A 144,179-nucleotide genomic window follows, 5' to 3' on the forward strand; every position below is an offset into this window, starting at 1 on the left:
GAAAGAAGGAAAGAAGGAAAGAAGGAAAGAAGGAAAGAAGGAAAGAAGGAAAGAAGGAAAGAAGGAAAGAAGGAAAGAAGGAAGGATGTTGTACCCGCTCACTCCCTCGCTCCAATGCACCAGCCTCAGGCTCGTTCCCCGAAGGGCCCGGGCACACGGGCCCGGGGCAGGTAGAGCGCCGGGAGCTGCTCCCGGACGGGGACAGCGGGCTTTCCACGATGCCTGGGGACTTTTTAGGAGCTTCTCTCATTTTCCTGGGGCAAGCGGGAAAGTGAGAGCTAAAGACATCGTAACAGAAGAGGTCATAGACAAGCAACAGATGAGACGCGAAGGCTCCCGGAACGAAGCCCCAAACGCACACGCAAGAAACAACCTCACGGGAGGCTTCAGCAAACAAGCAGAGGGGAAGCTCTTTCCCGTGCTCGCAAGCGGAGCCCCGGGCGATACCCTGACGGGACAGGACCGCCGCCCGGCAGAGCCGCAGCTGTGGCAGCCCGGCGGAGAGAAGGCGAGAGGCACCGAGCCCTCCAACGGCCGCGCCAGCCTTACCGCGGGAGGGCGGCAGCTCAGGGCAGCTGAGGCAGCACAGCAGCCGCCGCCGTTCCCATGACAACGATGTCATGGGATACTCTCGCGATAATTGCGTGAGTCCGTCTGTAATTGAGACGGCACCATCGGGACGGGGGTGGTCACGGGGAGCTGTTCTTAGCTTTTTTCCAGGAATGCAAATGTTAGTGAGCTCTCACTTGATAAAGAAGTTCAAATCACCGTGTAATCCCAGTGAAGCCTGTCTTTTCCGTCCGGATAAGTGCCGTATGGAGGGTGTTCTTCCCCTCCTTTCCACTCCCACCCCGCAGAGCTTTGGGCTGCGCCGTGCCCGTTGCCGGGGCGGCGGTATCGCCTCGCCACCGCCGCAGTGTTTGTGCGGGGAGGACTGGCCGAGCTGGGTATCGCCGAGGAGCGGGAGGTTAGATCGTGGGAAAGTGGGAACCGGTCCCCGACCCCGGCTGAGACCGCCAGTGGGACGCAGGGCGGCGGCGATGCGCGTCCCCCCGTCGGGTTTCGGTGCCCTGGCGAGGCTCGGCTGTCCCTGCCGCCGGGGCCCTCCACTCGTGGACGCGGGCCCCTGCGCACGGGTAACGGCAGCGGCGCCGTAAGGGACGGGTAGCGCTTCGGTAGCGCGTGCTGTCCGCGGAGCAGAGGGCGTGCAGCACCGATACAGAGCTTAAAACTCGGGTGGGCCGAGCGCTCGGTGGGAGGCGGTGTGTGTTCGCAGCCGCCCTCGCTGCGCCCCTCTTCCGACGGCCCCGGCCGGGGGATGGGGGTCTGCGTGAGGGGGTTTTCCCCGGGGGTCGGCTGTAAAAGCCGTTCGCAAGGGTGCCGCGGACGTGAATTCCGCGGGCCGTTTCCACGGCAGCTTAATTCTCGCAGCTGCCGTCTCCCCCCCACACCCCCCGCCGTGAGAGAACGATTCCCGGGTGTTTAATCGAACAGAAAGAGGAGCTGCCGTTCTGAGCCTGTGCTGCGAGGTGCCGGCGCTTCTGGCCGGCGGGCTGTCCCGGCTCCTGCATGGATGGCGTCGCGTTCACCTGTATGCACGGGTATAACTGGATGACTTTCAAATAAACTCGTTAAAACTAATGCTGCGCTCACCGGTTTTTTACCTGAATATTCACCATTGATGGGGAATGTAATTAATAAAGGGATTTTCCGAATCCCATCCCTTTTTATTTCTTTTCTACCTTTAAATAGGATGTGAGGATTAATGCCCGTGTTCTGATGAAGTTCTACAAGCTGTGGGGGCGGTTACCGGCCCCTGTCGCTCCCTTTGATACCCACGTATGTTAAAATCAGGTTTTCGTTGGCTGCAGAAAAACTGCAATAAGCAGTTTGAGGAAATTAACTGCATCTTGTTCAGAGTAAGGTTTTGATGGACAAATTTTTCTGCCAGAAACTAAATCTCACCTGGTGGGGGCACCTATTTGCTGTCTGCAGTAGAGTTTTGATGGCTGCTCACTGTGCATGGCCTTACACTGGCCCGTTCCTGGAAGTGCCAGTAAGAGAACAACAACTCTGCGGTGCCAGTGGGGTTTGGAATGGGTGGCAATTCTTAGATGGTGCGGACAACTTGAAGCAAAAATAGAAGATTGGATGTTTACATCCACAAGTTGAGTAATTAAGGCCAGTAATGACAATGAGAAAGTGGTAGAATGGATGCTACTCATCCCAAACTAGCTAAACTGAAAATCTGACTTTTGCCATATTGGGATTATGTTAGCGAGGTATGGGAAGCAGCTAGGTATAAATACCCCAGTATTTATGTATTTCTACAGCAGAGTGTATACGCCTCACAGCTGACAGCTTGAGTCAGCTTCCCATATTAAAGGCTGCCCACAAGGGCCGGTGACAGGAGAGTTACCCAGCTGCCTGCGTTTACAAACAGACTTAAAGCTCCTTCACAAGTGGCTCAGAAATGGGCTCCTTACTGCTGCTGCTTGTTCATGCAGAATCAGGGCAGGTTTTACATCAAGCCATCACACCTGAGTTGAAAGTAATGGCTGCTTAGCAGGGATATCTCAATGCACAGTTGATCTTATGATCTGTGAGTCTGACAAGTCCTATTCATCTCAAATCCTACACATTTGGCCAGAAGAGCCTCCAGTAGAAGGACTGAACTTTGTGAACATCATCAGACATTACAGAATCTCCAATAGTGTTGCAGGTGGCAGGTGTATTTGTAATGAAGTTTGAACTAGAAAAGCAGAGCAAAGGGTGTGATTTCCTTTTTTTTTTTGTCTTTTTGGTAAAAAGTCAGGCTTGTTCCATGATCAACTAGATGTTTCTCTGAAGTATGATGACTTAAAAAATAGAGGTTGAATTGGAGAAAACTCTCATGTCTGGAAAAGCACAGCAAGAAATCACTGGAGTTCAGTGATTTTCTACAAGACGTGTTTTGCTATTTTTTCCTAGAGTGTCCTCAAATAACCAGTTACTGAAGATTGCAGTGACTAAACTTGGTCTCAGTTTGATCATTAAAGACATCATTGTACGTCATTTAGAAAACCCAACTTTGCACAAAGTCACTTCAACTAAAGTAAGAAGCAGACTTTTGAAAAGGTAAGAATGTTTTAAGTTTGAAAGCAACAACTTCAAACATACCTTTTTTGTGGGGTGAGTCCCTCATACCTAAAAAAAAAAAAAAGAAAAACCCCTAAACCCATTAATTGTTTCATACTGACTCTTACATAGTTCACAATTACACAGGAACTTAGATAAGATTGGAAGGGGGGGATTTTGCTTGCTTTGTTTAAATTCTTCATCAAGTTACGCAGTGAGAGATCAGACGACAGGAATGAGAGAAACTACCTGAGTTCTGTGGAACCCATAATCACCTCCAGAGCTGGTTACCTCCACAGCAGCTTATGGGATGGGACACAGCTCCTGTTTAGCTGGAACCAGCTGCTACGTCCCAGTCTTACTGATCTGTAACCACAACCTGACTTTACTCCCCATTCTTCAAGATACAACCCCCTGACACAGGAATATTTTCTCAGGGAGCAGAATAGAAGAAAAGTCACTACAGAAATCCAGACAGCCTTTTCTGCAAAACATTATCTATAGTTTTATTTTTTAAACCATAATAAATGCATTAATTACATTACTGCAGCTTAGTAACAATTAGATTTTTGTAGAGTAGAATACCAGGGGAATTTCTAGAAAGCAACAGTTTGTCTCTAGAAGTTTATCCCCTTGTGCAAAGTACATTGTTGCCAAGTAGCCAACCAATCCAGCATGATTTGGTGCTGATCGACTGTGTGGTTTTGTGGGCTCTTTAATTTTTACAGGATGTTTGTTTGAATTAAACAATATTTCTCAAAGACATTTAGGAACATTAAATTGACATTGTCCCCACAGTCTTTTCATACTTTTAAAAGGATTTCTTCCTTTATGTAATACAAGTTCTATTTTCTATTTTTCTCCCCTAGAATGATGAATTTTAACTTTCCTTCCTCCAAATTTATTCTCTGGTAGTAAGATTTAGCCTTTAAATAGATTTGCACAGGCTAAATTACCCCAGGCTTTCACTTCTGCGGTTCCCACAGCTTTGCCTTGTACTTCACTTTCTTTCATCAGTAATCTGGAGAGAAAAATTTATCTTATCAGCACATGGGGTGCTTAAAAACAACCACCATAACAAAAAAAAACCCCAAAACTCTATACATTTGCTATCTTTAAAGTAGCGATGAAGAACAAAACAAATCTTGATTTTTTTCATACTGGATGTTAGAGAACGTTTTGCCCAGTATAAATCATTTGAACAAGAAGCCAACAGACAGCAGGAATGACTCAGAGTTACCACTGTCTTAGATGAAGTTGAAAGTCAAACTCTACAAGTGAAATCTATCAACTTGCATAAAAGGTCTCCTAAATCCTTGCTTTTTGATGACAATTCTATCACAGAGGCTGTGTTATGAATTTTACACAGATTATTTTTTCTATGTGAAGATGTGCTTTTGTGGGTTATTTTCACTTCCCTCAAGCATTCACATGGATAAACTGTTGAAGGAGGGAGGAAAAGCATTTATAAATAATTCTTCAAGTACAGAAAACCACCTTAAGTTAATTTCTTGGTGAAAGGTTTCATTGACTTCAGATACAATCTGCTATAAAAGAACCCACAAGCAAATTTTTACATGTCCTCTTTGAAAGACTTTGACTGTCTCAACAGTCAAAAAACACAACCAGCCCCTTGCTTTCCAGATATGACAAAACTAAATTTCTGTGCAATTTAGCTCTTTGAATTTCTCTTTGGCATTTCATTCAACATGAGAGTTGAAAAAGACAAAACTAAGTTTGCTTTCCTCAAATTAGGTCAGATCTGAATAACCATTTATCCACATTCATTAATCACAGCGACTTTGACCAATATTCATATCTAAGTGAGCCATAAATATTAAATTTAACCAAAATTAAGGAAGCTACAAATCCTACTCTGCTTTTGAGATTTTCAGACTTTTTTGAATAGCATCTGCTCTTCCACTTAACTTCAGAAAAGCAAATACTCCACTGAATTACTTTTCATCAACACTTAAAAATCATCTGCTGTGGTATTTCTCTACCTCTGCCACAGAAGAAACATCTTTTCCAGGAATATTTCTTCTGTCTGATTTCAGGCAAGCTATGACTGCTTGCTATCTCCTGCCTGTATCTAAGCAACAGGGCAGCTGGGGTTCTCACCACCCATCTGGAGCCATTGAAGACTGCTTCTCACTCCCAAGCTGAGAAGTTCTAGAACCAGCAAGAAGTGAAGATCACCAAAACCAAAGAGGCAATGGAGAAAAAAGTCATTTACACAGTTATTTATAAACTTTTTAAAATACATTTGTATTAAAACATTTCCTTTTAATGCCTTGTAGAAATCCATCACCTTGGAGCCATCAGAAGCTGCTGACTTTTTTCAATCATGTCAAAGGAAGAATAGGTACATCTCCAAATTCTGCTTCAGCAGATTTTTTTCTCACTTTTAACATTAATCAGTTGGGTTTACTAAGTTACCATGAACTTGACAGGATTCTTCACCTTGTTCTTTTATAAGTATGCTTTAAAAAAAACTACTTCCATGAACAGTCAGTAACTACAGATAAAGGTTTGGCATGCACCAAAGGGCTGAAGTACAGCAGAACCACAATGTGTACAGAGATGTTACGAGATTGTGCTTTTAAGAAACCACACACAGAGACAACAGTGAACACAGGTAAGGAAGGAGGAAAGACTGTTTGCAACAAAACAAGGACTAAAACGCCAGGGTTACAATATTTCCAGGTCATCTAGCAGACTGATACAGGTTAAACGTCACAGTCAGTATAAATGAGGCAATATGCCTGTGATGATGCAGGGGGAAAGCTGCAGTACAACTGCCCCCAGAAAGGCTGGTATGCCGGTCTTTGATGGCCTTTCAGGGACGGCATGACTTTTATTCACTCAGGAATTAGGCACCAGATTTTGAAGTCTCACGTTCATACACTGACTGGTCTACTCTGTGAGACAAGTCGAGTAGGATGGCTGGTTTCCATATCTGTGAAGGTAGAAGGCTCAGCTCCCTACCTCTGACAACAGTGAGCAACAGCATGAGTAAACCTTGCCTTTTGGGGTCTGTTACCAGCTCCCACGTTAGCAGGTCCATACAAGGCTACTGCATTTTTGACCATTTCTTTCACTTGCTAGCTTTCCCACAAGGAAACAGCAGAGTGCACCAGCAGATGAGTCTGTTTTAAGGTTGACCCCTTGGTTACCTACACAATACACACATTACATCGTTGGGACACTTGTACATGCCCTTTATCACAGGAGCGAAGTGTTCTATTTATGCCCTTGGCACATACATACTTGTTTACTGGAGTCAGGATTTGTCCTGCATTGCCTCCAATCCAGTTTTTACTTAAAACTACAAGATTATGTTTTTAAAAAAACAAAGATCTTTCTCAGGTCTTACACACATGATGGTCTGGGTATCCTTGGCTTTGCTGAAGTTTCAAGCCAAAAATAGTGGTTTAGGTTTTAAAAAAGTTTAGATGTTTGCCAGACATTTTATAACTCATTTATGCAAAAAGTCCAGCAAGTTTTATTTTTAACATTGATTTAAGAAACGTGCTTAATAGAAAATGGATGTACTTAATAATCCATTTTACTTCATTAATGAAATGTGCAGAACCTTGCTGTGTCTATTTACAGGAGGTTAGGACTGCATCTGTCTTCTGCTCCCTACAACCTTTGCTATGAAGTTACTCTGATACCCAGTCCATTTGAACACAACATGGTTTCCCAGCAAACTGACTGCCGTATTTCCATACTGCAGCCACACACTGTGTTCCCAAAGCCATATGTACTTTTTGAAAGGTAATCAGGCAGGTATCATAGGGATTCCACAGATGAAACTAAGACTCACCATCTTTTGATACATTACATTCATTAAAACACTGTAATAAGGAACACTTGTATATGTTTCCCTTTTGTTTGTCTGTTTATATTTGGCACCAAAAAAAAAAAAAAAATCAGCCTGTAACAAATTTCAGCATAACAAAGATCCATGGGATCACACATATAATAGAAGGTGACCTTCCTCTGTCCCTTACAGCTCCTGCTCTTACTAAGAATCCACCTTGGGAAAGATACTGACTTTATTGTTTCTGCTGATTTTTCGTTCCGCTTTACACTTGGGCTGTTTCGTCTGGATTAGCTCTTCAGGGGTGTTCCCCAGAGGAGGCAGGAGTCGCTTCTTACTGTTTCGGTTTTCAGAGAGCCACTGTGGAGGGAGCTCAAAGGGTCCAAAACCAAACTGCATGGAATACTTGTCATTTACTGTATCAACCTCTGTGGGCACAGCTGGCGCCACCTGAGCTGCAGAGTCTGCAATTGTCTGTGGTATAAATTTGTGAGCCAAAGTCTCTCCTACCTCTAAACTGGCGGTGGGAATTTCTCTCTGTTGAAAGTCACTAGAGCAAATGGATTTGGTCTCATTCTCCTCATCGTCCGTTGGCTTGAAGATTTGTTGCTGCCCAATATGAAACATCTCCAGAAGCTGGCTCCCCGAACGGACACTGGGCTCTAAATTAGCATCTGCCACACCCCCCGAGCTGACAATGTTTCTCCTACTGTACCTCCGGTGCAACTGTAATATTGTCCCCACCAAGCACTTCCGTACTGATCTGTTAACAGTTAAAAACAACAAAGGATTGGCCAGCAAAGAGACCTTGGGCAACCAAATGGCAGTGAGGAGCAAGAAGACTGAGATATCTGAAATATTGAGTATGGTGCGGTAAATCACCAGAGTCACATAGGGGATGCTGCAGAAGATAAATATCATCACCATGGAAAGCAGCATGGCGTGAAGCTCAGCTTCCCGCTGCGACGCGTAAGGGATCGAAATTGTATTCTGAGGGGTCCTTAAGGCAGCTATGATGACTTTTTTCTTCTGACTGGCACTCAGTGCCCTGCGAATAAGAATCATAAAGAGAAATACCACAGCCACGGGTACGATCACAGTGGTGATGTTATAGATGATGACGTATATCAGGTGGCCAAGGGAGTAGCTCCAAGATTCAGAACAGGTGGACATGGCATAGATATCGGACACGTTGGCCACAGCAAATACAGGAATGCTAGCCACTATTGCGTGGGCCCAGATATAGATAACCAGGTCTCGGGATTTTGCATCAGATATTTTTCTTTCCAGAGGATATAAAACAGAGTAGTACCTGTCCAAAAGAAAAAAAAAAAAAAAGAGAAAAAAAAATTACAACTGATTCATTGCAAAGTGTGAAGTATGTAACGAGCATAGTGCTTATGAGAAGCCTCTCAGAAGGTATCTGAGCATAATGCCCAAAGTCCCTCACTGGGTTGCCAACTGACTACCTGCTTATGAGAGAAAAAAAACGAAACCAAACAAGGCTAGGGAAAAACTGAATATTCAGACTTCAGGATCACATTACTGGTGGTGAAGAATTGAAGAATTCTTTCGGTAACTGAGGCTATAACACTTTTGCTGATGTGCATCAACATTATTTTGAAGATTTCATCATTTACTTGTAAACTAGACGGTTGTCCTGGTTTCAGTCAGGATGGAGGTAACTTCTTTTGTAGCAGCGGATGGAATGCTGTGTTTGAGAGTTAAAAGGGGAGCAGTGCTGATAACACCCTGATGCTTTTAGTTGTGGTCAAGCAGTCGAGGACTTTCTCAGCTCTTCATATTTCTCTATTCATGAGAAAGGAGGGACGAAGCCAGGACAGGTGACCCAAACTGGCCAAAGAGAGTATTCCATGCCAATTACATGGAATTCCTGCTCAGTATAAAGGGGGGCTGATGGGAGGAGGAGCAGGGGCAGCTCTGGGACGCGCGGTTTTTGGGGGACGGTCGGATTCTGGGATGGCTCTGGGTGGCACAGCCTGAGCTGTGGGTTCGGTGAGAAACTGCATTGTGTATCAACAGCTTCATAGATTTTTTGCTCTAAAGTCCTGTTAGCATTGTTATATTTTATCTTTCTGTTATCTTAGTAAACTATCCTTATCCCAACCCACTGGCCTTTGGTTTCTTGGTTTTAGGGTTGTTATTTGCCCCTTCCTTTTCCCTTCCCTTGCCTCACCACGCCCCCGCTCTGCCCCTGCTCTTTTCCTTTAAAGAGTAGGCAGCTGCGTGGATCTCGCCAGGGTAGAACCACGACAATGGTATATTGCACACAGCACAAGATTTGACAAAGCACAATTGGGGCATATATATTTTGCAGTGACATGCCAGACTCATAGTTAATTTGAAAAGCTGCTTTATGATAAGGGTTTTTTCTCTGCATATTTGGAAAAAGGTGTTGGCCAGAAATTAGATGTACCGATATACTGGAAGTACGATGGGGTTTAGTTTTGCACAAGCTCTGGCTGGCAAGGCCCTGAGCAAGAGGGTAGTCAAACACCAAACATTCTGTGGGCATTTAAAAAAAAAACCAAGCCCACAAAAAACCCTTCCATCCCTGACATGCATGCCACATTTCAGGCAGTGATTCGCTGTTCACTTACCACTGTGGGACTTTAAGCTGACAGAATGTTCATGAGAGACCTATCCTTTACACTTACCATTACAAATGGTAGCAGTTTGTGCTTTTTGTGAGGAAGAGCACAAGTTTTACATGTGAAGAGCAAACGATATGCTGCTCTGGTGGCAGCACCAGTGGGCATTACAGAAAGTGATACTGCCTTTACCAAGACATCAAAATTAAAGAGACATACCACTTTGTTAGACAGTTTATTTTTCCAGAACTAATGTATTCTGTGGTAAGACATGATAACAGACTAACATAATTTTATCTCACATGTATAGATCCACTGCTCTTCCCTAAAAATATCTACCTTACAGTCACTGTCAAGATGATAGAGCTGTGCATTTATGTGGGATCAGCAACTGCCAATAAGAAAAACTAATGGAATCCAAAAATATAAGACAGTCTCCAAAGGGCCACTTTTCTTTTAGATCAATCTTCTACATACAAAACCTCTCTGAATTAATTCTCTGTTTTTAAAAAACAAAACTACATTTCGAATTTGAAACTGATGAACAATCTACCTCAGGCATTTCTACATTCTTCTGACAGGCAATGGCTTCCAACTTCCACAATTAAAAACGTGTATTTCGTCTACAGTCTGCAGCTGTCTGCCTTCAAATTCCATTACTATACAAGAATTATTAACAGGAAGAAATAAAGGTTAAAAACTTCTCTGAAGACAAATCTATAGACTCACAGCCCTTTAAAAAATGTCCAGAGGTATCAGAGCAAAACTAAAAATTAAATATTTTCAATGTCACAGAGATTATTTCTCCCAATACATGCTAGAAAGAAGCAGTACACTGCTAGCAAAGCACTGGAGCAAGAACAAGACCAATACAGAAGCGAGAAAAGGGTTTCAAAGCAAGAAATAAGAAAGAAAAAGTGAAGATTCTGGGACATTTCTTCTCTTACCTGTCAAGAGCAATGGCTGGAAAACTAAGGATGGTTACTGAGCAGAAGACTTTGTGCAGAAACTTGGCAATTCTGCAGAAGAGCATTGTATAGATCCACCAGCAGCAGTGTGGACTGGCACTAAGAGCGATGTCAAAAGGCACACAGACCAGGCTGGCACAGATCCCCGAGCAGGCCAAATTCTTAATGAATCGGTTCGTTACAGATTTAAGTACTGATGTTCTGCAAGTTGACCACAGCACCATGATGTTACCTGTGAGTAGAGACAGCAAGGATAAATAAAGCAAACAAACCCACCAAAAAAACAACCTCCCACCCCCAAAAACCTACCACAACAATTTTAACAGAGGTGAATGCTCCCTGGTACTGCAAATAAAAATACTTGCTTGGAGTTTGCCAAAAGTCGCTGATTTGAACCATCACAATGCTCAAACTGAGAAGTCTGTAATGGCTTTATAAATTAGTGACTGAAAACAATTACTCCCCAGCTATTTCCTCCCATCTTCTGGTAATAAATGAATTAGTGAATTTCAGGGCCAAATGCCCAAGGAGGATATCCAAACCGTGTTTGCAGATGCTCACATTGACTCCTGCATTAAATGAGCCATCCCGAGTATTCAAATACAAATTTGCTGAAGTGCTTATATTTTAACAACTAATGCAGAATTACTTTTAAAGATAAAATTACACTGTAAGTAAATAGAAATGTACATGCAAATATAAATTATACATATTAATATAAATAGACATAAATATACATATGATTTTAATCTGTTTATCTCTGTAAATGGATCAGCAGAAAGGACTCAATATACATAACTTCACAAAAGTACACACAATGCAACCCACTGTTTTGGGTGTTCGAGCCCTACACATGTTTTAAATAGGGTGAATGGACGACAGTGAGGCAGAAGTACAGAGAGAAACCAGCATTAGTTAAGACAGCATTTTTCCCTTATTTATGTTATTCTACACAGCTCTCAGAAGGAAGTATCATATCATAGAAACAATTTTTCCATCACAAATTTCCCCAGGAGTCTAACTCACACCATAACTGCACAAGGCTAAAAGCAGCAATCTGTTCTTGCTGCATGCATCTCTGGGCCCTTTCTAATGCATACCTAGATTACAGAAAACTCACACTAGAATAAAGGATTTTATCTCTGTATTAAATACCTGTCTTTTGCAAAATTATACAATTTTTTAAAAAGAAGCGTTTCCAGGGGAAAAAAGGCTGAACAGAACTGTGCAAAAATGAAGATGAATTTGAGATTAAAGTCTTGTCTTGAATGTCATAAAACACCCACAATTCTCCAAGCTTTTCCCAAGTTAAAGCTTAATACAAGTTAATGCTGCAAGTGAAGGAAATGCAGACGCCTGCTGAAAGACCACAGAAAAACACTTACTCACCCAAAGTGTATTTCATGCAGACAGAACTCCTGAGGGCAGGTCAGCCCACGATAGCTGGCAGTGAAAACCACACATCTATACTCCACCACTACTGCAACCTGCCTGGCACACGCCACAGACGCAAGGTACACAGAACTACACCACACACTGTCTCAGCAACAGCTCTTTCTTGGTCTGCTTTGGTCTGCCCAGACTGGGAGGGCCCTTTCCTCATTGTCTGTGACCTTAAGGAGGAAGGGAGCACTGAGAACCAGCCGGCCCTTTCAGGCTCCCCTGCTCCCTGTCTTCTTGGCTTTGGCTTTACCCTCCCAGGGAGGGTGACACATGAGAGGCAGCAAACTCTTACACTGCTCAAACACTTCTGTGGTGCCCAAGCAGAAGGAGACATACTCGTGCAGAGCTAAGGAGGCAGGAGGATCTCTGCTAGCACAGCTGAGCAAGGCATCACATAACCCCATCCTGACTTTTCATCCATGCCTGCACAGACAAGGCTTGGGCTCAGGCTCCTCCAGCACCTAATGCTTGAACGTTTTAGTGCCATCTTCAGACAGAGCATTTGAAGACTCAATGACAGCAACTGGAAATACACACTTTGAAAGAGTGTTAAAACTGGAAGGCAACAGATGAACGTGCAAGGCATCAGAGTTATTTTCAGGAAGGATTCACCAGTTTATGAAATGATCTGACAAGGAAATGAAAGCAAACAGACTTTATACCAAATTCCCCTCAGTAATTCTTCACAGTGGTTTTAATGGAGAGAAATCTCTAGTGGAGCGCGTATCTCTTGATGCTACTATCCCCTAGGCTAATCAATTCTAATGCATTTCATTAAATACCTCTCTTTCCATAAGACACTAAGCAATATACAGTCATTAAATCATCTTACCAGACAACAAATCCAAGACAAAAATAATGTAATAGCTCACTGATTAAACTATGTTCAAATTTCCTACTGAAGAAATGTTGCAGTTATTCTGTCATCCAGTTCACTGTACACACTGCACACCAGACAAAATACTCTCCTGAATGACAGTTCCTAATGAATTAGCAAAATTCTCAGCATTGACCAAATTACGCAGCTGTGCTCAGTGCAGAGCTCATGTGCAAACTCCCTGTTTTGCACTAGCAGTAAGTACATGGTAAAGGCCAGTATGCCCTTAATAAAATGTGATTCTCCTTTATTTTGTTTCTCCTGGAGACATGCTGTGCAGTACTGCCAGACCAACCAAAGCATAGCTGCCAGATCAAAAGTACTCAACAACTCCACTTACTCTGCTGCACTGGATGGCATGTGAAGTAGACTTCAGCCTCCTACTGCCAAGAAAAGTTAAGTTGTTCTTACTGCAGACTATCTCAACAACCGCTTGTTTTGATATTTTATATTGTTGACACTTACCAGAAGCTCTTTTGAGTTGAAGTGGAATTAATTTATGAGGCAGTCAGGTTTATTAGTGGTTTTGAAGCGTACCTACAAATATAGGCAGTGAGAGAAAACAGCATCTTAAGCTCCTGACTGAGATACAGAGAAGCAGCTCCAGTCCCCCCATGCCCCTCTGTTTTGGCTTGATTCTTCCTCTAACCAACAAACCTTTTATTTGCTGAGTAGAGTTTTCCTGTCGTTCCCACATAAAACGCCAGCAAGATCCTATTCTTGCTCCCGTGGACAAAGTGTGGCAAGTACCAAGAAATACCCGAAAGCCAGGTTTAGGTTTTTGGTACAGCAGTGCACCATTGTGCAGTATTCACTTTACAGTCTACTGCACAGATGTACTATTTAGTTTAGCGGTAGTTAATGTATAGAAAATTGAATTCTGAATGACATTCGTGTCGTGTCTTATGCAAATTCCTTTTTGGTAGCTGGCAAAATACTGAGTTACGTATTTACTATCTGATGTATTTTAAAGAATGGAATCAGTTTGGTTTTGGCAGGTGCTTTTGGCTTGATAATATATTCCACAGGCAGTATCCATTCAGCTGTATTAAAGACTTCCTAAATTGCTAGGAGATATTCAGTCAATCAAACTACTTTTAAAAATATCTCTAACTCTCCATTTATTAAAGAAGCATGTCTCACATAGTAATGATGTGTTAATAAAATGCCCTGGAGTTAGGGAGAAGATGGGTCTTTTTGTTGTGTGTTGGGGTTTTTTTAATCTAAATCTTTCATCTAGTCTGAATTGCATTGATTTTATAACCTTATTTCCAAAGTAAGTTTCACCTCCATTAGAATTAATATAAATGAAGAATGGAGAAAGAAAAGAAATCAGAAGTGTTTTCATTAAAAATTCAGAAGTCACTAGATAACTCCTGAGCTGTTCTTCAGGGTCCTATAGTGGAGCTTCATTCAAGACTCCAGATTCTCAGCTACTTAATTACTTCTACAAATTATGTCATATTGTCACTTATACATCAAAGAGGCACAAGGAAATGAAATTAGCTATCGTGCTGACTGAATGGAAGAGGGAAGAAAAAGCATTTTAAAAAAAAAATTGGTTCTAAGATGAAGAAGAACTTTAGACAGACAAAACAACATCAGAGCTTGGAAGGAGAAAAAAAAAATAAGCAGCTAGCAGTGCCTGCTGGAACACTGAAAAATTAGTGAGAGAATATCCCTCGGGGAAACATTCTTTTTCCACTTGCAGCTATCAGTAACTTGTATATTAATGAGCTGCTCTGTTGAACCAGGATCAGCTTCAATGTAGACTGGTAGATCTGTCTGCTGATGCCTTCAAATCAAGTACTTCCCTTCGTGCATCTCAAAGCCACCCACTCAGAGAAAAAAAATTACTCCAGAAACTTTGCACGGCATGAAATATTAAGAAGCTTCATGACAAAGCTGGATGCATTTCCCATTTTATTGCTCCTCACCCTTCTGTAGCAAATTCTTTCCACGGAAGAGGATAACAATGTTCCAGGCAACAAGGTAATTCAACAACCATTACAGCAATTCAGCAACTGCACTCTGAATCTTTTCATAATGTCTAGATGCACTTTTCTGCTCTGTGTGTGCTAGTCATTCACTGTTGCGCCTGTGAAAGACACCAGTCTAACACCAGTATTCTCCTTGGCTTACTAGGCTGTTGCACAGCCCCACAGTGTGCAAAGCTGTAATCTTCTACCATAGGTTAGTTTCTGAGGTGTTTCTGCTGGGCAACTGGTCTAGGGCTACGTAACCTCGGATTCAGTCTTTGTAACGGGATTGTACTGGTTAGCTGGGAGGCATCCAGGGAAAGATGGAATGAAAAGGCAGATGGAAAACAGCTTCTTGCTCTTTCCCGTAAGTCAACACTGCCTTGGACATGAGTGTCACTTACAAAAGGACCACGAGTGACAAAGTATATCCCATACTGGTTGCACAGGTTTCCACCCCTAAAAGATTAAGTGGTTTTCATTTAAAAAGGAAAGGTGTATATTTGGTGTTCTCAGAGAATGATCTGTGTCTACACAAACCCATCACTACACCTGATGTTAGCTGACAACCCTGTCTGCACGAGCAAAAATAACTACTGCCTTTGAACATTTCTCCAAGTAAAGAAGAGGAGGAAATACCCAAGTTGCACCCTCCTCAGATTTCACTGCCAGAAGCAAAGTGTTGATGCATCAACAGCTGAGATAGGCTTTAAATACTAGCTCTTAGCATTCAAATAATGTGAAAGATTCTTAATGATACCTTTAATAATCAAGAGGACAATCCCCATGGAAACCAGGGACTGTTATCTAAAAGAAATGGGTTTGCCATGCAGTCATCCAAAGAGAAGAAACTGTTGTGCTTTGTCGATTAACTCATGGAACCTAATCCATTAGCTGGGCATGACATTCACCTTAGATTCTTTTTAACATTAATCAGTGAGCAATTGAGTCAAAACAAAGGCCCCACTCCAGCAAAATCCTCCTCCACACAGCTCACCTTCCTCTGCTTGCTGATTTCCCTGCCATCCAGACCAGGTCCGTCCCTGGGGAGAGTCTCTGCATACCCCACCCATGCTCAGTGCAACATTACAGGCAAGGAACTGGCACCCCTCTTTACAAAAAAAAAAACCAAAACAAACCAAGCAGGAAGCAATGAACAAGGTTAGAAACTGGGATTTAGCCCTTAAAACCTTTAATTAAAAACAATTCACTTAAAAAGTCACAGGTTCTGTCAACATGATGAACAGGAAAAACTTCTCTTGTTGAAATACGAAGATGATTGCATTCCAACCCTCTAACTCTCTCTACACTCTCTCTATTATTTTCAGAGGTATTTTAAGGTAGGTGTTTCCCACAAATCTTACTCTGTTAAAAGCCAAAGCTCACTCAAAAACTGTTCACTGGAAACATTTTTTGGCAAGCCCTGCTAGGTAGCTATCAAATACCCTTCCTATGATAAAACATATGTTGTTTACTTACGATCTCCAGCATGAGCGGGGATGTATCAGGATACATGTTGGCTTACAGAGCTTGAAGAAATGCGTAATTTTATCACCGAATGGCTGAGGCTGGAAGAGACTTCTAAAGACCATCTGGATCAAACCCCTGCTCAAGCAGGGCCAAATTCTTGTAATTCTGTACAATTCTTGTCTATATTAGTTTTTTAAAAGTCTTCAGACTTTTAGTTGATCATCAGACTGACAGAATTGCCTTTATATACAAAAAAGAAAAAAACCCAAAACCAAAAAGTGAACTTCCTGAAACCAAATCTTCCCTTTTTTTAACATTCTAGCTACCAACTTGGGAATTCCGTGATGGATTAGCAACTGCACTCCAGTTAAAAAGACTGGGCAGTCTATTAATTTGTTATTTTAACACATTTGTTTCATTTTCAGTTTGTGCACATGCGCAACGACACATTTTATATCCAAGATGAAGTGTCTACTGCATGAGAACTACCTTGGAACAAGGTTTGCTGTATAACAAACCTTTTTTGTCTTTCATAAAACAAGCGATCTCTTTGATTTTAAGGTAATGTTTCTCACTGCAATTCTCAGAATTCATATTCACATGTTCCTCCTTACATGATAAGAGATACTTCTAAATCAATACTTATGTAAGAGATATATCAGCATGGAGGTCTGGTCACCAAACCCAACTCACACCAAGCACAAATTTGCCCAGTACAGAGTAGTTACCTGCAGAGCAGTTCAGCACAGATGTAAATTATCTTGGAAGCCCTGTCATTTAGAACATGGTATTTGTCTATGAGGTTTCTGTTCCCAAGAAAGTGTATAGTTACAAGGTAGAAAAGATTTTTAGGGAAGGAACTAGTCATGGCAGCTTAGTCCCTGAAAGCAAACATAGCATTTCCTTGCAGGAACTGGTAAGTCACTGATTTTTGTTGCAGTATTGCCAAGGACTACTCCAGGCCAATGCCTGCCTACACAATCCACTGGCAGCCACTACTGTGACTTGTTCTGAAGTGAAGATGGAGTAAAGTGAGAAAACATCTAGGAAGAAACTCAAAAGTGTTCTTACAGCAAGCATAACTTGTGTGTTTGTAATGTCAAAATCACTATGGGAAATGATCATTAATATAATTCCATCTGTGACTTTCTCCACTCCTATCTTTATTGTCTTCAGGCAGATTCTAAAGTTAACTGCATCACGCTAAAAGTCTTGGATACCCACTTGTATTCCTTTCAGATACACCCATCTAAAGGGAGATGAAGTGCTGCACTGATAATTCTCCACTGCTTCATACCCACTGCCACTTTCTCCCACATCACCTTTTGTGCCTAACTGTCCCATTAAATGGACAGAATTTCTGGGCAGGAACAATAATTTTCTCCCTTTCAATAACTACAGTCCTTCAACAGCTGCCACAATCATTTCAGCCAATCAGGGAAATAACCAAACCCGCTTATTTTGCAGAAGTACACTTGACTTGCCTGAATTCCTTGCCTCTCTTTTAAAACCAATGTCCTCAAAGAACCTGAAACTCTTCAAGCTCCTTGTAAGGAAAGGAAGTTTACAGAATATTGCATCTGCTACTTCAGGACCTTGGGTTGTTCCCATGTCAGGGAAATATGACAAATGTATAGCATTACCTTTGAAAACTAAAGGAAATAAAAAACTTGAAGAAAGGATGTCCAGACTTACCACTCTAACCGTAACAGGATTATAAATCTTTTCAAAGTTACTAACTTTTTGAATCACAACACCTAAGGGACAAGCTTGCTTGACTTTCTGCAAAAAATATAACCAAAACTTTTTAAAGCCAGAGATTTTGCAAGAGCCCCATGAGAGTCCTCCATGACAAGGGCATCTTTGTTTTTACCTCTTCTATAAAGGAAGGAAATAAAGGCAATAGATAGAGAAGAGGTTAAAAATATTGGATGTCAACATCAGCAATGTACATCAATCATTATCAGAAGTACTGGATGCTACATCTCCTTTGCCAGCCAAGTAGCACATCTAGTGAACCCTCTGGCCTTTCTTAGACAGGCTTTGTCCCAGTACATGTGATGCTACTGATGCACCTGGGATGCAAGTGAAGCAGGTTAATTTTTCTGAACAGCCAATCTGTCTGTTCTCCATCACCTATGGTACAAGAAGAACAGCTGTTGCCCCCTTCTTTTATAAAGAACTGGAAAAAGACCATTTTTAACCTGTATGTCATGGAAGGACTGAGGGGATGCAGTATTAGCACTTCTTACAGCAGAAAAAAGGGACGTCCTATAACAAATGACGTCATGCTCAGCATATAATGCTGGGGAAAGAAGAAGGAAGGGGGAACATTTGTAATGATGCCATTTGTCTTCCCAAGTAACCGTTAATGTGTGCTGGAGCCCTGCTGTCCTGGGGATGGCTGAACACTAGCCTGCCTATAGGAAGTGGGGAATGAATCCCTTGGTTTGCTTTGTGTGTGCAGCTTTTGCTTACCTATTAAACTCCCTGGATCTCAACCCATGAAGTTTTCTCTCTTTTCCAATTCTTTTCCCCACCCTGCTGCGGGCGGGTGACGAGCGGCTCCATGATGCTTAGCAGCCGACAGGAGTTAAACCAGGACGCACAGGGAGCAAGATTTCAAATACCAATCCTATCTGCCAGTACCTCTTTGTTTGCAGAGAGCATGTAGCCACTTCTGTTGACAGCCTAGCTAGGTACATCCTGCTTCTCTCCAGATGCTCCTTTTTTCTCTGGCCTTACCCACACGCACCTGCAATTCATATGTGGGCATGTTGTTGTTAAGGAGATGTGGTCACCACAATGCGACTTTCCACATCATGGATGCAGCTCAACTTTGCTTCATTTACAGCACCAGCCCCAGGTTCTTTGAAGAGAAACCTACAGGACTCCTGTCCTCTTTGTGCAACATGCTGAAGTCAGATCCAGGGGGAGACTGACAGTTCTGCATTTGTAAGGCTGTGGAAAAACTTAATGTCTTTTAAAGCAACTCCAGCATCTGGCCTGGGGTGTAAGCAGCTCCAGCATCCACAGCATATGGGAACAACTTTCCACCTTCCCCTCTGGACCTGACAACCTCCTGTGCTTCCCTTCTGAACCTGGACACCTCCTGCCTCATATCCACATATCCACACAAAATGTTACCAGATCAGAACGCAGTGAGAACTCAGTTCTAGAACATCATGCTCATGCAAAATTACCTTTTCAGTATCTAATACTTTTCCAGTTGTTCACTCGAGATACTAAAACAAAACTTATACAAGAATTTAGTTGCTGGGCCATACTGTAGTGTAGTGGATATGTGAAATCTGTACTGTCTAATAGCATACAACTAACTGGACAATTTTACTGAATTACTGGTTAGCCAATTTTCCCTGGGTTATTTATTGAGGAAAAAAGCAGAAATGCACACAGTTTAAAATGAACAATACTTAACAAAGAAACACAATTTTAAGACTGTGGTAATTACTAGTAGTTGGAAGACTGATTTTCTATTTTTCCTTGGTAATTGAGGCTATCTTGCACTCTTGATTAAAAAAAAATAATTCCTACCCATTAGCATCAATTTTCATCCTCTACTGCAGCTGAAATTACAGTTTGTAGCTGAAAGACACCATAGTAACAGCTATTTCATAGAGCAGAAATTATATTCTAGCCTACCTCAGAGTCTTGTGGCTTTGTTGTTTTGTTTTATACAACTAAGAACGACCTGATGTCATTTCTGCATCAGTTTGAACTCTGCCTCCCTTTCTCCAAAGTACTGGGTTATCAGAAATGAAATTTTATTCTTTATATAGTTTTGCCAGGCAGCCATTCACCAGGTCACCAGCTGGGCATATTTGTTCTTGATTCTTTATACACAGATGTCTTCAGACAGAAATTACATATGCTTAATATGTCCCTCACAGTGGGATTAATTTACATTATAGTTAGAAATAAGCTTTTTTCCCTCCCTCCACAGCTGACTCTGTAATGAATGGTTCTCTCTGCTCCTCCCAGCTTTGTCAATGAACTCAAACAATACTCACTAGGAAGGAGAAAGCAGAGCTGGGGACTCTGAAACACGTCTGAAACAACACGCGTCAGAAACAAAAAAACCAGTGTGACCCTAATCTAATACTGGGGGGTTTTAAATGTAAAAAAACCCAACAAACAACAACCAACACATGGAAAAATATTCTGTCTATCAGAACAAGGCATTTCACTGGAGAAATATGAATCTGCAGAGACAAATCAGATTTATTTCAACTTGCCAAAAAGCATTCCCATTGCATACCCTGGAGCAGACAAGGTGCTTCACTGTCAAGATCACAGCAACAGTTCCAGTCTGACTGAATTCAAGAGGTGGGGTTTTGGTTTCTGTTTTTTTTTCCTTAAAACATATAGAACCCTGAAATAAAATTTGGTATTTTGTTGGTCAAGTATTTCACATAGAGAAACTATGTGTGTGGAGGCTGGAGTTGGACTCAATGATCCTTATGGGCCCTTTCCAACTCAGGATGTTCTATGAGCCTATGATCCTATTCTTGATTGAGACTCTCCCCAAATTTCCTCTCTCATTTTTCATCAGACCCCCATCTCTTCTGTAGTGCCCACTCTCCAGTCTGCTTCCTTTTACTCTTTTCATAACAGAGTTCCCTTTTCTTTGTTCAAAATCCTCCCTGCAGGCTGACACTGCTGCTCCCAGGTCCATTCTCTGCAAGCAGTCTGCTAACCATAGAATAGCACTGAGCGTCATGAAATGGGCCACAATCATTCATTCTTCAAAAGCCTTCACAGAAAACACTAGAAACAATTAATAGCATTGTTTACTGCTTCCCTTTTATTAAAAAAAAGAGAGCCAGAAATTCAGCTAGATACACATTTTGTATCTCCTCAGCAAGGCCTATGGGTAGATCGTAAATCAGGATTCATGACACAAAATCCAGAGAGATATGCAGGTGCCCAGGATTGGCTGCAGTAACGGGATCCAGATTCAGTAACACAAACTGAAGAAATAACTGAAAAGTTATTAAAAAGTTTTTAAAATTCTAGGTCTGGACACCCTCTTAGCAACAAAATAGTTTGGGGGTGAGACAAGCTGTAAAATTGTGTAACATTCACCCCAAATACACTCCTGATGTGAGGAAAGAGCTTCAAAGTTTTCTTTTAACATCCCAAGAATTCAGGTGATGGCCCTACTAGAAAAGGAAGATAACATGCCCACTCGTAGCATAAGACTCCTCTTCTTCCCTAGCACTAAGAATACAATTAATAATATTTGTATGATCTAAGCTGCTGGGCAGGGCAGAAGATCTGCTACATTGAAACCTGCCATAACACTGCCAAAACTTTGCCCTGTGTTTCCTGGCACCAGTGTGGGCTTATGACCTAGCATGAGCTGATGACACAAACTCCCTCATCAATCATCCATATCAACTATAAAATTTTAAACTTGTTTTGCTGATAGATGCAGCTGAAGGTAATCTTTTTGCTGACACATTGAATTTTGAGGCTTATTAATGTATTGAAATCAAACTCATTTCAATACGATTTTTCAATACAAAATAATTGATACAAAGCTAGAACCTAAAATTAGTTTCTGTTTTTATTTCATTGTTTTGCTACATATATATATATATGTATATATATAACCTGATAAGGTTTACCATGTATTGTCCATATGCATGTAAAAATCAAATGAACCTGAGACACATGCAGCATACAACTAACCCTATAAAAGACTGCAGCCACCCTCAGAAATGAGGGAATCATATACACATGTCCTACCCTCTTCCACTAAAGAGGACTGCACTTCTGTGCAGTGACTTCTTTGATGGGGGCGAATCAGCGAGTGGGTATAAGAAATCACTTACAGCTTGCTGTGTTTTCCTATACACATCTACAAACACACGCTCATTAGCAAAGCTTTCCAGGGTTCTGGCATCTGTTCTCTGCAGTCATCTGTAAAACATTTCTTGTTGTGACGCAGGCAGTAAATCCACAAATAACTAAGATGTTCACTGCTGTTTCATTGACCTCTGCCTATTAAACATTCAACCCACCCTTGCTAAAAAACAAGGCATATGTCATTTATATTTCAGCAGTTGCCTTTCATATTTCTACATTTCTCACCCACTTCTTCCCTATTGCTTTCCTACAAAAATTACCATGGTCACGAATGCTTGCATGACACGTTTGTGTCATTCTTGTACTGAATCATCCACTATCAGCAGGTGAAAATGTTTCAGAACTTTCCACACCGTATGGAAACAAACAGAAAATAAAAACAACCCATCAGTTTCTCTTGGGTTCCACAGGCCAAGTAGTAACATGACTGTATGCCAGAAATGTGTAGTGATTCACGCTGTCCTGTGAAGGAAATAAAAGATGTCAGTTCACAGATTAAACCCCTTCAGCTTCATAACCCCTTCATAACCCTGGATGCAAAATTTTCAGTTTTAACTAACAGCTATATAACTAGTCTTGTTAACTCAACAAGAAACACACTTTACGCTCTACAGAATTAATATGAACTGTAATACTGCAATTGCAAGTCCAAAAGCTCTTTCAAGATAGCAGAGCCAGAGATGAAGCTCTTTTTCGTTTCACTACAGGTGTTTGGCATACTTCAAGTAGCAACCTAACCACATGAAAAATGTGTGGATTCTTCCCTAAGGCATTTAGAGGTTTGCCTGTAAAGATCTGCAACAGAATTACTAAGAAGAGTGTGGGTGAAACACGAACTGAAGCAGAGATGTGTGAAAGCATCAGAAGAAACAATAAAGCAAGGGTTAAAAGAATGTCGTGTACTGATAAAACACGGACAGCACTGACAGCAATAAAACTGGTTAACAGGGAAGAACATGAAGACCAGGAAGCCTGCGCTGTCAATGGCCATACTAGTGATGACTTGTCAGGAGCGGACTCATGCTGTAATACAGGAGGATGGCAGGGAGGCCGCAGTACAGCGGCACATCAAGGAGGCCGCAGTGCAGCGGCACAACACTGCTCTCCTGCCTCTTCCAGCAGGAAGACAGGTTCCACCTATGATTCCCAGAACAATGGAACAGAGACAAGAGGCAGTAACCTTGCCAAGGAATTACAGAGAGTAATTAAGAATCACAGTACGCAGGATTCTGAGGCGGAAGATCCTCCTATAGAAACAGTTGACATCTACCTGCCAAGCTGAAAGAACCTGCTCAAAAAAGATTCATTGCCATCCTCCCCACCCCACACAAATAATCCAGACTGCTTGAACACACGCTCATTGGTGCTTGTGAGAAACAACAGAATAAGGGCTGAAATTGGTGCTGTTTAAAAATGTTTTCCTCTCATAAGGTTTCACATCACATTTTGTTATACTGAATTCCTGCAAAATTTAAGATACCTGTTTAAATTCAGTTTTGCTTTTATATCTTGTTAAACAGGAACTTCCTAAGTAATACTGGTATTATCCAACACTAACCCCAAAAATAGGTCAATGCCTTCCGATTTGAATGTAATTTCCACAGGTGGAGCTTGAATGAAGAAAAAAAGGCTTAAATGATACTGAACTTCTACTCACAAGGTCTCAGTTACACAGTCTCAGCAACTGTTCACAGATAATCATGGCCACAGCCCAAACTAACCAAAGAGCAGAATCCAGGCTGCAATTAGAGCATCCCAAAAGAAAAACTGGTCTTTGCTTCAAGGGCACCATGCTATTATGTTACTAGGGTTTTTTAATTCCACAAGAATTTTACTGTTCTTGTGTCTGCTGCTCACCTCATGTAGCTGTTCTTTTCCAGCTAAACCACTCAGTAAAATGAAATATACCTCCTCAGAAACCTTGCCTCACTTATATCCTTACCCCACAACAGCAATCCTGCACCAGACAGAAGCAGTCCAAACCAGTGTTGCATCTTTTCGTGGTCTCAGTCAACTTGAGCTGTTGCACATGTTGCACATAAAAACCTAAACTCTTAAGAAGATATCAAAAGGTTTAGCTTTTTTAACCACGCAGTATTAGTTTTTATATAGAAATCATTTTAATTGCTTTTTTTATTCATTTATGAAGAAGATTATTTTAATTTTGCCACAGCTTTCATTTCACAGATTATACACATTTGTACCAGCAGTGAACACAAAAAGAGCTCAAGAAATACATTCATTCACAACTACAAACACAAAATCACTCCACAACTAAGACAGACCATGATTGTATTCTTTGGAATTGAGTTGTTTTATTAAAATAAGTAATTAAGCATAAAGCTACTGCTGCAAACAAGCAAATCTTATCAAAAACATATGATAAATGGGTTACAGAATAAATTTTTAAAAAATCCCAAAACAGGATTGTTTAAAAATAACCCAAACAGCAGTATTTGCACAATGTCATCTAACAGAAAAACTACTCACAAGTATATTACTGAACAAGTAACAAAATAAACCATCAGGGTGCTTACCCTAAGAATAAACTATAAAAGAATCTCAAATACAAGCTAATGAATATGCATAGGAGTTATTTGCATGTCAATTCAATTTGGGTAGGGCTTTTTATTAAAGAACAAATTATGAAAAAGGTCTTGCAGAAATCCTCCTTTTCTAAGAGACATTGTAACAAGCTGTTCAGGTGTTAAAGTGCCAATGCAAGCATAAGCAATGCTTAATGAGGAGGTACTCAAAGAACAGCACAGTCCACTGCCAGAGGTTACCTCACCTCTTTCTGATTTTCCAGTGGGAGACAACTCATCAGCAGTAATAATTTTAAACAGTTTGCCACCAGATGTGTACTGGGGGAAAAAAATCACATCAGGATGACTCTGGAAGCTTTAAAGACAAGTTTAATACAAGGAAACAGTGTTTCACAGTAATGGTCATTTTAGATATCGTAATTGTAATAACCTTTCTTTCATATTTTGAAAAACATGATATATCATGTTTATAGCAGAAAAACCAACCACCTGTGTTCCAAACTGTCTTGTTAAAGATGTCTTTATTTTAAACTAGCATATGGACTTCTTTCAGAGTCAAAGTGATCCCATTTTCTTTTTCTTTTTTTCTTACTGACCAACTGCAACACTCCAGTGTGTTCCTAAAAAAGCCCTCAGCACAGGGAGCTGCGTGACAACCCTCTGCCTGTTCTGACAACCCACTCCTATGTCCAGCAAAACCTGTGGATGCTCCAGATCCGTGATCTGTTTGGATCTTTGTGCCAACACTGTTAAGAGTGCCACAAACTATGGTGCTGCTTTAAAAGCTTTGATTTATGAGAAATGCCTTCAGAAGAAGTCTCTTTTCTGAAAGCATAGTAGAGGAAGACTTCTTTAGTAAAGTATCAAACTCATAATTAAAACAGTAGGTATTCTAGATAGGAAGAAAGAAAAAACAAAAACCCCACTGCCTACAATCACCACTGGAGCCTGCTCAATAAAAAATTAACTTAAAAAATTAGCATTATGATGATGCCCCAAAAAAATCATTACACAGGAACTCAGAGACACGTTATTAAATCCTGATTCATTTTACCATTCCTTGTGTGAGGAGCTCAACAACCTGTAGCAGAACATGCACACTGAGGAAAGCAAGGGTGTCTGTCCCACACACGCCCTAAGCAGAATTTACATAGCACTTTCCTGATTCCTATAAAATTATTTTCAGTGGAGATTATTCAAATTTTGTTCTTGACTCAGTGTTTCAACAACAAATAAATAAAAAAACTCTTGGTATTTCAAGGGTGGAAAAGTTAATTTACCATTTTAAGCTTTATTTGTAAAATAGTCTAATAGAGAGATGTAACTGACAACTACAATGGTTAGATAAATAATTCATAATACATCCAGTGCATATATAAATGCAAAAAACATTATGGCAATATTAATGTTTGAGTTGTATATACATTAATAATTACTGTTATTGAACTGTCGTTCGATAGCCTACTCATAAACCTTAATCTGGCAGTACAAAGCAGCAAATGCTGCCATATGTCAATAGCCTTTTCTGATATGTAACCTGCAGTATGTCTGGCCAGGGCAAATACTTGGTTAGTGATTTCTGCCACATGGCTCATTACAGTATTAGTGGCCATCCCATAGCTTTATCTTCTGCGATACAGATACGTGCCTGCTCATACGGAGAGAGCTCCATTACAAACATCAGTGGAAGGCACTGCTGTCTCAGGGCTGTATGTGTTTAGTGTGACCTGATAATGGTATTCTGCAAAGAAAATGGAAGTTAAAAATAAATTTTATAATGCCATACACTAAGAGAATTGTGGAATGACCCAGAGGACTATTTCCATTCTTTGGAAATGAGAAAACTTAACTGGGAAGTATTTTATATATCCTTTTTTCTCTTATTCCACTGGTCTCAGGCTGCCTGATTTACGAATTAGTTGTAAAGTGTTTCATAACTAGCTTTCTTTTGCTGAAACAATAGTATCTGTAGGACATACAAGAAACATTATAAATAAACCTACTCAGAAAAGCAAAAACCAAAGCAAAATGCAAAACTGAGATATGAAGCTACTTTTCATCCTTCAGGAAGACGACTGCCAATTGATCTGGCTCTCCCAATAGCTATTTAGATGAACATGATCATAAAGCTACCTTACAGCCTTCTCAACCCCACTAAGACTGTGACACAAGCAGTGACAGGAAAGCAGAACTTACTAATTCTCCCTGCTATGGGCAACTGAACGAAAAGGAGAAGATTGACAGTTTTCCTCTACCCTTTCAACCCTTTCATCAGGTGAGTAAGTAAGAGTAACACCACCCATAAAAGAGGGAGGCAGACTATTTTTCCCTGAAATACAAACAGGGGAAAAAAGGAGGAGGAGAAGGGAATACCTACACCCTATATGCATATCACACATGCCAAATTCAAATTCTCCTGGGACCTTTAACCTCCCAGAGGCATAAGCTCAAAGACCGATCTGTATTGATCTGATCACTATTTTTAATTCTCTCGGCAGCAAAGGACCTCGCCCAAGCTGCCAGCAGACCCTTCCCATGTCAACCATTCATTCCTCACATCACCTAACATCATCTCGGTGAGATCAGCATTCACATACCCCAGCATTCTTTTCCGCAGCCCCAGAGGAACCAGAAGGCATTACCTAGTTAAATTCCTATTTCCTTCAAACATCACATTTAGATGAACACTGATAATACAATTACCGGATTCACACTGTTCTGAAAATACATAAAACCTCTAATTCAATGCAACTGGCACTAGAATTACTCCCTTTCCTCTATTCTAACTTTTGTGTTGTTAACTTACCGTTTTGCCAATTTCGTGTTGCTGGGACACAGAACAAATGCTGAAGAAGAAATGCATGCCTTCTCCTCTTTGTCCACATATATATTCTTACAGTAAATTTTTGTTTCTAAGAATTCTTTATCACATTTAAAAACACGAAGATTTACAAAAACTGTTTACATGCTGGTTTTGTTGGCTGGGTAATTTTTTTCTCTTTCTGCCAAGTATTTCTGAACATTATTAATTTAATTCACTTATTATTTTTCCATTTTTATGGAAAAATAATGAACAATTTGAATTGTTCATGGTGGTTGTTTCTTAAAAAAAAATATTCTCAATACCTATGACTAAAGCTATATTGGAGTAGTCATGTACATTTCACAGCATTGCTCTACAGGTGAGGTCTGCATCTTTTCAGAAGATGAAGCAGGAAAAAATCTAATCTCAAATTACCACTTCAGTACCACAAACACCCACAAGAAACACCCATGAGAACCATGCTCTGCAAAGCAATGAGAAGCAAAGATGGTATGGAAGGCAATATCTGCAAAACTGGGGAGGGAGGTGGGGATGTGAAGAAAGCTTTCAGGCTGAAGGCAGACCTCTCTTGGACATGAGAGCTGTTCAGTACTCTTTGATCTGTATCATTATTTACAAGAGCTCTTTTTCATCTGCTTTAGTACAAACCTGGTAGGATATGTCTTATATTTACTGAAAGGCAAGTAAACAAAATGCAAAATAAAGCAGAGTTCATGACAAATGTGAATACTAAGTAATCTTCAAAGCCAAGTTTGAAGTTAGTTACTCTACCAATGCTGTCTTTGAGACAAATATTGCATTAATATTGTAGTGTGTACACAGCCCACCTATTCATTTGGCTGGAATAATAGTATTTAGCTATTTTCATAGGCATGTGTCAGCACATTTACCTAAAAATCTTTACTCCTGTGCCTTTAAACTTATATTTATCTATCTGGATTATCATTGCACTTGCCCCACACAATATCACACAGCATGCAAAAACAGCAGGTAGAGGTAAAACTCCAGTGTAATTGCAAATTTTTTTGTTTGGTACTAGTTGCAGGATGTTGCAGGTTTAGCCCCAGCCAGCAGCAAAGCACCAGACAGCAGCTCACTCACTCCTCCCCTGTGGGAGAAAAAGGTAAACTCATGAGGTAGGATAGGACAGTTTACTAGGGCAGCAAAGGGAGTGGAAAATAACAACTGCACTGCCAATAAAAGAATGTACAAAGAGGGTGATACACAATGCAGTTTGCTCACCACCCAGAATCCAATGCCCAGCCTGTTCCCAAGCAGCAACTGCTATGCTCTGGTCAGCTCCCCCCTCTTTATGCTCACATGACCTCACATGGTATGGAATACCCCTTTATCCAGTTCCAGTCAGCTCTCCTGGCTGTGTCCACTCACAGCTTCTTGTGAAAATTATCCCAGCCAAAAACCAGGAGACCAAAAGAGGCTTAGTTCTAATCACAATAACTCAACTTAATTAAAGATAAGACACTGAAAATAAGCTAACTTGATTAAAGACAACCTCTTTTTTACCCTCTATAAATCGAACGTTTACAAATCTACAGCTTTAACAATGTTTTCTAAAGAAAAATGTTTCCTTTATTATTAAAAACCTATATAAATGCAGACAAATATTTTAACAATGCTAGAAAGGCATACCATTTCAATTTTTAGGAGTTCTAGGCCACCAACTTCATTAATCTGCTAGAACAAATGAGCCTCCTCAGTACTGCAACATGACACAATGAGTTTGTTTAGCAAGTAACAGCTAGAAGGAGTCTATATGTTTGTTTTTTAAGCGCAAATCACAGAATCATTAAGGTTGGAAAATACCTCCCAGATCATCTAGTCCAACCATCCCCCTACCACCTATATTAGTCACTAAACCATGTCCCTAAATACCTCAGCCAACCTTTCCTTGAACACTCCAAGGGACGGTGACTCCACCGCCTCCCTACTGTTTTTCAGCAAGCTACCACATCGATCGCTTTTCTTAGCTTTTCAAATGGGGATGTAGACTGGACAAGATTAGGCAAGAAAGACAGAAAGCAGGCCATCCTCAATCTGCCAGAAAGGTGTTCAGGGAGGCATTAAACACTGCCAAAGCAAAGTTACAGGCATCCCTTCACACAGACGTAGTGTCAGGTTTTAACATTAATCATGTTTCTTACTATTATGTGCAAGTACACTCAGCTGGGACCCCCAGCCACTGCCCATGGCTCTGGCACCTGTGTCAAAGCTCTGACCTGGTATCAGCTACAGTACAGGTGTCTCCTACCTCTTGCCCAGCCTCTTGGGTGGATCTCAGACCCATGTCACTTTATTTTCCAGTGAAATGTTGTGTGCTGCCACTTTCCTCCTCTGCAATAGAGCGAACATTAAAAAGATGGCAAATATCTCAATATCTCACACAGCATCTACTCTTAACCTGTATGGAGCTTCCTTTTTTATTTTGACCGAAGCAGCTCCCTCTCTACTCCAGCTGGGATAGCTATCTCTGTGGCTGCTTTCCTAACACTAAAGAAGGTTATATAACAAACCAAAAGCTCTCATTTATACTTAAGATCAAACCAAGGTCCCCCACTGCTTCACTGAAATACGTGGATGGCACCTTCTAGCATGTGTTACTTGGGTAGGTATTGCTGCAGTACAGGTCTATAATTTAATAAATACTCCCTGCTGACTACTAACACAGTGCTAGCATCTGCAACTGCTATTACATGCTGCTGTCACAGTAGTTACCATGCCCAAAAGACAGTTCTTAAAAAACCATCTCTGATTGCACTCAGGACATTCAGCAACAAAACAGAGTCAAAAGGTTACAGGAAAAAGGAGATGTGAGGAAACTCTCCAGTCTGATTGCTGTCTTCTCCATAGACTGAAGTGATTTTCTGTAACTCACCTCCATATCTACAGTCAGATTTCAGTCTTTATTCTGATCCTTTACAGGCTTTGCAACTGTCAGAGTTAAAAAAGCACAGAATGATTAATTTTACTGCATGCTCCTGTGATGGTCTCAGTTTATAATCAATCTTTTGGGAACCCCTGAGCAGCAGCAAATTGTTCAAAAGACTCCCCAAGTTGTGGCAGAATTATTCCACACAGTGGTAGTATCCGATTAATCAGAATAACTGAAAGCACTCAACAGCCAGCAGGGATTTTCTAATTAAGACTCTTTCAATGTAGTGAATCATTTTGCAAATCAAAATTTATTTTTAACATAACTTGGCTGAAGCAAAATAGAAGTGGGTGGGGGATTTTCTGTGTGTGGTTTGGGTTTTTTTAATGAAAAGTATGTAAAAAATTTGATTTCTAGACCTTCCAAAGGTACAGCCTGGCTGCTGTCTAGAATGAGAGACCAGAAATAGGTTCAAAAACTCTGCGGTGTCTGAGCACGTTTCCATTCATTTTCCATGCCCAAAGGATGCTGACACTGGCTTATATGCACAAAGGTTTTTTCACTGTGTCCATAGCGTATGTGGACTTCACAGTAATTTACAGATTAAAATAAACAAAGGGGGGAAAGTGAGAGAAAAGGAGAAATTGGAACAACTGCCTTGCAGTGACAGGAAAGGGAAACAATGGGGTCTCAAGACAATTGTCCTCCCCTTGGTGTCTCTGCCAGTACAGCAAACGGTGATGTTGAAGATGATGAGGCTGATGATGACTTTCACTGAGCTCTTCCCTAGTAAGAACAGCACTTTTCATCAGGACCCACTCAAACGCCCCGTTTCCCATACACACTTATGACACTCAGCACTGCATGAAGCACACCTCATCAGGTGTAAGAGCTGCACATCACTCCTTGCTAAGCTTTGCGAACATATATGATTGGGAGATGCTTATCAGATACTTAAATAGCTATTACATACTTTGATATTCACCAAGTCTTGTTCTTCCCCTACTGTTAAACTAAAGGTTACAAACCAAGAGGTTGGAGAAGGCAGGAGAAAGAAGGGGAAACTTTTTTCCATCGGTGGCAATCACATGTGTGTGGGAAATTAAAGAAATTTAACAGTAAGTATCAAGGCTCAAGAGAAATGCCTGTGATACCAGATTAAACTTAAGTGGTCAAAGCACCTGTCATTTAATAAGGCCAAGCATCAAAAAACCTCAACACACTACGCCAATCTCCTTGTCCCCAGAGCATGGTAGTCCAAGCATCAATCTGGCACACTACAGCTGGTACTCTTTCACCTGGGGCAAGAGACCATTTGAACATTAATTTCACTTTAAGGTAAGTTGCTGACATAGAGTAAGAGTGATTATTGAAAGCAAGTTCTTGTAAATGAATGCAAGTTTTGTGTAAACACAGCTTACAAGAGATATCATATAAATTACCTAGTATATTGCCTGAATCAGAAGGGACACCTGATAAAAGTTTTGCTCTTAGATATGAGAGAGAAATGTATTGAGTAATCTCATCTATTACATAGCAAAGCAAAAATGTGCACAAAGATGGATACTGGTTTTTTGCTTGTTTGTTTTTTAAAACAGGAAGGCTGGCCTTGCTCTCTCCCAGAAAACACATCTTTAAAAGCTGACTAAATAAAAAAAGTTCATTTGCTGCACAACAAAAGTAGTTTCTTTTTTAGCATGCTTGGATAAGTCAGTAGTAAAGCCAAACACATCAAGTACATATCTAAAATAAAACCAAAATATTTGACAAATTATATTCCTTAAAAGCAAACAATTAAGAAAAAAACCACTTTCTTTAAAGAGCATTATTTATATATTTATACACTTTATTTACTGATCATGCTCTGATAACAACTGCGAATATATGGAAATGCAACAGCATTTTTGCCACCTGAGGCTCTAACAAAGACTGCACAGAGTCATTTACTTGCCCTTCTTAGACATTTTCATCCATAAATTGTTTTAGACTCTATCACATAGAAACATCTTTGACCACGTAACCTGCATTTTCCAGTTGCAAAGCAACCACCTCTGATCATTGGATTAGCCTCAGCACATACAAGGTATTCTGAGACAGCTACTTACTCGGATCTGTCCACATTACACTATAACAAATTACTGGAGAAACAGGACCCAAGGAGTAGCTCCGTGATTTTCAGCTCCTTTGGAACCTGAAGTACAATTTTGTTTTCTTAAATTTTCAAAATAATTAAAGTGTCTCCAGAGGCTGGTACCACATCATGATGCAGTATTAGCCTTTGCCAACTGCATGGGGTTTTAGTATCTCCTTTAACCAGATTCTTTTATTCTGCTGACCATGTTTTAAAAACTGGATAAAACAAAAGATGTCTTTGCTGCCCCATCACAGAGGCTTGTTACAGTCAGAAAATATTTAGCGTGGTGGCAATTTCTTTCTTTTCTTTAAATTGCAAACATAGAATACTGAACTTAGCCAAATCTAGCATGAACACTAGAGAACTGTACTGGATGAAAGTAAAGCTAATAGACAAAAATTTTTATAAGCAAACTAAAAGAACATTCTGTAATACACTATTGAGTTCTGCAGCATTTTGTGTATTATAGTAATTCTGCTGACCCGTACATGATGTTCCTTGCAATGTTCCCTTTTTCTATTAACGCATCAATGTTTGGGCAAAGTGGGCAAGATAAGAACTGTATCTTTTAAAACGTGCTCAAAAAAAAACATGGACATGCTAAAGAGCAGTATATGTGGCAACATCCTACTATAATTTACTGATGAGTAGTAGTCATATACACAGCGTTACTGTACACGTATGTATAGTGTCCCAGAGTTAACCTATACAAGATGTAGACATGATGTACCTGAAAAAAACAGATGAATGCCACATGCAGCCATCTCAGGGTCTTTGTGGACTCCCAACAATATAGGCAGAAGCTAAATAACCAGAGGAAGAGTAACAAGCAGGGGCAGCAAAGATATAAGAGTGCCCTGGGAGCCGGCACTGGCTAAGGTATACATGAGTTTGCTTCTCCACACACGCTCGCTCACATGTTCACACACTCACTCCACACTTTCTCTCAAACAGGCTACATCTACTACTAAAAAGGGGTACAGTACAGTAGGAGGACAGCTATCTTAATCACTGAAGCAAAAGACAAGCTGAACTAATAACACTCTTTAAAAACTAACATGTGAAGCCCAACGTGCCAGTCCAGATCCAGGAACAGATAGTGCTACTGGCCAAAGTGTGATTCCCTATTCAGAGGCAGGGGGTTTGGTACGTGTGTTTACACACGTTTGTGTATGTGCATGCACATGTACAGTTCAAGGAGTTTCTGCCACTCATCCTCTTCATGTGGGAAAGGCTAAACTGCAACAGCTAAAGAAAATAAAGAGGTCCCAGACAAGGCCTACAGGGACACTGCAGGTGAGACAGTGTAGTCTCACCTCCACTGCATAAGCTCTTGTGCTGGGGACACGAGCCTCAGGAAAGGACAGTACCCATCTGGGCAAAGGGAGCTCTACATTCAGACTGACACAGTCCCAAAGGGCTTGTGGCTAATGCTTCTCTAAAAAGGCTATGGAAAATAAGCAGCCTATAACAACAAATAGAAGAGTCAAACCAGACTACTCTCCCTATTCTAGATACTCCTTAAAATTACTGATAATAAAGTGAAACAACTAAAAGCACATATACCTCAATATTTTCCTTTTTTTCAATTAGTTCAGGCAACCACAGTAGCAAATACATTCTAGCCCCTTGTATGCTTGAGTTTGCTCAACAGCTGCAAAGAAATGATCCAGTTATGCCATCAGAAATGCAGATAAAGGAAGGCCTGCTGGCATCTGAGCACAAGCCAAATGACACAAGATACATAGAGACAGACACAAGAGGTTACGCAAGAAGCAAAATCGCTTCATATTTTATCAATCTTCTGGAAAAAATTGTTGACCTTTTGCATGGAGTTGCTTTGACTGACAAGAGAATAAGTCAAAGGCGGTAGAAAAAAGCAGACTAAAACCAGAGCCTCTCTGCCCAAAAACATGACAAGCTCTTTTTTCCCCCAAGAGAACTGCCAGAACAGAAGGAAGGACTGAATTTGTCAGGAAGTAAGCCAGACTCTTCATGATGGAGAAGAATGTAAATTACAGTGTTGAATATCAGAACTAGTAAAGCAGTTAAAAAGGCAGCAGTCCACAACAATCTCCCAGCAATCCCCAACGACAGCAAAAGAGCATCAGCAAATAAGAAGACAATAAGAGCCCCCCCTGCCACCGCCACTTCAGCTTCACTACTGCTTTTGTTACTACCATAATTGCCATTTGCATTGCCAGGCTGATCTAATGCCTTACCATGACAGGTTATGTGATTAGGTATCCAGTCAGCCTTCCAATCCAGGATATTCTCCTTATTGCAGTGTTTCTGTGGAAGCTGACTAGAAGGCACCAGTTCTGGCCCTGCTTCCAGCTGCTAAATCTAATTTTAAAATACCAAAAATAAAAAAGGCTGACATGTAACAGTACTGTTTGGAAAGCAAAGAACCTGTACTTCCTACAGGGATAGCATTAATCAGCAATGAAATGAAGACAGGCACAGTACAATAGTTGTTTTACTGTTTTTTTCTGCCATTTGCAAACTTTCTAGCAGTACCCAGCCCACTCTCAAGAGCGTTTTAGAAACTCCTTCCTTGCTAGATAATGAGACAGTGAGTCTAGGAAACATAACACAGAGAACTCCCAAGACTCTGGACTTCCCAGAGTCTGGTTGCCCCAGTTACCACCTATACTGGACACAAAAGAATTCAGTCATTTACAAGTTCTGTGACAGGGAGAGGAGATGGATAAAAAGAAGCACAGCATGAAAACAAATCATTATCTTGATCATTTGGGAGTTCTTCCTCAAATATATACAGGATGTGTATAAAATCCACTTTTATTTTTCTCTGGAAAACACTGCACACTGATATTCCCAGTAGTACACATACAGTCTACCATATGATATTGGAGCTTCATCATACTCACATTATCAAAAGGAAGTGCAGTTCGTAGCTTATGTTACAGGCTCATCTCCACAAAGATGAAGGAGCAGAAAGGCACAACTGCAGGTGGGTGAACAGTGGTAACCCACACAGAGAAAGCAGCCCCCATCTCAGACCCTCCCCTGACTGTTGCTGGGGAGGCTCAGCCTCATGGGCCAGAGGTGACACCCATCCATGAGTCTGTGGGGGAGGCTCTCCAGATCTCCTTTCAAACTGAGGGCGTTTAGCCCAGTTGGTATGGGAATCATTCTGGGATGCAGGGAATGGGCATTTTGGGATTTTACAAAATTTCTTAGGGAATGTTTATGGTAGGGGGGAAAAAGGTGGGGAGAGTTCAGGGTGGTTTGAGGAAGAACAAGTATGGGAAAGTAGAGGGAAAAGGGGATAAAAGCTGTCTGTGAACTGGCATTTGGTCAGTACACTTGTCTGGCCACGTCCTGCACCTGATCAGCACAGTCTATTCCTGTCTTCTCATTAAACTCCATTTCCAACTCTTCTCATGGGTGAGGAGCTCTTTACTCCATGGGTTGGTCTGCATACAGCAGTCCAAGTTCAGTAACTGGACTCAGACCATGGGATATGAGAGCACACATGAGGAGTGGCAACAACTGGAGAGACCAGAGTGTGGATCTGTGTTGGGTTATATGTTGGTGTGTAATCACTACTGAACATCAAGCCAGCAAGTATGATAAAATACTTAAAAGGCAAGTAATGGCACTACAGAGGGTTCCATATTGATGTGCCTATATGCATATGCTTATATATTTTACACTACTGGATTTTTATCCTGAGCAGCCAGAGAACAGAAGACAACGAGGCCACCGATGCTCTTTGTGTCATACATTTGTGTCATGCTCTATATCATACATTTTCTTCTTGTGTCAGTCTATGCAGCTGCTTGTGCATCTATGTACATACCTATGTATGTGCTTCTTGGGAATGTGTGCTCAGCCCTGCTGTGGCTGGACCTGAGGACACAGAGCTGTAGCAAGCTCACCTTTATCAGCCTATGGAATCCAGCAGCTGCTGAACACTTACTAGCATCTTTTCTGAGTGGGAGAGAAGTATAGTTTCCTGGATCTCAAAAAATGTTCCAAGTAAGTGGCAAAGTTACTTTTTCCACCACCACACAAGTAAGAAATTAACTACTGAATATGAACAGAAGAGAATAAAAACCTCAGTAAAGTGCTCATGATGCCTGTTCATTAGCAAGCCAATAAGTGAGATCAGTAACAGAACTAGCACCACTGAAAATTCTTCCTAAGCACTTGGGTTCATTCATGACTGAAACACTAACTTACTACCCAATTTTTATACTTAATTGTATCCCATACAAAACCTTGATGTATCTAAACTGTCCCCAAAGTTCAAAACAGTCAGTGCTATATGCAACAGCTGGCACACGAGCAAATGTAATTTACAATGAAAAGCAAAACAGGACAGCCCGTCACTTAGTTAAACAGGTCTGGTTTATAGCTGTCATTAAAGCGTTTGCATGGGGACTACAGACGGTAAGAAAAACTTGCCTCAATCAGTCTCAGCCTAAATAGGGATCAGTTTAACATCCTCAACACACACCATGTTTAAAGGCATCAGCTAACCACCCCAGGACGTCTGAGGAATACTCTAGCACACAGTATTCCCAGAGTATCAGGCGCTTGCACTTCAGGTACAAATCAGAGCACCTCAGGCACTTCCAGACTGGCTAAACCATTCTTCTCCCACTGCCTGTCCTCCATAGCACAGCGGCACTACCTGCGCAGCCCCTCAGCCAAAGCCAGACAAGGCAGCTCTGCTGAAGCAGAGGAAGAAGAAAGATCTCCATGGCAACAGGGACCGCAGAGGCTCTCACAACCCCTCTTCACCCACTCCCCAAACTCAGTTTTTCTTCTGAAGAGAACTGCTTAGTAGTTTACCTGAAAAACACGTAAAAAGCAAAAGCATGATACCTATTCCAGACAGACTTTATCAAAGACGCACCCTGAACTGGGCTTACTGCTGCAGGTCCCGTATTCCTGGGGCTTGGAACCACCCAAGCACAAATGCAGGGGAAAATCACTACCGTAATGTTCTGATGCTCCAACATGTTATTACTATGCAATTATTACTACACACAAATATCACTACTCATAACATTATTACTTGATTTTCAGTCACTTTTTGCCCTGCCAAACTTAACTATTCCAGCTAATCAGCAACAAAGTTAATCTATGCATAGTACCTGGTTTAGAAGAAACAAAACATCATCCTGCCCATCCCCAAACCTCTGATGCAACTTGTAGTTTTTTCCCTCAGTTGGTTCTACCCTTTTTGGGGAGCAGGGCTACAAACTTTACCTGGAGCTATTGCAGACGTGCCCCTCGTTCTTTTAAAATTTTCTCAGTCTAACCTTTGATCATGTACCTACAGTATTTTTTACTGCACGATTCCCTTTTTCATTCTTTACAGAAGATGCTTGTGGCAAACCTCACTGGTAGCCATGCCAAGATACATGTCTTCTGGTACTATACACTTGCCTTTACAAATACATTACCTACACTGCCAGTTAAGGTAGGATTGTATCCCAGAAGGCATCTATTCCCTTATTAGTTAGGTGGTGTAACAATACCATTTTACATCCCTGTGCACAGACATCAAGACAGGGAATTGGAAATCAGTTTCAAGGGCACAGATAGGCTGAAGCCAAACAGCTCACAGAAAATCCTCAGCAAAAGTGCCAAGCCTGAAGCCCGCCCTCCTCTTGTTCTGCAGGACACTGGGAAGGCAGCAGGGGGGTTCACTTTTCACTTAGAAATCTGGTACATTTTGAAGTCTGTGGTTTTCTTTCAAAGAATACCTCCCCTGGGTATCATCACAGCATGGTTAGAAACCAGGAGGTAACCAAGCTAACCCACAGCTTCCCTAGAAGTGTTGTATCCACTAGATTAGAGTTCAAACTGTGTCAGAGTATCCTCAACTTGACCAGTGGCATTTCTTTCTGTAAAAATCCCAATTAAGGCATTGCTCTACAAGGTCTGGGAAAGTTTTTTGGGTGTGGGATTATTTGGGATACAGTTAGTGAAAAATGCACAGAAAGCAAGACACTATTTCACTCTGGGGAGCAGCCCCTGGCACAGAGGACAGCTCTCAATTTTCATCACTTGTCTGATGTGTGGGCTTTTTCCTAAATGTCTGACACAAAGCTATTCTGAAGAAGTTAATGTGGTTTTATCTACCTGGCTAGCATAAAAATTGTGAACACTCAAATAACCTCAGAAGCACATGCAGACTCTCAGACATGGGAAATAAGAAAACAATAAAAACTACAAACTGGGCTATAACCTTAACAAAGCATAACATGACACAAACACTCACCTACACCCTTGCTACAGTGAGTAGAAGCATAACCCATTTAACTGCAGCTATAGCAGTATGGAAATTTGTATGGAAATAAGTGAACTGTGGAAAAATCTATGTTGAATGACACGGCCCATATCCTTACCTCACTCAAAACTGTTGTCCCTGGCCTTCCTTCCCTGTCAGAGAGTAATACAAGGTCCTATTACCATTGTATTTCACCCATCAATGTTATGTCCCTTTCAAGGTAAGCTCATGTACATGCTGGCTTCAAGTGCTCTTTGGAGACCCTCCTCTTCATTTCCTGGATCCACTCTCATTGTTTGCACTCAAGTAAAAGCAGCTGCAGGCACCTCCAGCAACCTCTCCCCACCAAAGCTCAGAAGTAATACTCTCTCTTCCTTCTGTCAAAGGTTCAGTTGTTGTGCCAAAGTAATAATCTTTGCAGACTGATTACCTCTAATAGCAAGAGAAAAATATCCTCTGTAGAGCGATATGTTCTATTCTTATATTCAGTCTTCTTTGATAAAAAGCTACTAAAAATTTTACTCACTTAGAAAAGGAAGCCTATGTCATCCCAAACCTTAAAAAAAAAAAAAATCATTGATTTGACATTCATCAGTTGTCACATACTGAAAAGTCATTGTCTACTTGTAAGCTTTTTCAAAGTACTGACAGTCACTAGAGTAAAAGCAGTAACTCCACATTCTTCCAAATAAAATAGGTATTTTTTTCACAGTTACCATGTTCAAATACCCTATTTTCATAAACTGTTAATTCATTTTTTCATAGCAGCCAAGAATATACTACAGCTTTTTGGCGTTTTCACTCTGGAGGATGAGGTGGAGGGAATAAAATACCTTAATTAAAAAAATACTATACATTTCAGGTTACAAATCTGAATTTTTTAATCCAATGGAAAACAACCTATAAACTTTGCTCTATCCCTTTGAGCTCAGACTGAAATATCTGAAGCCTCTATTTCTTCTGTGAGAGTGCAATGAGTAACACCAACAGTGCTGGTGATCCCCCTTTGCAGCCTGGCATTAACTGAACCATACTGCAGTGCTAGTTACAGTGCTATCATGCTGTAGTTAATTCTCACCACACGCTCTGTGTATTAGAAGCCAAAACAGCCTGAGATACGCCCCAAAAAACAGGAGAGTGAAATCACTGCATGAGCTCCAACTCACTAGATGGTCGTCACAATGAGAGAACAAATGAGAAAATCTGGAAAGGAACCAGTTTACACAGGTCTCAGAAGGGGGGAATGGAAAACAAAACCCAAGAAACTCTTTCCTAGGGTAGTATTACAGAGCTGTTGCACAGCATGCTGCTCAAATGACGGAAATTTCTTTTACCTTATGGTCCTCTTATCTGTAAAGCCAGTGTAGATACATCTGCACAACCAGATGTAGCTCACAGGCTATTACTCATTATGGGAGAACCAAGCAGAGTCTCACTTTCCTGGCCCACTGAGCTCAGTCAATTCACAGTCTTTTCCTCACTGCAGTGGCAGGCAACAAAATCCAGTTTCCCATTGAAAGGCTCCTGAACTTCCTGGTCCCTCAACTTGCCCAGTGAGAACAAGCTTTATCCACACATAGCAAAAAAATTGCAAGCTGGACTTCACTCCTGGTCAAAGAGGAACTTTAGTAACAGCATGAAAAGCTGTGCTTTTGTTACTAATTTGTATCACCAATGGCACTGCTACTACAGCAATAGGTGGCAGAACACCACTGGGAAGTGGGCAGGCTCAAGAAGACAAGACTGAAACAAGAACCCAGAGACAGATAAACAGGGTAATGTGTGTGTGGGGGGGGAAAGAGGAGTATATGGTCTCCATCTTCAAAACTTTTGACAGGGCAGTAGTTCTCAGCCTAAATTTTATTTTATCCTTCCTCTTAACTTCACATGAACAGCACCATCCCTTCAATAGTAGCCACATGAATTTGCCCAGTAAGGACCCTAGCCAGTATTACCATGAGTGCAAATTATCATTCACTTCCACAAGTAATCCTGACGTCATCATCTTGGCCACATCCATTTGGGGTCTGGTGGAAGAAACACAGGGTAGACAAAACAGCTCCTACAGTTCTTTCAAGGCTGTAAAAAATTATGAGAGTCAGCAGAATAGACAGGCGATGGCAGAGCAGATAGATCTATGTGGCATTAGTGGAAGTGAAGCAATCCATCTCAAAGCAAATCCCTACCATTCTCATTCCTCCATTGACGACTTCTACATCCCTTCAAAACAAGTTAGGACATGCTAACCTTGAGTCACTTGACACCTTTTACCACATGGGATTAAGTCAGCCAGAGGGAATCAGTACTGACAGCATGTGTTGCTTCTCATGTCACACTGCTGCCGCCTGCATCATTCCACTGGCCAGTAAAATCAGGCAGTCCTTCCCATTGCTGCCTTTCACTTTCCCTCAAATTTAAGGTAATGAAAGGTGCAGAAATTCACATCCACAGAAACTCAACACACTAGCTTTGCTTTTGCTAAGCGAATTAGGGGCAATTGAGAGGTCAAAAAAAAGCGTCATTCATATGACGGAGTTGACAGAAGCAGCACAACTATTTTAGCTGTTATTTTCCTACTGTAACTTCTCAGAAACAACAGATTTAATCAAACCATACCTGCACAGTTGTGGCCTAAACAGGCTACTGAGAGCAACTCACCTGATCCCACACCAAAAACACATCTCTACACATGCACTTGTCATTCCAGAGCTCCTGAGGCACCCACTCACTCTCTTCATTTCAGGGAGTACCAAGCACACATGTGCATCAGAAAAGGAAAGCGGTAAAGAGAGCCATGGATCTTTTCCTAGTTCTTCTGCTGATGCTCAGCATGCTTGTATTTTTTTTCTGCAATATGTTCCACTACAATTCAAACTGTGGAATGAGAAACACTGGTGGCAAGCTTTGTCACTGTTTTGTTCTAGCCCTGCCTGGAGTTGATAGCTCACAAGCGAGGAAATAGCATTACTATGAGAAGTGCCATTACCACCCATGGAGTTGCAGAGGCAGACAGCATTCACAAGGCTTTCAAGTCTCATACTTCCTTGGTACCTCAGCCTTGTGCATTTGGTAAGTTCATCAACATGTGCAAAGCGTTTAAAACTCCCCAGATGAAGTCCCCAGTTCACATGCTCAGCTAAGCTTCACAGACAGACATGGCTTGGAAATCTTTGCTTCACCAAGGCAAACCAAGGTGCTGGCCAGGATAACTAAACCAACCACATTTCTCCCCCCAACACCTCGTCTCATGCTGAAACCTCATGGCAATTCTACAGCCAAGGGACTGCATAATAGGTAACACTGGCTGGGTTCAAATCACAGAGATGCAGATCTACACCACTTTATTGCTCAGTCCTTGAATATTAAAATCACAGGTAGTCTGCTAAACAAGAACTTCCATGCAAGCAGGGGAAGAACAACAGTAGGAAATTTGTGCAAACAGACTTAAAGTCACACAAACAGCTATTTAAAGCTGTTGTGTTTAAGCACACTGTACTTTCATTAACTCAGTAACTCATAAACAAGTTATATGAAGAACTCACATCTCTAACTGCCCTAAATTATAATTGATTTTTTAGACTAAAAAATGTTTTGTCCATTCCAAATATGGAATAATTGGATTCTTTACAAAATCATACATTTTTAACAATGGAAACTTCCTACAAATTAGGACAAAAAACCATAGGAAAAAATCTCCTAGCCTCTTCTTTATACTTCTGGTTGATCCTGCAAGGAATATCCTCTGGCATACATGTTGAGCTCACATCCAGGTTCAAGCTTCTACAAGCTTGTGACAAGTACATAATCCCTTTTAACGACAAACAAAAATCCTACAATCTAGTATCCTTGTTATTGCAACACAAAATATATAAATACAGGATGTGTGTACTGTAAAGTAACCATAAAGAACAGTTCAACTCTTTCTTGCCCTTAACAGGTATCATGAAACACTCACAAGACCACTGTTCCTTGACAACAGAGGGAAAACTAACAGAGTTTATCCTACTTTCGCAAGTTTCCCCACACGACCCACATAAAGGTCTTGAATGGGACTTAAACATAACGTACATCTCTCACAACTGACTGTCGGGGGTTTTTTGTGCAGGAAAAATTAAATTCACAACCCCAACTGTGATTCTTCCCTCTTGTAGGATGTGGACCTCTCCATGCTGTAAAGTGCTGCTTATGTCAGACCCCAGTGTTCATTACCAAGATTGAGAAATACACAATTGTTCCCTTCCAAGCTGGAGGCAGATATATTTTTTTGTTCCTTTTAAAGGGGTATAAAGTGCTGTTTTATCGAATAGCAAAGTGGCTTGGGCATGCACTGACATTCTGGGATGCACCAGTTACCCAATCAAACCAGAAAGGCTTCAAACCATCCTGCCCTCCCATCCCATGCTTTAGGGGAAAGGGTTAGGAAAGTCCTAATATGCATTGAAAGTTTTCCTCCCTGCAAAGAGCAACCTGAGACTCACTAGACCCAAGAACTGCTACAGCTCAACTGAGGGGCTCACCTGATGGAGAAAAAAAAGAGCTGAATGCCGCCCATGGTCTAACACTGAGACCTTCTGGAGATTGGGGCTTCAGCTTATTTGTGGCTTTTTTCCCATTCAGTAAAGAGGGAATAGCAGCACATACACAGGGTTAATGGGAAAAGACATTTTTTTAAAGACTCTCCAGTTTTCAGCTGTTACGGCAGCATGTGTCATAGATGTTTTTAAAATAGTGTTTTGGGGCAGCAGGGAGACTGGAAAAGAAGGCAGTTTCAAAAAAATAGTTAAAATTGGTTTCCACTGCTGTAAATTCATGAAAGCTGCTGCTAACATTTGTCATTGGAGTACCACATTTTCATATTAAAAAACCCCTAACCATTATTTCCTCTCCTGTTTTGCTCTTTGGAGAAGTTATTGACCTGAAAGCTTCATCAGCCCAGCCAGCCAATCTGGCAGATAAACCCCTTAAAACAGGTCCAAATCTTTCCAGCAAGTCCACCTCTCTAAAGAAAATTGCAGGAGTGCCAAACAATGACTTACAGTAGTCTCAAAATTTATAGCTATGGCTTTTTTTGGTTTTTTGTTGTTTTTTAAAAAATCCTAGCTGCTGAAGGCATAATTATAAGAGAACCTTCAAATAAAACTGGAAGATCCATGCTCATTAAAGTAAGTCTGGACATATGATCCAAATGTACACTCTTAAGGCTCAAGACCCCAAAGATAAAGTACTAAAATTCTGACTTTTCTCAACCAATCTTGTTATTTTTGTGACACTATTTACTGGCCATCATTATGTGCCAGGTACTATCCAGCATATGCAGAAAGGGAGTCCTTTCCGCATGCTATCTGTGCACGCAGGATAGAAAAAAAAATTAAGAACTATGAGGATTAGCACCACTGGACAGAGGAATAATTGTGGCCAAAAGACTAAAGACTCAGCAATTTACAGTAATAAACAGTACTGCTTACTGAGCCCAGTACTGTTCCGAGACTACGCTTACTATTTTCATAGAAATTAGGTAAGTGATATTAAATACTACCAAGAAGAAATCAGTATTAGAATTAATTACTATGACCACAGAAATGGATTTTAGCATTACTCAAGATCAGGAAAAAAAAAAAAAAACAAACAAATCCTTGATAGTAAGAGCCAATGACCATCAGTAAAATCCCACTGAACTCTCCTGATGAAGCCATAACTTTCTCAGTCAAGCCTTGCATCAAAAGCCATTTTTTCAGTAACCAGCTCTGAATTACTTACACAGTAGTGACATTTTACTAAAATACATCTTACTGATCTCTCAAACACAGGTAACTTGATTCACCATAAGGCTTAGTTTGCTTTTTTTTGTTTTTAAGAAATTGACATGTCTTCCTAACAAAACACAGTATAAGCACCTAGTAAATAAATGTACACACACTTGTAAAGTTATAGGTAATACAGGATTACTTTATAACCACATATCTAAAGCACACGAAGGATAACAAGTAGGCAAGATTGCACACAGTTACACATAATTACAACATAAAGTACTTCTAAAGGATTAATTTAAAATGTGTAGGATTGAAATACAGAATTACCGCAGCGTGCAACAGAAATTCAGCAAAACTTAGAATACCCCACACCCTTTTCTACAGTAAAGGGAACAGATCCATTACAGCTGAAAATAAGAGTTTAATCAACACAACTTATTTCTGATAGAAAAGTTTACTAAGTGATACATACATATAGTGTACCAGTCCTCATCTGTGATGAACAGCATTATAGTTAACAGCATTTACATACCAAAACCCCACAAGGAATTTGAAATCATACACCTGAAGACCTAAAATGCAAAAAGAAGAGTCACTAAGGCAGGCAAGGATGCTAGTTACCACTTGGTCTGCAGTCCCTGACCACAGCATTAAACAATCTGAACAACAAACTCCAGCAACACCGACTTACCCAGTAACGAGCCTATGAAGATGACAATTTGCACCGTGGTAGTGAAATGCCTGTAGGTCTGCTCTTCGCCGTGCTCCTCACCCTCCGCAGCGCCAGCCTCGCTGCTGTTCCCACCCTGCCACACCAACTGCCCAGCCGAGTTGTTCCTCATTTCCAGGGCTCTGGTGACAGCCTGGTATGGGACCTGCTCGCTCTCATTCCTGGAGATCCAGCTTCTGCCATACCCCATGGTGAAGTTCTTACCTTCCTTACCAGCACCCAATAACTACAGGTTACTGATCTTTAGTGACTGAATAAAGCCCACAGACAGAGAAGCTCTTCTGAGCATAAAGCCTTGTTTCTGACACTCAGAGGCATCTTCACATCTCTGTGTCCTGGAAAGCAGAGTTGCCTTTTCACGCTTTCACCTTGTAAATCATGAGAGCCAGTAAAGAAGAGCAGAAAATAAAGCAGGTTCCTGCTTACAATTAGCTGTCCCGTATCTCTTGCTTCACAGTGCCACAGCGTTTCCTCAGCATGTTTTACCGCAACAAACGTGGATGAGGGAATTACAGTCCACACTGCTGCTCGTCCTCCTACCCCCACCAGACCGTCACCTCACACTAGCTGCACACACGCTCGCACACGTGAGGGCTTAACTATACATTAAAACTGGCTTGGAAAAGTTCACACACCACAAGCTCTGTCCCCGCGCTCCACTGTCAGACGCGGCGTTAGCTTTTCCCACAACCTCGAGGGCAGAAAGCCATCTCTTTCCCTAGAGCACATCTAGCACCGTCCTCTCTCCTTCTGCCCGCTCCTCCCGTGCTGAGGCAAGGCTCCGTCCTGCATCCCTCCTCGCTCTGCTGGATACTGGACGCCAGGAAGACCCTCACACAGCATCCAAAGAAGCGGCAGACCGCTCAATGGCTTCCAGCTATTTCTCAGGGAAAATTAATTCGGCTTTGAATCCCAAGGCGGGGGGCACTCGAGCCTCCAACGAACCAAAACCCCTCCGTATGATCCTGCGTGGCCCCCTCCGAGCGCGCCCCGCACGGAGCGCGGCTGGCGGTGACACCCCTGCTCCTACGTGCGCAAACATCCCGGCCCAGGCGCCGAGCCGCGCTACCTCTCCCCGCAGCCCCGCCACTCCACACTGCGGACAGCCGCCAAGCCCCGCCGCCCGCGGGAGGCGCTGGCCCGGCGGGGCGGGACGGGACGGGACGGGCCGCCGAGCTCCCGCCTCCGCCGCATTCCCGCGGGGTGGAGACGCCGCCATCACGTGGCCGCGGCGCTCAACGGGGCCTGCGCGTCCGCCATTTTGCTCGGCAGCGGAGGGGCGGGCGGGAGGCCGCAACGGGCGGATAGAGCGGCTCGGAGCTCGCAGCGCCCGAGCGCCGTCTGTAAGCTGCTATTTTAAGAGTCCCGTTACTCTTGAGGACAGGATTTCAAGATACAATGCTAACTTGTATCTATACATATTATTTGTTAAAATAGACTTTTTTTCGTGCTTAATTTGATGGGGAAGGTCCTCTATATCCTTTACAGGTGTGAGAAGCTGGGGGTTTAATTGCACCGAAGGCATGCATCCATACAGCAGGTGCATGCTTGCCTTTAACTTGAAGACTTTAGGGAGACAGCAAGTTAAAAATCAAGCCAGAAAATACTTTTGAGCCATTGGCCAGTGAATCTGGAAGTGCCCCTGAAGCACAGCCACCTATGAGTGCACCCTCTGCGCAGCCAGGCTTCTCCAGGGATGACAAATCTACCCTCTCCTCCCACCTCTACACCCAACTCCTTCACCTTGTCCAAAGGTTTTTTCACTTTCCCCAGGCTAGATGAGGCTTTCTTCTCATCTTTTGTTTCCTAAGGCTCCTGCATTGGTTTCCTCCTCCTTTTGGTCTCCCAGCATCCCAGTAGCCATTTTCGCCAGCCCCAGTGGTCCCTTCCACCTCCCAGGCACAGGCACAGCCTTCTCAGCTGGACATACCTCTGCAGAGAAGCAAGGACTCCTGCCATAGACACAAGATAACCACTCTGGATTTCTTTCCCAGTTAAATACACTGTCAGGTCTTTGCATACAAAATTTCAAATGGATTAATTAATTCTCTAGGAGTTACTGTCATTCTTAACACTAGAGGTAAAACTTCATTTCATCTGGATTTCCTAATATAATTTTCCAGTCTGCCTCTTTTGTAATATGGTTCATCCTTTCCACTTCTCCATTGGACTGTGGTCTCCATGGAGTATGTAAATCCTACTCAATTTGTAAAAATGTTGACACTTCTTGAACTATTTCTGCATTAAAATGAGGTCCTTGATCTGAAGAAAACCACCGTGGAACCCCAAATCTTGGTGTAATTTCATTTAATAAAATTTTGCCACTTCTGCTGCCTTACTGGTGCAACATGAGAAAGCTTCAGGCCATCATGAAAAAAAGTACTAACAAATACTTACATCCATTACAGTTATGTAATTCAGAAAAGTCAATTTATCAATATTTCCTGGGTGCAAAACCTCACGACCTCTCCAGGAGAGGGGGTCTCCTTTGGATCTTAGGGTTATTTCTGTCACAAATCTCACATAATTTGGTAACACTCTTAGCAATTGGCACCATAGTAAAGCCTACAGTACATCTCTTCACTGTTTAAATTGGAGCTTCAGTTCCCATACGTGTGCTCTTACATGTTAGCTCCATTAGTTCCTCCTTCATCTGCAGAGTCACAACACATTGTGCAATTGGAGTTACCCACCAACCTTCCGCAGACTTTATGCACTTTAATAATTCAGCCAACCTGTTTAATTTTCCTGTATATTTAGGGGCACCATTTAAGATTCTTTCTGGAACTAAGGTTGCCACTGTTGCAAATAGAGCAATTCATCTTACAGCCTCATCTGCTTTTCCATTTCCTTTAATTACGTCAGTTTGTCCAGAGTAACATGCTTTGCCATGTATTACTGCTGCTTCCCCAGGGTTATTAACTGCCTCAAGTAATTTCATGATCTCTTTGCTGTGTTTTATAGGGGTTTCCTTGTGTAGATAATAATTCTTTCTCTTTACAAATAGCACCATGAGCATGTATTACTCCAAAAGCATATTTTGAATGAGTATAAATATTAGCCTGCTTTCCTTCAGATAATTCCGGGACTTGAGTTAAAGCAATTAATTCAGCCTTCTCAGCAGATGTATTTGCTGGCAATGGTTTTGCCTTTATTTCTTCTTTTAAGATAACAACAGCATATGCAGCCTTCCGTTCTTCTGCAACAAAGCTGCTTCCACAAGTGAACAGCTCAGGACCCTGTAAAGGTCTGTCCTCCAGGTCCAAACACTAGAATACATCCAGCCCATAGTTTGTAAGCATTGCTGCCTCTTTGAGGCCTAATGGTTCCAGGATGTCCCTACTCAATGAATGCTAACTGCATGCCTTTCTGATTGCAGCCTCAGCTTTCCAACTTGATAGATATATGTATACAAGAGATCCATCTTGCACAAAGTAACCAGACCATTCTAAATTTCTAAGTTACTCTCTAACACTTTCACATCCCACATCATTAAATTTTAATGGCTAGAATGAAATTTTAATGTGGGCTGTGTTTTAAATTTCACCTTAAATTTCAAAAGGGAAACTTCTGTGTGCAGATGCAGTCTGGCACATGTTCTAGGCAGGTGGACTCTTCAGTGATGTTCACTGTACTGAAGTAAGTCTGTATGGAGCATGTTAATGCTTTTTGCACCCCCACCCCACCAAAAAATAACATGGTTTACTTTATGGAGGTTTTCACAAGGCTAGCTAGCAAAGCCACAGCACTGGAAAAGGTTTGCTCTTCCCCCTTGCCCATCAAATTTTCACACCTCTGCTGCAGCACAAGACTTAAAAATACATTCTCTGAATGCTTGTATTATGATGATATATTCCTCTGGCTTTCTTCTCAGAAACAATGAATCTTTCCCAAATAAGAGAAAAAAAAACCACCTGAGGTAGACATCTGGTCCAGAAGATTTCATCCCAACTGGATAAAACTTTGCCAAGTCAGTCAGGCAGCTTTACCAATGCCTACCATTACCTGCCCCTCTCGTGTGCACACAAGGTAACCCATGTGCCCCACACAAAGTGCTTGGAAAGTATAACCCCATCATTTCTGTTAAAGAAAATTTTTCTTAAGTTTCTTAATTACTTATTGTGTGGTATCTTCAAACCAGCCATTCTTGCTGTGCCTTTGTGTGGGAGAGAAGATCAATCTGTGGCCTAGAAATTTTTCTTTCTATTCTTTACCACAGAGAGACTATTTATACAGATAAGTGAGGACACTCAACTGCACCAGTGGTTTAAATACAGCCAGGAAGGAAGCCTGCTCACGCTCCACCTCCTAGTACTTGTCAAAGCACACCTCAGTGGAAACTCTTTCCCTTTTTTTAAGTTTCCACATAGATTTGTATCCTGGCCCAGCTCTACACAAAAACCATTCCGAATTGGGGGGGGGGGAGGTGGGGGTGGGTGGCGGTCCCCCCCTTCAGAAATATTTCTCAAGGTCTGTAAAAAGAATCTGAACTACTGATATTTGGTGCATCCCTCTGTATTTGCAGACACACGTGGAGGAGGCATATCTCAGATTGGACATGAGGAAAAAGTTCTTCACCAAGAGGATGGTTGGTCCCTGGCACAGGGTCTTCAGGGCAGTGGTCACAGCCCCAAGCCTGGTTGAGTTCAAGAGCACACGGATAATGCTTAGTCTCACAGTTGAGTTTTATGTAGTCCTGTGAGGAGCAGGGGGTTGGCCTTGATGACCCTTGTGGGTCCCTTCCTACACAAGATGTTCCAGGACTCTGTGAGGCACTGGTACTCTGAGCCCAGCAGCTGATGTCGGGGGTGTTTGGGATGAGGCAGGTATGGCCACGAGTGGTCACAGGGGTTGAGCGGGGTGCGATGGCTGTGGTGGGCAACACACTGCGGGCTCTCACAGGATGGCAAGCCCTGGAAAGGGCGCCAAGAGCCATGGGGCCCACGGCCCGGGACTAACGCGGTGCCGAGGCCGCCGCCAGTCCACGGTATTCCGGCACACCACGGTTATTGCGAGAGCCGCGGGCCTCGACCCTGGCTCTCCCGGAGCCGCCGCTATCGCACTCACCACAAGACACGAAGTTAGGACTGGCGACCCCGGCTCCTCCTCCCGCCGCGGAGGCGGTGCTGGGGCGCTGCGGAGCGCGTCCGCTGCTGGGCCGGCGCCAGTTCCAGAGTGGCGGCACCGTAGGGCCGCCCGCGATGGCTGCCGCCCGCCCCCACGGGGGGAGCTGACATGGCCCGGGCCAGCGGCCCGCAGCAGCTGCCGACGGAGGCAGCCGCGGAGCCTCCGGAGAGCTACCAGCTACGGCAGGAGAACGAGCTCCAGGTGCTGGAGTCTATTTACGGGCAGGACTTCCAGGATCTGCGGCAGAACCAGGCCTGGAAGGTAGGCGGCGAGGCTCCCGCAGACAGCCTGCTGCCTGCGTGGGGTCGGCCGGAGCGCGGGCGTCGCGGAGGCCGCAGGGGCCTGGTCGGGATGCGGGGCAGCCCCTCGCCTGGGCCCTCCGAGTGCGGGGCGGCGCGGAGCCCTCGTCCCTTCCCCCTTTTAACGCTTCCCGCACCCGTTAGTCGCTAGAGAGGGTAGAGCCACCCGTTCTTCTTCCTCCTGGGCGAACGGGGAGCAGCAGGAGGCAAAGCGGGTCCCGGGCGCTGGCTGCGGGCGGGACGGGGTTCGTGCTTCCTCGCTGACGTCGGGTCCTTCCCTGGCTCACCTGGCGCATCATGCCCCTGCTATACGCCTGTGGCGGCAGGCGGCCGGGTAGCTCACCGCCTTCGCAGCTGGTCCTCCATATCCACGCCTTCGCCCTGTAATTAATGCCATGCGTGTAGCTTGCGGTTTAATTAATTGCCAGGGCTATGGTTTGTTGGTTTGGTTTTTGGTTTTTTTTTTTTTAATTGACTCGTAGTTAATCCCTTAAGCAACTACTCACATACCTGCGTAGCTAATTGATCTCGTCAGCATACATGTTGCTAATCTTTGCACGTTTATATTCCTTGTTTTAATCAAACTGTGGTGGTTTGCATGAGAATGTATTTTTATAGGCTATTTGCTGGTTGGCTTGTGGGTTTTGTTGTTGTGGTATTTTTGTTAGTTTGGCTTTTTTTTTTTTAATTATTACGTTTAGCTAATGCTCAGGTCTAGTACCTGCTTTTTTTTTTTTTTTTTTTTGCTTCTCTTTTGTGTCCACAATGTCTAATTGAGAATTTTTTTGCAGCTGCATCTGTGGCACTGTTTTCCTGTACCTGGAGGTACTGGTTGCTCTTCTCAGTTCCCCAACTTTGCTGTTTCTGTCATTGCTGTTTATGTTCAGTTTCTACGAAATGTTGTAGTCCATGCTGCTGTTTTGGTGGTGGTGATTTTTGAGGTTTTTGTGGGAGGGTTTTTTTTTTTTTTGTTTGGGTTGGATTTTTTGCATTGAATTTGGTGCAAACACAGTAATTTGCTTGGTTTTTTTGAAGTGTTGCAGATCTCACTTCCTGTAAAATTCATGCCTGACATCCTCTTAAACTGTTCTTTTCCCTATTGGAAATGCAAAGGGAAAATAGAGGGGATAGTGAGCATCCTTTAACCTGTTTCTGTATTTGTTAGTCCATGTGGTCTTATTTCCCTACCTGTTTGCATTGTTACTACGGTCTGGGTTGGGTTTGGGTATTATTTAAATATTTTTAATTGAAAATAAAAAGTTTGAGTGTTTATATGGGCATGTTCTACCATATTCTGATTTTTACTAGGCAGTTTGAATAGGATGGTCGGGGGGGAGGGCAATACTTATGCTAAAAAATGCCAAAAAAATTACCATCCATTTGTTTGACCACACAAGGTGTATGTATATATGTCTGTTGCTGTGTCAGAAAATAACCTATTGACTGGTGTTAGTGATCCAAAACAAACATAATAACCTGTGTTACATTAATTTTTTCCCTACTGCTAGCTTACAGGAAGCAGAATGCAAGGGTTTTATTTCAAAATCTCCTTTTTGCTCAGTCTGAATTGTCTTTCTAATAACTCTAACTACAGTTATCTGCAGAAGTTCTAAAAATATACAGGGTAAACTGTAATAATCAGTGAACCAGTCCGCTCTCATTGAGCAATGTCAGTACAGCAGTGTATTTTTTTTCATGGTTTGGAGGGTCTAACCAGAATTCTGCTCTAATACATGTTGCGAGTGTTGTGTGCTTTCATTAAAACAAAACCAAAAACTCCTTTTAAAAAGGATTGTTTTCCATTTTAGGTACGACAGCCTCCTGAAATTAATTTAGTTCTGCGTCCTCAGGGATTGACTGGAGATAATGAAGTATATGCCAAAGTTGATCTGTGGGTCAAATGTCCCCATACTTACCCCGACACGTGAGTGAACGTTAACATATAACTTTTTTTTTCTCTAAATGTTTTTGTCTGTTTTCCATAGTAAAGTGTAAGTTGAAAAAACGTAGCTTTGTTCACCACACTTATTCTTGCATTCTGCCTGTTCGTATTTGATAAGTCTGTGGTGTTTTATAAGAGGTGTCTATAAAATTGGATGTGGTGTCTTGTACAGTAGAGACCAATAGAGATGGTCTCTATTGCACTTGTCAGTGCAAGACTGCAGCCCCAGCTTGTAGCTTGAAGAGGCGTGAGCCTGGGTGCACCTGCATCTTGTTACCCTCTTCAAACTTTTCCAGCTTATGACCTTTTTTTTTTTTAAAGAAGTCTGCCCTAGTTGTATCTGTTCCTGGGTTTTGGAAGAGTTCTCCACAGAGAATGTAAAAAGAACTGTAGGTGATCAACCCTTCAGCAGTATAACTACAAATGTTTTACTTGTTTACTTTACTATAAACATTTTTAACAGCTTTGTAATTTATCTGATATTCATTTATTGCACACATTAAGTTTGTGTATTCTATATAGTGCTAATAAATTTTAAACACCTAAATGTTATGCTAGTAATATTTTTAAAGGACTGTTGTCTAAATTACTGATTAAGAGCTGATTTCTGAGAGTCTGAGGGGTGTCTTTGATAGTTCTGTTAAGTGTGGCTGGCAGATAATCTGCGCCAGAAAATTTAATGGGAGGGAATGTAAAACAGTATTTCTGGCTTTATTCTATATTATATATGAATACTCATGTACTGCTAATTTGAGCATTGACTAATTGCCAAGTGGCTGTGAATTCCATTCCTTTTCCCTCACCCACCATTTTTATCAGTATTCTGTGTCTGCTTTTCACACTCATTTTTTTTCTAATGAGGGCTTGGTTTATGTTTGTTACTGTCCCCCAGTGTCCCTGAAATACAACTGAAAAATTCAAAAGGGTTGTCAAATGAGAAAATAAATGAATTGAAGTCCAGACTAGCTGAACTGGCAAAACAGCGCTGTGGAGAGGTAAGAGCTTTTCACTTCCCTGAGAAATAAATTCTGAACCTAAATATTTTTTTTAAAAAAAGGTGTGATATAATATAATATAATAAAATGCATCCACATTGGAAGTATAAGCTCCGTTGCTCCTAAGGAAGGAGATGCTTACCTACTTTAAGCATGTTTCAATTAATGAAAGCTCAGCATATGCATGCTCTTAAAGTACAGTATGTATGCAAATAGTACAAGCTTTGTCCTTGTTTAGAGGATCATGTTATTCTCAGAGTTATTTCACAGTATGAAAGCAATTCTCACTCTAGAATTGAGAACTTCCTGCACTTTACGGATTACTTTGAATATTGTAAGTGTTAACTGCTGTTTGCTTAAAGTAAACAAGTAATCTGGGGAGTTTTCCAGTGTGATCTTGTTCTAATGCTGAACTGAAGGGCAAGGGACCTTCGTGACAGCACCAGCTCAACAGTTGATTTCTGTGGATGTAGCGCAGTGACTCCATGCAGTCCTGCCTCTTTGCTGCTGTGTTTAGGAACAGTGATATTTGACCTCCCCCCCGCCCCCCAATAGGGTAAAAAGGCAAAGATGGGAGAAATATGTAAAGCTTAGAACTTGTATTTATTTTAAGGGGTTTTGTAAATCCCCAGGTTGTTTGATATTAGTAGTACCTTTCCATTGCTGCTGAGGACAGAAATGATTAGAAGCATTACTAGCAAACATTCGATTCTTGGCAAAAGCAGGGTTTATGGTGTGTTTCTTATCTCTGTTTGGAAATATTACAGGTGAACACATTCAATTTGCTCAATTTGCCTTTTTAAAAGAGTGAGAAATGCACAGTTGTGAAGCTGTTGTATGCCGAAACGGGTTAATGTTCTGTTTGTAGTTTCTAAGCCTGTCAACTTTATAGGTTTGGCTGGAGCTGCCCATCATTCAGTCTTGCTGAAGTCAAGCCTTTTTTCCGTTTGCATACTATATTTTATTTACAATTTTTATGCAGATACTTGCAAATTAACAGTTTTACTGAGATACTGCTTTGTTCACTCTGTTCAATAACCAGGATTTTCCTCATTTTTTCAGTATCTTTGGAAATTAGTAGTTTGACAGTATATTCCAGAATCCTTTTTCTTTTTTGTAATGACTGCACTACAGACAACTGCTAGGAAATAGAAGGTTCAGATTCTTCTAAGTAACCTCTAAACTGTGTAGTATGTGCTCAGTTTGCTCACAGCTGACCCTAGGAGAGCGATTGGCTTGGGCTTTAGACCCCAGTTTGATTTCTGATCTCATTGAAAGGAGCTACGAATGTGTCATAGGTTTTCCTAATGCTAATTTTCCAAGGCAAGATCTGTGCTTGCTCCAGCTACATGTAGTAGATACAGCTGTAAGTCACATGTATGAGGCACTTCTTTTGATGAGTGACATACAGTGCACTCCTGAATTACTTTCCCTGTAAGAAAGGGAGATAACTTTGGCTTCACAGGTATTCTTTATTAAAGTCTGTTCTGCAGTATGGAAAATTTGAAAATATGACAGTTACCTGTCAAACCAAACAGCAGCTTGTTTGTTGGGTTTTAATTGAGTTTGTTGGAGTTTTTTAACGTGTGTACGTGCATAATCACCTTTCCTTCTGAACAGTAGCCTGGGAAAGATACTTTAGCTTGCATGTGTCAGATATGCTCATGTTATATTACTCTCTCTCTATTCTGAATTGCCTCCTGGCTTCATCTTACTTTCAAGCAAGTGATTCAGTGTTTGAGAATCTTCTAAATGTCAGCTTGGTACAGGCAGATGGCATAGTTCGGTTTGGCTGTTCTCCCACCTATACATGCTAATCCAGCTCAGTGCCATTGCTGGGATGCATCTTTCTGATGTACTGTTCCTTAATTCTAGAGATATGATAGTCTCTCAGCACTATGAATTGCTTGAATTAATAAAGGGATGCTGCTTGAGTTAATAAAGGGATGCTGCTAGACTGATGAAAGCATAAGTCCTGTCAGGTCAATAGATCATCAGTACATGCCCAGATCAAGTAAATGGTAACTGAAAATGGATTCCAACCTTGCAGAATTCAGCTGAGTTTTCAGTACACTTCTTATTTTAGTAATTGTGGTTATACGTGGAATGCCTTAAGTGGCTTTATAGTTTGAACTGGGGGACTAGTTTGCAGAGGAGGGATTTGATTTCATGTTAGCAGGGAAATAAGTAACTTTGATAGCAGCAGATTCAGCAATAGACAATTGCAAAGGATTTATGCTGTTGTAGCTTGTCGTAAACTAACATGACTAAAAGAAGATGAGAAAAGGAATTTCTTTTAGGGTTTTTGGTGGTGTTTTTTTTCTTTTTAGTTAAGAAAAGATGTTTGCAGCTGGCTGTCTTGGTGATTTTTGCTATCTTTGCTACTGTGGCCAGGTATTTTGCATCTTACACTTCATTAATAAATAGCCATGACAAAAAAGTACTGAAATATGGTAAATTCTCCTTGATAAGTAACAAAATCATCAGTCATGCTGCTCCTGTATTTGTTTTGTTGATGTGTCATTTTACTATGCCATCTACTTGTTCTTTGGGCTCTACGTGTCATTCGTGCCTATTTTCATTCAGGTGATGATATTCGAACTTGCTGATCATGTACAGTCATTTCTCAGTGAGTATAATAAGCCACCGTCAAAGTCTTTTCATGAAGAAATGCTAAAAAATCATCAAAAAGAACAAGAAAGATTGGCTCAGGAGGAACTGCGTAGGGCACAAGAAGTTAAGAGAAGAGAGGAACAGGAGGTAAGAAAAAATAAAGTGTGAATAACCCTTTATTCTTCAAATAACATAAAGAATTATGATTCTGGAAATCGACCTGCATAGCAGTGGGTTTTTGTGAGTTATTAACTTGTCAGACCTGTCTGTATGAGTTGATCAGTATGTACTATATAAACTATCTGCTGCTGCAGCTGTGATGATTTGATTAGGTGTTTTTAGCCCAGAGAAAAACATCTACTTTGCTGTGTGTGAAGCTTTCTTGTTGGGTCTTCTTGTAGAAGTAAATTTTTCTTGTTAACAGTTTTGAAAAATCATTACAGCTTTTTTCTTTTTAACTAGTGTAAGATTAGCAGCTGCATTGTGTGAACTCTCATGTCCCTAACAACACTGACATTTATTTCAGCAACGTGAAATCCTCAATGAGATTCAGAGAAGGGAGGAAGAGAAAAGAGAAGAAAGGAAAAAGAAAGAGATCGCCAAACAGGTATTCTTTCTAAGCAAGCATGCAGAAACCATTGCAACAACTTCTTCCCAGTACTGTAGCATGTGCTTACAAAAATTTAAAGAGCTTTGCATGACTGAGTTGTCTTGGACTTCATTTCACATCTAGTGCTTCTAATAGATCCTAGGTTAAGATAGGTTCTTGATTATATGGGGCTTATTTCTGGAATAAAATCAATTGTAAGGGAAAACAGTTAAAAATTTTAGCATCTTAACTGTACTGAGATGAATATTTTCAAACAGACATAGAAAAAAGTATGTTAATGTTTCTGGTTCTATTGTAAAGAATCTGTACTTTCTCGTCTGTGGACAGGGCTGAAAGCTACTTTCTGAATCTCAACACTTCCCCCTCAGCCTCCTATGTACATTTCTTATGAAAGCCTATTTCTTCAGTAATCTGGGCAGCTGTATAGAATAATAGTCAAGTGCTACATAATTTGAGGATAGTAGCGGTTTCTGTGCTTATCTGTGGATTTTTCTGATTTATAGGAACGACTGGAAATAGCTGCTCTGACAAAGCAAGAGAATTCTCACAGGAGAGATGCTGCAGGATATAGAGTTGCTACAAGTGTGAACGGGAGCTGTTCCGAACAACATGGAGTGAATAATAAACACCGAACAAATTCGGCTGCACGTTCAAAGTATGTATGTCAGTTTGAAAGTGGAGTTTGTTTCCATCCATGCCAGCACACCCCCCCCCAGTCATTAGATTTCAAAGTGGAATTTGAAGGCAAGAGAGTAATGTGCCATGTTGTTCAGCTGTTAGTTTAGGTCTCACTCCCCTTTTCTCCCCCACTTCATTTGCATGGTTTAACTAATTCATGTGCAATGGATAACTTGGGAACTTTCCAATTAAGAGAGCCGACTTGGTCCTTAATTTAACTTAGAAAGTATTTGGCAATTGTTGGAAGGTGTGTGCAGGGCATAAGTGTTCAACATGCTGCCAATAGGAAAAAAAAATAATTCTTCAATCAGCTATGGAACTTCTTGGAATAGCACAATAAATTAAAGCTTATATTAATCTCAAAAAAATTGCTGTAAAGATACACTGGTGTAAAGTTCTTTGTTGGAGAATTGGGTAATGCTAATTGTATGATTGGAGGGAAAATTAGAGTTACTGGAGGTCTCTTCTGCTGGTACGTGAGTCATGTAGGTTAGGATTGGTGACAATTGGTTGTGGGGGTTGATGGGTTTTTGGGTTGTTTTTTTTACTCTTCCTCCCTTCCCTGTGTGCATAGCTGTCAAGGACAGTGGAGATACCCTGGTATTAATTTTCTTAGTTTCGATTCAAATTGTGCCCATAACAATTGTGGAAGTACTGTATTTCTGTGGTGGTTTTTTTTTCTTGTCTATAGACTTCAAAATTGTTTTCACGTTATTTATCAGCAACACTAATATGTGAAACAGAAGTTCCTTCTTCAATCTATCCTACTCTGACTCTTGCTGCCACCTCCTCCTGTTGCCTGTCCCACGTTGTATTTGGCAGTTTTTCTGTGGGGTTTGATAGTCCATAAATCTCTGTTGCTGTCTTATTGCTAATCTCAGTCTAGCCCAATGAGACACTGTCTGAGACAGGGAAACACTGTGTGACAAGTATCTGAAAAGTTCATGACTATACTTTAATGCAGAGTGCATTCAATGAACGTATATTAACTTTCCACACAAATTATTGCATTGTATCTTATTTCTTAAAAAGTGCAGAGTTACTTACTTTAACGTTGAAAGTAATCAACTGGTTTTGGTCAGGTTTTGTCCTGGTTTTGGTCAGGATGGAGTTAGCTTCTTTAGTAGCAGCGGATGGAATGCTGTGTTTGAGAGTTAAAAGGGGAGCAGTGCGGACAACACCCTGATGTTTTTAGTTGCTGTCAGACAGTCAAGGACTTTCTCAGCTCTTCATATTTCTCTATTAGTGAGAAAGGAGGGGACGAAGCCAGGACAGGTGACCCAAACTGGCCAAAGAGAGTATTCCATGCCAATTACGTCCTGCTCAGTATCAAGGGGGGCTGATGGGAGGAGGAGCAGGGGCGGCTCCGGGATGCGCGGTTTTTGGAGGACGGTCGGGTTCCGGGACGGCTCTGGGTGGCACGACCTGAGTTGTGTGGTTTGGTGAGAAACTGCATTGTGTATCAACAGCTTCATAGATTTTTGCTCTAAAGTCCTGTTAGCATTGTTATATTTTATCTTTCTGCTATTTTAGTAAACTATCCTTATCCCAACCCACAGGCTTTTGGTTTCTTTGTTTTGGGGTTGTTATTTGACCCTTCCTTTTCCCTTCCCTTGCCACCCCCACCCCCGCCCCCCCAACCCTCCACCTTCTCCCCCTACTCTTTTCCTTTAAAGAGCAGGCAGGTGCGTGGATCTCGGCTCTCAGCCAGGGTAAAACCGCAACAATTTTTAAACATTGAAACTTTTCATGATGCTATGTTTGTAGAGTTAAGCAAACGCTAGACATGTAACCCTTCATGTAGTCCTGTGTTCTCTATATGAGATTGCATTTACTTGGAGGATACCCTTGCAGTAGTGATATTTCTATTAATTTTGAAATATATTTTACCAAGAAGTAATGGAAATTGATTTGCATTAGTGGTCTTGTATTCTTTCTGACCTCGCGTGCAGCTCCCTACATGAGTGTGAGAAGAAACACCCTAATCACACTGGCTCACTTGCTTTGAAAGTTTTTGCAGAACTTCCCTTTTCTTGAAGGAGGAGTGAGGGTAGTAAAGGAGGCAAATGGGAAACCTATTTTAGGTTAGGAAAAGTCATTAAGCTAAAGCTGGAATGAGCTTCCAAATTTGTATATGTTTGCTTTTCATAACGTTTTGAAAAAGAATGCAAGCCAAGTAAAACTTACATGTTCTTCAGAGCTGTAGCATGTTTACTTTGTTTAATGTTTCACCCACCCTCAAACTGGGAGTGGCGTCCCAAGATGTGGAAGTTTTAAGGTTTGGATTCAACTCCTGGCTTTGAACACATCTCTGCACTAACTCAGTATCTGAAATTAAAGGATATTACCATTGGATGCAGAAGTCTCACAAAGCTAATCCTCTTGAAGAATTTATATCTTTAGGGACTAGGGAATGCAACAATACCATTTCTTACTTAGTTGGAAAAAAATGTTGTGTTCACATTGCAGAAGAGAACGTCAGCTTTCTGTTACTAATAGTGAAGAGTCCCCTGGAAATCATGAAGTTTTGAACTTCAGTACGAGTGGTGCTGGACAACTTACTGTCCATAAAGGAAAATGTCTAGGTAAGCAAAAATACAATTGCAGCTTGAAATACTGGGGATCAGGCTGGGTTTGGTTTTTTGGGGAGGGAAAACATTAAACAGTGTTAACGGGTACAAGCAGCAAGGGTGGAGAGAATGTTGTTGTGGAGTGTGAAGTGTCACAGTCAAGAGCAGGAGCAGGTAATAGGGAAAGTTATTTTTAAAGCACTATGTTACATTTTTCTAGGGGTGTTTTAAGTAAAAACTTACTTCTCCAGATACAATTACATAACTGAATAACCGTACAAACCCCTCCACCCAAACTAATTTCTCAACATTTTATTCTCTTTATAACTAAAATAATACCAAAACCTATTTGCTTTTAAATTTACATAGGTAGCTCACCAGATACACCTTACTATGAAGCAAGAAGTCATCTAGCTTTCAATAACGTGAAATCAGTGATAATTATGAGGTTGTAAATGCATACTTGCTCTGCTTCCATTGCTGCTGATAGCAGAGACATAAAAGCAGAGGTTTTAGTGAAAACATAAATACAAGTAAGGACAGGACATATTCAGAGCTGAAAGGCCTCCATGAAGTGCCCATATGAATAGACTGTCAAATGTTTTCATTGTTCACTTTCAGCATAGCGCTTCCTCGGTGGCAGGATAAGCGGCCTGAGTCACTCTGGAGCAAAGATAATTCTATTATTTTGCTCTCTGGGGATGAATAATTGCACAGTATTTGGTCTCATGAGACCTGTTATTTTCCATACCTGCCATGTAGGTACTTACCTTGTTTAGCTGTAATTACATTTGTGTTTCTGAAATTGTAGCGAGCAGGTTTCCTGGTGTTGATTTAGCATTTGCCAGAACTCTCGTCGAGTCCTTAGAAACAAAAGAAGCCATGTTCCTCTTCTCTCCTTGATCAACAGGCAAGGATGATAAACTTGGGAAATCAATCTACAATGCCTTGGAAATTCGCAGTGGTGACTTTGTTTTAGTATATGAGTGGGTTCTGCACTGGCAGAAAAAGATGGGAAAGTTTCTTACGTCACATGAAATAGAAAAGATCGAGAAGTGTAAGAAACAGGTAATGCCCATATTTTGCATTTGGCTTAATAAAAGTTAGGTGGGATTCAGTGCTTTTCTTGAGGCTGCTAGTTAATATTAACTTGAGAGGGTGGTGATGAGCATGAAAAAGTTTTGTGTTTAGAGTACCTGCACCATAGAAGATGGGTGTTACAGCATATTCAGGAGTTTGTTTACAGTAATACAGTAATATAAGTGCAAGAAAGTATATTTTGAAACATACATAAATATAAAATACTAACATTCTGAAGAGAGACTCATGGTTACCTGGCAGTAACCAAATTTGGTTTTGCTCTTTGTTTTCAATACTTCCTTCTCTGAAAAAGGAGAATGTCATATATTTTATGTGTAATATATTTTAGCAGTGGTATGTTCATGAGATGTGATGTACTGCATGTTATGTTGTGTTTCTCTTAACAGCTTCAGGGTGCAGAAACAGAGTTCAACTCACTGACAAAGCTAAGTCACCCAAACATAGTACATTATAAATGCATGAACCTTAAAGAACGGGATGATTCAATTGTGGTGGACATTTTAGTGGAGCATATAAGTGGTTTCAGCCTTTCTACATACCTACACAAAGAGACTCCAGTTCCAGTTGAGCAGTTACGCCACTATGTGACCCAGATCTTGTCAGCTCTCGACTACTTGCACAATAATTCAGTAGTGCACAAAGTTCTTTGTGCTTCCAGTATCCTGGTAGATGCTGAAGGAAACGTCAAGGTGACAGACTACAGCATTTCCAAGCGCTTAGCTGATATCTGCAAAGCAGATGTATTTGAGCAAACCAAAGTCCGTTTTAGTGAGGACGGTCTTCCCAGCAAACCCGGAAAGAAAGGAGATGTATGGAGTCTGGGCTTGCTGCTGCTTTCGCTCAGCCAGGGCCAACTAACCAAGGAATATCCAGTTGCTGTTCCTACCAATTTACCTGCTGACTTCCAAGACTTTCTGGAAAAGTATGTTTGTTGAGTTCCTGTACCATTTTGTCTTTGATATTTTTTAAAATATATATTTTTATAGTTTTTTTTTTAAAGACTTGAACAGCTTTTTGAAAGAACAGCTAAATCCTCTCGTGTTGCTAGTTAGAGGTTTTGGAGAAGAGGTATTGCTCCCTCACGGCTCAGGCTGCTAATCTGCAATTTGGGAGAACAGGCCTGGTGCTCTCTTCTCTGCCCTGCTACCAACTTTGTGTGTCACTGTGGATAAGTCATTTAGTCTGTCTTTGCTTCTGATTCCCATCTGAATGATAAAGGTGATAATTTCTTAAATATAAGGAGACTTCTTTGAACGTTTAGACCTGATACAGAATAGACCTTTGAACGGTTGTCTTGGTTTGCTAACAGATGTGTTTGCTTAGAAGATAAGGGAAGATGGACTCCACAGCAGTTGTTACAACATAGTTTTATAAACATTCCACGAATGAAAATACCTATAGCTGAAGAAAATCTAGATGGTAAGAAACTTGGTTCTTTCCATATTCTGCAACACTAAGTAGACTATATGCCTGCAATAACAGGAAAAATTGAGCTTTGCTAGAGCTTGGCAAGACTGTACAAGTGTTTTACATTGATTAACTTAAAAGGTGGTATGGTTTTTAATTTTCTGCATCCATGACTAGCTGTGGCAATAGGCTGACAGCTGCTGTCTCTCCAGTAGAAGCAGCAGATGCTTTAATTAAACTGTAAATTCATCTACCTCCTGCATGGCATAAATGTCAGGCTTTGTCCTTGGAAGGTGCCATTCAAGTGATGCTTCTTCCCTCCTGATGTTCTTACTGGAATCAGTTCCTTTGTCCAGCATAATTAATGTTAGCAATTAGAAAACTCTGATGTTTATGCGTGTACCAGAGCTTAACAGCACAGCAGAGCACTTCTGTATTTTAGGTTGTAGTTGCACATGAAGGTTTTATCTTCTCCCTGATGCTTATTTGGCAGTTTCTTGTGCCTTGTCCCCATACTGCCAGCAGCGGTGACTTTGATATCCTTGTTTCAGATTCAGCAGGTACAGATTGCATCGAGACAGTTGTACCCAGCAGTCAGGTATCCAGCGCTTCCTTCTTCGCAGAAACCCAGAGACAGTTTTCCCGCTACTACAATGAGTTCGAAGAGCTAAAATTACTTGGCAAAGGGGCTTTTGGAGCAGTCATCAAGGTATGGTGTAAAAATAATTCCCATCTATGGAATCCTTTTCCAGGATGTGTTTGTTTTCTCTGAAGCAAAGCAATATATTCACTGTCTGCATGGTTTTACTTATTATCTCATAGTGTGCTGTGCCTGTGTTGTGTGTTTTAACTGGAGTTAAACAGGCAGATAAGTTTTGTGGGAGATTGCTGGGAGTCTGGGGAGAAACCTGTCAGTATAGGGAAGCTTGGGTTTGAATTGTAGTCATTTTGTAGGTGGACAGAAGCCTTCCTTTTCCATGAAATTACTTCTGTCTCTACTTGGTAAGGCATTTATAAGCATTTGACTTCAGATTTATTTGAATTTTGCAGGTGAAAAACAATCTTGATGGTTGCTATTATGCTGTGAAACGTATCCGCGTAAATCCTGCTAGCAAGCAATTCCGGAGGATTAAAGGAGAAGTGACATTACTCTCCCGCTTGAACCATGAGAATATTGTGAGGTATTACAATGCCTGGATAGAGAAACATGAAAGTCCTGTTCCCACTCTGTCATCACCTGAAACTGAAGCGAAAAGAATGCCCGCCAAAGCCGGTCTCGGCATCCTTACCACTGAGGAAACAGACGACGTGGAAGCTAATGCTCCCCCACCGGTTTTGACAAGTTCAGTTGAGTGGAGCACTTCGTGTGAAAAGTCCTCCAGCAACAAATTCAGTGGAGCTGATCAGGAGGAATCCAGTGATGACGATGATGACGGAGATGGGGTGTTCTCACAATCATTTTTGTAAGTAGGCTTCAGTATCGGCACTGTAGGAAACATGAAAACATTTGGTTTTGCCAAGTTTGTATCTTCTGTCATTCTCATCTCCTTTGCCAGAGGTAGTTGGCTGCATTTTTGTTCAGTCCCCCGGTTCAAAATTCGTGTATTTTTCAGCAGGTAGCCAGGGAGATGAAAATTTTGTAGCTAAAAACTGTCAGTGTACAAGGAAAATTTTGGTTTAGGCTTCTAGGAGTTTCTTAACATTTGTGTCAGAGTGCACGACTACTTACTTTATGTTGGACTGTCTTTTCCATTCCAACCTCGAAGGGAAAGGTTTTAATAGACAGTATCGGCGAAATATTAAGAACACTGAAAAATACATTGTCCTTTTTCCTTTGTTTTGTTTTTTATGAATGTATTCCATACCAGCCTCTGTGTATGGAGTGGTTCTTACACTCATGGTGGGGTTTTTTTCTTGTTTAAACAAGTAAACAAGTCATCTCAGCTTCGTTTATTGAATGCAGAAATCAAATTTTACTGATGCAAATATATGCCTTCCCTTCAAGTAATTGGGCTGTCAAATTAGGTGTTGCTTTGCAAGCAGGATACATGTTCAGGTTTTGTGTTTTGCTTGTTTTTGTTTCAAAGATATGGAAGCTTAGGTGTTCTTTTTTACCACAGATCATTTAAGAGATATGGAGGCTTAGGTTTTCTTTTTTATCGTAAATAGGTTCCAGATTTCCTAGTAATTATTTCTTGGTACCTAAAACTTTTGTGGTTTTCTTTTTTTTTCCTTTTTTTTAACCTAACCAGGCCCACCGCAGATTCTGAGAGTGAAATAATTTTTGATAACGAGGATGAAAACAGTAAAGGTCGTTCTCCGGTAAGTATAAAGTTAAAGCTAGTGAATTAATAATCATAAATTAGCCTTTGACAAGCAAGCAGGTCAGTTTCACCAGAAGTAAAACAAAACTTTTAAGAGCCATAAGGTTATGTTCTGCCACCGTGAGCTGTGTTCTGTAGAAATCAATCTGATACAGCTAATCTGGATTCTTTTTCCCATAGTCTTCACTTAGCAAAATGGGAGTTGCACTTCATAGTCATGAGTCTGGCTGTTGCAAGTTTAACACTTAAGTATGTGCGTGATTTATCAGTTTAACCATATGGATTGCCTTACATCATCTGAAATTTGACGTTCTCTTCTGCTTTTAGATGATATAAACCAATAGCTAATGCACAGTTTTCTACAGCATCTAGAATCTGACAGTCCTGGTGATCTGTAAAATGATCTTACAAAAGCTTAATCTCCATCTTCTTTCTGTTGTAAAGTGCATTGGCATGAAAGAGCTTTCAGTACATAATTTAATAGTATGGCAGTGCGTATTTTGGTCACTCTGTGTATATATACATACACACTATATCAAAATTGTTGGCTGGAGGCAGGGGTTGCATTATTAATTCTATTAAGTAAGTTTTGTGTATTTTAGGTTTTTTTTTTTTTAATGTGATACACTTTGAGGTTTGGGTTTCAACAGCATTTGGAATGTTTTTCCTCCAGTGTCTAATGATGGCAAAATCTTCCTCATTCTCACTTTGAAAATGAGATTTGGGTTGCACCTGGCTTTCTAGTTTGTTTAGAAGCAATGGCATTAAAAAAATGTCCATTTCTTATTTTGTAGTTAAAGTGCAGCCACAGCAGGTGAGTTTTTGTCCATTTGTTCCGGCCATTTAAAAAATATCGGTATGCATAAAGAAATCTCTGGATGGCTTCCTGTAGCTCACTGTTCTGTTACTTCTGTTGTTGTAAAGGAAGAAGAAGGCAACAGAGGAGAAGACAAGATACCAGTCATTCAGACAGTGCATTTCCTGTACATTCAGGTACAAACAAGTCACAGATAAGAGGATACTGTTTATTTCAGTCTGCAGAGGTTGACTGGTGGTTTTCATAAGAAAACCTTTAAAAAAAATGCGTGTGAGACTAAGTTCAATGTTGCATTTGCAATAGAATAGTTTTCTGAAAGCCCTGGCTAGCGGAAGGCACTATGCAGTGCACATGGCTTATTATGCCTTCTGAGGCTCCATCGTTGTGCCTGGAAAGAGAGAGTTGGGTGGCTGTTGCTGCTTGTGTACAAGTAAATGTTGGCAACTCCTGCCCAAACCTTAAAGCAACTGAACCGATTGACCTTTATGAGTCTGTGGCTTCCAAAGCATTGTTTTGCCTTGTGCTTGGCACTTGTTTAGAATATTTAGAATATCCATCCCAACCCCCTAACACTGTTGCTGGGGTTGTTGAGGCTGTTTATGGTGTTAATTCCCAAGGTGGAGTTAAAGTCTGTCATGTTAACTTCCAGAGGTGAAGCTGTATTTCACAGATGTGAAAACTTCCTCGTTCCCTTCAAAGGCATTATGTTCTGCGTGCACTTCCTGTTAACAGAAACCAGTGGTCTGGAGAACCATTGTGTGGCCCTGACAGTAGGCACAAAATAAAATTCCTGCAGGTTTTCAACTTCAGGCTTTACCACTGACATCTCCTTTGTGTTACATGTTACTGTTTCTGGGAGAAGTCTATCATAGCTTACTCTTCTGTGGTGATATGCAGGGGTTTTTTTGTAAAGCACTTCAGGCTTGTCTGAAAGAATGATACAATCAGATGGAATTAGATTTTAATAAGCTTCTTTGTATGTGTTATGTGTAACCATAATATAAGTAGTTAAGATGCCAAGTAAAATAAAGCCAGAGATTTTAAGTTGAGCTTAAACATACGTTATGGCTTGGCTGGTTTCACCTTGTTTTTAACATTTATGTTAGAGAATATAGTAGTCTAGCTCCTACCATTGTCCCAGAAAATGGGATAGGACCCATAAGTGAATGCGTAGAGGGTTTTAAAAGCTAAAAGACATCTCTTTGGAAAACTCCAAACAGCTTAATGTGTTTTGGTGATGCTGTTTGCTCCTGAACTGTGTGTTACAGAACCAGGCGTGAGTATGCATACTGATGTAAGTTTCTGTTTGTCTCTTCTTGACCAAACTGCTCTATTCTTCCCTCTGTCCCCTACATATGCACCATGGAAGATGGAGTATTGTGAAAAGAGCACGTTAAGGGATACTATTGACCAGGGATTATATGAAGACACCAGTCGGCTATGGAGGCTTTTCCGAGAAATTTTAGATGGGTTGGCTTACATCCATGAGAAGGTTAGTCAATATGACAGTTATGAGCTGTCCATAGTGTGTGTTATGTCTCTTTCTGTATGGGTTTCTTACTATGATATTCATTTTGGGCATTTATTAGCAAGGTTCACTCATTCCATGCCCTTTCTGATGTTGTTTTGTTCTAGGGGCTTAGAATATTTTATCATACAGAATCATAGAAACTCCTGAGTTGGGAGGTACCCATTGAGGGTAATGAAGTCTGTGGTGGTCTGGTCCTGGCTATAGGCCAAATGCCCACCAAAGCCTCTTTATCACTCCCCTTTTCAGCTGGAAAGGGGAGAAAATATATATCGAGGGGCTTAGGATTTGAGACAAGGACAGAGAGGGATCACTCTGCAATTAGTGTCATGGGCAAAACAGACTCAATACAGAATAAAGGAAAGAAACTAATTTATTACATTACAGCTACATACCCAGTGAACCAGAGTCGGGTAATGAGAAGTGCTGACAGGTCTTAAAGCACCTTCCAACCCCTCCCTTCTTAGCAGCCTTCACTTTAGTAATGATTTTAATCCCTTCTTCCCCCCATTGCTTCATTGTGGCACAGGGAGGGGCAAGGATTGGGGTTTTGGTCAGTTCCTCACAACCTGCTTTCCTTCTCCAGATGTTAAACCACCTCTACTTCCCCCCACCCCTTCCTTCATTGCAGACTTCAGTCATAATTTCACTCCCTTTTTCCCCCCACCATCACAGCATGGGGAGGGGCTGGGAATGGGGGTTTTCAGCTGGTTAGGGGGCCATTCCACACCCCCTTCCTCAGCGGCACCATGAGGTCACACCCATGGGAGACAGTCCCCCACAAACTTGTCCAATGTGAGTCCTTTCTGTTGGGGAGTCATCTCCTCACCAATTGCCTCAGCAGGGCTCCCTTCCATAAGGTGCTGACTTTTGGGCACAGACTGCTCCAGCCTGGTCCCCCACAGAGTCAGAAGTCCCTGGGCAAACCTGCTGCGGCACGGGTTGGTCACTCCATAGGCTGTAGATGGAAACTCTGTTCCCAGTCACTATCCATGGACTGCATGGGAATCTCTCTCTATGGCACCTAGAGTGCCTCATTCTTCCCACCTCTCCTTCTTCCCTGGCCTTGGTGTCTGCATGGCTTCTTACATCTCACTCCTTCCTCTGGTGGCAAAATGCAGCTGCCTGTGGGTTTTTTTCCTCCTAAATGTGATTCACAGAGGCGCTGTGACCATCACCGATTGGCTCGGCCCTGGTCAGCAGCAATTTTGGCCTTGAATTGGCCAGCGTTTACTCTCTGGGGTCTGCAGAGAGCTTCCAGCTGCTTCTTGCAGAAGCCATCTCAGCAGCCTCCCCTTCTCCATTAGAATCCAGCTACGTAAAACTGTGACAGAGTCCAACTCCTGGCTCCACATCATCCAGATGCTTCTTGAACTCAGTTAAGCTTGGTGCTGTGACCAGTTCCCTGGGGAGCCTGTTCCAGTGCCTGACCACCCTCCCAGTAAAGAAGCTCTTCCTAACATCCAACCTAAACCTCCCCTGTTGCAGCTTCATACTATTCCCTCAGGTTCTATCGCTGACCGCCAAAGAGAGGAGATCGGCACCTGCCCAGTTGCTCCCCCTCATCAGGAAGCCATAGACTGTGATGAGGTCTCCCCTCAGTCTCCTTTTCTTCAGGCTAAATAAACAAAGGTGCTTCAGCCTCTCCTCATAAGACTTCCCTTCCAGACCCTTCACCATGCTTGTTGCCCTCCTCTGGACACTCTCCAGTAGTTTCGTGTCCGTCGTACTGTGGTGCCCAAAACTGCACCCACTACTCGAGGTGAGGCTGTACCAGTGCTGTGTAGAGTGGGACAATCCCCTCCCTGGACTGGCTAAATAAATTTGGAATTTTATAATGAACCACTTCCTATTTTTCCCTTTGTCATAAAAATTTGACCACATTTTAAAATGTTTTGCTAGGTGTCTGGTAGCACTGAAAATTGCTTCTAGCTTCTGGACTACAGATGGTAGTCTTACTTCATAATTAATCATCAGTGACTTAATGCAGTAGGTTTCCCACTTTAATAAAAATATGTAATAGAATTTTCCAGTCTATTATGGAGAGGTTTTTGAATTGTGTTTATTGTGTAATATTCCGTGGGTTGTCATTTTTTCTATGTTCTTCTGCTGTAACAGGGAATGATCCACAGAGACTTGAAACCTGTGAACATTTTTTTGGATTCAGATGATCATGTCAAAATCGGTGATTTTGGTTTAGCTACAGATCATCCAGCAAATGCAGTAAGTACAGCTGGAAGTGAATGAAAAAACTTGAGTTTGGTGTTGTAATAACATGAAAGGTGAAAATAAAGCATTACAATAGAGTGCTCTATGGAGTTCATATCGTGAATGCCATAAACTTTCTTATTTCTAAGGCTCTAGAGTTAAACCGTGCACTGCCAGCCAGACCGGCGAGAAAAGCCAACAGCAGCCTTTCAAGTGCCATTTACAGTATGTCTGTTTCCTCATTTCAGATGGTCTCTAAACAAGAAGAAAATCACTCAGATGGTTCTGCTTTGTCTGATGCATCAGGTTAGTTTTGCACAGTAGCTTGTTCTAAATGATTTTAAGCAGTCACCTATATTCTGCAGTATTTTGTGCTCTGTTAGGATTTCCATTCATTCTTTGACGATAAAACCATTTTTATTGGGCAGAAAAAACAAAAAATTTGAGGTAGATATGTTAGATATAATCTGATAGTTTTTTCCCATTATCTAAAAACAAATTTGCTCTCTCTGCTAGCCTTCTGCCATAGATCAGTGAAGAATACAGGGGTCCTGCACTTCTGTTCTTTTGCCTGTACAGGAAAACTTCAGGACTTCAGGGATTTCTGTTTCATTGGTGGTTTTTTTAACACCTGCAACAGACTGAATTTTGTGTTTTAGGAAAACTTTAGGACATTGTGTGTGTCTTCAGATGAGAATAATGGAAATGAAATTTAGTTGGATCAGTTGTATGCTGACCTACTACAATCCTATACAGCACTAGAGAAGTTTAGATACAGTAGATAGCCACAGATACTTGACACGTGAAGGTAAGAACTGTCTGTTTTGCTAACTGCTCTCAACTGGGTCTCTGTCAATAAGGACTGCATTTCAACCTAGAACAGAGGAGGACAGAAGATAAGGTTTTTTCTGAATTGTAAATGCTGCATTTCTCCCTCACATTCTTGAAACCAGTACTCTTATCTTTTGTCCTGTAGGTAATTTGACAGGGATGGTTGGCACCGCACTGTATGTCAGCCCAGAGGTCCAAGGAAGCACTAAGTCTACATACAATCAGGTATGATTGAGTAGACTTAATAAAAAACTACCACAAAATCTAAGGTACCAGGTTCAATTTTGGTAATTCCTGCTCAACAGAGGTGAATTCAAGGTGGAATAGGGTGTGGTTGGACTGCTGCGATAATCAGGGGAATGAGAAATAGTGCTCTGAGAGCAGAGCAAGGGTAGAAGCAAGCTGGTTTTAATTAATGTGCTGTGACAATGACTAAGTCCAAGTGACTTGAACTTGAAAGCACCTGATCATGGAGGATCTTTATAAGTAAAGATAAATATTGAAGTCTTCAGTTAAGGTAAAATGACATCTTTAGAAGTATATATTACTCTCCTGGATTCCTAGACTGTGATTTTTGGGAGGTGGGGGGTGCATTGTCTCATCAAAGAGGATTTTGCTTATCTGTAAAGGTGAGCTGAATTTCAAAACAAGAAGGCTTTTGAAGTGGGAGTCTTTTATGTCATGGCAATGCTGCAATAATAGAAGGCATTGAAGTCTACCAAATCTGTATGGATTGGGTCACATAAAAATAAATAATAAAACAAAAAGAAAAAATACAACCATAGAAGAACCCCACTCTTCCTGGCTCCTAATATACTGTGAAATTTAATTTAACTTCACTCTTCTGGAGAGAATTCACAGCTACTACATATAAGTTTTGGCCTTTTGTTCTGTTTTTTCTTCCTTAGAAAGTGGACCTGTTCAGTCTGGGTATAATATTCTTTGAGATGTCTTACCATCCCATGATCACTGCATCAGAAAGGATCTTTGTTCTTGGTCAGCTAAGACTGGTAAATATAATTGTGCATCACATAGTTTGTTTAAAGAATTTAAAAGATGCAAGACATAGCAAAAATGTTTCTACTGGGAGCGCTTTAAAAAAAATAGGTGGATGAAAAGTGAAGAATGACATTGGCACTGGTACTGACATCTCCTTAGTGCACTGTGGGCTTCCTGATGGTGTTGCCATCAGTCAGCGTTCTGTCTATGAAATTAGTTTTTACAGTGCAAACCATGAGAGCTGTAAACTTCAGATAGAGATACCATGGCTTTAGTACCCCTGGGCTTAGTCCTGGTGAGTGTCTCTCAGGAATGAGTTGGTATTTGTAGTTGATAAATGTATCTTCATTTTACAAAACATCATAGAAGCACTTCAGTGACGTACTTTTTCCTGTTAGCTCTTCAAACTGAATTTACTATGTGATTATTTTTTTTTTCCAGCTGTCTTTCTTTTTTCTTTCTCATGGGCAATAAAAATGCTTAGTTTCTCTGTTTAAATATGTAGAACTTAAGAAGACTAGCCTGAGGAGCTGAACTGCCTGTTAGAATTCAAATGCATTTTTTGTTTTCTTGTTTTTATAGCCCACTATTGTATTTCCTAAAGACTTCGATGAAGTCAAGCATGCAAAGCAGGTAATTTTGAAGACATGTTAACTGTTGAGTATTTCCTGGCAAGAACCATTAATTATTTTTTCCCACTTAATTTTAAATTGGTAATCTCTGCCAAATTCTTATTTTATGATACTAGAATGAAGTAAGAAAAATCATCTCAAAAGAATATACTAAGCTGACAAGGAGATATACTTACCCAGAAAATACCCTGAGCAGTCTTAAAGACATGCAGATTTCACTGCCATACCTTTTAAGCTCTGAGGGACAGCTCTGATTTTTTTTTATGAGGCTCAGACAAATGACAGCTATATTAATTAATGCTGAACTTAAACTTTTGAAAGGTACCTGTGTCGCAGAACAGAAAGAAGTGTGCAAGCTCAATTGACTGCTCTGAGTTTGAAAAGAGCTGCCAAGACCTGTTCTGGATTCTTCCATGACAGACAAATAAAGTGACAAGGAGCAGTCTAGTCTTTTTCTGGACCATCTAGATAACTTTTTCCTTGTGCTAGTGGACTCGTTTCATTGATAATCAGCATTAGCTTTTTGCTGGCTGTGCCTGTGCAGCAGTAGCGGGGAAGTATCTCCATCTTGCACAGTATAGTAGAATATATGCCATGAAGATTTTCCCCTTCTTTAATATCTATAACTCTCAAATCCTTGTTGTTATGCATATGATTCTGTTTCAACTTTGTTAATAAAGAGATGCTGGAACTAGCATAACAGAACAGCAAAGGATGCTGCCTATTTTATCATCCCAAGAGATAGATTTCTAATAATTTCTCTGCTTTACTGTGTTTTCTTCAGATAATAATGAAAGATACTTAGAACTTAAGAAGGAAAGAATATCTACCCCAAAGATTCAGATCCTGCTTTCTTTTCATTTTTTATTGATGTGATGTGACTAAGTAGCTTGTTGTAAATACTGCTAATATATACATTTTTTTAATGTAATTTTTAGAGATTGGTTATTACATGGCTACTGAACCATGATCCTGCAGCACGACCAACAGCTGTAGAGCTGTTAAAAAGTGAACATCTTCCACCACCACAAATGGAAGAGTCTGAACTCCATGAAGTACTTCACCATACCTTAGCAAACGTGGATGGGAAGGCCTACCGGACTATGATGAGTCAGATATTTTCACAGCGTATATCTCCAGCTATAGACTATACCTATGACAGTGATATGCTGAAGGTTTGTAGGTGTTTAGGGGATGTGTGGGTTGTTTGGGGTTTTTTCCTATGTTGGAATGTTAGAAAAATGTTTCTGTGGGTAAACTCAAAATGTGTTTTAGAGAACTGCATTATCTCTGAAGATTAATCCTCGTATAAGTTACTGTTTAAAGCTGCAAATGTGTACTGTGTGGGCTTGAATAACCACTTCCCATTTGAACCTTACGTTCTTCAGTGATGAAATGAGCAGTGTTTGATTGCAGCAGCTAAAGCTTTAAGCTTCTGTCCAGATGATTGCTTTCTTTAATCTGAATTTCTGTCAAGGTATTGGTACTTTGCTATGATTGCCAACAGAATGTGTTGCCTGACTGTTCTCTTCCCTTTCTAATCATGGCAACTGAAGTAATCTTTCGCAGTTCCTCAACTTACACCTTTCTAAATCTAAAGAAATAGATGGCAACACAGTACGATAATGCTTTGTATAGCTGTAGGTTTCTTTGGGTGTTTTTATTATGTAAGCATTACAATTTATTTTAGTGGGATGAGATACCAGAATGCTTATTGCCTATATTACATAGAGTGTTCACAGCATATGAATTATATATGTGCTTTTTATTTGTGATGGTTTCAGGGTAGTTTTTCTATTTGGGCAGCCAAGATACAGCAGCATGTATGTGAGATTGTCAGCCGGATATTTAAAAGACACGGTGGGTGTGTTTACAAAAGTAATTCATTTCCTTTTTTGTGATTTAAGAGTGAATCAGAAAGTCTGTTCAGTGGTTGTATATAATTTGAAGTTTCACCCTGGCTTTTGCTGTTATTTTGGCATCCCTGGTACTAGCTGTTAGCTTCAAATCTGAATGCTTTAAACTTTTTATGGAAAGAACAGTGAAAATTTTAATTATACCTTTGAATATGCTTGGTTGTTCTGGTAAGTCAGTATGAGCTTTCGGAGGTAGGGAGTGTTATGTAAAACCTAGGTCTGAATATAAGGATAGTGCTGTAGGGAAAGACCAACCACCCCTGTTGCACAGTAACCTCCAGGATGGGAATGGCCTCAGGGACATGCAAACAGAGCAAGTGTGTACTAGTGCTTTCAGTAATACTGCTCTTAGCAGTGATTTGCTTTTCAGGAGATTCCTGAGCCAGAGCTGGTGTCATGGTGTTTAATCATCTCTGTTGGTTTTTCTTTCCAGGATTCCACTGGGAACAGTGTTTGCTTAAAATTAGTTTTTAAGAGAGCTGAAAAAAATATATGCACACACTGTCACATTGAAAATGTTATAAATCATACTATTTTATAGGCATTCATGACATTATTTTATATAAAAATAGATGATTTTAAAATAGAAACTGGGAGATTTCCTAATATATTATAATCTGATTCAGCACGATCAGGGACTGGCAATACAAAAGAATGAGAAAGTGAGAAATGCAAAGTCAAGTAAGGAGAAGTTAACCTGCTCCACTTAAAGTTTAACAGTCTGGAAAGTGTTTATCAACAATTTAGAGACTGAAATGGTTTCATTCTTTTGGAAAAAAAATGGGGGATTTTGGATATATATTTCTGCCATGAGATTGTATCTACCATTTGTAATGGTTAGAGAGAGACATGTCCTTGCATTTTGGACTGCTTTTCTCCTTTGATTTAATGCTTATGTTGAAATCTAATTGAAGGCATGAGTAAGGCTTCTGTAATGAAACATATGTTTGGGAATCAGTAGAGAATTTAAAATGGGAATTTATTTTTCAATGATTACTGATACTGTTGTTAATAGTAAGACTTCAGTGAAGACTGGATGGCTACAGATAGATGGCTGCAAAATACAGCCAGCAAAGACCTGTATTTCTGTGGTTTTGAAGTGAACTATAAAGACTTCTAGTACACTTTTGAGATGCAGGATACAAAATGTCTGAACAATATTTATTCTCTGTGGAAGTGCTTCTAGACCAAGACAGTAGGACTGGTGTCTGTTTCATATATATGCTTTTGTGAAGGGTGGTGTTTACACATGGTGGGCAAGGAGGGCATTTCGCTGTGGCTGTGGAATTGGTGGTGCTCTGTTTTTCTGTGAGCTGCCTGCTGAGCCCAAGAAACATGGAAGATAGAACATCAAACAGACTTTGTGTTCTTTTTTTATATACAGTGAAAAAGAAAAGTCTATTAAGGACACTTAAAATAATGTAATTTTTAAAAGGTATCAGTTGAGATACCACACCCTGCAAGGCTGGTCATGAACTTGTAAAAAGCAGATGCTGCTTCTGAAATAGGAGATAATAGTATTTTACTGGTTTTGTGCAGGAGCCATCAAGCTGCATACTCCACTGCTAATGCCCAGAAATAAAAAACTTTATGAGCATAATGAAGCTTCATATTTCATGGATCACAGTGGGATGCTGGTAATGCTTCCTTACGACCTCAGAGTAAGTAGTATTATCTGTACAGGCAAAGCTGGGTGTGAGTGTTGTGGTGCTTGTGGATACCTTTGAGTTACATAGTTGGTTTAGGTTTACATTGCTTCAGCAGTCAAAAGTGTCTTTCAGCATCTGTTCCGGTCTGTATTCCTTAAGGCTCTACTCCTGGTCTTGACAGCTGGAGCCCTGACCACATCAGAAAGAGCTATGCTTTCCTTTACTTCCCCCCTCTCTCTTCCTTTTTTTTTTTTTTTTTTTTTTTTTAACATAGGTGAAAACAATGCCATATTATAAATGTAATAGATGTCCCTGCTGGTGTTGTTTTGGGGTTTTCCTTGCACATAACAAGGAACAAGGCTTTTCAGATGACTACTGAAAACTGTAGTATTCCCATCCTTTTTTTATTTATAAGTCTTCATAGACAATGTGGGTTCTAAGTTCCTCAAACAGATTTTGTCAATGGCCATTCTACTCTCGAGAGGAATTGCTGTTGACACAGTTGAAATTTTGCTGTCTGGAATTCCTCTATTGATACTGTCCAAGTATTTGCAGTGTGGGCTTAGTCGGATTCTTAAAATCCATTTCACTGATTTAAGGTCAGTTAAACTCACCCTTCCTTTCATAGTGTATAGACTGATGTTAGAAATGCATTCACAGGAAAGGGTTTGTGCAGGATCTACAAAGTTGATCTTCCTGTTGGAATTAGTTGTTTTAGAAAACGTGTTGATCAAAGATTTATTAAAAATACTCCTTTATACCTTTAGGTAAATGGCAGAATGCCTGTTTGTACATTTTAATAGGCTCATAATCAATTTATGATGCATGTTGCAAGCATTAGAGTAATTAAGAAAGGTCTTTATGTATTTTTGTGTCCTTCTCTATGCTCTTCTAGGAATGTGGGAGGGGGCAGGATGTTTTCATTTAATATTTTCAGCCAGGATGATTAGATTGATACTACTTGGCTATGGCAAATGTTTAAGGCATTATTACACATGTGGGAGTAAAAGTGTTATGCACAGTAATAATTTGTATATATCCAGGTTCAGTCTATTCAGATCGAATGTTTTCTTTCAACAATTTTCATGTCTTTTATTTTTCAGATTCCTTTTGCAAGATTTGTAGCTAGAAATAACATATTAAACTTGAAGAGGTAAGGGACACAGAGGTGACAATTTGCACAGATGCCATGCTTTATGATAGTGACCAGTGAAGATGCTGATTTGTTCTTCGATGTTTCCTTTAGATACTGTATAGAACGAGTTTTCAGACCTCGGAAGTTAGACCGCTGTCATCCCAAAGAACTTCTAGAATGTGCATTTGACATTATTACATCTACTGGAAATAGCTTTTTGCCTATAGCAGAAACAATTTATGCCATTTCAGAAATCATTCAAGAATTTCCAGTGCTACAGGTAGATTCTCTAACCATCCCTTCTGTTCTCTTTTCCACACTAAAATTTTAGTCTAAGTAAATATTTAGTCTAATGTGCTTAATAAAGGATAGCTCCCTTAACTGTAAGTACACAATTGTTTTCACATTGTATCAGTTAGTTATAGAAGGCTGTCATTTAAATAAAAAATAGGTAAACATAAACAAAGCATAGGTTTTTGTGCAGAGGAAATGTTAATTGAATTGTTACAGTGCCATTGAAATAACTCTGTCTTCTGCCAGACCAGTGGGTATTGTAGAATGGACAAGCCTTGCCATGCTTCAGTTCTAGATGGCAGGTAAGGTGGTGGAAGGAGAGGTCTGAAGCTAGTTTTCAACTATTATTAAATTTTTAGGAAACTCTTTTATAAGCAAAATACAGTGCAAGTGAAACCCTTTTTTCCCTTCTTTTTGTTTCCCACTCCCCCCCCCCCCGTTTTTGCTAGGAAAGAAATTACAGCATTTACTTGAACCATACTGCCTTACTGAAAGCTATACTATTGCACTGTGGGATACCGGAGGATAAACTCAATCAAGTTTACATCATTCTCTATGATGCTGTGGTAAGATACTAGTTATTAACCTATTCTTTGTAATCATCATTGTCAAGTGTCCTGTTCTGTGGAGCTATCTTTAAAAATGAGTAACGGCACGTTGTCAACGTAACAAGGAATGTCCTGTTGTTGTATAAGGCCTGGCTATTTTGGGGCTGTAAACTTAGATTACTTGTTTGTTACTTCTGGATTGCAGTATTTTAAGGGACTTTTTAAATACGTATTTATGAGAGAAATATTCACCTCCATAATCAAGAACTGGTAGGCCATTCAATAAAAACTTGAAAATTCATCTTAATATCATGTTGAACTTTTCTACCTTATAAGCAGAGAAAAAAGATTTAATTAGAGTAATTAATGTAGTGTTTAAATCACAACAAAATGCAATTTTTATTTCCTTTCATTTTATTCTTCTTAACATATTCATTTACATTTCAGTATTTATGCAGAAGTACTTTTCCACAAAATAGGCATTTTTATATTTTTTGTTGCTTTCTGAAGCCAATCTGAACGTGACCTCACTACAAGATGGGTGGAAAATGTTATTTATTGGTTTTGTTCTTTTACAGTATTATTGCAGTTTGTAAATACAACCTTTAATTTAATAAGAGTTTCATTCTTCTAAAGCAATAGTTTGAATCTGTTTCTCTTGCAGACTGAAAAGCTAACTAAGAGAGAAGTAGAAGCCAAATTCTGCAATCTTTCTCTCACATCAAACAGCGTAAGTAATTCAATGTTAATTTCCCTGTAACTTACCAGAAGTCAGTAATATTTTATTTACTTTGCAATTTAATTGAACTGTGTAAGAAAAATGAATAGGTTTATTTCCTGTTGAAAATAGATCAGTCTTTGGAAGTGGTCTGATTTTGTTCCCTCTTCTCTCTAAAACATTCCAAGTTTCTGTCTTTCTTTTAAATGTGTTTTTCAGACTGTGGAAACAATGAAAGGGTAAGTGGAATACTGTGCAGTGGTACTTAGTAAAACAGAGAGATGCTTTTTAAAAAAAATTGTCTTCAAATGTTGATGAATGTGTGTAAAGATTTGAGGTTAACTTCTGGACACCCTGATCAGAGTTATGCCTATCCATTCCTTCCCCAACTCACTACATAGAAACAGGCTGCTGGTCAAAACACGCAAAGAAGGCAGATATTTTACTCACACCAACTAAAAATCTCTTTCATTTTTTTTAGCTGTCACCTATAATGAGCTCTGCCAGTACTGCTTCCCATGGGTTTTATTTGGTTTTTGTTTTTAGCTTTCTCGGCTCTACAGATTCATTGAGCAGAAGGGAGAAGCAAGTACTGTATTTCCTTTTTTAAACACAATGATAAAACAAAAGCCGGGTGTCACTCAGCTGTTGAAGCATGGAATGAAGGATTTAGAGGAAATCATTGGGCTGCTAAAGCAACTTGGAATAAAACTTCAGGTTTGTAAAATTAACTAATTATTTATTATTTAGCTGCTAATAAACTAATGGATTTATAGGCTGCTGGGCTTTGTAATTTGCCAGGAAACAAAGTAATGATAGAATAGAAAAAACACATCAGAGTGGCAAATAATAATACTGACACTGGTTTTATTTGATTTTTAAAGACATGTTGAAGAATAAGACCTCTCCCAGTCAGAAATGTCTAGCTTAATTTCTATCTAATGATGCACAGACTTTCTTTGGGGTTTTTTTTAGCCAAGACTGAAGGCATTACCTAGGACATAAAGAAATTTTAATTTTTGAACAAAAATAAATAAATGAAAAATACAGAAAACTGATTACTACTAAAGGCCTGTCATCCACCTTCCCGAGGCCTTGGGGTTTGTGCTGTAGGTCTGTTGGGATGCTGTAAGGTTAAAGTATCATTTCTTTACTTTTAATTGTATTTTAAATGTTTTGAGATAAGGAGTGTTTCCATGTCTTGATGTGAGAACAGCATTTTCAATCCATACTGCTAAATTAATTGTATTAACTGACAACATTGGTATGGGTCTTGTACCCATACTCATTTTTATTTTACAGGTTTCTATAAATCTGGGACTAGTTTACAAAATACAACAACACAATGGAATTATTTTCCAGTTTATAGCATACATCAAAAGAAGACAAAGAACTGTGCCTGAAATTCTTGCTGCAGGGGGTAGATATGATCATCTGGTATGTACTCATCTATTTTAATGAGTTTAAATTTGGTGGGTTTTTTAATCATAAGAAAATGAAAACACTTTCTGAGATCTTGTGAAGGTAACTGTTTGGATTTTGCTTTTTTTTTTTTTTTTTTCTTCTTTTGGAGATTCCACAGTTCAGAGGACCACAGATGGTAGGACCAGTTCCTTCAGCTGTTGGAGTCAGCATAGCTATAGATAAAATAACTGCTGCTGTTTCCAGCATGGAGGATTCTGTAAGTCGCTTTTTTTGAGAGGTGGAAGTGTTTGTTTACAACTGGCAGTTCAGTAATCTAATTGTAGCCACAGTTGGGCAAAAATTAAGCTGTTCAGGTGTGTTCCAAAAATAACATTGTATTGAAATAGACAGCAAGCATCAAGACAACCTGTTTTCTTCTGTGATTCTCTATGTAGCATTATTTAGTATTATAAGAATTAGGAGGAGAAAATTTGTAATTTACACTTTAATTTTCTTAGCTTGTGGATTGTTTCAAATGGAAGATCTACAACTGTAGATACTTGGCTAGTGAGTGTTACTTTGCCCCTCCCACTTGGCTGTTTATAAAAGTATAGATGTGGGAGATGGAAAGAAACTTGAGAAAATGGATTGCTTTGTACAGTCTCATGCAATTTCACTTGGTTGTGGAATGTGCATTAACTTTGTAAGAATAAATCAACGTTGCTAAGCAGAGTGGGAAAGAAAGAACAGGTTAGGCTAGGATATTTTGCAAGCTGAGGCTGTATAAATGCTGTTTGTCAAGGATTAAGTTTCAGCAGGTTTCAAACATGCACAGGTAGATCGTGGCTCTGAAAACAGGTGGATCTAACTCCATTTTTCAGTTTGCATTTTGAAAAACATGAGTATATTTATCCTTCTTTCTTACTTCTAACTTTGCAATGAAGGAGCAAAAGTGACTCATATTGTCCCCCTTGTTTCTCCTCTCCCTTCAGGTTTCTATTAGCTTGTGTGACCTGCTGGTTGTAAGCGTTGGTCAGATGTCAATGGGTAGAGCCATCAATATTGTTCAGAAGCTCTGGACTGCAGGAATTCCAGCAGAGATAATGTATGACTGGTCCCAGGTAGAAATTCTGTCTCCATACGTTAACTATATTGTTGCTTCTAAGATCAGTGCAGCCCAAGACCATCCTTTTTCAATTTTGTCTAGTCTTTATTGAGAAAGACTGATACAAACCAAGCATGTAGGGTGCTATTCAGATACAGTAATGTTAAGAAAGTCTCACTGGCCTGGCAGCATTCTTCCTCTTTACCTCCCAGTATCTAAAAATGTGTTGTAGGATCTTTATGTGCTTCTCAGAGCACAGAGGAATTAAGTGACTTTCCCCAGTTCTTTACCAAGTGTGGAGTTCAAGGCTTTTTGAAATCAAGGGGAACAGATACGTAATGAATTTAAAATGAGGCCAGTTAGCTGCAATGATGCGCAGAAGCATATTTTGTACTGGTGGAGGCAACAGATTTTATTTCCAATGAGGTCTGTAGGTAAGATCCCTGAATTCATGAGTTCATGCTTAATAAGGGGCAAGTCTGGAACAGAAAAGTAACTTTTAATTACATCCAGATGGCCGAAGGCTAATAGCTTCAGACCGAATATCGCCATCAGTCTACTGTAAGAAACACAGATTAGTGAACCTAGCTACTAGATATACTGTGGGATCTCCATGTAGGCCCTGGAGAGATGTGTGGTAGGAAGGAGAAGAAGTGGCAAGCAGAGTTGTGCCTTTTTTTGTCCAGTTGACACTAAGCAGACCATTAACCACTACTACCTCACTGCAGCATGACAGTGTAGAAGTCCCTTTTAATAGTGGTGGCAGTTATCTGAGGTTTACAAGTCTGGTTCATGTTTAAGTATGCCAGTTTGTGAGTAACAAAAGAAAGCATGGAGCTGCCCATTCAGAGTCACGTGCTGCAGAGCAGACAGTTTTGAGCTTGCTCACTTAATTGGCTGTTGGGTTTGGGTTTTTTGTAATCTTTTCCCATAACATTCCAATGGGTTCCATCTCTCAAAATTGAAAGAAATCCGCATTGTTGTACTTCTCTGGTGATCACCCTGAGTTCTCTCCTTGGGTTTCTTAAGGAATGAAGATTTGGGTAGTTCTTGCCTCCGTCTAATGCTGCCCTGCAACCCTCTGCTAAGTCAGCACAGCAAACCCTTCAGTGAGTTCAGTGTTGAGAACAACATAAGCTAGCCACAGGTTTACATGAAACCCACCTGAGTCAGCTTTGGTAACAGAGCACCAGTCACACACAACTGAGCTATTACTGAGAGCTGCAGACAACAGGGTGGTAACTGACTGACATTATGTTGCAAAGTTTTACAGTTCTCTAGACCCTGTGCTTCTAGATCCAGCTAGCCTTTCCACATGGGCACTAGGACAGCAGAGCCTAGATATTCTCTGTATAGGGTAGACTTAGATTTCGATCTGAAAGGAGCATGGGGGGGTCTAAATACATGCATAATGAACTTTCACCTCCTGGCGTTGTTAATGAACTTTTTCTCATTCTGAAGCTCTGTATGATCAGTGTAACTGCTGCATATCAAGTTATTTTTAAGGACAGGAGACTCTGATTACTTAAGTGATCATTTTATGATCCTTCAAATTTCTCTCCCATTCTTCTTCCCATTTTAGTCCCAGGAAGAACTGCAGGAATATTGCAGATGCTCTGGGATTACATATGTTGCTCTTGTGTCAGATAAAGAAGGAAGCCATGTGAAGGTCAGTCTGAGACCATTGGATGCTCAATTATATTTAATATTTATAATTTGTTGTTCTACATTTGTTTGGGTTTTTGTTTGGTTGAATTGTTTTTGGTTGGCTGGTTTGTTAGGGTTATTTTTTGGGGGATGGGTTGGGGTTGGGGGTTAAGGTCATAATTATTTTCAATACGATATATAAGATGGAATTTAGGTAAATCCACTTTCAGGTGCTAAGTAGTAGAAAGTTCTTACGAAGAAGTCTGCTTTTTTTATTCCTTCCTTATTTTTACACTGTTAGTCACTGACTTCATTATCTGGGAAAGTCCAAAAACTAGTGCAAACATTGTATGACGTGGTCATCAGTGTGTCTTGAAGTGGAAAAAGGTTTCTGTTGTCTCTGTTTATTTGAATCTACAAAAATAATTAGTTGACTCAGTCATCATTCCAGCTAACAGCTTTCCATGTTAAAAAGTGAAACCTAAAACATAAATGTAAAAACCTCCATGTAGGTCAGATGGCCAGAGTCTGAACCAGGCTCCTTATCTCTGGAAACTAAGGTTTACAGAGGTAGAACATAGAGTTGGACACGATGATCCTTACAGGTCCAGCTCAGTATGTTCTGTGGTTAAGATGGAAAGACTGGACTGTGTCACAATGTGAATTACCACCTTCAGATCTGTTCTTTGACTGAAGAAAAATAACCATTGGACAGCATCTGGCATGGCCATGTTACCCAGCCAGTGTGCGTTACTAAAATACTTTTCTCTTGTTACTCGCTCTGCTTGTCATCGTAACAGACATGGCAAACGACCGTGCAGTAGCCGTATGAATAAGTAGATTTTTGGTGATGAGAACATGATATATCAATGTCTTCCACAAGACTATTACAGAACATTCTTTTAAATATAGCTTTATTGGAGTAAAACACAAAAAAACATGCTAATGAGGTGGATGGTGGTGTTACCAATTAATCTCTTCCCATTAAGGATGGAGCAGATGTTCAGTTTTCAACATTTGAGTCTAACTCTGGCAGACTGGAAGGCAAGCCTTATTCCAACAGAATTCCATAAATATTTTTTTTTAAATCAAATATACTTTCATTAATATGGCATTTGCACCTATAAATCATTCTGTTAGAAAATTACTATTGCATTTAAAGACAAGTAGCCAAGCTAGTTTAAGCTTTGGGAATGCAGAGGAAACTAGTTGACTGAGGGGGAAAAAAATCAAATCAAATATTTAATTGGTAATGATGATAGCTTCTGCCTTTTGACTACTTCACCTTCAACAGGTGAATAATCCACCTTGACTTGATTAAATTTGAGAAGTTTATTCCTGTGCTGTTTTAACAATTTTAAGAACCACTGAACTACATCATAGGTGAAATCCTTTGAGAAAGACAGACAGACGGAGAAAAGGATTTTAGAATCTGACTTAGTGGATCACCTGATCCAGAAACTGAAAATTAAAATCTGTGATGAAAGATGTAGCAGGTAAGAAACGTGACACGTCAGTGTGAGTGGTCAAAATCGGAAGTAAATGTATGCTTGTTTTAACAAAATAATTTTAAGATGTGCTCAGCTAAACCTTGATTTTTACCAGATAAAGAATAAGATAATTGCTGAATTCCTTTTGGGGGGAAAAGAAAGCAAAAGGCCTGGTTATAAAATTTTACTGAGATTAAGAAAGAGACTGATTTCCCTGGCTGCTGTTACACGCAGACATCCATAGCACTTCCTAAGATAAAAGGCCACACAGTTGCCTAACTCAAATACTACTAAACACCCGTATTGTTTGTGTGGCAGGTCTCCCCAGTAACAGTCCCTGTTACTGACCCAGAAGTCCATTATGTTTCTGTACTGTGCAGCCACAGAATTAAAGCAGTAAAACCCTTTCATTCTGAGGCAGCATTGATATGGTAACAATGAAGGTCTGATTGTAGCAACTGTGTAAGCTTTGGTGTCCTTACAAGTGATAGTGATGCTTTGCAAAGACTCAAGAGTACACAGCAACTCTCCATCTTCCAATGCTGACATTACTATGTCTTGTTATGAATAGAAGTTAGTACAGAAACCATGGGAGATGCTACAGTCACACCTTTGTGCATCAGCAACATGGCTGTTATTCACACATATCCCTTTGTAAATACAGAATTACACACACATCTATATATATTTATATCTGTGTGTATATATGTGTGTGTATGTATGTATGTAATGGCAGAAGAAAGACATGGTTTTATTCACATAAACCAGAATTCAGAAAGTAACAGATGTGACATATGTAGTATTTCTGAATAGTCCTCACAGTGAATGAAATCCTTGAGCTGTTCAATGCTGAACTCACACAGTGGTTTGTGCAGGCACCGGGTATCTCCTGCTACCCACCACTTCATTTCCCTTTTTCTGGCCTCTGCAACACCCGTGTTTTGTGACAGATCTGCAGCATTTATTAGAAGCTGTGATAGAAAATAAGTCTTTCCAAAAGATGCCTTATTTATAGATCCTGAGAACAGGATATAGGAAAATCCATATTTGGCAGTATTAAGGAGGGAAATGCAGTGACTGTGATTGTAATAGCACCAGCAGAGTTCTTCGTTAATGAAGCCCGGATGTGAACAGTAACGGCATCCAAATTGGTTATTGGGAGCTTCTCTGAATATGGGTGATCTCAAGTATAACTATTACATTCATACTTTTAGTATTACCTCACAGAAACTTGTACGAAGATGTAGATTAAAGTAATAATCTGGAAATAACATTCTTGCATTATTTTGTAGCATTAGCATCAAAATCACAGTTGCATAGTGCAAGCACATTGTTCTGTTTCCATAGAAATAAAGATTGCTTCTAGAGCTGATTTTCGTAGTGTGTTGTTGTATGATTTCCCAACTGTTCCAGATGGAATTTAATCTGCATGTATGTGCTGGGAAGTCTCCATAACTTTATCTGTTGGAATGAAATATGTATGTTTATGATAATCTGAGACCCTGTATTACTAAAGTATTTCTTTGCTGTTATAAATTTGTCTCCCTATCTGTTTGTTTTTAGAGAAACCTCAGATAATCTTTCTGTGCCAAATCAAAAGGGATCATTTACTAATATTTCAGGTATTTAGTCTGTAGTTACAGAACGCACAAACTGTTTTGCTTTCTGCTTAAGCACTACTTTGTAAGAAATTATTGCCATAACACATATTTTAACATTTTCTCTGACTTGGGTAATACTTTTTTCTTGTAGTGCCTCTGGTTAGAGACACATCTTCCTAGTCTGAAATGTTGTCCCAAGTGATCTAAAACTGCAGTTTTTTCCAAACTAACAAATTGAGTGCTCAGATAAAATAGTCCCCATATAAGCATTCATTGTTTCAGGATAGGAAGAAGCCAAAAATCATGAACATTTCCTAGCTGAGGAAAAAGTAAATGTCATCTCGATCAAAAATTATTTCACCTGTGATTGTTACAATGTTGAGACCCGTGTACATTAACCTAAGATGTTTTTTCTTCAAATGAAAATTCCTGTACCTTTCTAGTTACAGATTTGCACTCAGTCTGATAATAGAAGTTTGTATAGAAAAAAATATCCACAGAAAAAAGTAGTTACTATTAAAATTTGACACTTTTAATAATTACTTTCTTAAGCACCAATAGAGTGGTGGGTGGGTGGTTTGTTTGTTTGAGTTGGGAGGGGGGCAGTGTGTTGGGTTGGGGGTTGTTTGCCCTTCTTCCCCCGTGTCATGTAATAGTGAGGGAGGGAAGTGGCAGTGCTTAACTTGAGTGGGGACTTTTCTCTGTGTGTGACTACCAGAAGTGGCAATTCTGATTTAAAAATAAGCCATTTCAAATTTTAATCCTTGTTATTTGGGGGATCCAGGAACCAGAGCTTTATTGTCTGTTTTGTCATTGATTCTGCTGTGGAACTGACCATTAAATAGTTGCATCACTCTTGTAATAGCTTTCCTGTTCTGCTATTAGGTATGCTGCATTCCTCTGTAAAAATGCTGCAAGCTGTTCGGAACCTTTTCTTAGTTTCAGGGAACACTGATTGTAAAATACCAATTTCCTTAGTCTTACCAACCAGCCCTTCAAAGCCAGCAGTCAGCATTTGAGAATTTACATGCACATGTTTCACTGCTTTTTTTAGCTGCTTTTCGAACCCTACATTATATACAGAGCTTATTCTTATTGTGAACTTTCTCTTTCTTGCTGCTGCTTGTATAAAGGAGGAGTATAATCTAAATGTATGTACTTGCATTTTTAGGTTCATTTGAATCACATGGAACTCTTGTAGTGCCTAATGTTAGTGTTATAGCTCCTGAAAAACTGTCTGCCAGCGCCCGGCGTCGACAAGAAATTCAGGTACACACACATCAAATAAGTATTGAGAAATGACCCTTAGAGGTTAAGGAATGGGAGAATTCATATTTTTCCCTATCACCTAACTTTGAGCAACACATCCTGTTCATTCTTTATTCATAAAATAGACTAGGAACATCACAAAAGGTTGAAGGCAAAGACCACCCTTTTATAAACACTTTGTATCTTGGGGATTATCTGCGACACTGTTATGACTCAGCCATGACTGTATGTACATTAGAAATCTCATTTTAGTAGGAACCATTGTTCTGGAAACTTCCTTATTTTATTTTTTTAATCAATGCTGAGGTATGGTGAAGGTGCAAATTCAGCATATTTGGAATTTGTAATACGTTTGTAACAGATAGTGTGTACTGCATTATGTTGTCTCAAACTAAAAGCCTGAGAAAAAATTACACGCTTACAAACTAAAAGCCCTGCTTAAAATGTGATGTTATAATAATGTGGGAAAACAGTGTCAGAGTTTGCTTGCTTAGAATTACTGGCCATTGATATTTAGAGTACATGGTAAAACAGAATTGTACTCTAATCCCCTTTGCAGTCCAAATTTGTGTGTGCAACAAAAAGTCCTCCCCAGTCAGTAGTTTTTGGAACCCAAATAAAGAAGTGGGTGCTGTTCTCTGAGCTTTGAGCTAAACAGACTTGCTGTTTTCGGGTTTTTGATATATAAAAGCATCCTTCCAAGGTAGAAAAGACAATGTGGTGTAAGGCTGCAACTACACTTACAAAGGGGTACCTTTGCAGGATTACTAGCTTGTTCTGGAAAAAGTGTTACAAGGCATGACCCATACTTTGGTTTGGCTTTCCAGTCAGTCCTCCTTGAGCTAGAGATGATACACTGTATCCAGTCACAGGTTCTCCCATTCCTCTGACAAGCTATCTAACACATAGGCAATTTTAAACTACATACGGGAGAAATCACAGTTCTATCTGATTTAGTACAATTCTGGTGTTACCAAGTCTTTATCATTGCTGCAAGAGTAGCTCAGCCCCAGTCTCCTTCCTGTCTACTCATCAAGGATTATTGTGGAATTGTTACTGGAAACTATATTAAATGTGAATTTTAGTTGACAGATGATGTGGTTTTACATCTTACGTTTACAAGCAGCCTCTTCTGTTCTCATCATCTATGAGATAGAAAATAAGTGTTCCCAACCTGTGTCACAAAAGCAGTTATTTTACTTTTACCCATGTTTTGTTGCCAGGTGCAAACAAGACTTCAGACATTCATTTCTAGCCTGCAACAGAAAACAAGTGAGATTGAGATTTTAGCAGTAAGTATCTGGCAGAAGCCTGAATGAATTTCAAATTCTTAATTCAATTGGATTATGCAGTTGCTGTCTGGAACAAACAACTGCCTGTAGCCTCACTTGAGAGATACCACATGAACAAAACTTCTGATTAAGCAAGACCTATGGCTTGTTATTTAATGCTCAAAAAGTATCTCAAATCTTGTGTGTGGGACAGGTGCATAGAACAAAATTTAACAAGTACTTAGTTGTACATTCTTAAGATGTATTTAAGATAGCTGCTGTGTTAGATTTAATAACTTCTTCCTGCTAGACTTGCTCTTGCATTTAAACTAACATAGCTTTTGTTTGTATATAGCTTTTAGAGTTTGACCACATCACAAAGGACTTTAAAATGGTATATGCTTTTGAACAGTTTGTGTAAAATGCTTAAATCCTCAGTAAATTCCCAGTTCTGTCAGCATGAGTACTTTGGAAAACTAAAAGCCTGACTCCCTTAAGTGTAGCTAATCTCTAGTTGCCAGATTGATAACAGAAGAAATTATAGATATTGATTCCTTGATGGTATTTTTACAGGTAGATCTGCCAAAAGCAACTGTGATACACTTCTTATCATTAGAGGTAAGCAATTAAGTATTGGTGTAAGAACTCTAATGGAACAATAGATGATAACTTCTGTTGCTAATTAAGTGGAATGCAAAACTCAGCCATTGTAGTAATTTTTTGTCCTTTGGGGAATTTGAATTAGGCTTTAAAACTTGAAAGGATTTTTTTTTTTAAGGAGCTTAACTGAGACTGGAAAAATCTTTGTCAAATGCCTGTTAACACAAGATGCCATTAGGAAGTCCTACTCCAAATCTCTGGGTGTGGCTATTTTATTTTCCCAAGAATAGTTAACTGAGATAAATCTTACTGCACATTTTTGGAAACCAGTAAGCACTAATAGCAGTTTCAGTGTTTCCTGAAGCTGTTAGTGAAGGAGGACTCAAAAATAGAGATGCAGTTGTTTCAAGTACAGTACCTGAACCAGCCATCATTTTGGTGAAGCCAAGATAAGAAGGGGATGTGCAGGTATTACACTGACACCTTTAACAACTCAGAAACTGCTCGATGAGGGGGGGAAAAACCCACCAAAGTTCTCTTCTTTCCTCCAATGTCAGCAGGAGCTTTAAAGTCAGAAGTTCCTGATAGAGATGGATGCTTCTCTGGCTTCCAAAAATATTGAATGGCATCTTGCCTGGAAGTGGATTTAGTTCTTCCATACCACTCTGAAGCAGTGGTTCTGTGGTAATCAGACCGCAGTGAAACATTTGGAAGTATTTTCAAAACACTTCACCTGGTCTGGCCAAAGCACAGAGACACATTATTGCCTTTTTCTTAACAACAAACCAAACCCAACAGTAAACCCCCCACAATCAGCTTGCATCATTTCCTTTGACCACCATTACACCATAGTTCCCATATTCTGTCTAGCACTGCCAAACTTGTCATCACTCAACTCTGTTCAGAAACTGATAACCAAGTTCCTACTACATTTCCTTTAAGTAAGGTTTTTTTAAAAACCAAGTTGCAGGTATTGTTCATATGAATTTTGTTTGCAACCTGTTTAATTAGGGAGCCTGGACATTACACACCAATAAATGAGAGAATGAAAGACTATCACAGTTCCTTGTCCATTTTTCATAGTTTGATGGAGACAGACAAGCCTTTGATGCCACTGTGAGACAACTGATGTCACGATGGCCGAAACAAAGATGTTCGTACTTACAAGCAATTTGTGATGAAATTTACACTATCAAAATGGAAAAGAGGTAAATTTCTTAAGCTCTTACAGGTACATAAAACACCCCAAGTATTTTTTGCATCCACACTTAACTAAATAAGCTGCTTTTGTCCCCTTTCCCTGACGGGGGGGGGGGGGGGAGGGGGGAAGAATTGAGGAAATGCGTGTAGTTCCTTGAGTGCTATGAGAAGAGTTGCCAGTCTTCACTCAGGATAAAATGTCAATTCTTAGCCACAGAAATTCTTCCTCTTTTTTTAATAGCCTTTCAAGAAACGTGAAAATGCCTTCCCTCTCTTGCTGCTTTGTTCATAAAACTGAGTAGCAAGCAACTGTGTCCATTCAGGTGTAGTGCTGTTCTACTGTATGGGAACTTATTTCTCAGTGAGGAACAAGCCTGTCTTTTAAAACCTGGAGCACACTTAATTCCTCCTCCCTTGAGGGAATCTGATGGGAATCTGCCACAGCTGATAGACTGCCCAGCTTCAAGCAAACACAACACACAATCTCCCAACATGTACAGTAAAGCCTGTTTCTAAGCTTTAAAGCATTTATGTTCCACTTGTAGTCTCCTTGTTGAATTCTGACAAGGCAGAACACTCCAGACACATCTAATAATCCACTCTTGCACACAGTGGTAGGGTTAAATGTGACCTGGGTATTTGTGTCCTTTAAATGAGACTCTGATTGCTTTCCTAGAGATTCACCAAAATGGCTTCAAGTCTGCTAGAGGAAGTAAGATTCAAGTCAGCCTTGGGGTTTTTTTTCCCCCTTCTCCCTGTAGCTTGCAAGACTGAGCAGGAGCCCAGTTACTACATACAAATAGCAGCCTGTACAATGTGTGAACGTAACGTAGCCCCATATAAAAGTCTTACTCTCCCACTTGCTACCTGCACACAGGCACCTGCCAAGTGCCTTCAGAAAACTAAACAGGCTAGATAAATGCCAGGAGAATGAAGGGGAAAATTGCAGTCAGAGCCAAAACAACTAAGACTTCCTGCTTTCCTCCTCTTATCTTTGCCATTAGCTTACTGCTGAGATTTGCCACGAGTAGCAGAGCTTTTGAATCTATGGTTACAAAGTTTAAGTCTCTCCTTTTCTTCCCTCTGCAGGGTTCCTGCACTTATCCTGTACAGTTACCGCGACGAATACAAGGTTTTGTTTTAGTGCTTAAAGCATCTTTTGTGGGATGTTTTTATTAACAGACAATGGTGTTTTGTCAAAGAATTTCAAAAAGTTGTAATAGTGCAAGACAGGCAACTAATGCCTTTTTATGTGTCCAGACTGAATTTCATGTATAATATATTGTAAATTTACATTAGAAAGTGGAAATAAATGTTTTATAGGTAATTAAGGAGTGAGTCTGACTGACTACAGCCACAGACAGGAATTATCATATAATTCTTGCCTCTTATGCTACAAGAGTATCAGCTGTGCAGGTGTAAAACCAGCTTTTTTGTAAATGTGGTTTCAGAATGCCTTTTGTATCAACATGCAACAGTAGTACCGAAATGAGAAACTTAATTCAAGCATTAGAGAGGATTAGTTACTCAATCAACGTTTCAAATTTTTTAAGGGTTTTTTATGTAATAAAAAGCTTTGGCTACTGAGCCTTCTTGAAATACGTATTACAAGTTCTTTGTGGGTCACGGGTGTGGTGGGTTTTGGTGGTTTTTTTTTTTCAAACCTAATGTTTTAATTTCTCTCTGAGAGGGTAGATTTTGAGCTGAGAGTTGCAGGCTTGGCTTCCTGTGACTGTGTGGCCTGTACTGATGCCACTGATGGTCACACAGCCACTTCCTTGGACATGAAGTTTTTCTTGTGTCCGGTCTTACTAAAGGACCTGAACCTAAGATGTTTAAGAGAAACAGTACCCTGCATGTGCATAGAGGCATAACCAAAGTGTTCAGCTAGCTTTCTTCACAGGGGCTGTTAAATACTGTTTGAAGTTGTAGTAGTGATGGAAACCTTATCTTGAAGCTAAATTTTTAACACAAGCCTATCAGCAAAAGTAAAGCTGAACAAAGCTGAAGTTGAGTTACAGCAGCCATAGTTAACTATGGGTTACATCCCACATCAAATGACTTGTAATACCAGAGTGAATATACAGGAAAATGAACTTCTGGAAATGGGTAAACACCACCCTCCTTCCCCACCTGGTACCTTCTCTTTAAACAGCTTACTCCTGTTTCTTCTGAAGTGATTGCCATTAGCACTGCAAGCTCACTGCATTAAGAAATATCTACTTAATCTGACCTTTTCTGAGAGTAAAGAGGGCAAAGTTCAAGAGGTAACTTTAAAGACAAACCCAGGAACATCTGAGAACTGTTGAAGTTTGATGGCGACACACAAAGTAGCAAGAGGGGAATCAGTCCTAAAAGCACAGGTAACCATACCATTCCTAGCAACTCACCAAGACAAGTCACAACCAAATCCATTTCTCATTGTATTTAATAGAAACAATTAACTAGTCACCTTTTACATCTGCTCAAATGAAGAAGCTACTTTAAGATGTGAAATATGGGGAAATTCAGATCCCTGAATATACTGAAAGATGAAGTTTAAACAAAAAAAGTTTAGATGACATGAGCATTTCTAAGCCACGTCTGAAAGGGAACATGATGCAAAGTCCTGCCTTCCCCCCCACCCTGAACCAGGCTCAGTACAGCTGGAAGGCACAGCTGCCTGGCTCTGCAGCTCAAGCATTATGCTGGCTGCCTTAGGGGTATCTGCATTGCATCATGTAGTCATGTCCCTCAAAATAAGACAGAAACAGGAAAGCCACTGTTCCTGATAATGTTGGCACCCACTTTCCCCTAGTACTACTGAGGCTTATCTACAGAACTGGGCATGTTACTGAGACTCCTGCTCCAGTCTTATTTTGCTCCTGATACGGTGCACTTCTCTTCACCCTATGCTACCCCCCAGCAGGTTTCACACTGCTGCTTGTATAATACAAACCAAGCAAACAGCAGTGTAAGTACAAAACTATCTGGCAGCTGAATGTAAAGCTATTTCAGTATAACCACGTACATACTCCTGCCATACAACAATCCACAGAAAGCACCTTCTGTGCTCAGTTTAAACAAAGGTACTGGTTGCATCCCAGTGTCCTGCTGGAAGGAATGCCAAAGACAAGGGGTAACTCAAAAAGAAATGGACTTTGCTTGGAGCAAGGGTTAAAGTCTGTTTGAGTGATGGTAAGGCGCTGTTCCATCACTGTGTTGCTTTACTCTTCTTGTTTTTGCTTTTCTTGTCTTTTTTCTTCAAGCCATCCATGTTAGCTCTCAGCAAATTTGAATATGCCTGCAAGGACAATTGTAACCATTAGAAGAACAAGTACTGAAGTGACAGTGCACTAGAAGTAGCATTTTACATACTGCTAATAGATGGGCATCCAAGTTTCTGCAGCTAGAGATTCCTGCTTTTACAGCCTATGCTGGGATCTCTTTAAACACATGCTGATAGACAGACAATCTAAGGTTAAGCTCTGTGGCAGTTCAGCACTGAAATCAACCCATTCACACGTGCTTCCTACAGACCACTCCCCAACACCTACAGAAAAAGAAGACAAAAAGGTGTACAGAACTTACCATCTGGAATTTATTGACTTCCTTTGAGCTCACCTACAAAAGTAATACTGGAGGTTAAGCAAGAAAACACGGGCTTCTGTTATAGACCAAGTATCAGCAGGTCTTTACCAACCACCCCAGTCTTTCCAGCAGCAGTTGCATCATCTCATCACAGGCTATACTGACATGTCATAGGACCCCACTGATTTAGAAAACTGAACACACTCCCTACTCAATAAGGGAATGCCCTGGAGGCCATTCATCCCAAATTCATGCATTTTCAGACGGGAAGAACACGGAGAGATGTTCTAAAGAACATTTTATTTACTTGAAGGGCCATAAAAATAGGTTGCAGACCAGACTCAACTGTTTCTCAAAGTAACATTTTTATTTGGGTTACATCACAGAGGAAAGCTGGAGTCAGCTAAAGCCTGTCTTAATCTCCCAAAGTAATCACACACCAGGTTTTCAACTTCTAGTTAATGTTTCCTGAAATACAAATTGCTCTGTAAATAAAGAAAAAAAAATAGGGACGCTAAGCAAGATTAAAGCTTAGAAAAGTCTACTCATGCCCACAAGTTCTTGCCAGGAAATGAGGATCCCTTTCCTATTGTTCCACAGTCTGGGAACATCCAGTTCTTTCCCAGGTTTTAAGAACGTTCAGTAATTGCTTCAGAGTCCATAGGAAGTGACCTCTGTCACCTGAGGCGGCAGCCTGAGTGCAGGTCTGCAGGACCTTTCTTCTCCTTGGAGCCACACCGTTTGTCCTCATTCTGTGAGTTCCTTATCTGCCCTGTGCCCTGCCCACGTCTCTAGAAGTAGATTTTCCCTTCCCTCCAAAAAATTTCACCTGACTCAAAGCACAAGAGCCAAGTTGCTGAAAACTGGCAGGGTCCCTTTCTGCTGTCACACAGGCCCGCACTGAAGCAAAATCCAGGATACGGAGCAAAACCATTAACTACTGTCCCATCTGTTAACACCAAGTGTAACCATTACAACTTCACCTAAGTGTAACACTTAAGCATCCCAGCTTCAGCCGTGTTTGGCTACTGTATGACTTCCCTGGAATGAAAAGGGTCATTCCTGTGCAATTCATGTAGAGACAAGCTTCACTTCAAATATGGGGCACTAAATAAAATACAAGCAGTGCCACTAACATTTCTATCCCACAGTTCTTCACTTACCACTGTGCTAATTTTCTTCTTTCCATCAGTTGCTCTTAGAAGACACTTATTGTCTGCTGGCTCAAAGCTTTCTACGTGGCCTTTGCGCGGGACTGGTTTTGTTCGTCCATCGTCTGTATGGAAAGGCAGGGAATGTTTATTCACTAAAATCACCAGATGCCTCCTGACACAACATCTTAGAAGTTGCTTAAAAAGTGAGGAGATCTGTGAAACACCTTGGAATTAAAGGCCACCTGAACTGACACCGCTGCCAAATTGCCAACTGACCCCTTCCACTGTAACCCCTGTTCCATAAACTACAGTTGCCAGGAAGAAAATGTAAGTCCTTCCCCTGACATGCTGCATGGACAGTGTGCTTCAACAGCAGGGCATTTAGCATGTCAAGCTGCAGCTAACCAGAGAGACAAACACACAAAAGCAATGCTGTAATTCCTCTTTTATGTAAGGATTTCCGATTATCAGTTAGAAATTGGAAAGTCACAGCATCTCCTGCAGTGTGAAACACCCTTACTTCAAGGTTACTAGCACTGCAGCAAAGACACTGATTTGTCCCTAAGACTACCCCCATTTTCAGACACTGAACTGCAACTGCATCTTTTAACCACACACACACTAACACCACTCGAAGCCCGATTGAGACAGACACCTCCTGAGTGCAGTAGCAGACGTGAAACTTACATTTCTTCAGCGTAATGAAAACGCTCCCTGAAGTCCTGCACTTCTGAAAGAGCCTGGTAAGCTCCGTCAGGAACTGCAAGAGAGAGAAACCCGCCCTTGGCTGGGGACCACACCGGCCTTTTTCCCTCCTCCCGCCCCGCTCCGTCACCACAGGCCGGGCTCGCCGGCCCGCGGGGATCAGCCCCACGAGAGCTCCCGCTGCTCCCCACACGCGGCCCCGGACAGGGCCGGCCCAGCCCGAGGTTCTACCTCCGGAAAACGAGGTTTAAGTACCGTGTCTCCCCCAGATCTACGCCGGCCGTTTCTTTCAGCCCTATCCCGCCCAAATCACCGGGTACAGCGATGCCCATCCCCGCCCCCCCCGGCTTCCACGCCGCCGGGACAGGCGAGGGAGCGGCCCCGCGCGGGCCTGGCGCCCCGCGGGGCTTTGCGAGGCCTCCCTCCCTCCCACCGGGGCCAGCACAGAGCCCACCCTGTGCGTCCGGTGACCGGCCGGGCTCCCCGAGGGGCCGCCCGCAGCCGCTGCCCGGGCCCGGCCGGGACAGCCCCACCTGCTCGCTCTCCAGCAGCACCATCCTGCTCCGCCGCCCGGAAACGCCGCGCGCACGCCCGCACGCGCACCACGCCGCGAGGCGGGCCCGCACGCGCGGCCACGCCCCCAGCCAGCTCGCGCCGCTGGAAGAAGGGAACGGGCGGCGGCGAGGCCCCGCCCCGCGCGGGAGAGCGCCACGTCAGCCTCGCGCCGCCGCCGTCCCGACGTCCCGGGGCCTGAGGCCGGTGGCGGGCGGGGCTTGTGTGGCGCGTTGCGCCGCCTCCCCGCTCTTCCCTGGAGGTGGGGCGGCTGCGGCCTGTCCCGGGGTGTGGGTCAGGCCGGCCTGCGTGGCTCCGTTTCGGCCGGCGCTGCAGCTGCCGCCGTTATCGCCGCGGTGCGGGGCTCCCGCCTGGCACGCAGCCGGCGGGCACGCAGCCTGGGGGAGCGGCACCAGGCTTTCGGCTCCGCCTCAAACGCTGCGTTACCGCGGCGGGCCCGGACACGGCTGCCTCCCTCGCCCGGGCGGCCGCGTCCCTGCGGCCTCGCGGAAGCCGCCGGCCGGCACCGGGGGCCTGCGAGTGGGCCCGCCGAGAAGCAGAAGCCCGGTTTGGGCGCCGCACTAGCGGCAGGGGTGGGAGGTCATCCTCCGGCCGTGGTTCCCGCGCGTTGGGAGCCGCGTGTGCCGCGGCGGCCCCGGGCGCCGGGAGCAGCTCACAAGCCGCCAGCTTCCCGTGAGAGCGGAACCGCGGCTGGCCGTCATCCCCAGCGGGGTGCCGAGGTGGCCGCTGTGAACGGTCTTGGCGGCTCGGTGAGGCTGGTAGGAGGCTTGGAGGGGGAGCGAGGGGTGCGATTGGTGACGAAATGAGCAAAACCCCTTAGTTTGTACAAGAAGCAGCGATGAGGGAGGCGGTTTCTTGCACCATCAATACTTCACGCTCCTGAGGGGCACGTCCTGGAAAGGGGATGTTTCTGCCAGTCCCAAGTTAATCGCTCTGGGAACACAGAGAAGTGGCATTTGCGCTTGTACCTTTTAACGTTTCTCGCAAGGAAAACTGATTGCACCTCCGTGGACCTAACAAAAGTAGAAGATAATGCCTCATGTACAGTGAAAAAGGACATTACCTACTCTGGGGCTGAGAGGTGCTCAAGCCCTTGAGGAATTCATACCTCGTTCATCTAGGAGCTCAGGGCTGCGTTCTGTACTGACCAAAATATACCTTCATGCGCTATCGTTATCACGGGTGTGTGTGTGTGTGTTTCATAAATAAAACCACTTCGTAATCGGTCCAGTCACTCCAAAAATCCTTTCGAGTTTGCGATCATTTGTTGTCCTTTTGCAGGTTAACCCAGCGGCAGTAGAGGGTGCTGTGATTGCACACACAGAAATGAAACTGCCTGCAGAACAAGGAAACAAATACCCAAGAAGCAGGTCATCACAACACGACCGTGGTTTATCCACATCTACCAGATTATTAAATTGACTCCGTTATGCTGGAATCAAAACCAGTGGAGGGATCCAGCGCACATGGCCCCTAACCATGGATGGTATTAGCCCTCTGATTTTTTTGCACTTATAGTATTTGCAGTTGAGAAGGAAAGTCTTTGGAAATAAATGTCATTGTTTCTCATATTGTTACAAACTCATAAAAGCTGAAGCAAATGATATATGTTATTTAAGTCTTTTGAAAATGAGCTTTTTAAAGGGATGTCATCAGTGCTGCGGTTGGAAGCACTGATGGGCCAGAGCCCTGTACAATTGTGCAGAAAGATGGACCCTGCCCCTAAAAGCTTACAGCCAGTGTCCACAAGAAGTGAAGACAGGTGGATGCCAGAAGTCATTGCTGACACGTACTTCCTCTAACCCTGCCCGGTTGCAGTCATAACAAGCTCCTAATTACAAGAGGTTGTTTTGTCAGAAACCAGAGTAGGGTTGTGCTTTCAAGAGAGCTCCGAATGAGGACGGTGCAAGGGTGTTGCAGATACTTACAGGCAGCTTGTGAAAGAAGAGCAGGAATGGAAAAACTAAAACAATTGCAACATACTCCCCCTTGGAAACGACCATGGCACAGACACTGGAAGGCAGAAGTGCATTTCCACTCCTGCTTGCCAAGAGAGAAGATGGGTGGTCTTGTAGCAGAAACACAGGAACTACACATCTCTCGCCTGCATTCTGGCCCTTGAATTCACCAGAGGAGGCTTGGGTGGCTTGAACTGGTCCCCAAACTTCCCTGTGCCACAGCTTTTCTGTCATAAAGGTGGAGATAAGTAGTTTTTTTCTATACCTTCTATGCACAAACATCCCAACCCACTATGAGGAGCTACTTCTGTTGCTGAGGTGTGCCCTTGGCACACTGTGGACAGTCATGCCCACCCTGATGCAGCCGAGGGCTCAGTACCAGTGTAGCTTATACACCAGAGACCGTATGAAGATACTGGGTGCCTAACTGTCTAGGTAGATTCCTTGCAGGAACCCATAGCACCAAAGGTGCTGGTCCTGCTCTATGCTGGAAGAGGGGACAAAGGGGACACCACTGTCAAGAACTCCAGAGAGTTGCATAAAGTTTGCATTTTTCAAATCTATTATTTTATCAGCATTTTTTCCTGGAAATATATTTGTCTTGCTGCTAATAAAAGAGGTGGCTCCACTGAATTGCCGAATTTCTTTCTGTAAGAAAGGAGGAGACCTTTTTGTTTTGGTTGGGGGGGGAGGGTAGCTTATCTTCCTGATCTTGAAGTTGTTTTTCAAGCCAGAATGTCACAATATAATTGGGGGAGAAGCCTTCATGCAACTTGCAAACAAGGTGAAAATGGAATATTTTAAACGACTCTTTTCCAAAAAATAGATGGAGCAGGGGAATGCTGACATTGCTTTACTTGTGCCAAAGGCTGCCAGCGCTCAGAGGGAATAAGCTATTCAGCTGGCGAAAAAGTGCTGAACAAACACTGAAGGAGCTAAAGGGATACTCCCAATCATGATATACTTGCTTTTCACTCCATCTCCTGTCCCACTCTAATGCCTCCCCTTCACCCCCACCCCCAGGAAAATAGGGAGGGGGGCGGGGGGTGAGGGAGGAAAGGGGAAAGAAGACAACAACAGGCAAGACAGGTTGGATTAAAACAGTAGCAAGAGGAATTGGTAGATCCTGAGAGCTGGCAGGGGCATTAGTATTTTGTAACCGGATCTGTCATGTGACTAGAGCCAGGCAATAAAAATAAGTCTCCTACCAGCCCTCCTGTTTGCTCAACTTTATTATATGGTGTCAGTAGAGAACTACTTTCTTTGGCAAAAATTTAGCAAATGAAGCCACCTGAATCATTAAATCCTGAAGGAAATCTGGCAGGGAACTGGAGGAGGTTGTTGCTGCGCTTCCAAGTTTTCCTGGAAGCGAGCGTGTACTGAAGAGAAAGGGAGAAGGTTTCACCTTCTCCCCTCCTAAATGTGGTGGGAGGGGCAGGAGGCAGAAAAACAAAATTATTAGAAGTGAGTTAAATTCTTGTTCAACCTTAGCAGAGGCTGGCAAAGATCTGTTTGAATTAGCCAGGAAAGATTGCTTCTCGTTACGGACTGTCACACGCATGCACTCGGCTGCTGCACACCGCGGTGAGCAGAAATGTAATAGCGCACTGTAAAGTACAGTTTGCTCACCGCCCTGCTCACCATGGGTTAATAACAGATAATGGCCCACAATTCACAAGTGGATCATTCTGGTAATTCTCTTTGATCTGTAAGTTCAAGCATACCACGTCAAAGTATAGCTCTGCGCAGGGAAGAGAATCAGTACCACAAGCAAAACGCCAATAACAGCTTCCCCACCCCCCACCCCCCCCCCCCCCACACACACCCTTACAAGTCTATCATTAGCACTGGAAAAACAGAGATGCACACCTCACTGCCTCACTGGCCTCACCAGACCTGAGATTAATGGGCAAAGGAAAAGCCTTCCAGAGCCAATGTTTCACAGCGGCTGGTTGGGCAGAAAGGCTGTTAACCCTGGAATAGCTACCAAAACATCCCCAAGCTCTGCACCAAGGATATAAAGAAGTTCTGACTCCAGCAGTGAAAAGTTCCTCTTTTTTCCTAGCGGTGGGTAGATTTCCAAGGAAGCGATAAGCAGGTAGCGTGGCTTACAGGGGAATGTCAGTCCCCAGACCAAGTCTTAGCCTTCTTTACGAGTGTCCCTTGTGAAAAGAAAGGACAGACGTGCAAGGGAATGATGATCAGAGAGCTGTTGGACAAGATAAGATACACATGCACAAAGTGGTATTCTTTGCCAGATCAGCCAGTAGCTGTGAAAAAGAGATTCTGAATATTTCATAGATTCAGAGAACTAAACAAGGCATTCTAGAACTCTCTGAGACCAAGATACGCCACCAGAAAGCTGCTGAGCCCCTGCTGAGAAGATCAACTTCCAAAGAGAAGCTTTCCTCAAAAAACAGGTGTTCCCTCACATCTTTGTGTACACTGAGGTCTTCCCTTAACATTTCTGTTCATCCTGGCAAATTCCTATTTTATTTAGTATTATGTTTTATGTACAGAAAATGAGTTTCAAAGATAGGCTAAGTGCAGCCGTGAGTTCAGCAGGCACTGACTGACTTTCCTTGTGTAGCTGCAATGTTAACAGTGATTTATATTTTGTGAGGGACACCAGGAAATAGATAGAGGTGCATTTCTTAAAACTCTTAATGCCCCACGTTACTGTTGGAGGGCAAACCAAAGCCTATCTGGAGTGAAACACAAAATGATTGTTTGTTGGCAAAGGGCTTCACAGGTTTGAAGTACCATCCGGATTTTATAAAGCTTGTCTCTCAGGGGAGATAAGGGATGTGTATTTACTCTATTGTTAAGCGACTCACACATGCTCAAAATGGTTTTGTGAAAAGCTCCCATCTCACAAAAAAAATAGGGAGGGGGGGGGGAAATGCCCAAAGAAAGGCAGCCTGAATGCAGAATTGGTCATCTGTGCAACTGCCGGTGTCAGCAGTGCTCTCTAGGGACGCCCTGCGGCACAGCTCACCCTGGGGACCGTGCAGCAGGGAGAGCGCATCCCTGCAGCATCCCTGCAGTGCCGCGCGTGGAATGAACCCGGGAGTAACGCTGCAGTGCACAGCACGCTGCTGGGAACAGGGAAACCAGAGGGGCAAGTCACTTAACTCCCGGACTATAAAGGAGGGCCTAGGGAGAAGCGGCAACGTCTCCCCACGTGTGTTCGCTTTTGAAGGGCAGGGCAAACAAAACCCAGTCTGAGAGACCTCCAAACCCAATGCAAAACACTGCAGTAAGGTGGTCAGAGAAGAAGAAGAAGAAATACAAAAAAGACACATGATACGGGCATCCACGTTGTGTTTTGAAGGCACGTCGGTCCTGACGATAGCTTTCGGTTGCGAGCAGGGCAGAGGGAAGTGTGAGAACAGCCTGTTCTGAAGGAGTGAGCGCACCTGCGAGGTGACACAGCTGAGCTGTCCTGTCCTGACCCGATCTGTCTGTTGCCAATGATAATCTCTGGCAGCCTCTCTGCTCTCGGCGGCTGCCTCCTGCTGCTGCTGCTGGGAAGAAACACCACCCGGTGCACACACCAGGTAGCCTGTGTGTCTGAGAGCGCTGTGCTGCCTGGTGGAACGAGTCTTCAGAAGTGACATAGCAATAGCGTCGGGTTTGAGTCCGGATAAATGAGACACTCACACATCAGAATCACTCACATCCTTACAACCCAGAGATGTCTACTGTGGTGGAACTCCCAGTTTGTCTTCTCCATGGCCAGAATTATAATATCTTCCTAGTTATACCTCATATTTTTTGTTACTCTTAAAACTTATGGGGTTTTATTTTTATTTTTAGGGATGTGAAATTAATTTTTGGCGTAAACCTCACATATTTTTCTTAGGGTTACAGGGCTGCTCAAATGGCAGACCTTGATCTGTGTTTGAACCAGGAGTATGTTTTGCAAGGCATTCAGGCAGGTCCCCTCTGCTTTGGGGTGTGAACTTTCCCACAAGGGACTCAGCACTTTCTCAAAATCAAATCAAATCATCAAATTCTTTTGCCTCGCAATCCCACTGGCATCAATACAGCCAGAGTGGTATAAGGGAGGTCGGAATTTGGGAGCTGTTAACATAACTCTGTCTTTGGTGTTACCACAAATTCACTGAGGTTAAAACTTGGCTATTATCTTTAAACCAGTTTTGCGATACAAGCATTCAGCATGGTTTCAGTGGGTCTTTGTAAGTCCTCCAGTGGTGCAGGATCAGGCCTGTCTGTACAATACAGTGTGCCTTCTGGGTGCTCTAGAAATGATCCTTACCAAACCTCACCGCTCATCTCTCCAGCAGGAAGAGGGTATATAGTCATCACTTCATTTTGTATGGCAGATTTCTGAGCAGACACAGAATGTCTGGTTAAGAGCTGTGCAAAGCATCAGGGAGGTAATTAAGTTGGAGCTCAAGAGTAATGAGGTGACAGAGATTGGGTTGAGCATCATTTCTTTCACGTCGATGTGTCCTACTTTCAGAAACACAGAAATGCAGTTGTGAAAAATTTCCACCAGACACTCCCAGTGAGGTTACAGGATTATTTCTTTCTATGTAAGTATTTAAGAGACAGAATGAAGAATATCACACCACGTTATTAAAACAAAACAAAACAAAACAAAAAAACCAACCAAAAATACAACAAAACAATTCTAGGTCAGCAGAATGTCACTAGGGAGGACAACATTGTCCTTGATATCAGAGAATACCAGGGCATGTGTAATTAGAGAAGGAGCCACAAGGTCTTTGCTGTCCTCCGTTTGTAGTCGCGTCAGAAGGACAGAAACCCAAGCAGCATATATTCTCTTGATACCATGGGCTGTTGCTTTCTCAGGAAGAAAAGGGTCACCTACCACCTCACCAGCACCATTTCCTGCCTCTTCTGAGGCCGCCCAGCAAAGTGAGACCTGGCTGGACTTCTGAGATTTAAGGATCACAACACAAGCTGCAGTAACTGTAAAACAATAGTTTCTTCACAGCCTGAATGAGGATGTCTGATACAAGAGCTGCACACTGCACGGCACCACAAAGAGACAATTAATTTAGTTACCAGATGAGTGAGGTGACAGGGGTTGGCCTAGACATTATTGCTCTCACTCCCATAAGCCCTCATGTTGGGAAAAAAGAGACAGTTTTGGCCACTGCCACTAGATCTTTCCAGTATGACTACCCTCTTGTAAGAGCTGCCGAGCCTACTTGCTTATTCAAGCTTCACTGGTATTTCTTGCTCTTCCCTAAGGTTCCTCCACCAAATGTCCAGACACTTTCTAGGAATGGGGTGGTGTGGGGCGGCTGCTCTGCACAGCCAGCAGCTGCCCTGGGTTGGCCAGGTCAGCGGCTGGAGGAAGCAGTTTCCTGTTTTGCTGGTGCTCAATGCCACTTAACAATAGGGGGAAAGAAAAAACTGCAGGATCTAAGCACAGCAAAACTGTTTTCTACATGAGCTGTCCGCCTGCCTCCCCGATCTGCCCCAGCAGCCCTCCACCTCACATGCCCACCCCAGCCCGTGCAGCAGAGGCGCTCGAGGCTGAGGTACAGAGGGCTCAAAGGCATCTCTGCCATATGAACAGCCTGGACCCCTTGGCAGCAGCTCTGAAATAGCAGCTGAATGTTACTAGTTTGTCTCTTTCCTCCTGCCCCTCGTGAGAGAGAAAATGAGACCCACATGCAGGGCTTCTGAAGCATCATTGTCAGCAAGAGTCACTCACGCCGTCTTACAACACCTAAAACATCTCATCCGTCCTAGTAGTTGGTTTTCAGCACCGTCCTGAGATAACCATTTCCAGCCGCGGTCAGTTCATTAGGGCGGGAACTGCATTGGCAGAGATTCCTCACTCTGCCTTTCTGAACAAGGTCCTTCTCCTCCCATGGCCTGCTCAGTGCCAAATCCTTAATCCGCTCTTATCAGCTACAGAGTGCCCTTACTCTCCTACTCTCCTCCTACTGCCGACACACTTGGTCAGCATCCGTTGCCAATGTGCCTGGGTTCAGCTCTCTGTCCATATCCAAGTCCAACCTCACTTCCTGGCCTTCTTTTTCAGATGCATCTTCTGAGATGAGGGGTTCTGGGGTGGGGTGGAGGGGTGGGTTGGGGGTGGGTGGTGGGTAGCTCTGTAAAGCAGATTAAACTAGGCATTGTAACTGTGACCAAAGTCACTCAGAAACAGGAAATGGAGGTACCCAAACTGTAATCTGAGACTGTGGCTATCCCTGTTCCTTTATTTCTGCCTCCCCCTCTCTGTTTCTGAATACATGTTGTCTTCAAACTCAGAAAGCAGCAGACAGGAGCCCCAGGCATACTGGAAGTCACAGGCTTTTTATTAGTGTTCAGGCTACAGAAATCCCAGGTGAGTCAGCCCTGCCTGCAGTGGCAGGTAACCCAGCCATTGCCAGTCAAGCTCACAGTCTTAAATGCAACCCCGCCAAGGAAATTCTCAGCAGCAGTGCAGGTATTATAAATCCAATTCCTCTGCCATTGCCCATAGCCTTAAAACCCTGTGACAATTGAGTCCTACAGCTTTTAAAACTCAGGAGTGGCGTTGCTTGAAGATATGGCATGCACAAGGTTTACAGAACAGTGTGCCAGAAACCTCCACATCAAAGGATTTCTTTTGTTAAGGGTGGTTTGTTTTTTTTTTTTTCTTTTTAAGGGAAAATTCACCTAAGAATCCCACCTGTTGGTTTTGGTTTGTTGGGTTGTTTGGGGTTTTTTTAGGCAAGTTGTGATTTGGTTCTAAGGTCAATAAAAAGCAGGAAACTTTCCGGGACTTAAACTGCCAAGGACACAATGAAGTTTTGCACAGAGCTCAGTCAGTGAGACTTAGCGATGTAGGGCATCTACCATGCTTAAACTCTACAATGACTCAACCATGTTTTATCATCATCTGAACGCAGCAGGACAGCTAGAACTCCACTGGAAGAAAAGTGTTCTAGGTCTTTATGAAGAACGTCACAAAAAGGATATGTTCAAGACCAAGAAAACCCCTCCCACAAATCCTAGGATGAAAGCGGCTTCATCTGCGCTAAAGGTTTACCTAACAATATTTTGCAACCAAAGTAGGATGTTCTCTTCACTTCATGTACTTTTTGGTTTCCCAGACCAGACTGAAGAGTTAACACAAATTTCTCAGAAGGCATCTCTTATCTGTCATATGTTCTTATATATTCGTGCCCACTGCATGCAGTGTGGGAGAATCCCATTGTGCTCCTGAGGGAGGATAACAAGTACAAGGACACGCAGTGGCACGGCACCAGCTACACATGGAGCAGCCGTGTCCTGAATGTTAACATTGCACTCCACACTGTTAGGACAAGTTAATTACCAGGTTAGAGGAAGATAATCAACATAGGAAACAACGTCATTATTCAGCAAGACATCAAATGCTATCTCAGGTGCCTGTTACTCTTGCTCGACCAGTTCAGCTGTTGCCAGTGTATTAGTCATCTGACCACACTGAACATCAATCTTTCGCTCTTCATTACACACTTAACTAGAAGCTACAGTATAGGCTTGCTCTATCCTGTAATTACAATATGTAGCTGTGCTATAAAATCTCTTATGTCTAGAGGTCAGATTCAGAAACAAATTAATTAATTGCACTTTCTCCACTTCTAGGCTAAGATAAGATTTTTTTGCTACTTTTCAGTAACAGGCCCTGCTTTTTCCATAACGCAAATGGTTTGCCATAATAAGCAGCTTGTCAGCAAGAAACTCTTCATACAGAGGCAAGCAACAGGCATTTAATCATCACAGGGCGCCTGATTATCAGTATTATAAAGTTATCTTTTGGCAGAGAAGTCTTGGCAGCAAACAGCCTCTTCAATCTGAAAGAGATTAGCAGTTCTGCACCAGGCCAGTGCCGAAGTGACAAGTCAGCCTCCCGGTGCGTGCTGCAGCGCAGTGCTGCACGGGGGACGCACCCCTCTCCACCAGTCGAGTGCTTTTCCATTGGGCTCGGTGACAAGGGTAGCACTTTGTGCCTTTCAGAGGTGCACAGCTTGAAATGCTGGGTTTAAATTGGATGACATGATTTGTTGGATGGCAGATGTCAGGGTGGCCTTTGCTCTGTTTGAGCGCAAGGTTCTGGAGAAAGCTGGTATTTTGGAGTGTATTTCCTCTGTAAATAAGGATTTCCCTGTTCTCTGGAGGACAGGACTCCTAACCTGCTTCCGCAAATTATTGCTGCTTAGGGATGGATAGTGTGATCCTCCTAGAAACCAGGAACACAGCCTGGCAGGAGAGTGCATCCTGGGACAGGTCTTGCGGTCACTGCTGCTCCAGTTAAGACAGTGTGGGTTCAGAGAGGCACTGCAGAGGCAACCCTGTCCCAACTGAGGAAGATGCTCGTTCTTCCAAGAGTGGCTTTGCCACATTCACCCCTTTTCAGTTTTCCCACACACACTTTTTCAGGGGTGTTTCAGTTCCTTTTTCCCTTTGATTTTTTTTCCCCTCTCCTCCCCATCAGTCTCTTCTCCACCACCAGTTGCTACCCCGTTTGTGTACCTGGCTGTCCTTGGGGGTGGTTTCTGCTAAGCAAGACAGTGACTTCGCTAAGCCAGGGGCTCGCCTTCCCCTGCCGCTGGTGCAAACCATCGCACCGACGCCAGAGCTGCGGTGGCCACAGCGCAGTCCAGCTTGGAGGGTAAATCTTTCCCTTATTCACGACAGGTCAGTTCTTACATCGTGCGTAGAGATGAGAGAACAAACAGCCCCTGTGGGAGGGAGAGCCGCTGTGCTGCCTACGGTGCGGCGTGGCGTTTTGCGTGCAGCGGGTTACTGTAGGAGCCAGGAGCTCCTATACGAAACAACAGTTCTCTTCCCAAAGCACTCAGGCTCATGGTTTAAGTGACTTTCACAAGCTAAGCATGCTCAGAATCTCCAGTGAAAGCTGCCCTGCATTCAGAGAGCAAGTTGGGGAAGTCCCACTCTCTGCAGAATGAAAGTCCCATCTCCCCGGGTGAGAAAGAAGACGTGTATCACTTTCTCTCCTTTTCTCCACTGTTTTGCTGCTGGTGGTAAGCTACAAAACAAACCCAGGATTTCAGGGAACATTGAATCTGCAGCTTGTTCTCAGCTGATCCTGTTGCAGGGAGCAAGTTCCTGGCTGATTCACGAGCAGTAAAAATAAACACAGTCTGGGGAAGGCAGGGAGGGGGGAGGGAGACTGGTGGGTATGGAGGAAAAAGTAGGAGCTACAGCAGCTGGTGTTTTCTTTGCTGGTTCTTTTCAGAGGATTTAGGCAGGTTGGAGATGTAAGTGATTAATGGAGAATGATAACACCTCACCCCTCCTCCTCCTCCTGGAAGGCACACGAGTCTTTATGCGTATCGCTGGTCTCTCAGCTTTAACCTTTCCAAGATTTACACACTCCCTCCACTCCGATGCAGTGCTGTGGGGCTGACAGCACATCTGGGTGTATTAACTGTACGCTCTGTGGTTTTTACAAATGCTTAGGGTTTGTTCTCAGTGTTTGGAAACTCTGTGCTCAAAGCCCCCAGACTTCCCCCATGGAGCTGACCAGACTGAAGACAATGAACTGCCACACAAACTCCAGACTCTTGGGGGTTTTTTCCTCAGCCTCTTCTGTGCTCAGACTACAGGCCACAGGGAGATATTGCTGAACCCCAATAAAACGTGCCTCCACCCCGGCTTCCAAAGCACATTTGGGAAGAACGTACAAGTAGCAGAAATCCTTTCCCGTCCCCCTCCATAGGTGTGTCAGCTGCTTTGCCAAGTTCACCTAGGGATCCCGCCCTCAGCTCTGTTCAAGGGTGATTGTATCAGGGCACGCCGCTTCTCTGCTGCGTGGTGAAGAAGTCTGCTTTCCTCTTGCCTTTCTTGGGCTGGAGAAAAATGTCTGGCAGATATAGACAGGCAAAGCTGCACACATAGCTTCTGCCATTGGTGAGCAGGAGTGGCAACAGAAGTTTTGTGTTATAACTTCAGGAATGGGGTTCCCACCAGAAACAGCCTTAAGACAAAAGTTAAGGAGCTTTTATTATCATTTGTCTTAAGGGGAGGTTGATGGAGGCATCATCATCTAATGAAATTTACTGAAGATGAGACGTCCCATCAACAGAGGATGAGTAGAATATCAGGGAAAAGTCTGGTGACTTCAAAAATTCACAGCACAAAAGGTCACACACCTAGGCAGCAGGAATTCCTGCTGTAGAGACAAGGACGCTGCATTTGGAAGAAAGTGGTGAAGAAAGACCAAAATGTAGTCGGCCATTACAGGGTAACTGAGCCACCAGTGTGATACGGCAGTCATAGGATGTATTAGACAAGCTGCTTTAGCTGATTAAAAAGGCTTTACCACCATTGTGTAAGGCAGTGTCAAAACGTCATCCAGAACAACAAGGTGGCACTTGCCACCCATACTTAACAAAAAAGATAGACCAGAACAACTGATGATCAGGGAAATTAAGAGTCTGTCTTAGAGGACTGTAAAAGCAAGTGATTTATATAGCAACAAAACAAGAATGAATGCACAGGGACAGGAGCCTTTAAATATGTCAGAGGAGAAAACAACGGAGAGAGAAAAGTAATTATTTAAACTAAAGCATGACCTTAACTCAAGAACATGAGGGTATAAAATAATGACTAAGGGAACAAGCTTATATTAAAAAGTTCCATTAAATTTAACAAGGGGAAAATTGTTATTAGCAGTGTTTTGTGATGTGGAAGGCCCAGTCAGACCCCTTCCACCCGAAGTTCTGGTGTGGACTGTATAGATGAGTATGCACTAAGGACATCATAGTTGTTTACTCACGTGGTGATTTCATTTTTAAATATCAATTTTTATAGGACAAGACACTCTGAGATACGGGGGATGAGAACTGAAACCTGGCATATCTTGGTTCCTGCTTGAAATCCAGACCAGGCAGAACGTGGCTGAAGGAGAATTAGTGCTTTAACACCCAACCGTTCGTTGGAAGCTTCTTTGGAAAATGAGCTGCTGTGCAGCTCCTAACGGGCGGTTCTCTGTGTCGTGAAATCACCGCTGCCAGAAGTAGGGATGGTGTTAAGTTTTGCAGGCAATCTTTCTAGAAATACCTAAGACTGCCTGGGCAGGGAGAGCGAGCAAGCCAGTAGCTGGGTGCAGCACAGTGGAGGGTGGCAGGTGGAAGTCAACGCCACCATCAGCTGATGTTATCTGCCCTGAGCACAGAGAAGGACCCTGCGACTGCCAGAAAAGCACTTGTTCATTTGACTTCCCCACTGAGAACACAGGCGAAGACCAGAGTGAAAGTCCCACGGCTGGTGGCGTGTGCCGTGACCTGCCTGTGGGGCGCACACATTTATGCACACTTCCCATTTGCACAGCCCCCATTTCTACAAGGGTGTGAACTGTGTGCAGGCAGGTGGTGCTGGGCACGGGTGTCTCTCTTCCCAGAGCACGCCACCACCACCGCAGACTGTTCTTGTGGCGTGGGCTGAGGCGGGAGGAGCGGAGCCCTGGTAAAGGCTGAGCTAGTCACGAACACGCTGGAGTTTCCTTCAGTTTTAAGATCCAAGACTGGCTTTTGCCAAGACAAGTGCTGGCACATCCCACAGCAAAAGGGAGGGGGAAAGCAAGGGAAACAAGGGAACAGGGTGGGGAGGGAGACCACGAGACAACCGATTATCTTTTTTTTCTACTATGCTGGTCCTGCAAGATAGGGGGAATTTATACTGCATGTACACACTCCACGTTTTTCAAGGGCTGTCTTTAGCTGTATATCATATTTCCAGGGGTCAAATGTTTATGCATTTTGTCTACAAGAGTAAAACCGTGTATTTTTCATAAGGAGTGACTGATCACATGAGTGAGCCAGAGTGCAGTACATTAAAACAAAGGCAGGACGCTTCACTTCTGCTGTGAGGTTAGCTAAAAGGTGTAGGCTTTGTGCCCCGTCTTGACCAGAACTGGTTTATCAGTCAGACCGCAACACCTCGACTGTGTTGCATTCTTACTTCCGAACAAAACCAAACCACCTCGAACAACACCTGATGAGACTTGTTTATTAGGTTTATACCGGTTTTGAGAATTCTTACATCTTTTGATATGTCAACGCTTCCCCCGACTCAATCTGCCCACATCACTCGTTTAACACACAAGACGCTGCAGTTGCAAGCAGCACACCATGTATCCATACAGCATGATGCTGTAGCTGCACTGGCAAACTCTGTCGGAAGGGCACTCTGCAGAGGTCTGAGCACTGATGCAGCTCTTCTAAATAAGTTTTGGAGTAATGGTGTAGTCAGATCTTTACCGCTGAGAGGAGGAGGGGAATAGAAGATTACTGTATACAGAGCTCCTGACTTGCTGTTTGAAAATGAGAAATCCATAGCACCATTTGGATGCACACCATCCCTACGTAAGGTATTGTCCAAACAGGTTTTTATCCAGTTCCTCTTCTGCAGTCATCCCACTATTCCTCCTTTGGGTGAAGGAAGGATTGCTGCTTCAAAACACAGACATTGCTTGTGACTCATCTTTATTGAGCAAGTTTTAGGGAACAAGGTGGGATTTCTTCTGCTAAAGCCAGAAGTCCTATTAACAGCCTACGAGGAAAATGAATAAATATTTCTCACAGAGTAAACTAACTGCTTCTCTCACTGGTCCTACTTTAATCTCTGCCCCTGAGGTACACAATTTTGTTATTGTTTATTAACAGCCTGTCTCAGAGTTGATGGGGAATTGCTTCCCTTGGGACAGCAAGCACTGCAGCCCTTCAGGCCGTTCAGTCATCCTGCGTGGATCAAGCATGTAGCAGACCCAAGAAGCCCCATAGCATTGCCCATGCTGGCTCAGCGCTGTCTCCCCCAGACCCCCGAGTTCCCTAATGCTAGCTGCTCATTTTACATGCTCAAGCCAGTTCAAGCTGTCTCCACTTCAAACTGCAATACAGGGGGTCGTTTTGTAGCTGCCCTTAAAATAGATTCACATGGCCTGTCCCAGCTCAGCCTCAAGTGTCCTTCTGGGTAACCTACTGCATGCTACACAAACACAGGAGCTTGCCAAATTACCAGTACAGCAAAGAGCAGGCTGAGGTGTGGGCTCTTAGATACGGAGGATTTGCAAGAGCTGACAACATGCTTGGCACCGCACAAGGCACTAAGGAAGACAAAGCCCAACCTCAGCGTGAAACCGTACCCGACTCCCATGTGTGTTTGCATAAGGCAGGCAGCTCTTGAGGACAGTGTCCTGCCTTCTCCTGTGTTTATACAGCGCCTAGCACAACAGAGTCCTAATCCAAACCGGAGCTCCTAAGTATCACAGTAATGCAAATTGAATAACACTAATAACACGCTTTCTCTCTGTGCTCACCAGGTCAGGCAGGAGGAAAGGACCCTTGTTGTCCTTGTGGGGAAGGACAGGGGCTTCACACCAAGCTGAGACACATTTTCAGGCTAACCTCAGTTAGCCAGTTATTACTGCCCATCAGCACGGCCTGACCTGCAATCACATCTCCTCCTGAGAGGTGAAACATGTTAGTTTATACCCGAGAGAGGAGTTAATGTCATTTATCTTGTGTTTGCCCCAGCTGAAAGCATGTGTTTGTACAATTACCAGGGTTCAGCTAACACTGGTATTTTAGCAAGCCACAGCAACTTGGCTGTGTCAGAGTCTACAGGGCCTTTTTTTTCTTTTTTTTTTTTTTTAGAAAAGTGATAAAATGGAGTTGGTAGTAAAAAGCTTTCTGCACACATACACTGCAACTGTTTTTCCCTAATATTTTCTAAAATAGTGCGAGCCTGTCACAAAATTTAACAAAAATATTAGAACTTCTAGCAGATATTGCTGACTCCAAAGCAAAATGTGCTCCTGTCATTTCCATCTCTTCCTTAATCCAACATTATTAGTTGGCCCATTTCACATAAGCGGAGCGCTGTATGGCAGGTAATTCTACAGACATCAACGTACAGCTTGTAATGGAGCTCACCTCCTGCCATGAAACTGTGTTACAGTGAGTGAAAGCTGAGGATCTGCACATGAGTGTGCATTTCACCCCTTCCACTTACAGAAGGCAGAGAAGAATTATTAAAATAATTAAATATGCACATCTTCATCATTAACTGATAACAAAGTAAATTTTACTGAACATTTGATAAACAGCATTTGACCAGTCACCAAACCCAGCTGACAGTAGAAAACCACCTTCACAAAGAGCATCACTGTCACAAAAACATAAGTAGATAGGTTATCCCCAAGCAATACAGAAAATAATATGTGTAAAACAAACATGCAGCGTGCAGGTAATTGCATCCAACATGTCTTCAGTTTGCAGTTCATATAAGGGGGTATCATTTAAGAAGAAAGGACTCGAGGCATTATACACGATGTGCATTGCCTTTTGGCCCTGCAAAGTTTTAAATAGAGAGGTTTAAGAAGGGAAGCAGGATTGTATTGGTAACAGCTTTTTGGAAGGTAAATGTTCAGAAAGATGAACAAATACTAGGATAAAAGTTTGTCTCTTTTGTAGGACATTTGTTTGTTCAGTTCTGTAGGTATATGCACTGGGTTAATGGTCTCTTTCATATTGTAACTGTATCCTCAGTGGGATTTGCTTCCTCACGCTCTCTGTCCCCTCCCCCAGCGCTGTGAAATGAGAAATGCAGTGTTTTTAATGACTGGAGCAGGAGGGATCTTGTTATTGTGGCTGCATCACCCCTCCAGGACACAGTTCAGTAGAAGTTTGTCATGTGGTTGAGCAGAAACGATGAATGCAGGTTTTATGAAGTTCATTCCCCAAATACAAAGGAACAGGAGAAAAAAACCCCATCACATTCATGGCTACAGGCTGCAAGAGTACACAGTTCACAGCCCGAGCTCTACATTGATCACTGTCAAGCTCCTGGGCCGCAATGCACCTGCGAGCTCTCCCCCGCTCCCTGAGCAGCAAGCCTTTACCTGCACTCCCACCTCCATTCACAGCATCTCCCCCCTTACACATCTCCCTCTTCCTCGCCCCTCTTCTTTTCTAGCTGGGGGCACTCAATGCTTTAGTGTCCCTCTGATGCCTGGCTTGGATCTGGGGAGAACTAAATCACCCCTCTGCAGAGAGTGAAGTGAATATTTGCTGGTTAATACCCACACCCCCCACGCTTGTTTCTTCACAGCCCTACTGCCCGTTGCCTCCCTTACCTTGGGTATTGCTTCATTTCCTGTTTGCTTCCAGCAGCCGCCTCCTTTGCTGAAACTCTGTGCTATTATGCAGGCTAATATCAAACAGGTGGAAGAGGTAAACATTAAAAAAACCCCAACAACCCAACATGTCCTTCCTCTCCTCAATGGGCACGATGATATTGTCAGGAAATGGGTAACAGCTGCAGGTGCTAGAAATGAACTGCATGTATAGGAAGGCCTGGAGTTTGTGTGCTGAAAACACATAGGCACGTATTTGCTGTGAATAGGTTATTTTAAATGGGAAAGCGCTAATACAAAGTCTCCTTGGAAAAACACCCCATGCACACTCCCGCCATAACAGCAGCTGTCATGCACCAACCGAACCCCCAAAGCGAGGGGTCTTGGTGCAGCCAGGCCAGGACTCCAGTGATGGCACAGCCCCCCGGCACACATCACAGGACGTGTAACGGGAACTGCCACCCCACCGCCTCCCTGGGCGCAACCTTATCCTGATCTCTGCCCAGCTCCTTTCTTGCTCCGTGGGATTTGGGGGCTTGGTTGCAGGTGGCAGGACTGGGGAAAAGCAAATGCCCTCCTGCTGTGGCAGGTCCATATGCAATCCCGTGTGTACCGAAACCAGGACAGCTTTACAGGCCCAGCGCTCGGCCCAACAGTTAGTGCTGCGTGCGGCGGATCATTCAGTTTGTTGACACCTATGTGAAAATAACTGAAGGCATTCTCTTCCCTACGAGGAAGGCAAACAGAGCACAGCCATCTCAGGAGTTGCTCCCTTAGCTTTACTTGTTTGCTGAAATCTGGGAAACCATACCCCTGAGCCCATTTCACCAGCTTTCTTTCGGCAATCGGTATCATTGTCAGCTGTCAGTAACTCACTCCATTTCCCACTCTTAGCTACTCAGGAGGACATGGCAGAGGCTAAGCCGGGTAAGGTTACTGCGTGATAACAGCAGTTCTTAACTCGAAGGGTATAATGAGGCTTTCCCTAGACAGTGACAAGCTTTGGATTTCTTACAGAAACCGATGATTGTGCTGGTGTCTGCTTGTGCCGGCTGCGTTGCAGCCTCTCCCCCTTTTCTCTTCTGCAGGACTTGCTCCCCAGCCCCAGCCCCAGCCCCAGCCCCAGCCCCGGCCCAGCGGTGGTGGGGCTGAGCGGCTGTGGGCACTTGATGCTGATTAAATTCTGCTGACTGAGGAAGATGTCAAATTCTACCCAAAGCAGAGAGCCGCCAAGGAAAAGCTGCTTTTCTTTGCTTTTGACAGCTGGAGCCATGAATTTAAGCAGAGGTCTCACCTTCAGGCAAGTCAACAGCTGGGCAGGGAGCAGTCTCTCTTAAAGAGAGAGTGCGCTGTATTTTCTGGAGTTCAGTGTTGCCAGGAGGTGAACGAGTTGAAGTGCAAGAGAACATTTATGTAAAAACCCAGGTGCAGCTGGGTTTTTATTGTCCTTTTTTTTTTTTTCTTTTACTAGTGAAGGACCAAGTTAAAAACAAGAAAGAGGAAATGAAAACACAGACTTAATTCCCACCCTTGGTGTTTCTCGTCTTCCATTTCCCCTGTGGTACGTACAAAGAGGAGAGGCAGCCCATGTCTCTACGGGAAGTTCCCAAGGCCCTTTCCCGAAGAAGACCAGGCACTGTGTCACACTTACTGCTGTGTTTGTGCGCCAGCCACCCTGCGGGAATCAGTCGCTCTGTTGACCAGCAATGGGGTCTGCAAGACCTTTCCCTGTTTTTAAGCCCACCTGTGCACCAGAGCCATCCGAAGCCTGTGCTACTGAGGAACTGCTCGTTTGCCTTTGCCATGGGCCACCTGCACTGGCAGACCAGTGGGCAGCAGGTGGGTGTTCCTGTAACAACATACTGGTGTCATAACTAAACGCCCGTTGCTGCCAGTTGTTACTGGAAGTATCACCTAAAAGACAAAGGACTGAATGGTACCAAAATATGACTGGGCTTCACTCCCACACTACACTTGCCAGGTCCAAAAGAGGAACTTTGTCACTGCGGAGCAAGGCTTTGTGACACTGAATTTTCAGCCCCATGGAGCTGAAGCCAGGACCCTGGGGAGGTTCTAGCAGGCAGGGACAGACACAGCTCAGTGCTAACTACAGAAGCAAATGTGAATAGTCACTGTCACATCACGTAATTCATGAGTGTGTGATATCTTAGCAGGTGCAACTGGTCCAGAGTGTAAAATGCAGGGAAACTCTGCTATTGCCCTTTCCTACCCCTCTTCCCCCTCCACCCCCAAATCCACAGCTGTTTACTCTGACACATTAGACAAGAGATTTGCGGGTACTCCCAAGCTCTCCTCTTGGAAGAAACAGCTCTAGGAAAGACTTAGAAAAGAGTGGGGCCAGAAGGAAAGCATATAACTCTGTTTAGTTTGCACTCAAGTGGTAAGGGACATATTGGGCTCCACGTGCTGATCACAGGGCTGTTTCGGGCTTCATGCAACAGCTGCTTAGTGCAAAACACAGAAGCAATCCTGAGGCTGGGCAAGGAAGCCAAAACTGTGGCTAGGCAGGTGCCCTAGCCAGCAGGCATCACAGCCATGACCACTCCTCTCTGATACTGAATCCAAACATCTGCCTTTCCTGATGGAGAACCTACAAGAGGAGAAATGTCCCGCCCCAACCTCTTCTCTGATCACTTTCGTGGGAGGCAGGAAATGAGAATTTCAAGCCTTTCAGAAGGGAATTATGTCCATCTCCCCAGTGCCATGGAAGTATGAAATGAGAGCAGAAGCGGACTCCCTTTGATTAGGATGGAAGAAATCCGAATAGACTTTTAACCACATTTAAGACTGCCACTGGCAAGTTCTTGCATGAAAACATGGGATCATTGTCATTGCCATCTGAGAAAAAACAAAACCAGAACGGCAGGTATCATCATCCCACCCAACAGGGAAAAGGAGGGAAGAAGGGTAGAGAGAATAGATTTTTTGTGTCTGGATATCCATTGACCTTTGATGTGGGGTAGAAGTCATGCTTCTCTGACCTACGAACACTAAAGCACTAGTAAATCTATGTAGATATTGAACTTTAAGAGTGCTTAAATAGGAATTGTTTTGTAGTTAAGTGTTGAAGCACCTATTGAAGGTAGGTATTTGCAAAGTCAAGCAGTAGCTGAGGCAATCAAAGTTATGAGTTAGGGTATAGGCACCAAAACTCCATCCAGGCCCCAGCCTCAATACAGGCAGGCCTTCTTTGGAATTAGCCTGATCAGTTCAAGCAATTTTTCCTAAAGTTTTTAATCTTCACTTCAGCTCCATCAGTGGTAGAAAACATGGAAGCTGCCTTCAAGGTCAGTGACTGTGAATGTATTGTCTTATTTATCAAACAGAGAAGGCAGCAAACATAAAAAAAAGGTTTCATTACTATTTTGTTACCATGACATAGAGGGTAGATAAAATTCCACTTCTGGCACCATTCCACCTCACTACCACTCTAAACCTTTGCTGAAACTTGTGCCAAATTGAAGCTTTCAAACGTTTGTAAGTGCAAAGGCATTTGGAAACCCTGCAGAAGTTATATTTCAAGTAGAATTGAAAGACAGAGGCTACTTTCTGCTCTGCTTGAAAGCAAGAAGGCATGGAAATCTGGTGCCAGACTTCTTTCTTACCAGATTTTCTGCCTGGTTTTACAGCCTCCTACTGTTCAGGTGGGGCTCTGGAAGAACAGAAACTTGGATGGTGAAGTATTTTTCTGAACCCCTTTTTCAAACACTTAAGGATTATCTCTCATCACCATCTCAAGTAAGAAAGACCTTGGGTAAAATTGAAGCCAGCCAAAGACAGGAGATGAAAAAGCAGTTTGTTGTGAGCATTGCTGCTAGAACTGCCAGCTTTGTGATTTTTAGAAGAGAAACTCAAACCATCAGCACATCGTGACATTTTTTGTGTGATGCATGATGATGTGTGGGTGGATTTCAATGCCACATGTTGTTATTTCAATGCATTATCATCATCAGGGTTTACTGAAGCGTTGCTGTGTTTTAGCAGAACATCATTATCTCCTGCAGCAGCTTCAGCTCAGCCAATCCTAGTAGGCTCACAGATACTAAGTGTACAAAAAAAATCTACTTTGCCTAGATTTGCATCTTAATATTCTAGCAAACAGATAACTGGAAGCAATTTCATAGAAAATTATTTTAAAATGTAGTTTACGTATGCATTCATACTGGAGGCCTGATTCTCACTTCAGTCTTTTCAGAGGAGGGAAACATGCCTTGTTACTTTTGCAAATCATCCTGCAGTTTCTATTTCAGACACTAATTGTAATTAAAGATTACATTAGAAGAATCAAAACAGACAATTTTCTTCCAGAAACATAAAAAAGCATCTAAAAAGTATCAATTATAATTATTCTTCTAATTCCCAGGTACCTTATGGGCACAAAGAATGATGCCGCTGCAATGTTTTGTCAAGGAGAGACACAAATAATCTGATAAGCTCGTTAAAAAAAACCCCAGAGCTAAAGGATCTGATCTTGAAACACTGGGGTAAATATCGACTGTGGCTTCCAGACAGAAAGCTCTAGATAAACACAAATGGGAGTTGTGGGATGAAAGCTTTCTCTAGCACGTAGAAAATACAGGGTGCACAATGCACAAACTTCGACAAATTTGAAGGAGGGCCTAGAATATTTAGTCTGTAGTTATTTAAAGCCAGGATCTGTTAAGCCCAGTTGGATAGTAGCTTCCCACACAGGCTGTGTCCTGGAACCATGCTGAGATTATTTTTATCCGCATGAAGGACCTCTGTGTCCCTATTACCAGGAAATAGTTAATATTCTTTCCCACTGGGGCCCACATGCACCTGCACAACTGTGGTGTGTGGTTTCTTCTTGCAGCTGCATCTGTGACTCTGCTGCTGCCTGCGTAGAGGTTTTAAAGTGTAAATGGAGAGCCGGTGAGGCTACCCTTCAGTGGTAATGCAGCCTCAAGGGCTGCTGCAGAAGCAGTGAAACCACTCTCCGAGTACAGAAGCAGTTTCAGCAAAGCGTGTTTCTCAGCTGTTAACATTATATCCCATCTCACTGTGGAAAATTCAACACATATTATAAATATCAGTTAATGATGGATCCCCACAATGCCATTCTGGACCTGCTGTCTATCATTATCTCCATTTTTCCAAGGGAAGATAATGAGGCTGTGAGACCTTAACCACTTTTCCTAAGGTCACCGAGAGCAAGCTTGTGGCAGAGCCAGATACACGATGCAGATCTTTCCCAACCCTGCAGTTCGGCTGCTCAGCCACCCTGTTGCTTCCTTCATTTGCTATCTGAATTCCTTGAGCAAAAGGGGGACTATTTTTGTCCCAATTGCCAAAACATGGCATTCACAATATCTGCTCCTTCTCAGGAATGAGAAAATTGTGGGGGTCAGTAGTCAGGAGAGAGAGTTATCAGCTAGCCCAGGGCTCCAGGAGCGGCGATTAGGATCATCTGTTATTAACCGCGGGACACATGCTCTGGAGCAGAAGTGCTCAATTCTCCTCTGCATTTGAGATCTGTCTGGTGTGAGGGTGATCTATGGGAGGGAAGAGATTGTGTTCACTGATTCTACAAGGTGATGTGATTTAGAGGAGCTAGATGTTCCTTTTACTCTGTTCCCATCATGTAAGGCTCGTAGACCACTGAAGGACCCCCACAGCCAAAGGACTCCTTGCCCCTTGCACCATTCCTTCCCCCAGCATGTTCCCCATGGTGTGGTGGGAGAGTGACAACTGGCACACGGCCAAATCTGCTCCTTTTGGGCTGATGGAGATTTTTCCCCTCTAGGCAACATTTTTAAACCAAGGATTTTAGTGTCAACCTCACTTTTAAGAGAGTGTGTGCTGTTATCTTTAGGTTTACAACTTTCTGAAAAGAAAAGGAGATTTATAGGAAGAGAACGAGGGTGCATGTGCACACCTTATCATGCAAGACAGGCGGATAAACGCAGCTCCACAAAGAATTACTGCGTGCGGTTGTCGGTGCATGGCTGCACAGGGAGTTCTACTTTGTGTTCACACACAAAGCTGCTCGTTTCAAGCAAAAAGACTATTGGGGTGAGAGATCATATAAGTGGAAAGCGATGCTGGCTGTGTTTTCTGTGTGTACCTTTTGGTGTAAAAATTTTCCCTGTCTGCTTTAACAGTAGCTGTATTTAGGTTAAAAACACAAAATGTCTCACCATAAATCACTGAGGTTTTTCTTTCTTTCAGAGACCTGATTTCCCCCCAGCCCCCTTCTTGGCTTTGTTTTATTTAACCTAAAATAAAAGTTGCCTGATTTTTTTGTGACTAGGAAAAAACCTGTCCCTCTGTTGCCCAGCAAGTGACCCTCACTCTATCTGGTTTAGAAGAACAAAAATTTAAGGAAAGATTGCTAGGAAATGTCTTATTACTGCCATAGCTCTCAGCCTTGAAAGAACTCCCACCAAGCTGATACACCCACACCTACATCTGTAACAGGTGGCACTTGCTCCCAAAAAGGATGAGGCATTTGCTCACAAAATTCGGATGCTATAAAGATTTTTAAGCTCCTCCTCAGAGCCTCTGTGCACACAGTCACACCCCTGGTCAGCACCTATGCTGCCTGAACGTCCAGGCCACATTGTGGCAAGTTTAATTTGGGGGAAAGAAAACTGAGGGGACAAGGCTTCATGGTCACCAGTCCTTCCTCACAGCCAGCATTTGAACAGTAGAGCTTCTCTTGGGGAAATGAAGGATCCACCTCTGAATTTCTCTTTGGTATCTGGCACCTCTGAGGAGAGCAGCTTCATCACAGATGATCTAGGCAAGCCAAACCAAAAGTCTGTGGGAGCTTTTCCACTTTTAATAACTTACACATAGGGACTCAACGTTCTTGCAAGTCTCCTGCAAATAAACACCCCCGCAGGAGTCAAGAGAATCGGGTTTTTTTTCATTTCTTCCTCCCTTTTCACTCTAGGCCTGGCCCATTCGAGGAGAAGGTGAGTGCTTCAGCAGGAAAGCAGAAAAGCTAGTGAACTTTTTGCCTCACTGCAGAGCACCTGGAGCCAACATCTGTTGCTAGCCAGGCTTAATAAGAATTTAAAAAAAAAAAAAAAGGCTGCACTTCTAATGACTCAAATCATGGTGGGAGACACCCAGCTTGGACACTTAGCTCAAGGACAGCCTCACAGCTGTGAGCCATAAGGGAACAACGATCTCTTTCTCTGCTCTGGAGCTAAGGCACTTGAATACTTCCATGAGACCGGAGGCTAAAGGTTGCTTGGTGGCTGGCTTGCTGGCTCCTCAGGCCTTTGCTGGACTCGGAGGTTCCTCCTCCCCAGCGAGGAGGAGCAGCTCTCCCAGTGCCTGGTAGGGAAAGCCTCAGCACCTGAAGGTTGTGCTTCATTCAGGGCCTCCACTGAGCTCTGTCTGGACATCAGGTGCTGCAGCGGAGGAGCAGCCTTCACCCTTTGCTGACCAGCAGTGACAGCATTGCTCCCCTGAACCTCAGCAATGTCACGTTTTATCTGTGCACAATGAAATTCAAATCTGGAATTAAATGCAATGAAGCCATCTGCTTCTGGCCTTGCTGAAGAAACTCATACTACTAGCAGTAACACCAAATAAGGCAATAAAAGACATTGCTTAGTTTGCACAACCTTTTATTTTCCTCCCTAGAACTATTTTTAGTTAAACAATTTTCTGCCAAAAAAGCTCTGTCTGTCCAGAACTGCCCTGGTCATCGGCGCTGTTACCAGGGACTCGAGCTTTATGGCCCTCATAACTCCGGAGGGCGAAAGGTCGAGCTGTGGAGCCTTTGTGTCAGCTCCACATTTCTCTTTAAACACATGTGAGAGACAAAGCTCCCCTGAGACCCCCATGGAAACTGCCTCCGGGGGAGGGAGAGGGTGAGAGAGCACTGGCCTGGCAGATAAAAGCAACATCAAAAGGAGCAGGGAGCAGCTGTCCATCTGGAGAAGCAAACTTTTCTTTTTTTTTTTCCCCTTCTCCTTCTTTTGGGAGAAAGAGACTGTCTCAAAGGATAGTCTCAAAAAATTTTGCATGGAAGAAGAAAAAAAAACCCAACAACCAACCCACCGGCAAGGGGGAGGGCAGAAAAGCCCCCACAGCAAACAGAAGGAGGTGCTGCTTGGCAAAAATCCCAGACTGAATCATTTAAATCACTTTTAGTGCCTCCAAATGCAAGTCGCTGCCTCTGTTTATGGAGTCACAGCGAGAGACCTGAAGAGAATACATTTCCCAAAGCAACATCTGAGCTCAGGAATGAATCAAAACTCACTTCATATGCTGCAAAGCCCCTTCCTTCTAACCAAGCTTTTGTTCTGTTGCTGGGTTTGGTGTCAGCCTCCATCCCCACAAGAAAAAACCCACAGCTCAATGACCAGATAGCTGAGTGTGTTTATGATAGAGAGTTTCACTACACAGCTTTCCCCTAGGTGTAACTGCCAATAATAAACACTCTGCATGTAGGTAATCGTTGACCACCACACCAACATACGTGTAATCCTTCAGATTTCAAACTGACAAGTTGCACATCCTTACCATCAGATTTACAGACACAAGATCTTCTCTCAGGCTGAAACTATTAAAATAGTTACTCAAACACAAGTACCCACCCCCAAATTAATAGAAAACTTCAATCAAAGTCAAACTCAACAAATTCAGCAGCAAATCCCAGTCCACATCGTAAACGGGGTTGACAAGGCTACCTCGTGCTCCTGTCCTCGTTCAAGGGATTCCAGTCACATCCACTTGCACCTAGAGACACTTAAAAAGATGCTGACAATACATTTCACCTCTCAATACAGATTGAAAATATCTTTTCAAAAACAGACAGTGACCTATATAAAAATCAAGAAAGTGTAATTCTCCAATACAACTCTTTCAGTATTGTGAATCTGAAGGTTTGAAATTATTTGAGTACCTGAGATGATGCCAGGCTGCAACTGTGGGAAACTTTTAACCTCTTCTTCATTAAGGTGAAGATGTCGCAAGTGGCCTGTAGCACATGTTTATCTATCCTGTATGATTCCTAACATGAAAATACCCGGTGGCTCCCCACAAGTCCAGGAACATACCCTGTACCGAAGGGAGAAGGGATGAAGTGTGGCTAGAAGCCACAGCCAGAGGCAGGTACCCAGCTGATCAGAGCAGACAAGCAGTCTGCTCTGCAGTGGCAGTCCCTGACACCCCGTGGGATGCTTCACACACATGCTTTAAAACAGCTTACCCTATGCAGTAGCATTTATGCAGGGCTTTGGCACGCACAAGAAGGTGATGCAGAACATGACACCATTCATAACTCACCTTGGGACACTCAGGATCTCCTCATGTCTGCCACAGCAGTCCAGGGTGCTCCTAAAAACCTGTGGTGGCACCCAAAGGGCAGGTGAGTGTGCCTGAGTGTGTCTGGCATGCTCTGTGTGGGATATTGCAGGCAGTGCTGCAAACCTCACCAGCCTTGGGGAAGAAAGCAGAAGCCATGGGGAGACCTCCTGGGAACTAGGCTGGGACGTCCTTCTAAACAGTGCAGGGAGAGGGCAACGCTCCCACCCCAAGCTGATGCCTATGATTTTAGCCAACTTCCAACACCAGGCACCTGCTGCACCCTGGTACACCTTGAAAAGATGGAGACCTCCATCTGCAGTGCCATGGCTCCCGTGGCACCCTCCTGCCTCCAGCTCAGCCATCTCTTGTGCCAAGGGCAGAGCCAGCCCCTGTGCACCTCGCAGATCCAACTCCCACCTCACACCTTCCCGCTGCTGGGATAATAAATACCTCACGCCCGAGCGCAGCGCGCGGCCAGGCTGGTCTCCCACCCCCCGACGGCACGTCCAGGGGCGGCAGATTGGCAGGTTGCTAGAGGAGGAGAACCTCGCGGGCTGGCAGGCGGCCAGGCTGCCGTGGCCTCCTGCCACAGCCCCTGCATCTTGCGGGGCCAGCCTGCCAGACACGTCCCCCCGTCGCGTGACAGGCCACTGGGTTGTCTCACACGCTAGAAAAGATTTCAGCAGTCTGCCTCATCACTGAGAGGCCCTCAAAGGGTCCCCTTCGCTGTCCTCACCCAGCCTAGGGTTTAGAGGGGCTGGCAGGTGAACGTCCTCCTGCCTTTGGTCCAGAATAAGTGCCCAGAGTACTGCAGATAGCTCCAGATGCTCTTCACCCCCCCTTCTTTCTGACAAACCCTGTGTTTACTCCGGTCTGTATTTTGCAACCCACTGTCAGTGTTACCTGGGCAGAGATGTTCCCTTCCCATTCCCTGCGAGTGCAGAGAAGCTGCAGCCCAGGAGAATCCGGGACCCACACTGACCTGCTGCCAGGACATCAGTATGGGTGAGCTCTTGTCACATTTGGATGCAGAAAGCCAGTGGTTCTTTCACACTTGACTTGTAGCAGCAATTGCTGGCTGGTCTAAAAGTCTTCTACCCAAAAGCTCCATTGTGTGTCATCCTCCACATGTCAGTCTGCTACTTCCAACCCCACTGTCCTGGCATGTCTTCAGTCCCAGCTTCCACAGTGGGAATAAACACAGAGTCTCTCTTTCCAAGAGGCTCCAGTGCCTGGTCCTGCTCATAGCCCCTCAAACCCTAAAGTTGGCTCTGATGGCCTTGGTGAAGAAGAGAGTGCTGTTTTTTCCCCAAGAGTGGGCTATCTGCCACGAACCACAGATTCATATTGTGGTGAAGCCTAGCATTGCCCATACATCTACATTTTTAGATAACATCTTTTTTTTTTCCACACATAAATATCTCCAGTTGGATCTTTTAGGATTTTTAATTTTTTTAAGCTTTATAGGTTTCTCATGGTTTTTCTAATGTCTGGTTGGCCCACCAGGTCAGAAGTCCCTTGCTTTGCTGCAGCACATCTCAAAGTCTCAGACAGGTGCCCAGGAACCACCCCAGCATATCTGGGACAGGCAACACCCCAACATGCACTGTCTTGTTGTGGTGGTTCAGCCCCAGACAGTGGCAGAGCACCACACACCACTTGCTCACTCCCACAGGAGAGTGAGACAGAGCCTCCATGGGTTGGGATAAGGACAGTTTACTGACAAAAATCACCATGAATGTAGAACAATAATGGCCAGTTACACTCACACCCAGTACCTTATTGACCCAAGGACTACAGAGTGCTGCCCAACAGCAAGGACCAACTGCCGGACCAACCAAACCACACTCAGACTGTCATGGAAACAACAAGCCCATACCCTTCCTCAACCTGCTGTTTTTATGGGGAAGTGGTGTCAGGTGATGTGGAAAACAGCCCAGGATAACTCAGCTCACCAGTGCTGGCTGCCTGGGGAGGTTGACTCTGGCCTAGCCAGAACCAGAACACTTGTACATGTACTGTGCTAAACCAGCCACATGAACCAAGTCAAATGTACTGACCTACTGCATGTGTACAGCTCAGTAGATCTAAATACCAATTTCAAACACAAAGAATAACTGCACAGGGCACATGCAGCACATGCAGCACAGCACGTGATGATACTCCCTGGAAGCACCAGACCTACTCACACCATGCATTTGCTGTGCGTCTGCAAAATCTTGAACAGAAATGTGGGAGCCATAGAAGAGAATGTGTTATTCAAGCCTACATGGTCTATTCTTACTGTCTTCCCATCTGTAGTAATGGGTCACATGAACAGGTTGGTATTTGAATGGTCTCTTAGATTCCTCATTGTTATCTCCTGGCTATGTCTAGCACAGAGGTTTCTGACATTGCTCATTGTTGTTGTGGCCACTTCTGCTCAGACACTAAGGCTGCTCATCCAATTTCCCCATGGCCCGATGGCACAGGACTCATACCCCACAATTGCAATGGCTTAGATGGAATTATTCCAGCCTGAGCTGAACATAATTTTCATCAGAATCTGGCCTTTATTTTAACTGCATTTAGCCCCTGACAATGTTTCATCTTCTGGAGACCTTTAAAATACACTGGTGTAATGAGTGCAGCCTAGGAATTGCTCTCATCAGCCGGGCAGAACATGTGGATGGAAGACGACGTGTTTCTGATGGCTGGACCAAAGCTGTGACATGTGTCTCTACTGGATAGCCATCTGAGTCCAAATCTTGCCCTTTTCAGCAAGCTTCATTTGAGCATGTAACAAATCACTTGCAAAAACAACATCTGAAAAAAAAAAAATCCTTCCAATTTTAAGGGTAACCATCCAGAATGTTAATTTATAAAAGCCCCACCAGACCACGCGCAGGCTCTGAAGAAAAAACCCAGAGGAGCACAGTGAGCTGAGAGGAAAGCCCAAGAGTTTGTCAAAGCTCTTGTAAGAGTTGCTTTCTTGCTGTTTCCTCACCGAAGCACCCCGTGCGCTCTGCGGGCTTCAAAAGACCCTGAGGAAGATTTTGTGGCCTGCTCTGTGTAATGAAAGCGCCAGTGTTAATGCGGCACCCTCATCAAGCACGTGAGGCTTTCCCCGGGGCCTTGAGAAGCCCCTGCCCTGACTCTTTGTTTTGTTTTGCTGAAGCTCTGCCTGTACTGAAGGGGTTACTGTCTCGTACAATATAACAGTGGGGCTGACTTGGCTGGAACAGACATTAACTTCCACAGTAAATCTGGCAGGAGCTGGTAATTACAGAAAAAGCAGCCAGGGGTCATGGCCAGCCAATGCTCTGGAGTAACAGAGCAGAAAATCAAAACAGAGGGGGAAGGGAAATCATATTCATCATAGTCTTAGGGCTGAGGTCGGTCTCCTCCAAACTATCAGGAGCCTGTCGTCAATTGTTATGTTTAGAAGGAGCCTCTGGAAGATGAGGTAATAATAATGTTAAACATTAACTTGTTAGTGCTCCCGCTGCACTGGAAATTCACCTCCACCCCAGCACAGCTGGGAAGGGGGAACACACGCTCCCTGGAAACAGCCAGGAATACAGTTTGCTAATTGCACTCCTGCACTGGTCCCGTTTCTGGCAGGTTTCTAGCACTAACACGCGACCCAAAGGTTCCTGCTTCATGGGTCCTGCGGTCTCCCTCCTGGTCTTGCATTGCTTCAGAATCCTCCAGCACACTCTTCTCCCCTTGCTGCTGCTGTGAAGTGCAGGCAGCAGGGTGAGGCAGGTGGGTCTGTTTGCCTGCAGTGCTGCCCCTGAGCTGGCAGGGACAGCACCCATGCAGCTCGTTGGCAAAGTGGCATGTGTGGAGCAGAAGCAAGTACTGAATGCGTGCATGGTGTCCTGATGAAGCCCAGAACTAAAAAAGGCTGGCAGTGTTTCTGCTGTCCTGTAGCTCCTCACAGCTCTCTACTTGAAGATCTCTCTGTATGGCCTGAGCTGAATTAGTGGCTGCCCTGTAGCTGTGGCTGTAAGTGGGTTTAAACTACTCAAGATCCCATCCACGAAGGAGTGAGGTTGTGGCAGGATGGGAAAGACAGTAAAATGCAGGGCAACTTACAGGTGCAATAGCTACTTTGCTACTGGAGAAGTCAGAAGCAGGTCAGTGTTTGTTTGAGCTTCTACTTGGGCCCTTGCATGCACAGACACTGTCAAGCTGCCCTGCTGGGCAAACCCCATCCCATTACACAGTTGCCTGGATTACACAGACATCTCACTGCAGAAACAAGGAGAACAGGGCTTCAGCCCTGGCCATGACACAGCTTGGCATGTACCTTCTGACAGCTGCCAGGCCTCAGACAGCCCTTCTGTAAAACAGGGAGTATAAAACTGATATAAAACCTGCCTTCAAGATGTGCTGAGGCTTAACTAGTACACAATTACAGAGCAATGCTGGCATCTCCAGAAGATGAGAGCCACTAAAATGGAAAATTCAACTATCAGTGGTAATAGAAAAGAACTTGGGGTCTAATGCATGGAAAACATGGATTAACTGATGCAGGTTGGGCTGGCCTCTGGAAACAAAGTCATTAGCACAAGTCATCCTTCACACTCTGTACACAGTGGGCTTGCTTGCGTGGCAGCCACCTTCCCCTGCAAGGGACAAGCCCCTTGCCAGCTGCTGTGGAGAGAGGCCAGACCAAGAGCCCCTTTACTGCCAGGCTGGCGTCCTGGCTCAGGCTGTGCAATCCCGGATAACACTGGAGAAATGGTTTGTTTACTCATTAAGTGACTAACGAGGTGGCCCCTATCTGCCTCTCCTGCATGTTGGGTGTTGCTCAGTGGGGCAGAGATGCAGGAGGAGAGCGGCCACTGTTGTTAGATGTGGTGGGCTACCAGCTGTCTCAGAGAAGAGGGAGTAGGAGCAGGAGCCTGGGGCCATCCGCAGCTCAGAGCAGCAATTCATATGCCAGCACCCACATACCAGTTGTATCCCATACAGTTTACCCTCGGAGTAGTGCTGGTGTTACAGTAATCCCATAGGCAGTACTCAGGATAGTAAAACAGACACTCGTAAGCAGAGACAACACAGCTAAGTCTAAGTGATGGCTTTTTCACACGCACACCGTCTCATACCCATCCTACTGCAGCTCATCTTTGCATTCATAGAAACCTGTTATAAATGGGGAAAAAAAAGGGATACCGGGCTCAGACTGGTTTTTATCTGCCAGTAGCCACTCAGTGCTGTACCACACACACATCACCTCGCAGGTCACCCTGTCTCAGCTTTTGCATTAGCTGTACCCATCTGACGCACAAACAAGTTATCAGTTTAATTTGTGACTGCAGATGGAGGGAGCCTTGGTAGCTGCCTCTCACTAGACAACGGGTAACCAGTGTCTTTGCTTAACAGCAGATGTGATTCAGCCAGTGGGTTGTAGCTTATGGCAAGGAGCATGGGTAAGAGGTAGGCCTTGCACTGGTGGGACGGGGTTGCAGCTGGGTAGTAACCAAGCCATGGCCCCAGACCATGATGTACTTCTAGACTGCTCGGCGAGCTACAGGGCACACCTGGGGCTGGGAGTCTGGCTCCCTTTCATATTGTTTCTGGTCAAATAAGAACTGGGAACTACAAGTATCTTTCTTTAGAAGATTTCTAGCCCTTTTTTTTTGCAGGCCCAAGGTGTTAATCAAAGCTTCAGATGCTCACACAAACTCTGGAGCACTGCTCTGAATTGCAGCCCGAGCCCACTTCTATTCAAATGTGTACCTCACCACTCATGGGCTAACCCTGCAGCCCATGCAGCTGCAGCCCAGAACCCACCAGTGCTGTGCCACCCAGGCTTTGAGGAGACCAACTGGCAGTAGCATAAGCAGACAGGCTCTGGGGCGGTCTGAGGGAAGCCAGCACCATGACTGCCCACGCAGCTCTCTGTTGTCTAGGCAGAGTTCCTCCCACGTAGCGTTCGCAGGCATTGTTTGCTGGCATTAAATAGCTATGGGGTAGAAGGTCCAGGTTGAGACCTCTCTGAGGAGGGCCCAACCACATGCCACTTGAACTTTTTTTAACCTTAAACGTAAGGACATGCAAAAAATAATAGTCCAGGAATCTTCAGAAGATGCGGGAACATTTCTTACTTTAAATACAAGTGCAGTTTTCTCTAACCTCAGTGTCATGATTCAGCATTTCTAAAGTAAATAATTTACAATAACAAAAGCAAGAAACTAAGAGGTTTGTGTGGGATCAAGGTAAAAATGAATTTTACAATGTGAGAGAGATGGAAGGTAGATTATCATGAAAACAGGACATTTTGATCCTACCACTAAAGAAAAGCTGAATCCTCCACCACAAAACCTACTCTGAGTCATTGTTTAATGAACCGAGCATTGCTCGCAAAAACTCAGCTCCGAGCTCTTTTTTCTTTTTCAGATAATAAAAACAGTGCTGATATTTTTATATTGAGTTAATGGTCTTGAAGAAGAGCCACAAAATTGTACTTTGCTGTGCAAACTCCTGCTGAAGAGGAGAAGTAAATTTGGAGGGTAACAAAAAGATTCTGGATGCACTGTTTACTTAACTCCCCTGAACATCTTTTTTTTCCCTCCCACACGAGTACCTGAACCCACTTGTGTGCTTCTTGGGAATTAGGAGGTCTGTGCTCAGGGTTGTGGGGTTTTACAGTATAATTCGAAGAAAAGTAGAAACGGTCCTGCGCTCTTCTTGTGTCTGCCAGCTCCACTGACACTGAGGAGGAGAATGCCAACATAGCTTAAATCTCAGCAGACCTTTACAGAGCTGGCTCGGTGTTTCTATCCACATTTTACAGCTGGAGAAACACGTTCAAAGGCGGGACCTTGACAGTACCAGCGTGCTTTTACAAAACCTATTCAGCAGCCATGGAGTTAGCAAGATGAGCCCTGGCATAGGCAGGTCTCCTTTTCTGGCAGCAGAGTCCCAAAGACAGCTGAAAGCCCTTCTGCCTACAGACGTTGCCCAGCAGTGCAAATGCTGCTGCTCCAGGGTTGTCAAACAGGGATTTCTACGAAAATTTTGTCCAGGTGGGGTAAAGCTTAAGCGATTTGCCCAGGACCCATGTACAGGTTAGCGTCAGAACCAGGAAAGGTAGCTGAATCTCTGGCTCCCTGCAGTTAAGGATGTGTGTAGACAATTGGGCTGGGAGCTTGTCATCACCTCTTATGAGGAAAGTGAAAGGGGGAGGCCTCTTGGAGAGCATTAGTGCTTTTATTGCAGAGAGATATTACAAAAGATTGCACAGTGGAACATGTTCCAGAACCAGGAGGGAACTCAACCCTAAATCTTTTGATTCCTTTTGCAGCTGGAAACATGTCACAGCAGGATCCACTGCAGGTCCTAGTGCTGGAAAACAATGGAGATAAATGGGACAAGAAGGTTTTTCTCATATAAAACCAGCACATTTTCTTCTTTTTTCTGATATGAAATTGTTTTCTCCCTGACACTAGGAGAAGGACTGCAACAGGCTGAGGGATGAAGAGATGTGGCATGTGATGTGAAGGTGGAATTCAGCAGTCGATTGAAGAGATGTTGATCTAAATTATACTTAATTTTACCGCTGTGTGACCCTTTTCCTTGCCCTTTGACTGGGCTTTCTGGATGCTTCCGACACAGATTTCCATACTTGGACTGCAATATCTCAGATACCTGCAACTGTAAAACTGGGTAAGGAATGGCCTGAGAGCTAGCCTCCCTCACCTTGAACCTCCTTGGATGTGGTCAGGGCGTAGTCAGCCACTGATGTGTGAAAGCCAGCATTTGCTTGCTCACTCATTTGCTTTCAACCTCCACCCCCCATAGCCATTGAAATGTTGCTTTTGGCAAGAACTGGGGCACAGGGGAGGGACAATTACCACGAGCACTCATTGTTTGCAGAATGTTTTTCTTAATGCCTTAGGAAAAAAAAAAAAAGAAAAGGGTCAGGTTGGAAGGTCAGCCGACCTCTTTGTTTTCTTTGGAATGAGAGATTCAAACCCTTCAGAAAATGTTTTATTAGCTCTTCTGAATTTCACTTTCCGCAGAGTTTTTCTCTCCAGGCAATGTTTAGAGGCACCAGCAAAGGAGTGCCCATGCTCATCAACCTGGAGGTGATTTAAAGAGAAGAACAAAATCTGTGCCTTGGCTAATGGAAAGCAATCCTTTGCTTCAAATGTTGTTAGGAAAGAAGGAAATAACCCCACTTGCTGAGGGAGAGTGAGCTTGGGGAGAGAGCAAAGTGCTGTGGAGTCAGTTCTACCTGGTCAGCGATAGGTGGAAGACGCCTCCTTTTGCCCCAGCCATCAGCAGCTCACAGCAGGAGGAGCCTGTGCGGTCCCAAGTGAACAGGACAAGTCCGCACAAGTGGCGTTTCAGCACTTGGGCCTCTGCAGAGTGGGGAGGGTGTGAGGCCGCAGCGGTGTCCGGGGGAGGTGGTGTGGCAGCGGGCTGGCACTGAGCGGGGCTCAGGCTATGCCTGTGTGACCCCCTTTCTCCGTGTGGAAAAACACAGAAAATGAGATTCCTCTCCTTTGTGAAGGCCTTTCAAACGTAGGGACAAAAGGCAGTATTCAGAGCTGGGAACTGTGATTGTTTTTCTTTGGGGGCATTCAGTCCAGGACAGGTTGGGGATTCAGCAGTAAATGAAAATAAGAAATGCTATTTGCTACAGCATATATGTGACATAAAACCTTCATTCCCACCGTTCTGGTTAACTTTACTGACCACTGTCTGTTTGGTTAAGCGTGCTTTTGAAGCAATCCAGGTACTTCCATTGGTGGTGATGGCACCGAGGAAGGCTGATTTCTTCCGCTTTTCCATTTCCAGGGTTGCAGTCAGTGCGATGTAAAAGACAATGGGCTCCGTTCCTGCAGTTAGGGCCATCACAATGGTGGGGGCAGCCCTCAGGGACAGAGTTCAGGCCACTGTCTTCTCACCACGTTAGGAAGGAGAAGAGAGTGGTTTAGCATATAGCCTCCCTTCTTCAGCAGATGCTGGAAAAGCCTGAGTTTTTATTCATACTTCACAAAATGCTTCACAGCAGGAATAGGTATCACTTCCCCCTCCACCTATACTCTTGCACATAAGTGCCAAGCCCACCTGACGTTGCTAACATGTTTGTAGCTTATTGTGGGGATCTGAGTTGCGAACACGGACATGTCTGTGCACGGCAATGAGCAGACCCATGACAGAGATCCAAGAAGTGGGTCTAAATAAACCAGTGTAATGCTGGATGAAGAAAGTAGCTCATCTCTTGGAAGCAGGAGAGACAGCTGTGTCAGCAGGGAATCTATCCACACTGGAGGTAGCCTAGCTGGTAAACTTGCTACCTGAAGTTCCTGCAGAGCTCATCCAGCATGGCTGCTGAGCTTCCAAGATTCAAGGTGATGGTTCTTCTGCTTTGGGAGAGAGCTCGGGGACTGCTGCACCAGTCCACACAGCAATGCAGCCACCATTTCCTTGGATGTGGGAACTGGGACACACACACACACTTCTATCAGCTGTCCACAGCCCCTTCCTATTTACACCTCCTTCATTAATGCATCCAAGTGACAACTTCTGTCCAGCTCAGGAAGAGGTTGGCTTACCAGTGGCCTTCCACTGGTGTCACTGCCCCACCACTACCCAGTGCAAGCCATTAGGAGGGCTTTCCTTCCTCAGCAGACCACCTGCCTCCGGATTCACCCCCAGCTCAGAAGACAGGCACAGATAAGGTTTTTCTCTACCGAAGCAATCTTGCTCCCTCACCCAGAATAGCATTGTCCCGCTCCATGGCCTGGCTGTCCTCTTGGCAGTGCCACCAAGCCCTGTTCCACCCAAGGACACCAGAGTCTCCAGGTGGTGGAGAAGACAGAGATGTGCCATGCTTGTCCTCTGCAGTGTCACCTAGGCAAGCATTTTGGTCAACTGCCTCAGCCTGGGATGGCAATTTGATCTCGTGGAGTAAGGCTATGGATTGCAAACCGGAGCTGCATGGGTTTTGGAGATAGGCACCCTACGTGAATCCGAGCTACAAAAACAGAGTCCTGACCCTCTCCTCAGGCAGGGTAACCAACGCCCTGGCAGCTCTGCAAGCGCTCCGACTCTGTTACCTAATCTCCAGCTGTGGGCTCCGCGCCGTGCCAAGTCTCCTTTGGCTCTGTCTAGTAATAATCGTTTCTGGAGTCCCGCCAGGGCCTCCTGCCAGTTCCAGTCACACTCTACTAATGCGAGAGGCAGAGTTTATTAATTCATCGCCAAGGCCCATTGTCTGGGACACTGCCTGGCTGTTTATTTACTCCAATATGGTCTGTATTTACTCAGACAGAGCAAGCGAGGGGACTTTGTTTAACTTTGCAAGACCTTCTGCTGGAGGAGACATGTGACCTTATGCAGAACTTCAGATAAATGTTCAGAGCTCGGGAAGGACCTTTTTTTTTTTTTCTTTTTTTTTTTCAAATGTGGCCTCAAATAACACCGGTAGCCAGTATTGACAAACTGTAGCAAAGTGTAATAAAGGAAAGGAAAACATAATAGAGCTCTCATTTGAAATACATTTGAGAGTGTTTTGAAGATAAAAGGAGAAAAACAAGCACATACCCTAGGACTGAGGCCACGAGATAGGGATTTACAGCAAAGGGAAAAGAAAGGGACAAGTCAAGACATGTTGTTAACCTGAGGCCACCCTCCCCTCGCCACTGACCTCCAGCAGCACCAGGCAGAGGTGGGTGGGATCAGGCTTCTGCAGAGGGCACATAATGTGTGCAGATAGCAGCACGCTGGTGGCTGGAGGGCACATAAGGAGACCAGTTGTAAAGCCCAGTCAAGCTTTGACCATCAGCAGAGTATTTTTTTCCAGGCAATGCTGCTGTACTGGCATACCCCTCGGTGTGCATTTCTGTTGGAGTAAAGGTGCCTTCTGCTAATGTAATTGAAGCTGAAGATTGAATATTATGTTTTCCTCAGCAATAAAGCCTATTTAAGGAACTCCTGCCTTCTTGTCCTTGCGCTCACCTTTGCACCGTTTTCAGTTGCACCTTTGTTTGTTGTGGAATTGTGCTGTGGCCTGAATCTCTGCAAGGATCTCAGTTTAGGAAAGAAGAAAACTTTTTAAAGCAACAACAGACTTTTTTTCCCCCATAACATACAATATTTGTGGTCCTGGCTTAAGCACCTTCATGTACATATAGACCGGGTAAGCTCAGTCTGGGGAAAGGCTACTGTACGATTTTAATTCCACTGGTTTATTTAATGTGGTAGAAATTGTGCACGCATGTATGTGTGTATACAAACAGACACTACTTACATGCGTGTGTGTATTTATAGACAACCCCCCTGGGAGTGGGGGTAGGGAAAAATACAGCGATCTGAACAGTGCATGCTCTTGTCTGGCTTGTTTAAAGTCAGATCCTCAATGCTATTGTAACACGGTTTTGTATTTAATTTCCTGTGTTTGTAACTCAAGCCAACTTCCAGTGTTGCTTGTGTGAGTGTTTGTTTGGGTTTCTCTGAGGGCCTTTCTTTTGTTGGAAAGTGTGAGGATTTTAACATAGCTGTTAACACCGCACTAAAAGGCCTGATCTTGTTTTCACTGGGGCAACTGCTAAAACACCCTTCTGTTCCCAGCGGGAGCGGCGCTGGTTCCCCCGTCCAGCGTCAGCATCTCCGCAGGCTGCCCGTGCGGCTCTCCGGGGACACCGCGCAGCCAGCTCCGGGGGCGGGTTTGCTCACACTTCGCACTGGTATGAGACACCCCTATGTCTTCAGGGCAGCGGCAAGCCCGGGCTGCGACTGACGGAGCAGGTGGATTTAGTTCCTGCAGCTCCAGAAGTTTGCTTACCTTTGCTGGACGTGCCCTGAGCTCTGCGGGGAGGTAAGGGGAGGTAAGCAGGACGTGCTGCACCGCACCCCCCACCGTGCCAGTGCTTTGTGAGTTCATGCAAACCAGTGCCCAGTTGTCAAGCCAGCGCACCAAAACCTGTGGGCTGTGTGCTTTTCCTGTTGGCCTGGACAGCAAGGCATCTCCAAGCATCAACAAGGGTACCTCCTCCTCCCCGCTGCCTCAAGCTGCCCCACAACCTGCCCATACTCCTTATGCAGGGATAGTTGACCTCATGACGTCGATGGCAGCTGCTGTGTGGGGGTGTTAGCTGTGGCTGCCAGCTGACCACCACAATGGCTTCTCTTTGGGTGATGTCCTGGCTGGGTCCTGCTGCCCTGGCACACCACACTCAAGCAGCTGAGCAGGGCCGCTATACAGCCACCCCTTCAGCCCTGCTGCCAGCAGGGCTGGTGATACACTGTGCTCCATCTCTGAGTCTGGTGCTCCTGCGGTCCTCCTCCTCCAGCCAAAGCTGCCTCTCCAAGTATGCACAGAGGCCAACACCTCTTGTATGTTTACTGGAGAAGTTTTGCCATGGAGTGTGCAGAGAGGGATGTAGCCCTCAGGGTGTCAGGGTGTATCGTGTGAGGTGGTGCCAAAACAGTTCAGGGAATGTGATGGGTGGGTTTGTGTCTCTGTGAGGAGCAGCACATGTGACCTCCCACCTGTCTTCCTTTTCAATGAAGGAACCGTCAGCCTCTGTGATGGAAGGGGGAAGGTGCAGCAGAAGTTTGGGACCCTCAGTCTCCTAACCCATGTTGAGCAGAGCACATTATACTTTATCTTTTGAGCTGCATTTTCCCCAAACACCCAGAAGTGAGAGGATTGGTTCTTGGGAGGTGGATGCCTGGGCTAAGCAGAGCCCAGCGTTCTCTGCCGTGCCCCACCATGGCTGTCTCTCTTCCTGAGGGCTCATACTAACACCTGCTGGCTCAACCAGATGAGGAGTGGCCCGGTGAAGGTTCCCTGTAGATATTTTTCTACACTGGCCCATTTCAGTATAGATTAGTGAATTTTCCATGCTTTTGGGGCCTGGTATTCCCCAGTGGTTTATTTGGAGTAGCATGAGAATCCTAGAGGATGTGTAATCTTATGTTGACCATTGGGCCTCAGTTGTGTATTTTATTAGTTAATTTTTAAACACTGACCTAGAGCTCTGGATCCATTTTAAAATAATCCAAATTATAAATAAACAGACTGCCTAGCATGGGCTTGGAACAATAAATCAGGAGAAAAACAATTAAACACAACAGAAAAAATCGGTCTTGAGAGAAAACAGACACTGAAAGAAGAAAAGGCACACCAACATATATTCTAGAGGGAGACGTAGAAATAGTGCAAGACTGAAAGAAAAAGAAAGGCAAAGGACCTTCACGTTCTTTAAAAAAATATAAGGATTGCATTCAGGCAATAAATAACACAGCATTAGCACGTACATCTCTGTTAGGCTTAATTACAACATATTCATCTTAATGAAAAAGCAATGCCCTAAGCAGCTGTTAATACTCACCTTCACTGCTTGTACCTGCTAACCCAGCCCCAGCGTGACAAGAGGAGCCTGTGTGCCTATCACATTAAGGAATACATGCAGCTGGCCCCGACCCTTCCCGGCGGGGCGCTGAAGGCAGCCCTGTGGTGGAAGGTGATCTGGGGAGCGAGGGGAGCTGGGTGGCCGCAGAGGGGAGCAGGGGGGCCCACCGCCCTCCTGTGCGAGTAGCCTAGGCTGTTTGCTGCAAACAGAGACGGGAGAAAGCAAGGGTCGCTTTTCACATGGCCAGCTGATCTTTATTACCTCCGAGTTTGGTGACACGGGCAGGGTATTTGCTCTCACCCGAGGAAACATGCCTAGCAGCACAGCGGGCGGTAGCAGTGTGTTGCCACTGTGGCTCATTCACTCATGGACTTGAAATGTCATACCTACATGCAGTCTGTTTATTCTGGTATTGTCTCTCTGGCAGCAGCCAACATTTCTTTTTCCAGAAGATGAAAAGATCTTCTGCAGTAATCTGTCCTGGGGAAAGCTGCTTCTCTGTTGCCAATAGCAAGTTGGATTTATGTTCTTCATATCACATCTCTTCTCTAATTTAATGTTGAAAGGCAATGTTCTCACACAGAACCATCTAGCTTTGTTTTCTCACTCTTGGACGCAGTGATGCGGCAGTGATTCCCACTGATTACATACGGCATCGGAGAAATAAAGGCAGTGCTTAGATGGCCCACCATATCACTGGTCTGGTGGCAGAGTGGTGAATATGGGCTGCCACCACAGCGCCACAGGGAGCGAAGTCACCACCATCCCTCCTGAGACACATACACTGACACAATGCCACACTACAGGCATTTAGCTAGAGCAGCTGGGTGAGAGGGCACAGGATGCCCCTCATGTCCCCACCAGGATGGGCATTTTCAAAGCACCCATCAAGCTCCTTGTAAAAGACCACAGAGGACTGACTTCTCTTGAGCCAGGCGTGCTCGGCTTAAGCTGCCACTGCAGTAAGACCAGAAGGGGGCCTGGTGGCTGTATCAGTCAGTCATCCACTAAATTTACGAATCCTGTGATTTAAGTGGGCTACAGCACTGCGTCTTCCTCCAGCTTTCCATTCCTTCCCCTCTCACAGGCAGAAAGGCTGATACATCCAGCTGTGCTAAGCTCCAACTCAAGAGAGACCCACGGCAGCTCCCACACACCCTGTCCCAAAGCTCTAGGCTCGCGTCAGGGAACAGTTTAAATCTTCACAGGGAGCACACACAGTGAACAGCACTTAACATGCAGACTTTTCCCAAGACCCTAAAACAGGCAACCCTTCCCTTTGGTAGCACAATATGTAGGCCATGGTGAGAGTAGCAAGCTTCACTGGCATTTCCCCACCTGCCTCCTCTGCACTGCAGAACAAGCTCCAAGGTGGGCTTAGAAAGAAGGGGGTCCAGGACCCTTTTCCAGGAGTTTATAGCTTGTCCTATGAATCACGTTCTTTCTGTACACTGGTCCCACAGCTGCACATGCTCCTAAACTAGTTTCTCTCTTCCTGGCCTGTTTTCCTAACCTTCCTGCATGGGCCAGAAGGTTTGCCTGGCCCAGGCTCATCTCTGCTTCCCAGCAGCAGCACCTCCAGGCCTTCCCTCTGCAGTCAGGGGTTTCCTTGGCTTCCTGCAGAAGAGCAACTTGTGTTTCCCAGGTAACACAAACCAACATCTCAGGGTGTTTCCAGCTGTGAGAATGTCCATGTCAGGGGAACACACACTGCTGTGTGTTAGATGCCACCTGACAGGGATATGAAGCAGCCAAGGCCAGCAAACAGAGGGTGTTTGCCCCTACCCCAGGCACTCCATGAGACAACACTTCCGCTGCTGCAAGCAGGGAAATTCCCAGTGGGACAAAGACGGTGGGTCCTGGTCCCCAGCCTATTTGCGCAGGGTGGAGGGTGGCGTTTCCCGCTGAGGAAGCAGCACCCCCATACTGGGTAAGGGATCACTAGGAGGTAGGCAGCTTGCTGTGGATGATAGGAGCTAGCCAAAGCTTCAATTTCAGTATTCCAGCCAAACTCCTTAAATTACATGGGATGAATCATGAGTTAAATACCATTTGTAAAACACTTTGGGATCCATCATGCATTTCAGTGACCTGCATGGTATAGCTGGCTTTCCCAGACATGTAACCAACAGGGCTGATAGGAGCAAACATCCAAAGATTTGCTCGCACGATGCCTGCAGTTGTGAGGCCACCAAAGCACTTGGCAGGCTGAAGGGACAAAGTGTGTGTACAGCACATTCGTGGTCACTCCTTTCTGGGAACGGTGACCTGCCTGTCCCAGCACAGTGCAGCATCTTGGAGCATAATACCCCAAAGCACAAACAGCAGCGACTTGCATCAAGGAGAGCTGTACATCACATCCACATGGATACTTGTGTCTGATTAAATGCCCCTGAACCCCACCGTACAATGCATTTAGCACGTTAAAAAATTACAAAGGGAGGCTTGCAGCAAACGTTCTCAGACACCAGAGGTATGCCCTACACTGCAACCTAAAGGCACGACCCACGGCTTTGCAGCTGTGCAAGAGCAACCTTAATTACCTAGCCCAGGTACTGATAATGTAGCACAGATTAGCTGCTCAAATATTTGGTTTTCTCGGGCCAGTTTTCCACCCCAGGTTGTCTCACGTCGCTGCAGCTAGACTGCTAGTTCTGGCAGACCCAGCCTAAACAAGCTGTATTGCACTATCTTCCTTAAACAGAAAGGCTGCTCAGCCTTTTTCTTCCAGATCAATGACTGGAATCTGCTGTACTGTGGGAACAAGTATGAAGCAATCCGAAAGTCCCACCATGCCACCAAGCTCTTCCTGTTACCCCTTTTTTTCCCCAAGTACACTCCATAAGAACCTTGGGTTAACGCTTCGTGACAGGCAGCCACAGGCAAGCTGCCCTTTCCATCCTTGGCCTCATGGATAACTTGATGCCTCTTCCTCTGGTGTGATGCATCCGATGCCTCTCGTGGGTGCCACCTGTATGGCCGGCACACTGTCCGCAGAGGTATGGGCAGGCTAAGGGGTCATGGACCCAGCACCATCTGGCCGCATGATCTGCCAAAGCAGCTCTTGCACAAGGACCAGGGTGTTGGCAAAGGCAGAGGGTGCAGCTCTGCAGCGGGACAGTTGGTGAGGGGGGAAGAGTGCTGCTTCAGCATTCACAGGCCAAACTGGAGTAATGAATAACTACTACAAAGGGTTGAACTGGGGACTCCGAGTACCGGTAACACAATAATGTTTGGAAACGAACAGCCTCTGGAAGCACTCAGTAAACAGGTCAGAAGGTTCGGTGACTTCACGTATTGGAGAGACTAAAAACTGCACATTACAGAATGAGGAGGAGCCAGATACTGCTCCTTGCTGACAAGCAAACAAAGGGCAACATGGCAGTGCAAGCTTCACACCAGTAGGCATTCACAGAGGCCCCTGAGCACCTGCTATTGCTTTGTTATCTTTGTAGAGGAAAGGATCAGGACTTGTTTTTTTCTGTATCTCCAGCTACTTTTTCTGAGGATCCAACTGCCTCAGTTTTCTTGCACAGGCAGTGAGAAGCAGTTATTTGCTGGGTCAGCTTTAGATCCCTGGCTTCTCTATGAATCTCTCACTGGGCTACTTCTAGTCTCAAAGAGCCTTCTAAATAACATATACAGTTTCAAGCCAAAAGGGAATTATGCTGTCCAGGCAGCTGTGGTTTATTTGTGTCAAGGTGGGGGCACTAATGTGTATTTGGCCATTCGGAATCACAATTCTTTCAACGTCTTCTAAATCTCAGCTTCATCATTCCTACAGAAACAGTGTCTGGTAACTATTCCAACAGCTTAACTCTTCAATTGCTGGAATTGGTTTCCTCTTTCCCTGACTTTGTGTTTGCATTTTTTTCTCCCAACAGGTTAAAAAAAAAAAAGAAAGAAAAAAAGCATCCACATGATTTCCCACCCCAGGATCAATATGACAAAACCTACCATTTTCATACGGTGAAGAACTTTGATGTTAAGAAGCTGGGTGCAAGGTCATTTCTTTGAAAAGTTGATGCCTCTGTGATGCTATCATTTCTCCAACTAATATTTCCTTCTGTTCTCTAAATTTTCTTTCCTTAAAGCTTTCAGTTTGTGGCCCTGCCAAGCTGTCTATATTTTCTTAAATTCTCATTTCCTCTGGCACATGTTTCTTGCTTATAGTTACAGTAACTAAAAAAAAAAAAGATTTTGCACTGAGCCCAATTTCCAGTCTGTAATCTTCTTTTTTAATATTGCTTTACCACCCTCTTTATTCTCATGTTTCTGCGTGCTGCAAATTTACCTGCTAGGTTTGGAAACCATTAATTCACTTCATTTTCAGAGCTGTTCAAAAAGACCTAGAGCATCCTGGTCTGACTCCCTTTATATATTGCTGTTTGCTGTGCAAAGGCTTCATTTGTGCTTTGTTCTTGCTTGTTACTTGGGGGGTTGTCTCTCTTCCCTCTTACACCTCACTCGGTCCCACACAGCACTGGCATTTTTGTGTCACTTTATCTCTTGCCTCCTTCCCCTCTCCCCAATACTTGTAGGGGGTGTGTACACGTGCCTCATCAGATTCCTGCAGCGGATGTGGGAGCTTTGTGGGAGAACTGATCACCACCTAGCTCTGTGCTGAATGAGGTATTCAGTGCACCAGGCTAGATAGAAAGGTGTTTTGTGACTCAGAGCTTTTAGGGCTGCAGGAGTATTCCCTGCTTCCACAGGAAACAGCAGAACGGTATTAGGAAAAAAGCAAGGAAAGCAACACTTCTGTGTTATGGAGCTTTAACACCATGAATGAGGTAAATGACTGAAGATTTAATTTATAATAGTACCAGGAGTAGAAATTTCCCCAGAAACACTTTCTGAGGTATTCTGAATCTTCACAGTGCTATGAAGAAATAAGTGTTTTTCAGCCATTGTTTATAGAGATAACGTGACTCATCAAGATGCTATTTGCCTGTGCCTACAAAACAACGAGTTCATACTTTGTGCATCGAATTCTCCATGTGCTTACCATAATTGCAGGCTCGATCTCAGCAAGGACACACACACATACGTGGGCAGTATAGTCAGAGACACTCCCATTTCCCTGAAATCACTGCACCCGTGCCAGTGGCAGAGCTGGGAAGGACCTTGGTGTCCAGCTCCCTCCAGACTTGCACAAGACTGGCGCTACCTTCACTAATGTACTCTACAGCCAGGACTTGTAGAAGATGACTTTGCTTGTAGAGGTCTTTTTCAGTGTGCAAGGAAAAATAGTGGCAAGGAGAAGTTATTTTCCTAGGAAAAGTGGGAGGAGGAACACAACAAAACCAGCTGCACCAGGCCAAGATTACCTGTGACAGAGCTGAGAGCAGAGAAGGACGCCCTTTAAGGGGAACAGGGAGGAGAAACAGGAGACTGTAATTTTTGTATTTCATCTAAAAGTGTAACTCTACCTCTCCTTTAAACATTAAAATGTCAGGAACGCACCACAGTCTCCCTTCCAATGAGGCAGCTTTTCCTTCCCAATGCTATATAATGAGCTGAAAGAGTAGGTGGCAAGAGACTGCAGAGTGGTGCCCCCCTCAAAATGAGACCCTGTCACCCCTTTGAAACCAAAACATGTGAGGAACACCCTTTTGTTCCTGTTATCCTTTAGATGTGCATCACGTATGTTCTAGCAACTGAAACATCAGAGCTGCTGGCTTTCAACTGTTGGGTTTCCACTCCTGGTGGGAGGAGTGGTGCTCAACAGTCCTGCTCCAGGCTTGTTTACTTTCTGTCAGAAATTGCTGCAGAGCTGCTTGTGTTAGCAGTGCCTCTCCCCACCAGCCATCTTGAGTATTTTCACTAAGCTTTTCTGGTCATGTAATATTAGGAAAGTGGTCCAAAAGCCAGTGGTAAATCAAACCACTCTACCTGAAAGCGAAGGATCTTTGGTTTTGACTCCATTTTAGTATCTTTTGCTCTGGTGATGAAGGAACTGATTCTGGTTTCTATTTTATCATTTGCTGACTTGAACTCTTGCAGAGAGAAGGAGATGCTAAGCTCCAGCTGGGAATTACTGCTTAGCAATAGCATCTCCTTTCAGAGACCAGACAGGAAAACCTGTTAGGGCTGGGATAGAAAAAGGTGGTAAAGCATAAAGAGAAGGCAAACATAGCCAGCAAAGACCCCCAAGGTGAATTCTCCTTGGCTTTGCACACAAAGCTTTGTGCTGATGAAATCTGTTACTGTATGAGCGTGGTACCTTTAAATGTTTCTGAGTCAAACATCCTTAAGCCATTTTCCTGTAACTTTGTGATTTTATTTTTTTTTTTTTGGTCTGTTTATATTCCATGCACTGCAAAGAAGGTCCAAAATCCCATGTAAGAGACATGGGAGAGCACTTGCAACCAGATCTCAGGAGACACCACTGGGAGCTGAGGAGTGCTGTCGTAGGCGGAGATGCTTTCGTGGCTCTTGCAGGAAGAGCTGTAGTGACTTTGCAGAGTTCTTCCCGAGAAGACCAGGTTTCTGGTATATTCAGAGGTCGTGATGGGGAGCGAAAGCTTTTGATAACTCTATAGGAACTTGGCGTCCGTGCGTTTCTCTCTCTCTCTCTCTGGATAAAGTCTTGGCAGCTGCTCCAAGTCTATTTTAAACAAAGCCAGTGATTTCTGGAGAGATGGAAAACACATGAAGGGCACAATGGAAAACAAGCAGAAAACCTGACTGCAGGACAGAGGGAAACAAGAGTGATAAAGAACACTGCTTCCTCCTCTGGCAGGCAAGGGAGGCAGGGCAAAGTCCCCTGCACTCACTGCACACCACCACACCAGGGCTTCTCACCAGGCTGCCAGCACGGGTCCTGCTCAAAACTCAGAGCTGTTCCTTGCTGAGCTCCCCTCCCCTTGCTGGTGACCCATGCTGCACATCCCTTGTCCCGAGCACCCAGAGGCTGCTGGGTGCAGGAGATGGCAGCCATGGCATGAGAAGGGAGCAGGAGACACAAACAGCAATGCAAGGGCTGGGTCCATTATGAAAACTCTGGTACCCGAAACCAAAATAAGTTATCTACAAAGAATGTAATTATGGTCAAAGCCATACATTTGGCGTGGGGCCAAGAAAAGGCTGTTTATAACTGTCAGTACGGAGAGACATAAACCTGTAATTTGTGTATGCTGAAACATAATTTCTGATCCAGAAGCCTCCTTTCCTGTTGAAAAGCTTGGTAACTAAGCCGTGGTCACTTGGATCATGTGGGATATCCATGCAAATCCTTTTACTAAGCTCAGTTTAGAACATTACGTATGTGTGTAGTGCAACCAGTGGGACATGTCTTGGCTCAGTGTCCTGTCCTGGGCTGCATCCCCCTGCCCCTGACATAAAGCCCTCCCAGGTTACTACCTTCAGTACCTAGTGCCCAAGGTAGCCTCAGTTCAACCCCAGCTTGGGCTGCGGAAAGCTCCCTGCCCTTGGGACAGGTGGTGCTCCCTGCCCCCTGGACAGGCCTGGGGCAAAGGACCCTGATGTTGCTTTCCGCCCCCTGTCCCCTGCAGGAGGGCAGGCAGGGAGCCACAGGCAGGGAGCCATAGGCAGCGAGGGCGCTGGGATGGGTGGGAGCACATCCTCCAGGACTCAATCCTCTCAATCCCCTCACCTGGGGCACCAGGGAACTCCGACAGAACAGTAACTCAGACAAACAACTAATATGGCCTCACATCTGTCTTTAGGTCCTGCCTACACAAGCCATATGATCAACTGCCTCTGTTGCTTCCCGTACAGGCAGAAGATTGCTGTTACACGCTGGGTAGTCTCTGTTTGCACTGTAACCTCTCTGGGACATGGAGGCTATCTTTGCTTTGTTTTGGAAGGCACCCAACTTGCTCTCAAGCATTCAACAAGCAGTCAAGAAATTATTCAGATGGAGAAGCAGAAACATAACTTGCCTGTGCTTGACAGCATTTCTTTATCAGTTCCCTGTTCAAATCAACTTAAGCTGGCAATGACCAAAAGTAGCAACTCTCTGGAGAGCGTTTGGCAGCCCCCAAAAGCTGTTGCTGTTTTGTTATTTTGGTGCAATTCTTTCAGGAGACCTTCTCCATAACAATTAAAAAAAAAAAAAACCAAACCCAAAAAACTAACTCCTATCACATCTGCTACTGGTTGGTATCCTTAGAAGCCATCCCAAAAGACAGATCAAGGACTGAATAAGCATGAAAACTTTGGAGAGAAGATTAGATGAAGGATAAGATATATTAGGTTTGGCAACACTATAACCTACCACAAATTTAAAAATTGTGAGTCAGACTCAAGAAAAAAAAAACCCAAACCCAAACCCAAACACAACCTACATTAAAAAACAAGACTAGAAAGTGCTTTTTAAATCCTTTTTCTTTTTTGTCCTGCCTTTCCATTTCCAATGCTACCTGCCCACTCCCAGGGTCCCTGTCAGTTTACTGGCACTGCCAGCACTCCAAAATGTCTTGCAAGTGAGACAGCTTTGTTGAAAGTCAAACATCAGAAATCTTCCTGCTATTCTTGGCTCTGTGAGCAGGTTGTGGTCTAGTGGTTACAAGAATCATGGCCAGCTGA

At 43.1% G+C, this 144,179-nt stretch overlaps 3 protein-coding genes across 3 annotated transcripts; 1 reads left to right on the forward strand and 2 right to left on the reverse strand.

The window, feature by feature from the left end:
• Positions 1 to 7,101: 7,101 nt before the first annotated feature.
• GPR176 (G protein-coupled receptor 176) lies at positions 7,102 to 45,519 on the reverse strand (the record flags this gene model as incomplete). The annotated part of the gene is made up of 3 exons (XM_084263352.1): positions 7,102 to 8,255; positions 10,503 to 10,755; positions 45,291 to 45,519. The coding sequence occupies 3 exons, from the start codon at positions 45,517 to 45,519 to the stop codon at positions 7,148 to 7,150; spliced, it is 1,590 nt and encodes a 529-aa protein (XP_084119478.1). The 3' UTR covers positions 7,102 to 7,147.
• Positions 45,520 to 50,496: 4,977 nt separating this feature from the next.
• EIF2AK4 (eukaryotic translation initiation factor 2 alpha kinase 4) lies at positions 50,497 to 91,450 on the forward strand. The gene is made up of 39 exons (XM_084262923.1): positions 50,497 to 50,717; positions 52,564 to 52,679; positions 53,590 to 53,692; positions 56,279 to 56,452; positions 56,832 to 56,912; positions 57,419 to 57,570; positions 60,063 to 60,178; positions 61,074 to 61,231; positions 61,651 to 62,186; positions 62,574 to 62,683; positions 63,223 to 63,380; positions 63,722 to 64,134; positions 64,924 to 64,993; positions 65,920 to 65,988; positions 67,182 to 67,304; positions 69,459 to 69,563; positions 69,797 to 69,854; positions 70,525 to 70,604; positions 71,288 to 71,389; positions 71,961 to 72,011; positions 72,949 to 73,185; positions 73,795 to 73,870; positions 75,466 to 75,587; positions 76,679 to 76,728; positions 76,822 to 76,990; positions 77,454 to 77,570; positions 78,217 to 78,282; positions 78,817 to 78,987; positions 79,573 to 79,707; positions 79,844 to 79,951; positions 80,667 to 80,795; positions 82,362 to 82,448; positions 83,810 to 83,922; positions 85,480 to 85,538; positions 86,689 to 86,786; positions 88,010 to 88,078; positions 88,631 to 88,675; positions 89,741 to 89,865; positions 90,947 to 91,450. The coding sequence occupies exons 1-39, from the start codon at positions 50,565 to 50,567 to the stop codon at positions 90,999 to 91,001; spliced, it is 4,959 nt and encodes a 1,652-aa protein (XP_084119049.1). The 5' UTR covers positions 50,497 to 50,564; the 3' UTR covers positions 91,002 to 91,450.
• Positions 91,451 to 92,267: 817 nt separating this feature from the next.
• On the reverse strand, positions 92,268 to 95,868 carry SRP14 (signal recognition particle 14). Its single transcript, XM_084263908.1, has 5 exons — positions 95,820 to 95,868; positions 95,269 to 95,341; positions 94,591 to 94,703; positions 93,428 to 93,460; positions 92,268 to 93,140 (listed from the first exon to the last, which is right to left on the reverse strand). Exons 1-5 carry the CDS (start codon positions 95,841 to 95,843, stop codon positions 93,051 to 93,053), a joined length of 333 nt encoding a protein of 110 aa, XP_084120034.1. The 5' UTR covers positions 95,844 to 95,868; the 3' UTR covers positions 92,268 to 93,050.
• Positions 95,869 to 144,179: the final 48,311 nt, after the last annotated feature.

This window comes from Gallinula chloropus (genome assembly GCF_964237585.1).
Source record: "Gallinula chloropus genome assembly, chromosome: 4".
NCBI lineage: Eukaryota > Metazoa > Chordata > Aves > Gruiformes > Rallidae > Gallinula > Gallinula chloropus.

Bases quoted from the DNA above. Each gene is read 5' to 3' on its own strand.
- SRP14 (XM_084263908.1), bottom strand. From the start codon at position 95,843: ATGGTGCTGCTGGAGAGCGAGCAG. The intron at 95,342-95,819 runs GTGGGGCTGTCC...TCTCTCTTGCAG, and splicing joins TGCTGCTGGAGAGCGAGCAG to TTCCTGACGGAGCTTACCAG. The intron at 93,141-93,427 runs GTAAGTTCTGTA...TTGTCCTTGCAG, and splicing joins AAGTCAATAAATTCCAGATG to GCATATTCAAATTTGCTGAG.
- EIF2AK4 (XM_084262923.1), top strand. From the start codon at position 50,565: ATGGCCCGGGCCAGCGGCCCGCAGCAGCTGCCGACGGAGGCAGCCGCG. The intron at 56,453-56,831 runs GTAAGAAAAAAT...CATTTATTTCAG, and splicing joins AGAGAAGAGAGGAACAGGAG to CAACGTGAAATCCTCAATGA. The intron at 67,305-69,458 runs GTTAGTCAATAT...CTGCTGTAACAG, and splicing joins TGGCTTACATCCATGAGAAG to GGAATGATCCACAGAGACTT.